Source organism: Halichoeres trimaculatus, unplaced genomic scaffold (genome assembly GCF_033239565.1).
Source record: "Halichoeres trimaculatus isolate MK-OKI-2021-1 unplaced genomic scaffold, fHalTri1.1 fHalTri1_scaffold_3, whole genome shotgun sequence".
NCBI lineage: Eukaryota > Metazoa > Chordata > Actinopteri > Labriformes > Labridae > Halichoeres > Halichoeres trimaculatus.
The window spans coordinates 11,489,480-11,603,649 of record NW_027437181.1 but is presented as its reverse complement, the minus strand read 5'-3'; the positions used below and the strand labels follow the sequence as shown (position 1 = coordinate 11,603,649).

Here is a 114,170-nt window from a genome sequence, read left to right as displayed (position 1 = left end):
CTTCACATATTTGAAATGCCAAGGCTGGGGCTACAGGATTGGTGGTTTCAACTTTACATTCATGAAAAGCAAAAGAGCACAAAACAGTACCAGTCTCACAGAAGATGCTTTGATTATAGAGACATTGTCAAATCATTTGGGCAGATGGGATGACGGTTTGCACAGATTGAGTCCACAGTGTTAAAACCACCGTCTGTTGTCATGCTGCTGACCTGTCAGAGTAAGCAGAGTGATTTACACCCTTGACTGACAAGCCAAGCTCAGAGGAGCCACAGCTGTGAAAGAGCTTGTCAGAAGTGGAGTAATAAAACCTCTGCTTGCACATAACTCTGCTCCTGTTGAAAGGCTTGCATGTGTATTCAGCTTCCACATACTGTAAATATAGATCAAATACCAAACCTATTACTGGAAGTTCACTGCATGCCTGCTATCTGTGAATATTGACTTCTTTCCTTCGTGCAAATTCAACATTGTGGTTTTATTTTTCTCTCTCTTCCTTGTCATCACATTCTTGTTTGCAGCTGTCATGGTTTTATTGTGCCATCTGTCCTAACTGTGGATCACTGGAAATTGAGAAAACACTGTGTTTGGAAGGCTGCCAGAAAATACTGAACATACCACCACTATAAGAAAATATTTTCACCAGGAAGAGCTGCTTCAAAAATGCCATCTTAAAAACTTTACTGTAGTTTGGCACTGTTGTTTTATCCTTTTGTGCCTGTAGAGCTACACTTTGTATTGAAGGGAGTTTTGTAATCCAAAAAACTTCCTTTACAAACCCCCTCATACATAACTTGATGTAATCTGTTAGTTTTGCAATAGATGATGCAACCCTGTGTTTATTCATAAGTATTTCACACAACCCTGTATGTTGCACTATTCTTATCCTCAGCACTGAAAGTAGATAAATAATTGTAGGTGAAGGTGAAAGTAATAAAAAAACTCAAGGTTTTGTTTTGGAAGAAGAGCTTAAGCGGCATGCACAGTTGCAGGAAGTTAAATTGCCCTAAAACCAACATAATAGTGCCTGGAAGTACCATGTATACATGATAGAGGTGTGCCTGATTTGTTGTCACCACATTTGGCTCTCATGTCTCAGACTAACATCTATGAGCATCCCCTGGATCAAACAAAAGCCCTCACATTCATCCATTAGGATCTACTTTGTTTATTCCTCTATTAGTGAGTCGCCCATGTTGTGAGCTAAGACTGGTGGTCTCCTACTGTCATGGGAGATTTTCCACAGCCAGTCACAAATAGTAACTTTCCATTGCATGGAAGTGGGGTCCTTGCTGAGAGATCACTTTGATGTACCTTATCTTGTCTCTAAGTGCCCTCAGTGTTAAATGGCAACAAATTACAGTTCTGGGAAAGACAGAGGGCATTTGAGTGGTAGGAAAACGTCTTTATCATAGTGTCGATTGATGGCCATTTATCTTCTCTAGTGCTGTTTACATTTAAGACAGCAAGTATCCTCGTCTGTGTGTGTATGTCTATCTGCTTGTTCTGCATCAGCGTCCCCATGCCGGTTGTGTTTTCTGTTGCACGCTATCTCTGGAGATGGACAAACTGCTGTGATGATCAGTGTCCCAAACTGATATGTGGGACTCATAATAATGTAAAACATGTATACAGACACGGACACCCCCCTACTGTTGTGATTATTTTTGTTATTTTGTTTTGTGTATTGCTCAGCTGTTAAAAAGATGAATATTTAAGTACTGATGAAATATTTTAGTAGTTTATTGGTGGTTGAAATGAGCAAAGCTCACGCAAGCATTTTGGGGCAGCTTAGGTGTCTTTAGTATGCACAAGTGCTTGGGTGTCATCCAGTAGACAGGGATGAAATGCAATGTACAGCCACATTGAGCTTCTGTGCTTATTTACAGGTGAGAAAAAGTGAGTAAAAATGTAGCGACACAGATGAAGAATGTGTATGAGAGAAACCGGACTTCTGTTCATGTGAATAAGTCACTTCATGTCAAAGTTTTGCGGGAAGTTAGTAGTCTTTTAAGTACCACACCTGTTGTGTTTGCTTTCTAGGAAATACTAAGCCTAACTACCTGTAGCCTGAGAGTGAGTCTGAGTTACAGTGCAAACTGATGTTTAGCATCGTGTGTATGAGGGAGCAAATGTCGTGCACGTGTGTTATTCAGTAGGATGAAATGCAGCGTGCAGCTACGTTAAGCTTCTGTGCTTGTTTTTCTGTATTTACAGAGAGCTGGAGTAATAGTTATTCTCAAAACTCATGCATGCCTGGAAAGCCATTTATTTGTCCAAGCGTGCAACAGATAGCTAAATTGCTGCTTACACAGTACTATTAAACAGGTGACACTGGCTACAGCTCAAAATTCAGCAAATACACTGCCCAGCCAAAAAAAAAAGTCACCAACTGGATTTAATTTAGCAAATAGGTACGAGCCTCCTATTCGATAATTACTGCATGGGCGGTTATCTTTCAGCAGGTAACAAGTTATTTAACCCCAACAAGCGGAATGAATTGCTTCTCCTTTCTCAAACAACCATGTGGAAAGACACATCCCCTGGTCGTGGGAAAGATGTTAGTCTGTTTGAGAAGGGTCAAATCATTGGCATGCATCAAGCACAGAAAGCATCTAAGAACATCTCCACATCTGAGATTGCAGAAACTACTAATATTAGGTTAAAAACCGTCCAACGCATTATTAAAAACTGGAAGGATAGTGGGGACCATTTGTCTTCAAGGGGGAAATGTAGCATAAAAAAAATCATGAATGATCGTGATCCGCCATCACTTAAACATTTGGTGAAATCAAATGGAAGAAGACCAACAGTAGAACTTAGGACTATGTTTAATAGTGAAAGTAAGAGTATTTCCACGTGCACGATGCGAAGAGAACTCAAAGGATTGGGACTGAACAGCTGTAAAGCCTTAAAAAAACACTAATCAGTGAGGCTAACTGGAAAAAAAGGCTTCAGTTTTCTAGGGAGCATAAAGATTGGACCCTAGAGCAATTGGAAGAAGGTTATGTCGTCTGATGAGTCCAGATTTACCCGTGTATAGAGTGATGGACCATCAGAGTAAGAAGAGAGGCAGATGAAGTGATCACCCATCATGCCTAGTGCCTACTGTACAAGCCTGTGGGGGCAGTGCTATAACCTGGGGTTGCTGCAGTTGGTCAGGTCTAGGTTCAGCAACAGTCTGTGCTCAAAGAATGAGGTCAGCTGACTACCTGAATATACTGAATGACCAGGTTATTCCATCAATTGATTTTTTTCTTCCCTGGTGGCACGGACATATTCTAAGATGACAATGGATTCATTCATTCATTCATTCATTCATTCATTCATTCATTCATTCATTCTATTTCTGAACCGCTTATCCTGTTAAGGGTCGTGGGTGGCTGGAGCCTATCCCAGCTATCATTGGGTGAGAGGCGGGGTACACCCTGGACTGGTCGCCAGTCAATCACAAGACTGACAAATAGATGGACAACCTTTCACACACACTCATACCCATGGACAATTTGGAGTTTGGACCAATTAACCTGATGGGCATGTTTTTTTGGACTGTGGGAGGAAACTGGAGTACCTGGAGAGAACATTAGGGCTGGGCGATTATGGTAAAAATAAGAATTCCGATTATTTTAAGTGATTGAAATCACGATTAATATACACAATTATTCATTTATTCAAAAACTTTAATACTGTATGTGCCACTTGCTGGTTCTTTAAAGTTGTGTTTAAATCAGCACTTATTGTCCAGCCCTAGAGAACATGCCAGGGTTCATCGGGCTCAAATAGTGAAAGAGTGGTTCAGGGAGCCTGCAACATCATTTTTACACATGGATTGGCCACCAGACCAATGCAAATCTTTAGGATGTGCTGGAGAAGGCTTTGCACAGCGGTCAGACTCTACCATCATCAGTGTAAGATCTTGGTGAAAAATTAATGCAACACTGGATGGAAATCAATCTTGTGACATTGCAGAAGCTTATTGAAACAATGGCATCACGATTACGTGCTCAAAGCTAGACGGTCCAATAAAATATCAGAGTGTGTGACCTTTTTTTATTTGGTGACTTTTTTTTAGCCAGGCAGTGTATTAACTCAGAGAGACAAGTCCAATCATCCCTGATCATTGTTAACAGGCTTGTTACAACAAAGCATCATCAAACCCACATCAAGCCAGCATTTGTACCCAATGTGCAGACATTAGATGTGTAAACAACGGCAGATGGTGGAGTAGTTAGCAAAAGTTAGGCAACAATGATGGAAAGAGAAGGGAATGAAAGAAAAAAATAATTCTACAATTTCCTCTGCTGTGGTCGCATATTAGGGGTGGAGAAGTCGTTAAAGACCTGAAGAAAGCCAAGAGAATGGAGTGAGAACAAAGTGGACTGAAGATGACCTAAGTTCACGAGGCTGAGGCTGAGGCTGAGGCAAGAGTTTCATGATACAAGGAGCAGGGGTTGACACTTTGCATGCAGACGTTTTAATGAACTCAAACTGCATTGCTACATTTTATATATAAGATCATAAGATCTGTGCTTAGTATAATAAAACTTGTGTAACTGCACCTATCATGATCTATTACTGGTTTAGATGAGGCATATGGCTCAAGTTTAGCCATGACCAAAGTAAGAGCTGGCTGGCAGCCAACACTTCATGTGATTGTAGATTCTTAAGCTTGTGAAGGGAGGACAGGCAAACACATTTCCCCTGGAGTAAACTCTTGGCTTTAATGCATAACATGCAATGCAATACGGTAAATCTATAACATTCAAAATGTTGTCTACATGTAAACTGTCTGTGTTATGTTGAAGTCTGCGGACCACATATTTACACAGAGGCAACCGTCTAGAGCTTGGTGAGGGTGTTTTTAAAATAAAAAACAAAGAGATATAAGGGATCAAACAGGTGAAGTTTCAGCACATGAAAGATTGTGTTGAATCTGAGATTGGGCTTCTATTTTTGGTCCATTATGATTCACATAAATAAGGGTTGAGAACCTCATCCCAGAAACCTGGCTATAGAAATCCAGAGTTTTACAATCTGTAAAGAGTTAGGAGGCGGCGGAGAAGAGGGTTTACAAATGGTTCTGGGCAGATTTCCCACGAAGGCGGGAATTCCATCCTGCCACACCAATCTGGAGATGTTTACCTACAAAATGTGGAAGCATGATGCAGTGTCTATGTGCCAATGTCGGCATAAGCCTGTGTGTATGTGTGTGTGTGTGTCAAGTGTGTGTGGTCAAAGGAGACCCTCGGCTCTCGTGACTCTGGATGAGGATAGAAGAAAGGGGTGGGGAAGATAGTATCAGGCCCTGATTTCTGTGGTTATGATGACATCCAGATAATAGCACACACACATACAAACACACACACACACACACACACACACACACACACACACACACACACACACACACACACACACACACACACACACACACACACACACACACACACACGCGCACACACACACACACACACACACACACACACACACACACACACAACAGATACACATGCACAAGCATCTCTTCTACTCCAAACCCGCCACCACTGGCCTTACACACAGACACACACAAAAACAGACACACACACACCAGAGCCTGAAAATTACAGCTTAGCATGCAAGCACTGAGCAGATGGGTTGCCTAATGACTGTTGTGTACAGTGCAGAGGGGAGTGTGCTGCTTTCCCATTACACGTCCCCCTTACTAGACTCACTAGACCCCAAAGCACAGGTCTGGTTTTAATTTACTTTATGTCTTAACTGGCACTAGCATGACATATTGAAGTTGCAGGTGGTCAAACTCTGAAAAAAGAAAGAAAACATAATGGAGACTGCTCTGCACTTGCCTTTTAAGGAGGGAGGGAATCATCACTTGTCAAATATGATGTGAAGTCCCATCTATGGGATTGCATCGCTTCATTAAGTAACATCATCTACTTGTTTTCTTTGATTTTCAACCTGTTTGTTCTCTTTGAAAATTAAAACTTGATGATGATTTGTTGTTCTTAAAGTGTGTCTAGAAACAACTTCTTTTTTTAGAGGAGGCCACTGACATCAGTGTGTTTGCGTGAGAGGCAGAGGTAGACTGCTGTGGATCCGTCACGATCGCTGTTGGGGGATGATTGCTTTAAGATGAGCTCATTTTAATGATCTAATAATTTAAGGAAAATCCTTTGTTTTGCTATCATTAAACTGAGGATAACTCGCCTTGTAAAATCAGCCTGAGATCCCTTACTCTCACATGAGTCTTTGGACAATGTCCTGAAAATAAGAGGATTGATTGGGGATAAAATACTTGAAATTAGAAACTTTCATTTATTTTACATTTCTGAAGTTAAAAAAAAAAGAGAAAAAAAACAAGAAGTTCAATGTTTTGGAACAGTAAAATTCTGCAATATTAACTACAGGTGCAGCTCAACAAGAAGAATCTTGTAAAATAAGTGTATTTTTCTCACATTTCAATCAAACAATAATCATTTTAATGCAGTTTTGGTAGTAGTTTTGGCACAGTAGACAGGTGCCATCCCATCAAAATATGAAATTATCATCTCCATTTTTTGGTTTTTAACTTAAGGCCATGATCATCCCATTTAAAAAATAATTGAAACATTTTAATTTTATCCCAAAGAGCCTCTTTGTGTCTGAAATATACTTTTTACGAGTGCAGGATGTGAAAAAAAAATTTGACTTTTCTCGATGTTAAAACTAAAAAATAAACAACTATTGGGATTTACTGAGACCTTTGACAGGAGCTTAGAAGAAAGAAGATGAAAAAAAAACACAATTTTAAGTATAGTGTTGCGTGTTGAGATCACATACTTGGAGGTGAGTCATTCCCTCAGCCTTATCCAGGTTTGCTTAGAAACAGGTACACTATAAATCACAAAGTCAAACACACATTTGGAGCACTAAATTTTTAAAGTAAAAAGTGTTTAAAAAAATATTTTGCAACATTTAGATATGTAAAGCTCTACAGCAAACAGGTTAACTGGGTGACAGTGTCACGAAGACATAATCTGGCCTGCTACCCTGACAAACTCACGCATTTATGAGGACAAAGCCAACGACAACAAACATTTAAGAGGCACATATCAGGTCACACTCACAGGCCAACAATCACAAACAACCATCGTCATTACGAGCTCCTTTTAAGAGGTATCAGTCAGCAGCTCGCTCAGAGCCATCTGAGAGAGGGATTGATGTTGTCTTCCTGTGCGTGACCTCTCTATGCATGTTCAGTGCCTGCGTGTGGAGGAGACAATAGGGGGGAAAGGTCTGTCTACAGGCCTGTCTATACCTAATCTGCTGTTGCATGCAAAAGGTGGTGTGTCAGACAAGCATGAAGGTAACTTCAGACAGACAAACGGCTGCTCCGTATTACATCACTTTGTGAGGATGCCTTTGTATCTGTGAAACCAAACACATCTACATGAATGACAAGGGGAGCTGGATGTAATTGAGACGTCTACGCAGGAAAGGGTGTTGAACTTCTGTTAGTCTCAATTTCTCTCCCTCTCGCACGATATCTCATCCATGATACCTCCCTTCTCCACTCTCTTCTCTCCCCCTCCATCTTCATCCTCATCACTCTGTCTCACTGTGAGGCACAGCACCGTGATATCCTATACAGTCTGCACTTTTGACCAACGGTCCCGGGTAATGGTTTTCAGATTCTTCAAGGTGGCCTGAATCTGTGCCAGGACTGAAAATGGAAAGCAAACACAAGTCCACCACCCTCTGTTCCTACTTAACTCCAATGTAAGCTGATTATTCAGCTTCTCAGAAAATTCTGTCATGCTTTTTCATGCAAGACTCCCATCCCATAATGGCAAGTTAGACAGAGTATGAGTTTGTTTTATCCCTGCCTGTCTTTGTCTAACACAGTCAAATATAGACGAATCAGTCATTAGTTTTAGAGGAGTATAATCCAAGAAATGTGCTAACATAGTTGTGAAATCTCTTCATGAGTGAGCCAGCTCTGTGAGCTGTTGCAGGTTGTCTGTGGATCAGTAAACACAGTGGTGTCTGTAATCCCACATGCATTATTCTGGGTGCTTTAACAAGCTCTCCTCACGTCCCACATGGCCTCAGTGTGTGGCTCCCTCTGACCACAGAACTATGTTTGTTCTACCAGCCTCCTTTTTTTCTTGTCCACAATTGTTGTGGTTTTGGAGCTACCCACGGCTTGTCTGGCAAACCAAGGTCTTACTACTGAATGGCTGAAAGAGTGAAATGATTGTAATGCCTTGGCGATATCTTTCATTGCCTTGGAATCTGCGGTGTAAACAGCCAATGACTCAAATCATATCAATGACAAATTATCCCTGTGAGGTCCTCTTGGGCATGCAATCACCAGACAGACGTTTTTCAATCCATGATTTCATGCCAGAGTTTGGAAGACTAGAGTGCAGCGTTTGAGAAACAAACACAGTAAATAAAATTGAAAAAAAGGTATGCTTTAAATTAAGAAAAAGTATAATAAAAGAAAATATATTAGTATTTTTTTGTATCAAAAGAAATTTGATAACTTTCCATTAGCACATCAGAGAAGTCCTCCTTTCTGTATGCTGTTCGTCTGTTTACGAGCTGGTTCATGCTATATAAACCACCTTACCAACTACTCATCCCTTGATATTTTCTCTTGGTATTTTTTTGGCCATTTATGACTCTATTTAAGACTCTATTTTACAGCTTATAGCAGAGTCAGTAAAGGAAGTATGATGGAGGAGGGAGAAAGGGGTCACAACAAAGTCCCCCATCAGATGGGAATCAAACAAAATTGTAGCCAATAGTAATCACTCTCAACCTCTATAATTAGAGTGCAACTACAGTCAACTGGAACAAACTATGATTAATGTTGTGGGTTACAAATACAGAAAATGACACTCAGTTCACTCAGGATTTGGAAAAAGAAATTTGTTTGAAATGAGTTGAATTCTCCAATTTGAAGATCTGATCTGAAACAAGCAGCAGCCTCCAGCCTGAGCAATGAATCAAATGTGAGGGGGCATATAAACCTCACTTTCTTGAAGGACTACTTGGGTCTGGAGTCAAAAGTAAATCAGTCCCCTTAAGGTCTAATGTTAAAAACAACTGTTAAATACAGTTTAGGTCTCTTTAACTTACGTAACCCAGTGTTTCAATGCATTCATTTATTGCTGCCAACTTTAGAGTCTGAGTGTTGTTAGCTTTGAAAGGAAGTTTTGATGTGCTCTTGTTGTCCTCCAATAGCTGAGTTTACATATGTTCTCCATGTTTGCTACACCATCATTTGTTTATTTTTCTAGACATCCAAACTTGCATCCCACCCTTTAAAGATGTCCTAATAACAGACTCACAGATCACAAGTCCAGGACCTCCTACTGGGATACGTCAACCAAAGTTATCTGAACTAAAAACATGAGAACACCACAGGGAGCTGGACTAAATCAACAGTTTATATCGACCTCAGCAGGTTTTACACAATCACTGGCGTTTTCTTTGCTGTGGCCCTCATTGGTCTTCAGGAGTGGTGTGACCACGCAAAAGACACGGCGGAGACTTCACAGATGAGTTCTGAAACTGATTCACAGGCATTCCATGTCACCGAATCAAACGATCTGTTAACTGGAGAGTACTTTATCTTCAAAATGTGAAGTAGTGTTTCAAATTGCTGAGAAAGCCAGCAGTGGGCTGAACAATGGGAATATAACTCTTTGGCTTGTACAAATTGTGAAATTTTAAAAGTTGGAGTGAGTCACGCTAAGTGCACTAAAGAAATCATATTTGACAAAAGATTTGCACTCTACAGCACAAAATTCTCCCAGTGAAGATCAGTATGTCTCCCAGCCTTTTAAAATAATGAGATGAGACGTGAGATGAAAGGATAGTTGCATCTTTAATGTCTCTTTATTGAGTTGTTTCTTTCTCTATTTGCATGCAGTCAGCATGTGTGTATTTTCTGTGGGGTTCACATATTTCAAAAACACACACCTCTTGACATCTTAACTCTTCCAGCTGCGGAGGTGTGAGGTGTGTGTCCTGGAGTGACGGGAGCAAGGCAAGCGTTCCCTGCAGTCCTCAGAGGTGATGAGGCCAGTAAATCTGCGCTGAGGGGTGGTCTCTAAGCCTGCCCCAGCCTTGGCAGGACCCCTGGGCCCAAATTGAAAGCAGACGTGTTTGGAGTTCATTCTCTGAGTTACTACTGTTCAATTGTGATTTACAAGAGTGTGTGAGATATGGAAATCTCTCACGCAACTCTAGATATGGGCTGAGTGAAAGCACATTGTGAAACAGGCCCCTCCACCCTGTGGGACGGACTAATCTGTAAAGTCATGCTATCCCTCCATTTGGCCAGGACTGTTTATTCTGTGTTTTTATCCTTTCAGCATGTCAGCGTCTCAATAAGAAATGATGTTGTCTCTAACTTATTGACTGAAATGGGCAAGAGGAACAGGAAATTCAGAATTTTCTACGTAGGGTTTGTAGTTGTTGTTCACTATGTATACTTTTGGGGTGTGAATGGTCGATTAGGCGAGGTATTAGGCAGTATTATCCTTTACTTATGATGATATGGACTTGTGTGTTTAATGACATATTATTCAGTACAGCTGCAATGATATCTCAATTGAACTATGTTGACCAGAGGAAAATTAAAAAATAACAGTTTAAGTATTGAATCATTGCAATTATTTTTAAGCAAAATTTTTAAGAATTTAAAGCTGGTCAAAAGTCCCTAAATGTATCACTGTGGGGGTTTTCTGCATAATTTCTAATCTGCAGGGATCAGCCATGACTTTATGACCATTAGCTCTATCACAGCAGCATCTGTCTTTGAGTGGAATATGTTAGCCAGCAAAAGAACAATCTGTGCTCCAAGTTGATGCATTGGAACTTGGAAAATGGGCAAGTACAAGGATGTGAGCGACAGGAGCCAAATTGTGATGGCTAAGGAGACTCCGTCACTGGATCTCCAAAGCAGCAGCAGCATTTGTTGGATGTTCCTGGTCTGCAGAGGTCAGTGTTTACCAAAATGGACCAAGAAAAGAAGATAGATGAGCCAGCACAAAGAGTATGGGTGGCCAGGACTCACTGATTCTTTTCTGGAGCAGAAGCTGACCGGCAAAAACGGCCAAGTTTGGAGATGGGGACAACACTGACAAGAGATAAATTTGGGATGGAGTTGCCTGATGGTCAGTGTGAGAGTAGTGGAAGAAGGTCGTTTAAAGGCATGAAAGAAGTCAACTCCTGACATGCAGCGTCTTGAGAAAATTGAATTTTGGTGAGAACCACAACAGTGAGGACTTGGTGCTCAGTTTCAAAGCAATCAAGGGCCACACCTCGTAACTTACAAGACTTAAAAGACCTGCTTCTAACACCTTGTCGCCGGATATAAAGGCACACCTTCAGAGGTCAAACAAGGAATAAGTCTTTCAAGGTCAGGGCTGTTTTAGCCTTGACGGTCATAACCATTTTGGCTGATCAGCTTTATTCATCTTGTAGCAATATGTGTGTAAATTGCTAAACATAAAAAAATTATACAGGTAATTTACCTTTTCCATCATGCATTACTTAAAATACTGGTCTTGTTAGAGTAAGGACGGGTAAAAGAGAATTTGCCATCAAGAATTATTAGATATCAGGTGGACATCTTTTAAATTCATGCAGCAGTTTTTTCTCTGTTGGAATGAAAAAACAGTTGGCAATATAAAAATGCCAAAAAAATACACAACAAATGTGCAATAAATTCTTTTTAACTACTCTGGTTTTCAAATTAAAAAGGTCTAAATATTGTGTAATCTTACCTTAAAGTTTTTTTAATATTGATTGCACTGTTTGTCCTCACTAATTCAACAATTGTTGTAAAACGCTAACTCAAAAATGTTAATGTTTCCACTTTGCGTGCTGTGTAGCTCAGTAGAATGGCAGTTAAGTAAATGTTTCATGTGCTTTTATGACTAATTCTCCACAACAGATGTCACAGGTAAACAGAAACACATGTGGCCTCGTATGTTTAGCCGTTTGTTTTGTTGGAGCGGATGACAGCAGCACACCTTTGGTTATAAACCAGGCCAGCTCAGGACATCACTGCTCACTGAAGTGATTTCCCCTGGCCTGTGGTCTGGCCTTTCGCATGCATGTTGCTTCACATGAGTCTCTGTTGGACCCACACACCCAAACACATATACACAACACGCATCAGGCTGTTTCCTCCAGACAACACCTGCTCTACACACGAACAACCTTGGTTCATCCATCTCACTTAAAAACTCTCCTCCCTCTCAGGCAAGTCTTGGCTTCCCAGGTGATGGGGGGCTTTAATGAAACACTAAGAAACTCTGACCTGTGACCTCTTTGAACAAACAGTGACGTTTAACAGGGTGAAATAAACGTCAAATGATTATTTTTTAAAAAAAGGAGATGGAGTGACAGGAAAGATAAATCGGGGAAAAATTCTATAGCATAGCTCATTGACTAATCGTCTTATATGTTCACAGCCAACTACACAAAGCAGACAGAGAAACTTCCTGGCGAGTTTGCTGCTACCAGGAATTCAAAGGGGGGTAATGCGTCTGTTCTCCCTCCAACATTAGCTCCTGTTCCCCGGCCCTGAGCTGCCTTTTCCACCCCCATCATTAAAAAGACATCCATCCTCATGATGAGACAGAGAGGGAGGCACGACAGAGATTGAGAAGCCCTGTTACCTAAAAGCAACAGACAGCGGTGCTTTGCTTGTCAAAAATGAAACCACATGGATGGATCATATGGACGCAGACAAGCCTCGGCATGTGTGTGCACACAAACACAATTCACTGCTGTTTGACATCTGCATACATAATCTGCTCGGACAACATGATAGATTACCACTAACTATTGTATGTAAATAAAAATGTAAATACAAATCAGATTATAGCCGGTGTTGAAAGGGATAGATGTACACATGATAAAAGATATTTGTCTTGCTCCTTGGTTTGAGAAACTCTGCGTATAAACTCATGGCTGTGCGTGCATGTGTACGCGCACGTGCTCATGAGACCATGAACTTGTCAGCCTTTTCTAATGAGGGTTATGAAAATGAAACACAAAACACTGGCTCTTGTTATCTTCTGTCATAACACATGACACAGACATTCCTCTCGGAAGCTAATGAAGAGCTGAATGAGTCAGTGTTATGGTTATGGCTCCACTAAAGCCAGTAGCTATGAGAAGATTAAGGAGGACTTTGGATAGAAGTCTGCTCTGTTCCAGAAAGAATCTTATTTGGCCTTTTACTCAGGAGAGATGAATTGTGATCTCGAGTCTTGTTTTTGTGAGCCTCCTACCTCAAACAAATACCACTACCAGTGCAACAGTGAAAGACCACTGATCAATATGTGCATACATACTGTGTGACCGACTAGAAGCGTCTCACTCTCTGCCTCCCTCGCAAACCTCTCCTGCTGTCTGCATGTCTGAAACAATCTAAAACCACACCACAACTCAAGTGTTCCATACGAGTGATTCACAAAGCGTTCACTTTCTTTGTTTATTTTGGGGTTGGCTGTGTTTTTTTTAAAGTGAACCCACTTTCTGGGCACATATTTTATTTTGGCCACTAAAATCATCATAAACATGTGTTTGCTGATGCCAATCTCATACTGTACAAAAGTATAAAGTGGAAGTTGTAGAGCAGTGGGTTAACGTGTATTATACTGGATATAGTCTGTGTACACCAATCAGCATAACAGTATGACCACGGACAGGCAGTGTGAAAATCAGTGACTTTACTGTTAGGATGGCACCTGTCAGTAAGCAGGAGGTGTTAAGCAGAAAGTAAATGTTTTGTCTCTGGATTTAATGTGTTTCAGCCAGAAAGAAAGTAACTGCGGAGTTTAAGGAGTTTATGGAGACGACGCTGACAAGTGCCAAACTGTGATGCTAGAAAACTGGGTCAGGGTGCCTCCAAAACTTGAGCTCTGTTTTATGAGGTGTCTGTCAGGCTCAGTGCAAACTAAAAGCAGGTTAAAAATGGGAACCAGTGGTTTGGTGACAGGATCATGGCTTGATAACACACGCAAGGGCTGATGATTGGTCTGCGTGGTCCAACACCAACACAGTTGAGGCAGATGTCTGTCTAACATGAGTCTGGTTCTGTCCGAGGTTTCTGCCTGTTATTGGGATTTTTTCCCTTGCCATTGTAACTTGCTTTATTCTGTGAAGAGCTGTACTCATGGTGGGTTAGGATGAGATAAGACTCCTTCTCTTGTCTTGCTGCTGGGTTTTTGATAATGTCTGTAATTCAAAGGGGTTTAATTAATCTGTATGTAATGGCTTTCTGTTAGTGTCTTTGAAAAGTGTCTTGAGATAACATTGTTATGATTTGGCACTATGTAACTAAAGATAGCTAGATTGATTGATTGATTGATTGATTGATTGATTGATTGATTGATTGATTGATTGATTGATTGATTGATTGATTGATTGATTGATTGACTGATTGATTGACTTTAAAATCAGACCACAGCACTTTGAAAGAAGAAGGTCTCTGCTTCTTCTGTCTTTGTGTCAGACACCAAAGAATACCTTCAGAGATCACCTGGATTCCATGTCTAAACGGATCAGGGCTAATTTGGCTGTGGCCTGACAACCAGGTCATTATTACGTTCAAAGAACAAATGCATCAGAGAACTGAAAGTTTATCATAATGCTTTGTTAAGTATGTTTGGGCCAAAGTTAATGATTGTTTATGATATATTTAGTTTAAAAAAAAGTAATCAAAGAAGTTCAAAGGTCAATAGCAAGATCTGTTCCTTTAAGAAAAAGTTAGGCTAATGGAGAGGAAGAAAATAAATCCCCTGAGGAGTTTCTCACCACTAGTAGCGCTAAAGAACAACCTCTCAAGAGGTTGTGTTTGTCTCTTGCACGCAAAGACACACATGCTCACACTTGCTGCATGATGTGATACACATGTCTGCCCCTGGTCATAGATTATTCCGCTGATCTACAGGTGGCTTTATTTGCCAAGAAACATGACACTGAGCCAACTACAAGCAGGAGAGAAGATGACTCCAAACAAGCTGGAAATAAATTATGCACCACTGAAAAAAAATCAGCAAATATTTATAAAGCTGGAATGGCAGTTAGTGAATTTGTCAGATTATGATTTATTTTGATGAGAAAAATAAAATGGAAAATAGAAAACAGGGAGAGAATCAACTAAATGTTTGCCTCCATCACAAGGAAAGTCCTGAAATATTGGATTTCTACCGATACAATGTCAAATTCATAGGTTAGATTCACTACATTTTTAAATATATGGTCAAACAATTAAGAATACCAGGTGCTTTCTTGGTTTGAATTATTTATTTATTTTTATTTTTTATTTTTTTTTTTTTTGGGGGGGGGGGGGGGGGGGGGGGGGGGTCAAGCTACCTGCTTCAAACTTAGAAGAGTGTGATTGTAAACCTTAAAAAGTTTCTATCACAGTGACCTGCTGAATCAAAATGGAGACATTAAAACAACTGAACTCTCTGGATCTTCTGTGCAACCTGTGCATCTATCAAATATCAATACGAATCGATGTAAAAGTTGATGCTCTAATCAAATCATAATAATCATGTTGTGATGTTGTGAAGACTGAGAGCTACGGGTGACTGATAGCAGGCTGCCAAAAAAAAACTTTCGCACAAAATGTATTGTCGCTGATATCTGTTTGACAAGACTTTATAAGTAAGTACCCCATACACTCCCAGAACCCCACATTATTTTCACACCCCATGCCCTAAAAGTCAGATTCATGCCAGGTTCATTAAGTGCTTCATTTAGCTCAGTGGATCCCTGCACATGGCTCTTTTCATAAAGTTTATACACTTGGTGTGTTTGAGCCTAACACATGTTATTATCACTACACCCTGCTGTTTGAACTCTCCCACCAAACACTTTTTATGATTAGACCAGAATGTAAAAGCTCCACCTAGACGAGCCATGGCATTTTATTAGCATACTATCTGTTAGTCTGTTTTTAAAAGCATGTCGTGCAGAGGTTTCAACATGTTATTATAATTGTAAAACAGCCTGCAATACAGCTGCAGGGGGAGAGGAACAGAGAGATACTTTCAGCTAGCATGACAAAGAGCCAATGACCAGAGCAAAAACAATGAAGTGAGATAAACAGGACTGAGAGTAATCCAGAGACTCGGGGAGAATAATGAGATGTTCATCTGGAAGCATTTTGTGTCAAAGAGGAAAGAAATTGTGGCTCTGGAAATGGTCATGGCAGCAATCTCCTGGAGTACAGAGAGTTATCTGATGTATTTAATTCAGATAATTCTTTAAATAAACCGCTCTTTAGATAGCACATGGCTGCTGGGAGTGATTATGTTGACAATTCATTTGTGTGGCCCAATTCTGGTACTCATGTTACCATCAAGAGGGCAAACATTTCTAAATATATTTTTAGACATAATCAGATTTTTATTACATTAAAGTTAGACAATAACATGGGACTTTGGACTTCCTTGGTTTGCAATGTGAAAGACAGAAGGGGGAGACAAAGCAAGAGGAATTCATCAAGTCCTCCATGCTCTCAAGACTTCACTGGTATTTTTAATTTGACATGGAATTTGCCATTTGGCATTTTTCAATATTTCCCGGTTTCCCCAGTGAATATTTTTTCCAAAAAACAGCTTACTTTGGCAACAAGTGGACTGAAAATGATACTGGGTTTTAGATCCAAAAAGAAACTTAACAGACATTGAGTAGTGCTCCATGAAGATGTAACCACAGCACTTTAACCTTCTAAGAACTAATAGTGCAGACCAAAGAGCTACAGGAATAACAAATTACAAACAAGGATCTTAACCAAAAATTTCTTCAACCAATCAATGTTTGGCCTGTAAGACAGCAGTTATTTCAACGACTGGAGGACTATAAATGGTCACATCAGTTTGTTTGACTGTTAGTTTCAGGGTCTGTCAAAGCTATTCATCCTGGGGGGCGATGAAACCTGACTGCCCACTTTGGTTTGAATTAATGTTACTATTAACCCTTTAAACATTAAAGCTAGTAAACAAAGCCATGAAACAGTGACAGAGACATGCAACTTCATCATAATGTGCAAGTAATCAAAAATGCTTCATCTGTTTTAGGTGGGTGGATGCCTCAAAGGGGAAAAAAGGAAAGTTCTTTTTTGTGTGGGTGGAAATGTGGCTGTGTGATAGAAAAAGTGTATTACCTAGGGGATCCCAGTCACTTCTTTGTTGATAAATGTGCCAGAGAGCTGCATCAGTATAGCTACACCATAAACTGCTGCAAGCAGGATCTAGTCAAAGATGCTCTGACCCAAACAGAAATGTTAGTTTAAGTGTATACTCCATTCTACTGTAACTGGAGAAAGTCTTACAAAACTGTACTGCAGTGGACTAATCAGCTGTTCAGGTCTGAGGGTTTCAAAAGAGAGAAAAACAAATCCAAACTTACAAGATAAATTGTTCTGACAGAATAAAATATAAAACAACAAAAAGGAAGTGAACTTGAAAAAAATCTGTTTTATCAGAAATAAATCATCTAAGAAATCAAAAGTGGGCTGCTCCCATGTTCCATTTTTAGCCTTCTTATAATTCAAACCACTCTAAGTCCCTGTCACTATTCACTCTTTCACACATAATTCACATACTCATTTCAGAAGCTTGGATGCAAAGCACCAGTCTGCTCACTGGGGTTTAACTTAATTACACTCACATGCCAGCTGAGAGCTCAGTGTCTTGTACAAGGACACTTGGACATGTGGGCAGCAGAAACCTGTGATCATAATTCTGTTCTCCCAATCATGGGACACCCCACTCTGCATCAAAGCTACAGTCACCCAGTTCACACCTCATGTGAATCTTTGTAAAATGCGACTTGTTCAACAGCTATGAAAAAAACTGTACCTCGCTGTGAAAGATTTATCTTAACCTCTTGAAACAGCGGATATCTTTTCCTTATGGCTATATGTTTTAAATTAGTGAATAAGCGGTATCTATGTAAACTGACCACTGCTGTAACTCAGATTCAAAGTGCTTATTTTAGAATCTCTCCTCCTTCAAAGCTGCTGCAGCAGAGCCGGTGTTTGAACAAGCTTGTTTTTTTTTTTTTCCTGATACATGAACAGATATGGAGAGTAGTTAAGACTGTGATCCCTAACAGCTGTTCCTGCATTAGATGGGATCAGAGTATTCCCCAAACAGTGAAGCACAACACTGGTTCACATTCTCTGACAAGGCCGATAACACTGCTCCTGGTGTGCTGCATTTCCAGACATTATAATGTACCTATCTACAGAGAGATGCTTTTTATAAAAATGAATAAATATGATAAGTAAAATTTGGCTGCTTAGTCTTTACAATAGATCATAACTTTGTATTTTGTCACCAGGATACAATCCTGCCTCCCACCCTCAGTGTACAGAACCATGTTATAGTACTACATCTGTCAATGCTCTGAGTAGAAGTTAATATCAGGGTCGACTTGGTATTTAATTAAATACACTAGGGTTGTATTCAGAAGACATCCCTGCCAGCAATAACAGTTATTTAAGATGACAAACAGGCATTAGAAACCTGCAGCATGCACCGCAAACACAGCAGAGGCAGCAACGACAACCTGATCTGAGACCATGTGTCACCTTTTACTGCACTAACAGTTAGTGTGTCAGCAGGACCCAGGAAGGGAGGCTTCAAAGACCGTGAGTTAGTGAGTGTGTGTGTGTGTGTGTGTGTGTGTGTGTGTGTGTGTGTGTGTGTGTGTGTGTGTGTGTGTGTGTGTGTGTGTGTGTGTGTGTGTGTGTGTGTGTACACGTGTGTGTGTGTGTTTACGTGTGTGTGTGTGTGTGTGTGTGTGTGTCTGACAGTGAATTCAAGGGTGCTATGTGAAGAGAGTACAGTAAACCCTGCTGTAACAAACAGCTTCACTATTCCTCTTTTTTCACTACCTTAAATGGTAAGTAAAGGCTTCAATTTTTTTTTAACCTGCTGCTCTAGGGAGAAAACGTACATAACTGATCTATTCATGACATTTACTATGAAAAAAAAGGAAGAAAATGATCTTAGCACATGGAGCATCAAATGTTCAGTGATATCTGGTTTTGCATTATCAAGTTTGGACATTTCATAAACAAAATTTACCATCCAGCTTCATATTTGGATGAAGATGAAGAAGGCTTGGTAGAAATAAGATATTCGCTAGAGAACAGTAATCCATAAAAAAATAAGTATTCTTTCTGATTTTAAAGAAGTGAAGAACGTCATACATTACATTTGTGGCATAAAAGCTGTTTTAAAAAATAAAAAAATAAAAAAAATCCTTTGATATTAAAGCTGCACAATTGTGCTATTATAGTTGTTTATTAGCATATAGTCTGTGTGCAGAGTGTATGTATTTTTATTCTGGTTATTTTTAGTGTCAGCTAATGTTGTGAGGCTCCATCCCCAGAGATCTCCAATTATCATGGAATTTAGAAAGCAAAAGCTAAACCCAAACAGTCTAAAACAGAGCTAAGAATAGGCTGGCCTTAGACATAATCCATTCTCCCAGCATAAATGCAGTCACATCATTACAAGACAGGGTAAAGAGCAAACACACACAGACAGAGGCTATTCTCTCTCTGCAGGAATGCTTTCAGAGTATTGAGAGTAGACGCTGTGTGTAGGCAGATGTCTCTGCAATAATAGTGGAAAGTTTCATAAATTCTGAATCTAGCCTTGTATGCTAACATGCCAAGAGGTTGTTGAGATAACTCTCATGGTAATATACCTTCCCTGGACAATAGGGGTTGAAAATTAGGTGTTGAAAAACTACCCAGATTCCCTGTGAAACGACCAAAATTTTGTACTAGCTGCAAAAAGTTGTAATGGTTCCTTAAATCATCAACGCATTCACTGTTGACCAACTTTTTCTGGAGTAATAACCAGTCCAATGATACAGTAACTGAGGAATATCCAACATAGTTCACTCTTTAAACTTTACACTGAGCAGTAATTGCAACCCGCAGAGGATGAGACCAATGTGAGGTTATATTGAGTGAAGCAAACAGATACACAGTGAGGCTCTGACGTCTGGAACCAGAGCTTAGTCTGAATTCAGAGTTAGAACGGGATTTGAGTCTATGGTTAGCTTGCATGTTTGCGTGTTACACTGCAATCATCGGATCCCTCAGTTTCTCAACTGAGTAGAACAACATCCAGCAAAGCACTCAACTAAAGGAATCAAATTAAAAGAGTTGTAAGGCCTTTAGCCATGACCTCCACTTGTCAAAACAGCAAATAACTCAGACAGTAAAAGAGAGAAAGAGCGATATAAACAGAGTAGGGAGGCAGACTGGTGGGAGTGAAGGCAAACAGTCATTGACAATTAAGGAGGCTCACTCACGCATGTTTAGTGTGCCTGCCTTACGGCCACTGCACTTCCTATGCTACTGTAAACTCCACACAGTCCTGGGCCTTTGATCCTTGAACAGCAGCAGGCACCCTTTTAGGCTGTAAAACCAAAATACCTGCACCCTAGACTACACATATACCTGTATGCACGCACAGAGATGAGCACACACTAATACACAAACACACATTTTATGAGGTTATTCGTGATTATGGTATACAGGGTGCTCAACATGTCAACCGAGGACAAACATAAAGCCATCATGGACTTCTAGAGAAGGGATAAATTATCCTACTGCTCTTGTAATGCTTTATTTTACATTTTTAATTCTATTACACTTAATAATCTTACCCCAAGCAGTAATTTGACTGCAAAAACTTGATATAATAATAAAAGCTGCTGTGGTTAAACCCCAAATCTTGGGCATAAATTGAGTCTTGAGTCCTCAGTGTTCCAGTCTGAGTTAAGTTTAAGTCATCAGAGAAGAATCAGTCTACTCCTCATTACCTGAGGATTTACAAAAAAAGACAGCTGTTTCACTCCAAACTCAACTGGGGTAGGTGTCTAATAAACTTCAGAATACCTGCAGCCCCGCTGGCTTTCAGTCAGACTTTTAACTAACCAAACAACTTGGACGGTCACAGTTTTGCCATGAATTCTTTCAGACTAAAACACAGGATTTCTGACACCCTTCTAGTTACTCTGTCAGGAAGTGAATAACACAGCATGGGAACACACACAACGTCAAACCAGCCCTCGCTCGTAACTGAATAAATCAATGTCCAGGCCTACAACTTCCTTGCTGTTATGTTAGGTCAACGATGCAGTTATAAACCTGTGAACTTGGAGCTCGAACAGCAGAGCTGTCAAAGATGTGCCACAGACTGCATGCTTTTTGACCTTTCCAATACGCAACAAAGGTCACTGGTTGGACCACTACTTATCTCATAATGAAAAAAAAAAAATCAACTCCTCCAGAACTTAAAATTTAGTTCCCTAAAACTGTTAGCATATGGGTGTCTGACATTACTGGGAGTGAGACTTCCTAAGAGGAAACTGGCTGTAATAATGAGACGTGCAGATGATTAATGAAAATGAGGTAATGAAGAGGCAGAGCCTTTCATCCATCATCAGTGTTTACAAAAAGTCAGTGGCAACAGGCTGGAGAAATAATCACTAATGGCTTTTTTGTTAGCCATGTCAGTCTGCTCATGACAGATCCTGAGGTGTTCCCAATATTATCACATTTCAACCAGACACTGCACCCAGTTGGACATTATGATGAAATCCCTCATCTCAGCTGGTGCTTAACAAATGAGTAAGGCAGTCTAACTTGTGAAGAGGACCAAAAGAGGCATGAGTTCTCCAAATGCTGTGTGTTTTTGACCAATCAGTTTTTTTTTTTGCGCCGATAGTCCCTTCATAAAGTCCCTTTAATTTCAATAAGGTACAAAACTCTTAATCCTATGAAAGTAAATAAAAGTCTCTGGGACCTCTATTGACCTTTGCCCCTGAAGGTGAAATTCTCGTTGAAATTCTGAAATAAGTATTTAGCAGTCCTTTGTTCTAACTCCAATAGCTCCAGGTTCCCCCCTACAAAAATAGAGCCACAATAAGTTATAGTCATCCATGACCTGGCATGGCATTAATCCCAACAAAGAACCCTGCAGGAGCCTAAATGGCAATTCTGCAGGGTTCTGGGCCTGAACAGAGGCCATGAGCCCAACCACTGAGGTCCTGTCTGCAAGAGTCCCTTACTGGCCTGTCTAAAAGAGGGGGGCCCCCATTTCCCAAACCAGGCAGAAGTCATTAGTTTCTGTTGAGGCCACTTGATAGGGGGTTTTGGAATCGTCTGGCCCCTTTTCTTGGCAGTAAATTTGCCTTAAGAGACAATTCCAGGTGCTACCTGCCCCCAAAAAACAGTTCCTAGGGTCACGCAAAGCTCTTGTAAAGAGAAGTTGTCAATTTACGCACAATGGTTCTGGGAATGTCACAAAAGATGCAGTCCACCTATCCAGAGAAGTTTCTTCATTCAGTAATTAGAGTTCTGTACATAAATTATGTTCTTGAGTTTTTATATTATTGTTTTAACAAAAAAATATAGGTTTTCGTGTTCATTTAATTGAATGACTTGTTTTCAGAGTACTGGAGTTGTCTGAAGTGATGTTTTGTTCAGTCTAAAGTGATAGACGGGACAGATGAACAGGCCACTGTGACACCTAATAGATCAGGTCTTTACGACCCCCAGTTTAGAGATGAGAAGAGGACCTGTTGCGACCGAAAGCCTCACTCTCAGGCCTGCAGCTCTCTGACCTCCCCAGGGGAGCTCGTTATTAGGGCCCATATAAACTTTTGAAGTGGTGAGTCCAAAGAAAGGCCAAGTATGTAAGGCAATAAATTGTGACGTTAAATACAAACACGGAAAGTGAAAGAGTGCATGACCCGTGACACAGAGAAGACTGCTTCTGAGAAGTTTTGTCCTCTGTTTTTCTGCTCTGCGATGGATACCTGTCACCATGACTTATTTCTTCCTACAGTTACACACGAATATAGTGAGGAGCAGAGGGCTGCTTTGAAGTGCTTTTCTTTAAGTCAATCAATCCCTACAAATGATTTAGTGCAACTAACTAAAAGCCCTAATTAATTGTGACATTTCAAATGATAGGGCAGGAATTCTTTCAAGCTTTCTCATGAGTCACAGTCAGATCTGTAACAAGCATAGCAAATCTGTTTAAGTGCACTTTTTTTTCTGGAAAAGGCAGAGAAGTTGTAGTAACTTCTTCAAAGTTAAGTGTGCATGCAAATGTTCTTCAAGTATTTGGGAGTGCATACCATTGGGAGCCTTCTGTTTTAAGAGTTTATAGCTCCCTCTCATGTCTGGTGGGTGAGTGACAGCAAGAGGCAGGCAGAGGGTGTTTCTCCATTGCATCTCGGCCAGGGACAGCTGACTGGTTGGGATCTAATTGCTCTCAAGTGAGGTCAGCAGGAGGCATTTATCTAAGCAGAGTGCACAGCGACAGTGGAAGATGCACAGAGTCAGCCTGCCAGAATCAGGGAGACATCCATGGGAACTGACAAAAGCTCCAAGCTTACTAAGACTGTCTGTATTACTGGATTTTAGAGCCAAGACTTTTCGAATTAAAACTCAGGCTGAAAGGGAATACACCAATGAAAACTTCTGTCATCACTCAGAGCGCATGTAAGTATTTAATCTGTTTCTTTGAACAAGAGAGCTGTGTCATCTGTTCAATATCTGGTAAATTCTGCGTGTGGATATTTAAACATCAGTCTATAAACTGGTGAAAGATAGTAATTTACCTGGCCCATGACATGGAGACATATCCCTGTCTACATTTATCAGAGAAATTTTGTTTTTGAATGGGAGACCAACAACATTAATTTTGTGTTTAATTCTTTATTTTTGCCCGATACATTGACAAAATTTGTTTTAGTTGATTCACTCCTGTTTGTATATAAATAAATTTACTGCATCAACTGGAGTCAAACAGCTCTACTTATTTCAACAGATATTCTGCCTAATATTTCCTGAACTGGATTATGCCTTCACGGTCAACCTATGATCTCAAGAGGATGGTGCAGTCAGCACCCAACATCACAGAGGATTAAGAGAGACTTCATCTAATAATACCAACACCTGTCTTCTTAACACCAATCTCAAGCCTCAGCCAACTTCAACCAAACCAAAGTCTTCTCCTCAAGCGCCTAATATCCACATCTCACCAGGACCTTTGCAGCAGGAACAGGAAGCTGGAGGTTACAGGTCACAAGTCAGGGGTCAGGGGTTCGCTGGGCTGAGGGGCAGCACACAGATCTCTATTCCACATTTCAGTATGTTGTTCATTGATCCCCACTGCATTTTACTATAATGCGCAAATGGATGCTGACATGGAACCTTCAAAATCTATTCTCGGGACTGTACCTGCATGCAATCTTCCTGTTTGGCAGTGTGTGTGTGGTCTACAGTGACTGCACTCCAGAGCAACTTGCTGCCATTATGAACTGCTCCAGACACGAGCGCCACACCAGGAACTATGACTACATGGAGGGAGGGGATGTGCGCATTCGACAGCTGTTCAGTCGCACGCAATGGTTCCTCACAATTGATGACTTTGGCAACATCAATGGGACTCAAGACCCAACCAACTGCCACAGTAAGGGTGACTCTTTTTTTCTAACAGCACGATCAACATCTGCATGTGTCCCAATGGCAAACACCATATGTCTATCAGGAAACATGATTTTGAAAGTAGATGAGAATTTATGAAGCAATACTAAAGTGTTACAGGGTTTGGATATTTCCTCTGAGCTGGTGACAAACCCTTGATTCGTCAAGGTGACAGAAGCACGTGGATGGTGTCATTGTACAACTGCTTTCCACAGTGTAATCACAGCGCTAATGGGTCATGTGCTTCTGTCAGAGCGAGCTAAGTGACAGCATTAAAGTGAAGCAGGTGGAGGCTTTGGCTTGTTAACTAAAACACCATCCAAACACAGACAGTAATACAGTAATCTGCAGCTAAATGGAGACCAACTGGTGCCAGGTCTCTGTGACCACTGACTCTGACTCTGGCACAGACCTACATCATTCTGACCTGGTTTACAATCTCTAACAGTTTGTGTCAGAGTGAAAACAAGGGACCAAAAATTTGGAAATAGTTTGTTATTGACCTTCTGGTGAACCGACAGCAATGGCATCTCACGCAGACCAGGCCACAATATTGTGCAGTCCAAAACCAGTGTTTCATAATAACTAAGGCAATTTTTTCAGGACGGAAACTTTTAACTGGGTTACTTGTTAGTTTTGCTTCTTCGCAGCCAGTATTTTTTTCAGACTCATGTTTAGAGGACATCACTGGAACCCTCTGACATGGTGAGGATGTTTTGAGTAGTTATCATTTCCTCCTATCAGACAGTGTGGTTGTGGTTTGGAATGTTAGCTTAACAGGGAAATGCCTCAAACTTGATGGAAAAGATGCTTGTGCAATCATTGGCAACCAAAGACAGAAAGGTTCACAGGAGTGTAGCTATTAAGCCTTCGAACAAACTGACTTAGTGCAGATACTACGTGTATAAATTCAGTAGGTGAAGAGAACAAAAAGTCCTGAAAAGAATGTTTGTTTTTGTTGTTTTTCTCCACAAAGAGAGCAAAACAGAAGAAACCAAAATGAGAAACTCTGAGCTGAATTATTTTTGGCTTCCACATTCCTTGTGCCTCTGAAACAAAAATATAGGCTCACTTCCCAGCACATTTCAGTCTTTCATCCAACATTTCATCTCTTACTTTATAACATTTCAAAGTATGGCTTGGATCAAAACTCTAAAATATAACATAATGATATTTGGCATCAAGAAAAAAAGAGCAATGCATCTAAATTAAACACTTAGATGTGGTACATTTCTGAACATGTAAACAAATCCTCAAAGCAAACGGATCCATAACAGGTTTAGGATAACAGATTGATTAGCTTCTAGCTAAATAGTAAATTGTAATTGCTTACATGTGTCGGTTTGTGTGGCAGACCATGGCATAGCGTCATTTAAGCTAAACCAAAATTTGATAATGATATCAATTTAAAACTGTGTTGAGCCACTTGAAAGAGCAAATAAACAACTTGTGAGTGGTTTGTCAACAAATTAGAAACCAAAGCATGACATCTGAAAAACAGGAATCAGAAAAAAACGTGAAATCTGACACATTAGGATACAAGCGGGCAGCTTCTGTGTCTAATGGCTTGGATTTTTTTTCATTGTTTTTCCTTTTTGACAAGTAGCTAACCCAAAACCTCTTTGTTACATGAGCTCTTTTTTATTAAATTACAAGCCTTCATATTTTTTGTGTGTGTTTATATCCATTTTTTATGCATGTTTACACGTTATTCTGAGTGTTGTCTCTTCTGTTCCATTCTACTGACCAAAGTTACATAAACTAAAGTAACACTGAATAATTTTTCAGCCTACCCGGTCTCTCTAACCACAATATGATAGATCTTGAGTCAGATTCAGTCACATACTAGTATGTTTTTTTTTACCTATTGTATTTTATAACTGCAATTAAACCCACTGTGAATTGACAAATAGATAATTCAGTTTCTCAAAATTGTATTTGTATGGCTGTGTGTTTGGTTGTTTTCGTAAAAAGAAGATGACTTTATGGTGAAAGTGTAAGAGAGGCATTATCTATCTCGAATTCTACTCGTGATTATTCTCTATTCCTAAAAGGCTGTCTGAAACATCCTTTCCAACAAAAATAAACACCAGATTCAGAATCAAAAAGCAGGACTGGGGATTACCCACAGAAAGTTTACTTAGCTCTGGGCTGGATCAGTGAGTGACAACAAATCTGTTCAAGCTGAGGCTAGTCTCAGAGGCGATCCCCATCACAGCCAAATGTTTACAACATATGTGTGTATGCGTGTTTGTGTGTGTGCGTGTTTGTGAAATAAGCAGCTGCTAACATCTATAAAACACAAAAATAAATGTGATAAACTTAAGGCAACGATTAGTGAACATGCAACTACAGGTGCCACAGAGGTGTTTGAGTGAATAGTCCAAATAACTTCCAGTGTAAAGAGTTTGCTAATCATGTCTTACTATAAGAGTATACATTCAGTATTTGACATCACCTCCCCCTCAGAGTCATGATAAATAATCTAAAACAAAGGAATAAAAAGCAGGGGTAGTGCACAGTCAAAGGGCAGAACAAAATTAAGTTAAATATCAAGTGCAGGCAGAGCACAAACAACATTCCAAGATTGGGAGACTGCCATCTGTTTGTAATCAAATACTAAAAGTATCGCACGCTCAATGTCAGTCTGAAGAGCTTTAATAGAGTTCCCCTCTGCCAGTCAAATGTTATAATTTCTGCATTATGCAAAAATGAAAGAAAAGGCTTTTGTAAAACCTCAGAATTTATGATCTTTACCATTGCATGTCCAGGAAATGAATGTTGTTCTGTTAACCTTAGTTTTATGGTTCCATGATGTTGAATTTTCTCTCAGTGTTACTAATTTTTTGTCTGTTAAAGCAAATTAATACTGTAAAGCTGTCTGTAGCTTTTTCTCAGATCAGTGAAAATTTTCTATTCATTTTTAGCCAGAAGAGCTTCACCTGCTTACAATCAGAGATCTGCAATTCTAATCGATTACTTTATAGTTCTGCAAGAAAAATTACAAGCACCATTAGACTCTGATGCTGTTATGACAATGTGAATATTCTTAGTAAGATATTTTATGTTCATTTATAAATTTTGCAGTAAAAATGATTAGCCTTTTTATGCTTGAGGGTACAACTTATTACAGTACTTTAAAAAGGGACTGGGCAAAAAAAAGTTACTAATAAAAAAAAAGTGTTCTTAGCCTCCCACAGATTTGAAGAGCAGGCCTAAAATGTAGCGTGCAAAGCCCATGCAAGGAGGTAGTTTTCTCAATCCCAAGAGAGAGAGGCCTAATCTGTCTCCCACATGTGCTATGGCATAGGTTGTGGTTTCTGTAATGGCCACCCAGGCCAGTTAACAAGGCTTAAATAAAGCCAGAGAGACCGCAAACTGATTAACCACAGGAACTTCCATGCCATTTGTTAATGAAGATGAATGTTGAGAGCAGTGCAGAGCTGGAATGAAGACTGGATGTCAGTTGAGTGCAGTTTGTCCTGTAATATGTCTTACCTATCTGTCTGATTGTCTGGCAGGTATCCTGGAGATCAGGACTGTGTCTGAGGGAGGCATCCTGGCTATCAAAGGCGTAAAGAGTCAGTATTATATCTCCATGAGCAAGGCTGGACAGCTGCAAGGCAAGGTAATATTTGTTTCTCATTGAGAACAGTCATGAAATGTTTTTAGCTTGAGCACTCAAGCAGAAAAAAAAACATTTTCAAGCACCCTAATTGAATAACAAGGACAAAAGAAACTCTTAATAAAGATAAATAGAGTTGTGTTAATCTTTTGATATTTATCTTATTCTTTCCAGAGGATCTACAACGAAAACTGCAACTTCAAGGAGGTTTTCCTAGAAAACTACTTCAATGCTTACTCCTCTGCAAAGTGGACTAAAAATGGAAAAGAAATGTTCATAGCTCTTTCTCAGAAGGGAAGGCCAATGCGAGGAAAGAAGACCAGGAGGGAGCATGTAGCATCTCACTTTATCCCCATAAAGTGCAGAGAGGAGGACAGGAGGGTGGAGTGAAGAAGCAGAGGACTTATAAACTGTATATTTCAGACACATATTATATATTATTGACACATATAAACTCTTTACCAACATCACACTCCACTCCTCCTCCAGTTTCATTTCTTACCCTTTCAACTTTGTGTTGTTTTCATTTCAATACAACTAATATCAGATGGGCAGGTCAAAGTATTCCAAACATTTTCAAATGAGATGTTGAACCAAGAAAATGCTGAGATAGTTGAAATAGCTTCCATTGGTACAATAACTGTAAAACCACAAAAAGCTACCCAATGTTATTGTTATTTTGAGTATTATATTATATTCCTTTACAAAACATTTAAGTGTTTTCTTATAAAACAGTAAAATGTATTACGCACAGTCAGGACTGTATCCTCATCCAAAGATTTACACCCTGCCAAAAGAGAAGAGCTGTGATAATCAGCAGAAAGATCCAGGGGAGCGAACTGGCTCGACCAAGACGTCCTGAAGCAAGCTGGACTTGTGTTTTTAATGGTACAATTGCTCAGAGCACACAGAACAAAGGTGAGGTGGAGTACAACAGTGTGTTTGTACAACAGTAAAGCTATACCTTGTATGTGGGACAGTAAGTGTGAATGAGATGTTTACTCTGGTTAAATGCATTTTAGCTGCTCACTGATTTTTCTCTTCATTATCAAGGTGTGATACTGAAATGATAAAATATTCTGCTGCTGCTGAAAAATATCCATATTAAAATACGAAGTGAACAACTTACAACATGTGTATGAATTACAATCTCTTTCTCTATGACGTTTCATGTTCTTACAGTGAAAAAAAGGCATTTCTTTTTTACCGAGCACAATCAAGCCAATTAACAAAAGGAAAAGATCAGTTTACATCAAGATAAATTTCTCAGAGCAAACTGTGTCTACATTATAAAACTAAATTAATTGGGACTTCATATCATAGTTTGTATTACTTTAACATAAAAGATAAACCATGTTATATGACCTTTAATTTTGAAGGTCATGCATGCGTGCATTGTTTCAATAAAATGGTTACCCATGTAACCATACTTCACCAGTCAACAGCTTTAGACTGCATGATTAATTTTTTTTTCCTTATCTAGACCACAAGGGGGCCTTCAAAAACTCACATGAAATAGCATATTAAGTAAAAGTGGTTTCTGTGATTTACTGTGATTATAAAAGTTAGAGTAATGTGAGGTTGTGTTAAATAGCCTGTAAATGTCTGAGACACCATGTCATTTCTTACCTGAGGTAGATGGAGGTGACACTATTCAAAGGCCCACAAAGTCAGCTTGGTGATGCAGTCAGGGGTCAATAAATGGGTCGAACCACACAGGACTTCTGTGGAAAAGAACAAAATGTCAACAGTGAGTCAGAATCTTAATCAAACATGACGTATTTAAAAAGTTTCCAGTAAATTCTAGTGCAAAAAAAAAAAAAACAAGCAAAACAGAAACTTTAAATATTGGTAAGAAAGAACACAGACACTGAGGACAACATTGAAAAGATACAATCATTTTATATGGAAATGTACAACTAGTAAATAGATGTAAAAAAAAATAGTATCTTTATGATAGCTCAAAAACAGACAAAACAAGGCATACAAACACTTAAGGTGACCTCATATCCATGTATTGGGTATGATTTTGAAGAACTTATAGCATCTGTAAGGATATCTTTAAACTGTGTTTAAGAAAAAGGGAGAAAACCTAATATGAGTCAGTTTCCCTAAAACACTTAAACTATGTGTGAGAAAGGAGAAAGAAAACAGACCTCAAACAGGTTCCAAAGGGTACCTTAAAACAGATGCTAAAGGGTACCTTTTGACAAACAATAAACAAACGCTAACTTGTCTTTCAGTAAAAGATAGAATAGGGGCTGGTAAGACAATAATGCTTTGGACAAGCTTGAACAGTTTACCTGTTGTCCAGGGACATGGTTGTTGTCGTTACCAAATGTTAACAAGAACCGGCCAACTTATTCATTAGAGAAAACACAGACATAATTTTTTCCAAAATCCCCAAACACTTTTTCCTGCTGTTGTCTGACATTTATAAAAAAAATAAGCCAGTACTAGTTTGCAGTTATAAATGTCCCTCCTTTCATTAACATCTGCTTTACACATCAGTGTATGATGCTATTTCATATGAGACATATGAGGCTGTACAAGACGAGTTGGTAGTTCTACCACTTTTCACAATATTTCATGTATTTGTATTAATCATACGCCTTTTTCTTTTTATTCTGCATACTATGTGATTTGAATTCCAGTACGCCACAAAAAGCTCAATAAATAAAATGTTTAGAACAAACAACATATTAATTTAAATTACATCCAACATTCATGAAAGGAATACTGCAAAACTTGTTCAGCACTTAAAATCTAATCCTACCACTTCTGACAAAGGTAAAACTATGGTGAGATAAAAGAATGAGTTTTTTTTACTATGATGCTGACCTTTGTAAATATGACAGTTGGGGTTCTGCCTACATCTGGTCTTCAAATAATTTGACAAAATAACAGTCAAGAAGTCTTAAAGTTTTTGTGACACACAACTTTTTATAAAATAAATATATTTCACAATGAGCAACTAGTGTTTCAAATATAGATGTAACTGCAACCCTCAGGAGGTTTTAAGCAGTCCATTTCCCGGCTCAGCAGGTTTAATGACAAGATAATCAAATCTGTTGATGTTTCCTTAAAGGAGATTGAAGACACATTGTAAAAGAAACTGAAAACTTTTGGTGTCCATGGACAATATAAGAATGAGATGACTCAGTCCAATGAGGGAGTCTGAGATGTGGTAATACATCTTAGGGGTAGATCTATTCATTTTATGACTGTAGATAAAAATACATATTCAGGCTTAAGTGTCTTATTAACTCCCCCTAAGTTTGTATCACTAAATAGAAGTGGAGTCTCGTCAGGACAGAAAACACCGCAGACATATTGGCAGGGTGCCTCCACCATAAGCTCATACAAATAACACATATTAACATGTGTGCAGACACACGCACTAACACACAGGCAGACATAAGGTTTACCTTTTGCCTGGGTTCACATCTGGCTTGGAGAACCCCTGTCAGATAAAGACAGTCAAATTGAGAGAGCCAACCCCTGAAATACGTTTGACCCAAACAACATCTGAGCAAGGTGAAGGCTTCTGCCAAGTCACGCAAAGTTAGTCTTAGCAGATAATTTGTAACATGCTCAAAATGTAAACACATTTCAGACTCAAGGCTGTGTATTCCCAACATGACCAGGGGAGGTTGAAGCCAAAGAAAATGAGAGAAAACTGTCATCGATGTGAAGCTACAGACTTCCAAGAGAAAAGACGCAGCATAGTCACGCCAGACACATAAATTATACTTACAAGATGTTCCAGGACTCACAGGTTTTGTTTAATAAAATGCTCCTGAAAACACAAATCATCTTGGTACTTTTTTTTTCTTTTACAAAATGAGGGATTCCCATCCACTTTACTTCATCTGCTGTGCATTAGAGGTATGAAAGAGCCAAATTAAAAAAACTGGCTTCAGTCTTGCCAACAATGACACAGAGTTTCTAAGCAGTAAGAAAATATTGCCTTGTAACATCACTGAATGTAGGTAGTGTTTAAACAGCCTGTCTAAGTTGTTATTATCATGCATTATTGATTATTATATTTAGATAGGCAGTTACCGTATGGAGTCATTAATTTAATTTGGGGATCTTAAGTTTTATATCAGCTGATAGCATATCTGCCAGGGTTTCACAGCAGAGAAAATACAGTTTAACAAACAGCAGTACAAGGTCTGAGTAGTTTTATTGCTTATGTGTCTCTTCTCCTTAATTCCTTTACAAAAAATGCTACTGCGCAGTTTCAGTGACCAGTTCTCGTGAACAATGACTCCGCAACAATGATTTATTGTTTTTTAAAATGTTTAAGAGCAATAATATCACATTTGTTTTTGGGTGGAAGCATGAACACAGAACGCCATGTGCACCAGATTACAAACAGCATGTGCAAACAAGGGAAATGTCTGTAGAGAGGGGTTGAGGGAAGTCTGACACGGGCTGTAAAGAACACTGCAGGGGAACAACAACGAAAGGATGAGAAAGACAGGCAAGTGAAGATAAACAGGGAGAGAGGCTGGGGAGTCTCGTGCAAAGTGGAGAGGTGGTCTTGGGGCAGCTGGAGAAGAGGGAGGCCCCGGGGGGGAAGCAGGAGAACACGCATCTGAACTTGATACATTTTGGGGCCATAAACCTTTATTTCCACAGAGGAAATCTGTGGTTATGCAATAAGGGGAATTCTGTGTTTGAAGACCCTTCGTACGGAACCCCCTGAACATTGAATCATTGTGAAAAAGGTTGGAACCCCAAGCAGCTTACTGCTGTGTCTAGTGTCCCCTGATGCATCATAAAGTCCATGAAGAAGGTAACAGGTTAGGAAAAAAAAGATGTTTACGCTAATCATCAAAATTTAAGAGACACGAAACCACAAACTTTTCAGTCGCCTGTAGGCCACATGGACATAATGATTTTGTCCAATTGTACTTTAATCAAGTGTTAATGAAATGACCTGTTTTGGGTTTTAGAAGGGTGCAGATGGTACTCAATGAGTGCAGTGTTTTTTTTTTCAATATCTAGCATGTGAAGTAAGAACTTGAGGGAGACATCTTCAAAATCAGAACATGTTCACAACAAATGAGCCACAAATGCCTTCACATTGGGCAAAATAACAAGAGTCAAGAATCTGTCAGTCTAAATCAGTGCTCTATCTTCATAGCCTTTTAGAGGGATTACTAGCATACTTGTGCTAGGAAGTAAAATAAAAAATACATAAGCAATCAAGATGTCTGGTTTTTTTCTGAGTGACAAAATAATCCAACCTCCACTGTTACTGAGATTTTTGAGGTTACTGTTCATTTACAATAATCATCATTATCTTCAGCAGCAGCAGCCGCAGCATCTTTGTATCCACACTGTACACACTGAGGAAGCGCCATTTTTTAGAATTGTGTTGAAAATGCAAAAGGGAACTTTTCTCTCACCATGAGCCGGGTTCCTCCTATTAAATTCAATCTCGACTGCAGTGTTGACCTGAGATCCTGTCCTCCCAGGAAAGAGTTTTGGGCTTCATACCTGAGAGGCATAAAGTAACATTGTTGAAAGAGTCATACTGTCAAATATCAAAATTCAGTCATACAAAACAGCATTGTGGGGTATATATTGTTAGTTTGTGGTTGTAACTAGGGAGTACAAAGGAACACAGTGTATCGCAAAAAGTCTCTTAAAATTTTTATCTGGACCCCTGTCAACAGTAAAACAAACATTCCCTGAATGTGGTCAGACAGTTTGTTCTTCCTTCCTCTGTGTCAGACTACACGGAAAATGAGGAAATGTGAATGAATTTGAATAAGTCATGTCAGGAACAGTCAATCCATTCTTATTCTTTTAACCTTCTTTAACCATAATAACTCTGTTATGTCTAGCCATTTGACAACTTCATGCAAAACAGTACAGGGACTGAAGACAGTGAGAGAGTTCAAAGCATGGACAGGCAATCATGTCTATAGAAACTGAAGCTACACAGCTAGCAGAGCTGAACCTGTAGAGGCGATAGATGAGCTTGGCCAGTAAAGAAGACAAAAAGCAGGCCCTGGGAGCATCAACAATAAACCTGGCTTGGATGACAAGAAAGTCTCTGAAAAGTCCTCGGAGCATTCATTGGTTGGAGTTCCTCAAGGTTTAGAGCTAAGACCTTTTATCTTCACCTTATATATACTTCCACTAAAAAAGTATCATGAAGAGGGAATTCAGATTGTATGCCGTAAGGCAGACAACACTGTATTACACTGCTTAAGACAGCATCAATTTAAGGACATCTTTTTTTCACAAGTATAATATTACAAAAGTTGATACATCCTGTCTCAAAAATGATGCAGGAAAAACTTGTCCATGCATTTGTTACCTCTGTGTTTTATTATTGTCATTTTCTTTCTTCATGCAGCACACTTTGGCTGCAACTCAAGTTCTAACTAAAATAAAAAGAGAGCACCACATCTTCATTGTATGTGCTTTTCTGTTTTGGCTACAGATTAAAACTGAGCATTAAATATAGGTTCCTTCTTCTGACCCACAAGGCTTGCAATGTTGAGTCATCATCATATCCTGGATAACTCATAGTGCTCTATCGCCCCTCCAAAGCGGTAATTCTCAACTAGTGGGTCATGACTCGGGACCCTGCTATATCCCAGTGTAAAGGATGTATGAAGTTTGTTTTCATGTGCAAACAAAAGTATGACAATGTCTTCATAAGATCTGGATTATGGGTCCTGGCTTGTCATTAAAGGGTAATGGTAGGTCCTAGAGCCAGTTAAAAGCCACTTCTCTAAAGCACTACGCTCCCAGCATGCAGGTTCTGCCTGAAGTTTCTACTTGTCAAAGAGCAGTTTTTCTGTGCCACTGCAACTCGGTACATGCTTTCAAAGTGCTCTGCTTATGGTGGATTACAATAAGGCTGATGAGCCTGAGTTTGATAGGAATGAATCTTATCCTATCTCAGTGTTTGATTTTGTAAACATAACACTGAGCATAGTCTGGATCAAGTGTCTTGATATAACATTTGTTATTAATTTGTGTCCCATGAATAAAGATTGATTGATTGATTGAGTGAGTGAGTGATTAATTGATTGATTGACTCATTCATTGATTGACAGTATGTGTGATCAGTTTGACAGATTTGATAAACTGTTTCAGTGTCATGTTTTTCAAAGCAACCTGGCACAAAGCACACATTTTTTAAGTTTATGATTGTTTGGAATCTTACCTCACAGACAACGGAAGGTTCCAGTCGATTCACATCTGTTTGCCATGCAAGTCTGCATGCGAATGTGTGTTTCATAAGAAGTGTGACAGCTCAGGTATCTTTGAAATCTGACACAGAAAAATCTGCTTCACATCATTTAGAGTACATCTGGCTTAGAACAAGATATATTCATTGTAATATGTAGGACTATTTTCCCCTTAAGTACAATAACCTCTAAGGTTTCAACAGGCTGTACTGAGGAACGACGACTCTTAAAACTTAAATCCTTCAAAAAAAGGGACTAAGGATTTCAAATCTAGAAAACGTCCGCTGGAGTGGTAAAAATCCTCATTAAGACTGTGATAAAATGTGATTTGATTTGAACATTGATTTGTTTTTATTTATTTAAACAGCTGAAAAATCTCAGACACAGAGAAAAATTCAATGGCCCATATAATGAAAAACAAAAAAACAAACAGATATTGGGTGACAAAAGTGTAAAGCATACTAAATGAATGTTATGACGTTTGGTCATGGTATCTGTAATTAACCCTTTGTGCATTCTTGTTAATTGAAAATTATTTATCAAAAAATTGTCTACAGAGGAACTCATGTGCAAAACCAATAAACCAATACCTCAATATTTTGGGCTATTTCACGATACACCATATATACCTTGATATTCTGATTGCTCCTTTAAATAACCAAGGGTTGAATTAAACATTTAGATGGTGATTTAGAGGGCAAATCGGGATATCAAGATATGTATTGTGTATCGTGATATAGCCCAAAAATATCTAGATACTGGTTTTTGGCCATGTACTGCAGCCCTAGTTCAACATAAAACTACGTTATTATTATCAGACTATCAACTAGTCTTATTAGTAATTTTAAAATATGAAACCATTCCAGTTCTCTATCTGGAAATAGTTCTTTAGCTCCTTTTTATGACTCAAGACTCATCTTTGGCTGTCTGTGTGCTCTTTTTAGTTTGGAAGGGTTTCTGGTTAATTGAGTTCATGTCTGTACATTTCACAGTCTGATAACCGTCCAGAGATAAATCAGACATATGCATAAATTTACCTTAGTGTTATCTCTGGGGTACACGCTGGATTTCTCCACTAAAAAACGTGTCCACTGAATGTCTGCCGACTTGTTGATGTCTCTTTACTGATTTCTCACAAATCTGTTCACCATCCGTCAAGTTGTTGTTATGTAGGTAAAAATGTTTTTTTTTTTTTTTTCTTTTTTTTTTTTGGTGGTTTAAACCTTCACATCTCTTGACAAACTATGCTACTTAGCAGCACTCCTGTTGCCAAAAAGCACGACCAGCCATGATGGGTGGCCATTTAGTCAGAGCAGTGAGGGGGAACTTCCTTATGTGTTCCTAATGTTACCTTATAACCTGGGACATTTTAAACGAAAAGTGTCTAATTATTGACAAGTTTCTTCTCATTTCAAAGCTTAGTTGCAGTGTACTTTATCCAATTCACAATACGCACTTACCCTCCTTTTTTGCAGGTGAGGTCGCTGCCGACACCACACGTTCTGAATTCGTTGCTAAGCAACATGTTACCGACAGTTACCCCTTCCTTCATACGACACTGTACATCCGGCGTAGAAGAAGACGGTCACGCTGCTATGGCTGTTGTACATCATTTGACCGCAAATCGATAGATGCTTTTTTCGTAGTGTGTGAGAAATTCATGGACAGCGATTTGCCAAAGGATGTTCAAGAGTTTGTTTTCATTTCCTCAGTGCTGTCCACCAAGTCGCTTTATACGTCTGTAAGTGTTCGAGTCTACAAAGGTTTCATGTGCGACAAGCTTGCTAACAGAAGCTAACCTTTCCAGCATGAATCAGATCACGTTTACTGGACCCCGAGGTTAGCTGCAGAGGGTGAACTGGGACAGACGTAAAGTACAAACCTCGTTAGATGTTTCGATGGTAAGGAGAAGAGATTGGTAGCCGTAAACCGAACAGTATCCGCAGCATGCTATGCTCTGAAATGTAAACACCGAGCGTGGAGGTGATTGCAGTCATCACGTGTTCTTTCGCCAAAGGTAGCTTGTGTCATAAAAGTCTTAGCTGTCTTTCTACTGACTTTGCCATGTAACAAAATTATTAATATTTAGGGCTAGTGGGTATGCATACTTATGTAAGGGGGCAAAGGTGCATGCCCAAGATAGAGTATAAAAGTAGGCTCAAAGAAAAGGCAGAAAGCTGAAATAATGTCTATAATGAGGATAGATATCTTACAGTGAACCCTCTTCCTGTAGATTACGACTTTGACCCCTTTTGATTTATACTTGCGTTTTGTGATGGCTTTAATGGCATTCTTAGCTTTAATTTTCAATTCTATACCAGAATGACTCAACATGTCCTGGCACCCCGAGGAGGTTCCTATCACCTTGAAATTGCTGTATGATAACGGATAATTTCTGTAGGATCGTAATCTGAAATCAGGGTTGATATATATAATTTTTCTTTTATATATTTATATAAATCCATTGAACAAAAGCCAATGAACTGGGTTTTGTAGCTTCATTATGTGTTGCAACAGTAGATTGTATAATTAGGGTGAAATTTCCTGTTTTATTTGTATATGTGTCAAAACTGGCTTATATCACTGGATGTAAAATGATGATAACCAGACCAACGTTTGCACTACTGTATACAAAACATTTCCAGAAAAAATGCCAGAGTTATACATAAATCCCCCAAAATGTACCCACTCATACTTTTAAAAGAGAGGAAGTGAATGGCGCTGTGTGTATATTTGCAGGGACTCTGTTGTCTCTTAGAGTTTGGTCACTTTATAACATCAATTATTGTGCAGCACGAAGCTCCCCGGCATATGCCCAGGAGGATCCAGATGGCATCACAGTCTCTCTTCTTTGCTCTCTGCCTTGTCGTTACCGGACCTAATCGTAACATGAGCATCGTTTTAAGATGCTTTTAATTTTAAGATCATCAGAACATCTGCCCACTGCACATGCTCTTTCTCTTCACTTCATCTTTAGTCAGATGACCATTGCTGCTCCATCTCCTTTGCTCACAGTAGCTTACAGTTCAAAATAAAAGTGCAGTCATATTTTTTTTTTTCTCCAGAAGCTTTTGTGCTTTTGGATTCTATTGAACACAAAAATAACTACATTCAGACTCTTTTAGACATTGTCTCATCTCAGCATTAACATACTAAATATTTCCCCAGCTCAATGACTCATTTGTCTGAGTCAGCTACTCCTGAATGACCCTTTGAATAACAACCCCTCACTTGATTTATGACTTTTCCACATTACAGCCTGTCTGACTTTTTCAGTTGTGTAAATACTGGATTATTTCTGTCTCTTAAAATTTGCTATGTTTGTTTCTTTAATTGTTTTGCAGCTATGAATGCAGAAATCACATACCCCAGCACCAGTCTATCAACATCAAAAGAGCAAGCATGAGTAGCCTGGATCAAGACCAGCATCTCCATCCTAGTTGCCGTGACAAAACAACAGTCTCCAGTGATTCATCAGATGCTTGTGAAGTTGCCAAAGAGCCTCTCCAAGGTCTAAAATTGGCATCACATGAAGCATTGAAGAAAGCACAGCAGAAAGGCAGGTTGAAATGCACTAAATGCGGAGGATCAAGGATGTTCTTCTGCTACACATGCTGCTCATTAGTGGGTGTCACCCAGCAAGAGATCCCTTTAATCAAGGTCAGTAAGAGGTTAGCGCTCACTTGATTGTTCTTTTTAAAAGACGCCTGCAGCTCTGGAGCTTCTTCAATAGGAGCATAACAAAAATGTGCTGGAAAATGTTAAGTTGTGTTTTTCATGAAAGATATGAAATTCGACACATGTGGCTGAAAAATTACTCTCCTGAAGCTGGCTCTACTTGTTGTACATTGTTTTAAGCTTCCTGTTAAGATTGACATCATCAAGCATCCAAATGAGACAGATGGAAAGAGCACCGCGATCCATGCCAAGATCCTTGCACCCAGCGATGTCACCATATACACCTACCCCTGCATACCTGACTATGACTCAGACAAGGTAAGCTATTTTTTTTTTTTTTGTTATGATTACTCTGCCCATTATTTGAAATATAAATATTTAGTCTGTTGAATCCAAAAAAAATGGCCCAAAACGAACATGTCTCTAAAGCCAGAGGTTGTCTTCTGGTTTTGTTTTCTTCCTCAGAAGTCCAAACCGCAAATAATAATTTCCGACCATGTAATATGAAGAAAAGAGGAAGAAGCTCATAGTTATGAGGCTTAAACTAAAGAATGTTTGGTATTTTTTGTTTGAAGAATAAACAAAGCTATTCATGTGTATTATTTTTTTCCATTTATATATTTGCCACTGATTTATCATCTTGTACCCATTAATAAATTATCACTCTTATGCACCCTCTGTTTTTATTTTGTAGATTATCAAGTCATGCTGTCACTTCTCATTACACTTATTCAGTTTTCTTTTTTGTCTGTGCATTGTTTTGCATTTGCTGGTTTTCTTTATCTTTATTTTACTCAAATCAAAGCCTTTAATTTCTTTCAGTTCTCATTAAAAACACATAAAAACTTTGTTATAGAAACAATATCTTTTTGGAATTTTCTGTAGCCAAATGTGGTTGTGTACCTCCCAAAACCTTTTAATTTCCTTTGCTTTCAGGTGGTGTTGGTGTTCCCTGGTCCTGGGGCTGTCTCAGTTAAAGACATGATGCAGTGTCTGCATGACAGGATGGAAAGCAGGTTACATGACCCCTCTGATGAACCTTGCACAAAGAAGCTGAAAAAAGAGGGAGGTCAAAGTGCCTCACAAATGAACAAGATCCCTGAGTCAGGGACCCTAGATGATTCAAAGAGCCCTGAGTCAAGGGTGTATCCCCTCCAGAGGGTGGTTTTCATTGACAGCACATGGAACCAGACCAACAAGATCAGCACAGATGAGAGACTACAGGGTAATCATGAAAGATTGCATTTGTCTAGCTTTCCAATGAGCTTTGACTGCTTGTGATTATTGGGGCAAATTTTCTTCACCCACTGTTTAACATGATCTCACGCTGTGCCGGCGTGTGTGTCCTGACCGATGTTTGTGCTTCTCCAGATTTCGTGCGGGTTGAGCTGAAAACAAGGAAAACCTGCTTCTGGCGCCATCAGAAGGGCAAACCAGACACCTACCTGGCAACGATTGAAGCTATTTATTATTTCCTCAAGGACTACCATGAGCTTTTCCTTACCCAGGACTACAAAGGAGAATATGATAACCTTCTCTTTTTTTACTCATACCTGCACTCTGTTGTCAACACAGCAAAAAAGTCAGCAGGGAAATGCTGAGACGAAAAACTGGAATCCATTGCAAGAGACTGGTATGAGCTGTGGCTGAAGAGTTGATTTACATGCAAACCATACAGTTTCTGGTTTTATTTATGGTAAAGGGTGGTTTTGTAATCAAGGGGATACCAAGACTGATTGGATTTTACAAGAAAATGCAATAAATCAAATGGTTTATTATAGATTTTGCTGCATGGGGTGTTTTTTCAAATGAGTTAGAAGGATATTTAACAGAATATAAGTCCTTGTTGCAAAGAAGACTTTACAGACACCAACATTTAGGAGTCTGTAAAAGTTTAGCATCTTCTCTCTGTCCACTTTTATTGAACTGGCTTGAGTGTTTTTTAAGTGTTCAAAGCTCAAACATAGTGACATACAATGATATTCACTTCAGAAATGTTTTAATATTTTTATTTACAAATCAGTAAATAATTGTGTTCTTGTTATACATGCCATATTTTATATGATACTAAGGAGTCTCGGACACTTTTTTTTAAAAATAGTTGCAGAACTTCAAAACATTTTCTAAAAATATGTATCGTTACATCCCAATGCTGGAAATTTCATAGCTGTGATCCTGCCTCAAATCTGTATTTGTCATCTACTGTCCATGATAAGTTAATAAGGGGTCACTAGTAATAGGTCTCTCTGATCTTAGCCTGCAGGGCGTCACATGTCTTCTTGGCGTCTCCCAGCAACATGGATGTGTTGGGTTTGTAGAAAATGGGGTTATCAACTGCAGCGTAGCCCACGCCCAAAGTACGCTTCATAACTATCACCTGAGGGAAATAAGAGCAGGTGGTCACTTCTTGCACCACAACCTAAAATGCAGTCAATCTGTGTCAAAATGTTTTGAAAACAAACCTGTTTGGACTTCCACACCTCCAGGACCGGCATGCCAGCGATGATGGAGTTGGGATCTTCCTGTGCTGCAGAGTTCACAGTGTCGTTGGCTCCGATGACCAGTGTCAAGTCTGTCTCTGTGGGCCACAGATGTTTACACATTTATATGGAAAACAGATGAAAGCACTAACTAAATGCTCTACTATTGTCCTCTCTAATGTGATTGGACTCCCCAGCACCGCACTTATCTCCCTCCCTCATAAACAGAACCATGTGTCTCATACTGCGTGCCTGGTTGCTAAGAAAACAAGACTGTTGCTCTGATAACACAGAACATCTGAATATCAAGACACATCACAAAGCTGCTCCCGCTGCAGATGAAAGCAGGCTGCGATCGTTAACACATAACTGATCGCATGTTATTGTCTGACACCTTTTGGCCAAAGTGGCAACCATGCAGCAATAAAACTTTCACCAGCACCAAGGCATTTTTTTAAGCAGTTTACCGGGGAAGTCATCATTGATCTCATCCATCTCCAGGACCACATCATAGGGAACTCCAGCCTCAGCCAAGAGGACGTTAAGCTGTCCGGGCATACGACCGGCAACTGGGTGGATACCAAACCTGATGGAGGGGGAGGCAAAATAAAGCTGGCTCTTATTGACACACATTAAGTAATTATGACCCCTCAATCAGTTATGTCTGTATCTTTCCAAAGAGTATTTCATTTCTCCTAGCATAAATATCAACACAAGTAGCAACATTACAAATTCATAATGCATTGAAACTACTTTACCTGAGAAAAATCATCAGCAGAACATAAATTGAAAAAATGACAACAATGCATATTACATAGAATATACCTTCTCTTTTTTATAATTCAAGAGTTTATCCACAAGTTCATTTTAAATAATGAATATGTGAATATGTTTTATTTTATTTAATATGATGTATTTTAGTGTCTGGAATTTCTGCAGTAGCTACTGTTGCAGAATGAATATAATGTATGTAATGTAGTTACAGAAAAAAAGAACATTTCTTTCAATAATGTTTTGGGATAGAGGTACAAAGTGAAGTGGCAAAAAGTTTTAAAACTGCACTTAAGTTCAAGTAATTGGACAAACTGTTTTAAAACATGATTTCAATCCCCTTAAATTTTAAAACAGTAGGTACACAGGAGGTACATGTGTTGCAGTGATTACAAGGGAGATGTGTTTGCACTTAGAAATAGGTTTTGAAGAGCAGTATATTCTTCTTCAAAGACACAAATGATAAAAGAGGATGACCCACCTGACAGTCTTGCCCTGTTCCACCAGCATCTTCACCATGTCTGCGATAGGATACTGCGCTTTTGCTGCACACAGACCCCAGCCTAAACACAAAAGCGCACAGAGAGTATATATGCAGTAGTAATAAAAGTTTTTTTTAAAATTAAAGTGGTCAGGTATCAGGTTTTCCAACAGCCAATGTCAATATTTGGAGGTAAGCGCTGGCATTACAATCCAATATACAAAGTTATACATGCAAAAGATATCAGAACATGACCTAAATGTGTCTAAATAATACATAAGAGATTTGATAATAAACACTGACCAATAACTGTTTTAAATTTGACTTTCTGTCTATAAGAATTGAAGCATATTGAGAAAAGGAGGGTGATGACTGAGGAAGTTTATAACAGAGTGCAGGCTGGCAACAGGGATATAAGAGAAAGCTCCAACGCTGCTCAATAGAAGTCACAACAATAAGGTTCTCTCTGAATTTTTTTTTTTTAATTTAATGTGAGCACAGACATCGTCTGGTGCAGATATTTTATAATGCCACTAATTGTCCTAAACTCTGGCAACTAATTAATTGATCTAGCCAACTCCTATCCCATGTTAAAATTTATTAAACAGGAGAGAATAAGAGCTTTGCATCAAGTGTTTAAAACTATTTATTCTCGAAGCCAAGTGAGCCCAGCAGAGGTTTGTGGAGTAGCTTAGACTTGTTTCTGGTGCCTTAAAAGGAGGCACTGATGAACAGGATTTATTTGTGTGGCTTTGGAAGATGCGAGTTTTTCTTCTGGTTTTCTCCTTTTTTCTTTTGCAACTGTTTTCTAATTGTGGATCCTTCGTTACATGTGTGTTTGTGTTTTGTAGTTCATATGATGAAATAAGACTTAACACTACAAAAAAGGATATCTGTGTCCTCTTCTGGTTGCAGAGTCTATAATCAGCTGCTTCAATCACCCAAAACGTAAACATTTGACACAATCTTTTCATATCTAAGTGAAAGCAGTGTAATCCAGCACGGACAATGAAAAGATATTCCTCCAGGGCTTGTTCTTTCTTTTCCGTCCCCCTCTCCACCACAAGTCTCCTCTCTATATTAAATCATAGTGGTTCATTGGTCTGAGAAACATTTTTCTCAGTAAAACTTTTGCATGTGTGGTGTGCCGTTGGGTCCCCTGCGTGCAAAGAACCCGTTTCCCCAAGTCTGCGTAACCCCTGTGTAACCCCACTGGTCAGGTACCTTGTAGAGTTCAACATTACTCCTAATTGAGTTTTTTGAAGCCAGTCGCCCGTAACCCGTATCTTCCAATTCCCCAGAAAACTGGAGCCTTCTGTTTCCTCACTGCCATGCTCTGTTGTTGACAGCGCATGGAGAAGTCCTGGGTCTGGACTCAATAGCTCTTATGACTTTTCACTGTTTCTCTAATCAGAGCAGCATGTGGGACCACACAGCTGTCATTGCGTTGGTTTGGAGCCACTTGAAAACAACAACGATCCAAGTATCCAAGAGTGGTTCCCCTTACTCAGGCCACTCTACAACTACTCAGCTGTCAGACGAGTCTGGCTTTTTCTGTCCAATAAATCAAAATGCGGTCACCATCTCACACTCAGAAAAAAATCAAACCCATGGCCTTTAATTCTTTGAGAACAGACATGTCCTGACACATATGGTACATATACTGTATGTGCTGCGGGAGACCAAGTCTCCATTCAATTATTTGTGGACAAGCTGCTCCCTCTTGTGGTGTCCAGGCCTCAATATTTTCAGTTTAATTAATTACTGCCATGTAAATCACTGAGATCCTGAACATTTGCAAACTCTTTGCAAAATGTTGTAGCTTCACAGAATCTGCTACAAAAACATTATGATGTGCATTTGGCTGAGCAGTCATGCTGAGCCTCTCTGTCAGGTGAGATTAATCAGATGACAGAGATAGTTGAGGTTATTGATGCAGACAGTCTGAACAGCTGCATCTGGGGAGCAGAGGAGGAGCCGCGCTCTCTGGTGATGAGGGAACCTCGTATTAAATTGGTGCTCCACCTCGGTCTTTGAAGTCAGCCCAAACATCTTTCTTCATCTGTCTGAGTGATGAATGAATGAGTTCCCTTTGATACCAACTGCCTTCAATATTACAAACAGTACAGTGGAAGCCTGTGCTATATGTGAGATGTCGTGAGAAATCTAGCGCTGGGATTTGGCTCCACATGAATAACAATAGAATGATTGATTGAAAATAAAAGAAAGCAACATCACTTTGAGATGTAAAAGGGATGGAGAGAAATAAATGGCAAACATAAAGTATTACTATTGCTTTAAATAATTTCAAATAAGGCAGCAGTGGTTAATATACTACACTGCCCTATGCTCAATCTCTGTTTCTCTATATGCCACACTGGTTGCTGCTAACAAATCCACCTGACTGTGCATTAAGGTGGGCAGATGGGATTGTGGGCATGGTTTCCTGTGCAAACATGGGCTCCCTCCAGCTTCCTCCCACACTCCAAAAACATGATAATCTGGTTGATTAGTCATTCTAAATTGTCTGCATTAATTTGTCTTTGCACTTCAGCCTTGTGAAGGACTGGTGACCTGTGCAGGCTGCGGCCCCAACATGACTCTTTGTGAGATAGGAGGGGAAAAAAATGAATAGATGGAGGTCAAATTGTTTAGAAGGTAAAAACAATGAATGCATCAGGGAACAGAATTATCGCTGAGTGCGCTATTTTGTTTTTTTTTGCATTTTTAACTAATCTTTTCATCTTTCCTGGTAGAACTGTCATGTCAGTGCAACACAAAACTAGTGGAAGTCCCCTTTAACAATTCCTCACCTTTCATTTTTTTGAATTACAACTTCGGAGTAACCTCTGTTACTTTTTATAGCGCACAGCAAACAGAGTAAATTCTGTTCTCAGTTTGAATATTATGTAGAATAAGATGTTAAGCATGCACACTGCATGAATCATGTCGCCAAAGAAAAAAACAAAAGTTAAAGACAGAAGAAAAAGAATGAGAAGGACAAGGAGGACAAAAATGAGGAATATATAACCACTCATTTTCTTTTCTTCCATTTTGAGCCATCATTAATATTTTTACATAAGCCCAAATAAGAAAAGTTAAACAGAAGAAGACAGTTATTCTATTCTTGCTTTTCTTAACTGTGACTTTAAAGCATTATTTATATTTTTGCACAGAGAAATTTATCTTCTTCTTCTCTTTCTTTTTATTTAAGCATGTTGTGAGGCATCATTTATGGTTTATAAAGCTACTCTGAATATAGCAGTCTGAGCATCTTTGGAAAATATTGCAGAATCTTCAAGAGACACCAGTTAAGGTGTTCCCTTTTTGTGTTCTCAGGATGGTTACTATTTTAAAGATACAAAAACAACCCCTTAGAATACTCCATGCATTCAAAGTTCAGGCTGCTTGTACAGTGTGTACCTGGTGTGATGATGATGCTGTTAGCTTCTTTAACTATGTCAATGGTCTGGTCCACGTTGACCTCGGTGTGAGTGCCAACAATCTCCATGGGTTTACCGCCTGCAGTGGAAGTGGTGCCGTAGCCTCCCAGGATCACATTAGGCAGGGAGCGGTTCATGGCCTCAGAGGAGAAAAGCACAAAATCTCAGCTTAATTAACTTTTGATGATTAAACCGCTGAAGATTTTTCTTCTCTCTGCTTCTTTAGCAGACAACTTTGAGGTATTACCATGAGTGCAACAGATAAAAATATAAAAATGAAATGACAGTAGCTGGATGGCACAAAGTTATCTTTGATATCGTACCCATGGAATATCTGACTTACAGGTCTAAGTGTATGATAAATGTTTTCTGTGACATCTGGTCCCCATTTCTAATATATATTGGTTTTAGACTTACAAGTATTGTAATGAAAGGTCTGATAGACCATAGGAGTTTGTGACTAACTCTATATGAAGTTTAACACATTATGATACTAGTGGGTGTGTTATAAGGCTACCACATGCAGGGTGGTGAAGCCTGGATGCTGTCTCTGACTATGTTGTATTGTGGTTTGTAATTTTCCATTTTTGAAGTGTAACATGGCCCCCCCTGTTTTGTTTTGTTTTTTGCTTTTTTTTTGTTTGTTTTGTGTTACATCTGTATATGTGTCCATAGGTATGCATATATATGTGTGCCAATATATACCTGTTATATACCATATACAAAAAAAATCAATAAAGATATTTGGAAAAAAAATGAAATGGCCTGTGTGTGTCTACTCACCACACACATGATGTAGGAGAGGATGGCACCAGAAGAGCCGATCAGAGCTCCGACAATGGTCATGAGGTTGTTGTCTAACAGGAAACCTTCAGCACAGAGAGCCCAACCAGAGTAGCTGTTCAACACAGTGATGACCACAGGCATGTCAGCGCCCCCTATGGCTGCTGTCAGGGTTACACCCTGCAGAGGATTGAAAAGTTGAACAGAACAGAACAATGAGGAAGAAAAGCAAAGAAACACCAACAATGTGTGCTTTTTCTGAGTTATGTGTCAGACATGTTTTATGATTTTCACTTCCTGTGCTTTCTTAGTCAAGGAAGTACTCATTACACTTGCTATAATGTAACTCAAGAAAGTTGATTAACTACTTTTTTTCCAAAAGAAGAAAGAGTTTCAGTATGATAACGTCTATAACTCTCTAGCACTCTGGCTTAGAAGCTGGCCTCTACACACCATGACGGTGGAAAGCCCGGACACTCCCAGAAGACACCCCATGCCTGTTCCATAGCTCGAGGTCAGCATGAAAGGTATCATGCCTCCCATCGATGCTGCCATTAGACCAGCGTTCAGTGCATGTCGCCCTGGCAGCAGCAGAGGAGCTGAGTCCAGGATGCCTACAACAATAAAACACAAAAGTAACACTTTTAAGGAAAGCCAAAAATAAGACACTTTGTCAAGCTGAAGAAAACCATCTGACACGATAAAATATAGAAAAAGACACTTCTCTGTTGAATGTCTTTGGTCTATTCTGTCCACAAATCAGACGGCAGCCTTTCATCAATCACAGTTAAGCAGCCACCGTACAGCCTCATCAAATTACCAGAAATCCTCCCATGTGGTCCTCTTTTTAAGTCCCACAACAATGTAAATCAGTGACTGCTGGCACACGCACAAAAACCCAATGCAGGCCTGGATTTACTGCAGGATCTTTGGCTTTAAGTAGATGAAAGACACAATCAGCACCAGAAGACACAGCTCAGCGTGATTAAAGAGATATCACTGTGTCAAATGAAGATCAGACTTTCAAACGACTGTGTGCTCTCCACAGGCACAAAGTCTATTTTCAGCTTTTATACATGATTTTATATATTTCAAGTAAACTACATTACCCTGAAGCTTCCCATACGCCACCAAGGAGCCACTGAACGTAACACCTCCAATGTAAGTGCCCAGGTACGCCACAGTTTTGAGTACGCCAGCAGCAGGGTGGGTTTCCAGGTGGGGGAATTCAATCATGTACTCAGCCACGCAGGTGAGAACTGCTGCCAGCCCCACAAGGCTGTGGAAGGCTGCCACGAGCTGCGGCAAGTCTGTGATTTCAATACGTTTGGCAATGGTAAGACCTGTGGACCAAAAAAAACAAGGGGGGAAAAAAGACGGCGATCAGTAAATCTTAATGTGTTACTCCAGTCAGTCTGATTGAGTCAGAGCCAGACACTGAACTTCTCATGCACACTGGATACGTTTGAACTCAAAAAGTGAAAATATTAAGTTAGAGGAAAATTGTTTTAAGGCTAACACATGTTTTCAGTAACTTTACTCCTAACAAACAGGGCTGATCTTCAAAGAGCAGACTAATGAGTCCTAAGTTAAGCATTGTAGCAGGTTTGTTTTGTTTTTTTGAAAACATAGGGTCCCTAATTTAACACTGACAGAAACCTCATGCTCTGCTGCCTGTGTGTGTGTGTGTGTGTGTGTGTGTGTGTGTGTGTGTGTGTGTGTGTGTGTATGTGTATGTGAGTGAGTAAGGTGTGTGTGTGCATAAATGGTAACATCATTCATCACCCCGTTTTCCTAAATGACTAAAAACATGTACAGCACTCACACATGATGAAAACCACTCATCTCTCAGCCTGGGCAGCATGATTGATGCTATGTTTGGAAATCGCAAAAACTTCACACTCTTCGAAGACCACAGGAGTCACATGCAAAGTTAATAACACGCAACTCCTTCATGATGGGCTTGTATTTTTCTAAACAACCTGTTGGCCTTCGTTAGTGCCTTTGTTAAGCTTTATATTTTTAGTTTCCAACTGCCAGAGTTACCTTGAGGGTAGTGATTTGAATACCATGACAATTCACAGCATGTTTTATACGTGTTTTAACTTTGCTTATAGAAAGAAATCCCATACCCAGGGTTCCTCCAGTGGCCATTGCCAGAGACATCTGGGACAGCAGCTCTGGACTGGGTTTGAGAGCACCAAGGGTGGCAGCAAGGCCCCCTGCAACTCCCATCATGCCCAGGGCATTCCCCAAGCGACTGGTGCCCTGTGCAGAGAGGCCTGCCAGCGCACCGACACAGCACAGGCCGGAGCCCAAGTACATCATCTGAGGTAAAAAGCACAAGTCAGGAAGGGGTTACAGTCACAGTTACAGCCAATTCATCATAAAGATTGATCAAACATGAAAGAAATGTAAAAGATTTGATAAGAAACCTAATCAAGGGCTGATTTTGGAGGCAAGAGCGGTTGATATGACAGTGTTTTAATGCTTTTAAGCCAGGAGCGCTGGTTTAGCTCAGTTAGTGAAGCTGGCGCACTGTACACAGAGCCCATTATCCTTCTTGTTGTAGTTGCAGAATTCATTTCAAGTCCCAACACAACTTGGCGAATGTCATCGCCCACTCTCTTCCCACATTTCCTGTCTTTCTCTCAAGCTGTCCCATCCAATCAAGACTAAAGATCCCCAAAAATGGATCTTAAGAAAGTAAGATGATTGGAACTTTGAGTATTGTTCGAAACAAACAATCTGAACTCTGGGAAAGTTTGGTAAAAAATTTAGAGAGTTTTCTTAAATATTGGAATCTACCAAAACACTGCAACCCCAAGACTTGGAAAAAAAGACACTCAACATCCAGAGAACTACAGTCCAACAACTGATTACTTTAAAAGCTGTTTGAGTGGAAGTAAGCTGATAAGATGCTCACCTGCTCAATGCTATATCCAGCAGCCAATGAGGCAGCATATCCTCCCACAAACCCAGCACCAGGCAGAGCGTACAGGTAGTTGTACTCTGGAGGGTCAGTGGGCCGCTTGAACATGTCCAGCATCCTCTGAGTGATCAGGAAACCACCTGCACACAGGCAGGAAAAGAAAAAGGTACATTTTTATTTTATCCAGATGAAGAAGTGCTCTATTTTATGCATCTGTTGGCATGTTGATTTTCAGACCAGCAATGTTGATGGAGGAAACAAATGCAGCAGCAAGAGCGAGACTCTCAGGTAGGCTGGAGGGTGTGAGTCCTCCACCCATCAGTACCAGACCGCCTACAGCTGTCAGACCTGATGGAGAGGACAGACACAACACTGAGGAACATATAAAACAAACACACTTATCTATGCAGTTTCTTGGCTGTGTAATTCCTCTGACCTGAGATGGCGTTAGTGACAGACATGAGAGGCGAGTGCAGAGCAGGGGTCACGCCCCACACAGTGTGATATCCCACAATCCCTGAGAGGCCAAAGGTGGTGACCATCTGAGTGAAGGCTGCATTTGGGGAGATGATGCCCAGAGCCAGACAGGTGGACACACCTACAGAGACACAGAGGGCAGTGTTGTTATGTTTGTGTGTTCCTGTGTACAGCTCTGTGTTGTTGTGGAATAAAATGTGCAGCCTTTAGTCTGTTTGTCTTAACAATTACCCCACTGCTTTAATGGCTGGAAAGAAGATGGAAAAAGTAACACTTTTGTGTTTTATAACAGGTTATACAAGCATGACTCAGAGTTTCTCTGAAACTTCAAAAGAAATCAAACTTAACTGAAAAACAGATTTTTTCCCCCTTTTCTTAATCACATTTGGGTCACATTTTCTGGTCAAATCACTATCGCGCTACTTTAAAGATCCACACAACAATGGATCATTATTTGATAAATCATCGAACGCAATGTTATCATTTTGTACTTTTTTTGTGAACAAAAAAATGTGTTAAAAACACATTATTAAAAAAAGAATGGATCATTATAAAATCAGGGGGGTAAACTGGAGCTGTACATGGCTAAATTAACAATCAAATCATGGAGTTCCTTGACTAGGTGTTGAAAATAATCATGAAAAATCTTAATCAAACCACCCTAATGCTGTCATATCACCAAACCTACATAAATTTGGATTCTTATGGTAGTTTAAAATGAAAAAGGTTGCTTTGGTGGATTATGGGAAGTATAAACCATCCAAATTAGTAATTGTTTCCAAAAACATGACAAACACAGTAACCTGATTCTTGAGCCAATAGCAAATCATGTCTCAGTCTTTTTACTGCTAAATATAGTGCGACTAATCTCTGCAATCAGATGAATTAAAGTTGTTTGTACGACTTAAGCCAAACATAACTAAAGAAATTGAATTTGCCCAAAGTTCCTGTTTGATTTTATTGTACTATTTCAGTCAAATTTTGTGTTTATGTCAGAACAGAAGGCTCTGTTGGAAAGAGAAGGGTGGAATTAGAAAGCATGTATTTAAAATTCTTTGTGAAATGGCTTTACAGCATGTTAAATTCATCTTCCTGAAAAAAAGGAAGAGTTTTTGTCACGTGGATGTGTGTTTTGATGTCTGACCTGCAGTGTAGACACCCGCAGAGGTCATGGTGCGTCTGAATGGAGAGACCACAGCAGCTTTCTCAGCATCCAACTCTGCCACTGTTTTCTGTTTCACCGGGGCTGGGGGGGCTGTTTTGGGGAGGGGGGACGGGAACATGTTTTTGCCTTCCTGGACACATTTAAAAAAAAAAAAAGACATGTGGAACCGTGTGAGATTTTAGAGGACATCCAGACTTTTGCGTGAGAAACAGAAATCAAAACTTTGGAGTCCTGCATTGTGGGAGATCTCGCCTGACTGGTCAGAGCTCTCAGAATACAAACTCGTCGACCGCAGTGGAGATTATGGTGAACAAACAGCAATCACAAACCAGTTACCAGTGGTTCTGAAAGGGAAATTCTCTTTTAAGAGGGCTGAATGGTGCTCAGTTTAACAAGGGGTAAGCTGATATGTTCTACTGAGGTTGCATGCTTTCCCTGTCATAAACAATGTGTCAAAGCCAACATTCCTGGAAAAGTATATTTTGAAACGTTCATAACATTCTTGCTGGGATCCAACATGAGCTTTTCCCAGCCGGCACTGGGGTTTTAGTGCTCATTTGGCGCAGATACGTAGCATGACAAGATCTGATAACTCATGCCGAGAGGGATGGATCGATGCCAGCAGAGGTTGAGGCTGCCAGCAGACCGTTACAGCCAATCAGAACCTACCTTCATGACCATCGTCCCACGGATGACATGGTCAAGGGTCCCATAGTCAAACTCATCTGTTGGCTCATAGTGGAAGTATTCCTTGTCTGGGCTGATGGCTTTCAGCAGCTTTAGGACATTGTTGGAATACAAAGTGCTGGCCTGAGAGGCCATACGGCTGGGCAGGTCTGTGTAGCCAATGTGTGTTACTCCCTGGTTGATAAATAGAAGTACAAACTGGGTTAATTTCACACAACAGTAAGCAGGAGATGAACTCAGACTCCTAAAAGATTTGAACAGACACTTAACCTTGTGAACGTGCAGCTCTCCGGGTTTGGTGGTCTCAATGTTTCCTCCTGCCTCTGCAGCCAAATCCACAACCACAGAGCCATCTTTCATCGACTCCACAAATTCCTTCTTGATCAGAATGGGGGCTCTCTTCCCTACATTGAAAAAGAAATAAGAAATAAAAAGAAGGAAAATACAAAACATGTCAATAATTGCATCCGACCCAAGATACAGTTACTCAGAAGATGTTTGATCCCTAAATTTTCATCAGCGCTCTTGTATACTCATTAGACAAAAAACAACATTTATCGGAGCACTTTTGTAATGTCATCTGAGGTTTTAACGTTTGATGTAGCTTTACAAAAAGAAATTGGACCAACTTCAAAAATCTAAAAACAAAAACAAAAAAAAAAAAAAGCCAACAGGAAAAGTGTGTGACTGACCTGGGATGAGGGCAGTGCTGATGACAATGTCAACCTCTTTACACTGCCGAGCAAAAAGAGCCATCTCAGCCTCGATGAACTCTTTGGACATCTCTTTGGCGTATCCTCCGACACCCTCGCCGGACTCTGCGACTTCCACTTCTAAAGGCTCAGCTCCAAATGACTTAAACTGCTCCAGGGCTGCAGGCCTAACAGACAAGAAACAGAACCATACGTTTGGAAATCATAACCATCTCAGCCAACATTACACTTGCAGTTTAAGAAACAATGCCTTGCTTACCTGGTGTCAAATCCTCTGACAATGGCTCCCATTGACTTTGCTGCACCTGCTGCTGCTAAACCAGCCACTCCACCTCCAATAACCAGAACCTGTGGACAAAAGAAATGTGACGATGATCCACTTTCCCAAAAAGAGAAAGCAAGGTGTGATAAATCACAGATGTTGACAGTTACCTTAGCAGGAGGTACTTTTCCTGCGGCTGTGATCTGACCAGTAAAGAACCGGCCAAAGTTGTTAGCAGCCAGGACCACAGCCTTGTACCTAGAAAACAAAATATCCATGTCACATTGACTGTGGGTATACAATCCTGAACATCTACAAGCATGTGTGTTAATGTGAACTTTTCCTTACCCAGCAATGTTAGCCATGGAGCTGAGTGCATCATAACCCTGTGCAATGGTGACTCGGGGCACCTGGTCCATGGCCAGCACATTGCTCTGCCTCTCTGACAGCTTCGCCATCAGCTCTGGGTTCTGTGCTGGGTAGATAAAGCTCACCAGGGTGGATTTTGGCTTGAGGAGGTCTGCCTCACTCAGACTGGGGGCTCGGACCTGCAGAGTTAAACACAAGCTTAGCAATATTTTGGTTGGGTAAACTGAGCACAGATTGATCTTGTTAGCAGAAAAATTGGAGATGTGTTCAAACCTTGAGGACCAAATCTGAGCCAAGTGCTCCCTTGACGTCAGTGATTGTGGCTCCAGCATCTTTGTACTGCTGATCAGAGAACTTGGACTCGTCTCCAGCCCCACTCTCCACCTGCACCTGGAATCCCTGTTTGACCAGCACCTGCACCCCAGCAGGAGACAAAGCCACTCGACGCTCATTCTGTACAGTTTCTTTGGGAACACCAACCACCAGGTCTTTGTAGAGCACACCTGAGTATGAGAAGCACATAAAGTTAAGTCTGGAGTACAGCAAGCTCTGGCATGCATTAACAGGTCTTTCTTGGAAAACAAAGACGTTTCAGATCTGTTTTAGGACCTTTCGTGCAAAAAAATCAACATCAGCTTTGATATAAAACAGGAGGATTTGTGTCTGTTTATCTTTTCTTGCAACAACGCAGGAGAGCATGCGTGTACGGCAGGAAATGTGTAGACGGGAACAGTGTCAGATTACACATTTCTCTCCATACACGGCATGGTGACCTCCCCGCCATGGAGACATTATTAGCAGGTGATTGGCTCTTAGCCAGCACACACAGAGAGGCCTGCACTCCCACTCTGACACGCTCAGAGTTCAAACTTTGAAAAGCACTCAGTATTTCCCAAACCGCTCACAAACACTTATGTAATCAAAGAACAACACTGACTCCATAAACAAATGACTGTGAACAGAATTTGTCAGACGGTAATAAAACTTTCTCATGTCACCTTTAACTGACCTCTTACATGTTCTCATGTTTTAGCAGCAGCTCCTCAGCTAAGAGAGCTGCTGCCGGCTTCACTACCAGCTTTCCTTATTTAGGAAAGATCTCTAGCAACCTTCAGCAAACAGTTCATGATCTGTGTGGAGTTTTCCACTCTTCTGGCCAGGAGGAGCGTGTCCTTGAGTGAACTCTCATTTTTCAGTTCAAACACAGAGGAAATCCAAAGCAAAAGAAAGCATGCAGACCCTGGCTGACTTCTGTGAAAAATATTGTAAGGTTAAGCTGAAAGATTTTAACAGAGCTGGACATATCCTACCTTTGGATGCCTTTTGGTCCCATAACACAGGGAAAGTTCTGAAATTCCTCCTTCCAGGTATCTTCTGACGGGCCCCCCGCTGGAACAAAACCACAGAAGAGTTGGAGACGCAGCGCAGGAGGGACGACATGGCTGCTGCTGAGCGTCTGCCCAGAGACTCCCTTCTGGCTCTTTACTAAAAATTCAAACAAGCAGAGGCAGATGAAGAATTAACACTACTTCTGCCTCTACTGTCAGATGAGACAAAACATTCTAATCCCCCCCAGAAGCTGGATCCTGAGCCCACACACTCAGGTTGTCTGTACTCAGAGGCCTACAAGCTGCAGAGTGACATTTCAGCCTCCCAGGACACACACAGGGTTGATTACACACTCCAGGCTTGTCCGCGAGATCTGAAATTATGACGGCACAGGGGGTGATACTGTGCCAAGTCTGGCCTGGTTGTTGTAGGCATGAGCAGAGGGTAGCAGGAAGAGAAATCAGTGTTTAGATAACATGTGGCAGGACTCAAGAGGACAGCTCAGGAGTCAAACTCTGACACACACCTCACACAATGTAGAAAAATGGTATGTTTTAAAATACTAGACTTTTAACAAACACCACTGTTTACTTTAAAACAAGAAAGTGTGGAACATTTGCTTCTCTACAAAGTATTGTGAATTAAGGAATATAGTTCAAAATTATATTGCCATTTAAAAAAAAACTCATTCATTTTAATCATCCAGCTTTCACTGATTAATTCCTTGAGGTATTCGTTGATTGTGTGATTATTTCATAGACTTGCCTCTTAGATTTCCAGAAAGAGCAGGTGAGCAGTTCAACTTTCCCTCAGCAGCAGGGTCACCTGTGTGTTAGGCGTCCTACCTAAAGTTTACGTTGTCTGCTGGTAACAGAGAAACAGGGACGGACAGACGACCTTCCGCAGTTTCGATATCACTGCTGCACTATTTATGTATAAATAGCAAAACCATGTGACTCCCCTCATGACCGCCATCTGAAAGAGATAAACTCATCTCTGCCTAGAACTTTAGACCTGAATTTGGTTCTGAATAAATACACAATATTTAAAAGGGACAAGCTGTATTATTAGACGAAAAAAAGAAAAGAGTAAGAAACATGCCTGTGACGGTCTCGCGATACTACTTTTTGCTTTCTTTCCTGCTAAAAAAAAAAAAAATGTATATTTTAGCAGGAAAGGCACACACACCCTTATATATTACTGAATAATCACTGATAGTATTTTTGTAGTGTTAAAGAATAATTCTTTTATTCAGTAAGATTTGCTGTATTTTCTTTTATGGACACGAGGTGACGCCAGAGCGACGTAACGTACGTAAGACACACTCATTCCTGGGAAACTATCACTCTTTTCAGCCACAAAAATATCAAAATCTGTAACCACCAACATGTTCGTAACCTCTTTTGTTTGACATTCTAAAAAAAATATGTTGTTTTGGTTTTAATTATTTTGATATACAGTTTTTTTCGATCAGGAAATTGTTTCTTTCTACACAGCTGGACTTTTTTCGCAATCTTCAAACGACGCGACTGTTGTGTTACGCTTTTAAATTTGTTGTATTAGTATTTATTTATTTTCTTTTTTTATTATTCATATTATAAATTATTTTTGTTACCATAAAAAATAGAATAAATGACTTATGTTATGATCCACACTCCATACCAGCAGGTGGCGAAGATGTGCAAATGAGTAAGTCGCCAACCGCCAATAAAACCAAAGAAAATAACCGCCACATGTGGATTGTAAACAGTACAAACTGATGGATATAACGAGTATCAGTTCCTTTACCGTCCGTTTTGTTTCAATACCATATGTATTTTCATAACGTCTTTTATTTTAAAATATATATTTCAGACAATTTTGAAGTTGTAGCGAGCTTATAGCGAGTAGCATGTAGCCTAGCAACAGTTTGCAGTTTCATGGGAACAGCTTCCCTGCTGACCCTGCTGACTTCCCAGCTTAAAGAAGTTGCACTTGTTGTTTTTGCTGTCAGCTGCAAATAATCGAGGATGTCATTGAGGCTGCTGTCTGCCGATCCAGCTGACCGGGGCTCTCAGAGATGCAGGCTGGGTCCAGGTCTCATGTCAACGTTAGGTCTTGGTCTGGACTCCCCTCTTCTGGTGTCTCTTCCCGGGGGAAACTGCCTGTGTACCGCCTGGCCCAGGACAGACCTTGCTGAGGGCTTTCTACAGGTGGACTTAAAATGTTCCTCTCCCAGTCTTTTGTTCCACCCACTGGCACATCTGAACCTGGACCCTTCTCAGCTCATACCTGTATCCTGCCCCAAACTGAAGAGTGTCAAGATAACTGTGGTGGTCCAGACTGTCGAGTTTAGAAAACGCACACCTTCACGCCTTGTCCATGAGCTTGTGAAAGACATGCTGAAAGGTGTGTATGTGCACCAGAAGTATGTGTTGAACCTGGAGGATTTTGATACAGAGATGAGATATATTGTCATTGAAAGCGTCAACCCAGATTCTACCTCTGCTGGATTAATCACCTCAAGAACTGGTGTGGAGATAGTTTGTACTCAGACAGTAAGGCATTTCAGGGGTCAGCTGAAAGGCCAGGACACAGTGCCATTGGGGGGCCTGGAGGAGGTCAGAAACGCATTGGTGCAGTTATCAAACAAGATTTCCTCCAGAGCCCGTTTACATTTTTTGATTTGTATTATTTTTGTATTTCAGGTGACTGCCTCCCTAAAAGAGATGCTGCAGCTGCCTCTGCTCTATCCAGGCACACTGAGCTCTCTTGACATGGCATGTCCTAGAGGGGTGCTGCTTGTAGGACCGCCTGGTGTGGGCAAGACCCTGCTGGTCCGCAGAGTGGTGAGGGAGGTGGGAGCCAGCCTGGTGGTGGTCCAAGGGCCAGAGGTGAAAACTGAATCATTCTCTTGAACTTCAGAGGGTTTAAATAGCGTACATATGCTTATTTATTTGGTATACTGTATGTGTAGTTCTATGTGGCACATAGACGCCATGAAAAGAGATATTGATGTAAAAAGTTGGTGTAAATGTTTGTTTCAGGTGGTGGGATCACGACCTGGCGAGAGTGAGGAGAATCTGCGGTCTGTGTTTGAGCATGCGCGGTCTGCAGCTGAAGAGGGTCCCTGCATTCTCTTTCTAGATGAGTTAGACTCTCTTTGTCCGAGGAGAACGTCCTCATCAGCACCAGAGAACCGCCTGGTTGCTCAGCTTCTCACATTGATGGACGGGATGAATCAGTCTGATCGGTTCCTCATCGTCGGGGCAACCAACCGACCAAACAGCTTAGACCCTGCACTGCGCAGGCCTGGGAGATTTGACAGAGAGGTGTGAATGATAAGACGTGCCCTCATATACATATACTTTACATGTAGATAAATCATTGAGGATCTATCTTTTTCCTACCTTCAGGTGATAATCAGTGCTCCCACAATGCAACAGAGAAAAGACATCCTGTCTTCTCTGTGTGTGAAGATCCCTGTGTGTCCCAGTGTAGACATGACAAAGCTCGCACAGAAGACTACAGGCTATGTGGGGGCAGACCTCAGCGCCTTGTGCAGGGAGGCTGCTATGCAAGCTATACGGGAGAACTCAAAGGTAAATACAGGTAGTCAGCAGCATATCAAAGAACAAAACGTCCCTAAGATTCAAACTCTACTTAGTCCTACTTAAAAAAAATCTTTTTTAGGTTACATCCAGGTTGGATTGCATTTCACACTTGGTCTTTTTAATGTATCTGCAATTAATTTCAAGTAAAATGTTCTCCCTAAGAATTAATTTGTTAATTTGCACCAGACATGAGTAAGTATTAAAATTAATGTCTAAGTTTTACAATACACATGGATGGCACCACTGATGAGATATTTTTTAACAATTTTTTATTGTCTTCAGAGTTTTGGAGATCAGACAGTGGGTTTGAAGCACTTCCAGGAGGCTCTGAAGCTAGTGCGTCCCTCCTGCTTACGGAGTACCCTTGGCAGGACAGACCTATCTCCAATACTTTGGGAGCAGATTGGAGGTCTGGATGAGGTCAAACTCAAACTAAGACGGGTATGGAGCAGAAGGTGCTTGAACCATTCAGTAGAAAATCAAGAGAGGAGGTATCTGTAATTGTGTATATTGTATTTTGTTTCCAAAAGTTCTGTCTATGTCTGACCATTGCAGAGTATTGAGTGGCCGATGAAATACCCTGAGGCTTTTGTTCGTCTTGGTCTGAGTCAGCCTCGTGGCGTGCTTCTTTATGGACCTCCAGGATGTGCAAAGACAACACTTGTTAGGGCTGCAGCCACCTCATCTCACTGTGCCCTCCTGTCTGTCAGTGGTGCTGATCTCTACTCTCCCTTTGTGGGAGACTCAGAGAAAGCTTTAGCAGAGGTATATTCTTTACAGTCTGTGAATGTTGGCTGTGTTTAAACCATTCAGTCTGTCTCATCCTTTGTCTGTCCACATCCAGCTGTTCCGACAGGCCCGAGCGTGTGCTCCCTGTATCCTGTTCCTCGATGAGATAGACTCTCTGATTGGCTCGCGGTCAGACAGTAAAACAGCTCATGGCGTACAAACGCGCCTCCTGTCTGTGCTGCTGAATGAGATGGACGGTGTTGGCCTGAAGGCGCTGGAGGGGAGAGGGACGGAGAAGATCCTCCAGGCAGAGGGAGTGGAGGAAAATCAGACTCCAGACAAGGTCAGATGCTGGGAATGTGTCACAGACGTACAGCCCTCTTTCTGATTCTTAAAAAACTCTTATTAACATCATTATAATTTTATTTTTTACAGCTGGACAGCCAGGAAGTTTGCAACAAAGATGTGATGGTTGTAGCTGCAACAAACAGACCTGATAGTTTGGACAGCGCCCTCCTCAGACCTGGCAGATTGGACCACATTATCTATGTCCCGCCTCCTGACCAGCAGGTAAGGGATCTTTTAAAAGGCTTTAACTTATTCTTTTCTTATTAAGTCTTTGAGGGATGATTTAAAAAGTGATCAATACTAATTACTCGACCTATGACTTGCCTCATGTGTGTTTCTCTGTATGTTCAGGCTCGACTTTGCATCCTAAAGCTGCACACAAAGTCAATGCCTGTAGCTGCTGATGTGTGCCTGGAGGAGCTGGCAGCAAAGACGGAGCTTTACTCTGGAGCTGACCTGGAAAATCTGTGTAAAGAGGTGAACAGGAGCACTCACATGCAAATTAATTTTCCTACAACTTAGGTTTACAATTCAAAGTGTCACCCTTGTCCTGAATGTTGATAAACTCAGAGTGCCTGAATTGTTTTGTTTGTTTGTTTGTTTTCCAGGCAGCTCTGTTGGCACTCCAAGAGGAGAACATGGAGGCATCTGAAATCAAACACTCATACTTCCTCCGATCCCTCAGCAAAATGAGCCCTTCCCTCACTTCTGCACGAATGCTCACATACCAAAAACCTCCCAGATGACGAAGCACATGTGATCATAAGCTCTGTAATGATTCATCGTGTATTTATGCAGACATTGATTTTGAATAAAACTACAAAAAACAACTATGTTTTCTGGTATGATTATTACTGCTTCTTTTAAAGAAAGCTTGAAATGTTTTTTTTTTTAATCTGACACTCAAAGTGAAACTACTTAAATTGACTTTCACTTTTCAATTCGACCACTGGAGGGCGCTGTCGACCCAGAAAATGTATTGATCATCAGGAAAGTGGATCTGTTGATAAATTGACCTCCACTGTTGCAATTCAGAGCAGGAAGCTCTTGTCTGTCTGGCTACGTGCCTCTCACCTCGTACAACCTCTCCTCCAGCCTACATCAGCTGGCTCACAGGATGCTGCGCAAACAGACGTGAAGGACTTCGCTGTAACAACAGGTGAGACCTGCTGTACACAGCTGCCTGTGGGACAGTTGACTTCTTTTCACTGCATGGACTCTCAGCATCTTTAAATGGGAATATTTTCTTTTTCTTTCTAGGTATCTGTGGGAGTAGAAAAATGTATACAAGTTTCTTCCAAATGTTAAAGAAGAAGAAGGAGGTGAGTTGTTTCATTTTTCTGTCAAAACTGAGTATTGTTTGTATTTTTATATGACTTTGTAAATTTAAAACTTATTTTTGTTGTATTTCAGCTGATCCCTTTGGTAGGGTTCATGGCTTTTGCTGCGACAGGAGCCACCTCTGCTTCTCTGTATTTTCTTCTGACAAAACCTGATGTCATGTGAGTGTCTTGTGCTCGTTTAGTGCTCTCTTTAATCATTTTAGTCATTTAGTGCTCTACCGCATACATCTTTATAACTTACATTAGTCTTTCTTTAAAATGAGGAAATACTCAAGAATACTGATTTAACTTTTTCTTATTCATTGCTTTTAGTTTAAACAAGACCAAAAACCCAGAGCCATGGGAGAGGCTGGACCCATCGAAACCTCAAAAGGTAATTTCTAACTTTAGAGCCACTTTTTCATTATGTAATGCTGTTTAAGATGCCGCTTTTATTCTAATTGGCTCTTGAAAGAAGCATATTTCTCCTCTATGCAGCTGCAGTCTGCTGAGTCACTGAGGAAGTAATAAAATCTTATGGGTACCACCCCCCTTACTTTAGAATGAATGTTTTTTTGTCTTCTGCCATCTTCCCCCATTGTGCTGCGAAATGGGTTGCCTGCAAATAGTGACACTTGTAGTGGTAAGGCTGGACTTAATTTTAATTTTTTTTATTAATCTATCAATGCATTTCTCTGCAGCTCATCACCATCAACCAACAGTGGAAGCCAGTGGAGGAGCTGGAGTTGGTGAAGAAACTCTACAAGTAGAATAAAGAAAAAGTGGGCATCTGTTGCAAAGATCCACAGTGTGAGCACTCTCCTGTCCCCCATCAGTCTAACAGAATCCTTTCCGCACAAACTAGGACACTTGAACACTCAGTGTGCGGAAATGCTTCTGCTCCACTGTTGGGGTTTCACTCGCTCTGTAGAGACCCAGCTCAGCATCATCTTTCCTCAATGATAGGAGCTATGAACACAGATTCTCCAACCAAGTGTTAAGTGTTTGGAAAGGCTCTCTCACTCTGTGATCTTGTGATAGCAGCTACAAGACAATATGAACTTTTAGTAAACGAGTTGTGTGTTTCATTTGATAGAGGCATTGGTGGTCTTCACATCCAGATGCTCTTAAAGTAGATGTGAATGTATGATAGGGTCTAAAGACAAGTAATGTAATGTAATGTAATGTACAGTGTCAATAAATTATTTAGATTTAGAATATAAGCATGTCTCTCTTCCTGTTTTTTGTTGTGAATGTTTATTTCTGAGAAATACAAAGCTATAAACACCCAATTGCGAAAATAAGTGAGAAAATGTATATACATCTCTGTACCAAACTCAAATGATGAATTTGACTTCGATTCTTTGTCGAGAACATAAGACAAGTAGCATTTCAGTCTTTTAGCAACAAAAATCACAAAAAGATCATCTGGAATATGTACATACTTCATTTAAAAGTTGTGTGTGTGACATCAAACATGAGTCCAGGTACATGTTGCTTCAAAACTGTAAACATGGGAATTTTTGAGCACTAATCATTCCAGTATATTTGAATCTCTCTAACTGGCAAGAGAACAGACTCCTTTCTGCCAATAACAAACATGAGCCGTGGTGAGACGCGCCAAAACAGGAAACAAAAGCGAATTTGCTGATCCCTGCAGCAGAGCTTTAAAACAAAAGAGAAAATACACTGGGGAGCAAACAAATGATTTCATTATGAATGTGTAAAGGCCATCAGGGGACATGCAGTTTTATGTTTTTTTCTTCTTCGAGTTGCATGGAAACCTGTTGTCAGGAAATGTTTGAATGTTATATGAAGACATAAAAATGATGAGATGTTGCCAGATTAGGACAGCTATAAAGCCATTACTGCCCTCCAAACAATGGACAGAGACACTCATCTGCTTAGTTTATAGCTGCAGGGGCATTCAACCTTCCCATCATGTTTTATAATCGGAGACAATCCTTTTAACGTCCATTGGGTGTGTCAGAGGAGAGAAAAAACAGACCAGTAAACCCTCCTTTTCTCTAACCACCACTGCATTGTGGCGAAGACAGACAAGTCTGATGTTGGCACAGTGAGTGTGAAAAGACTTCTCTTAAATTATTAAACTGTAACCAGGAAGTTTCTAGAGAGGGAGAGGTACCAGTGTTACTTCCTGGTCGGTTTAAGTTGTTTTTTCTATCAGGAACCTTTTTTTTTTTTTTTTTTTTTTGCTTTCCATACATGTTCTATTACCCCACATACATACAATGCATGTGTTTGCTGAAATCCTGACATACAACAGGCTAAATTAAGTTCTAAGTCTTGCATCTGATTTGAAATGCTTCACGGCACAATGGCCACATTGCATAGCTTTAGAGATTGTGAACATGAGGTATCATGGATGTGCTCTGACTGTAACTGAAGTACATTTTCAGTTTGTGGTATTCTGAACGTGCTGCAGTCTAAGGTTACTTTCACTTATCATTCCACTGTATGTAAATGTAGAAAGTTATTTAGGGAAACAAAGGCAGGAGAGGAAGGATATGGCACGTGGTGTTGGAATCTGTGTACGTGACAAGGTCACAGAAATCATCAAACCACAGACAAAGTAAAGCAGATATAGCCTACATACTGCGTGAGAAATGGGTGGTGGAAGCCCCCATGTGCGTGCAGATGTCATAACAAACAAGAAAAAAAAAAACTTTTCAGAGTGTGGACTTTTTTGAACTCTGAGTTTTGTTACTTGTAGTTAATTGGGCTGAGAAATGAAAACATGTTTGTTCATTTATTTCAAAATAAAATTTAGTCTAAGGTACAATGTATAGATGTTAGGTCCTGAGTAGGTTCATCTCTGTATTTTATGGTCCTCTTGTAGCAGAGCAGTCAGGTGATGCTGTAAACTTGTGGCTGTGCTTTACAAACAGAGGAGTTAACCTGTATTACTCTTGTGGTTTTTATGTCAGTGCAGCTGTTGCCTGGAAACTGAGACACTCCCACTTCCCTCATGCCTCAGTAACCCACCTTTGATAGGACCATATTGTGATTACGAAAGAGTTTTTTTTTTTCTTTTTTTTGTGAAAGCCTCACTAGTTTAAGGTTTAAACGTCCTGAATAAATCAGCATTTACTTCATAGTTATACTTTTTTTTGTCTAGATAACACAAGATGAATACAACCAAGTTTCTGCTAAGAGTAATTAACCACATTCCTGACACATTACTACTCCTGTTTTGATCATACATTTTTCTCTGATGACTAAATGTCTTTATTTACAAGAAACACACGATAAACTTGTCTAAGTGTGTCAAAAATAGGGATGTTAATCAGGTTCATAAACAGGTTTCAGATGACAAACGAAACAAAAAACAGCGCGACATCGACACCATTTGCCCTAACCGTTGGGTTCCACAGAATGCCGCGTGCCTCCCAAAACAATGACGTCACGGATAGCCTGAGGATGTAACTGGAGTGTTGAGGAAGTGATCACGACAGACAAGATACTGACGCGGTCCAGACAGTGGCTTTACTTCACACAAAATAATGCCAACAGAGCAGCATTTTATGTCGGTGTCTGTAATATTTCAACTGGAGACGTAAAAATCAGTAATATACTGAACCATGTAGACACAGCACGGCATAAGCATCAGTTACCGGTATGTTTCGCGCTTTCGCTACAGGTGTGTACTTACAATAGTGACTGGCGAATGCATCACACAAATGTGTTCATTTTTTTTTTTTTAATTTAAGACAAAATGATTGCTGAAGAGTACATATAGACACAAACACGAAAACAGGATGCATTTTGAACTATTATCTTCGTTTTTCAACGACTTGTAAAACCAAACGCCTGAAAGTCGCTTACATGGATACTCATTAGGCCGAAACACCGGTGAACGAGAATTTTCCCCATGTCAACCACAATAGTCCCAACAGTGCATTGAAGGTATGAATGTCCTGATACAATTCTGACTTTGTTTACACACTTAAAATCTAAAGAAAGAAACAAATAATGTGATTTTTTTTATTATAAAATTTTATCCGCTTAAATTTTCATACAAACACAATATTTAGTGAAAATCGGTTTACTTTTAACATGAAATTCACAAGAGTCCAATAACTAATGGAAAGCAGAAACATGAAAGCTTAAAAAACATTAGGCATGTTATCTTATCAAGGATGATACTGACGTGAGAGTTCCCCAGTTCAAGTACACCACCTAGTGTTGAAAACTTATTTATAAAGTCCAGCAGGCATTTATCTGAAATTCTGACTCAGTAATTTTTTTCAACTCATAAAATAAAGCTCTCACTGATTTTGAAATTAGTGCTCTGTTAAATGTAAATAATGATATGTCTGCAGCTTTCTTATTCAGTGGAAACTGATTCATGTCTTTGCTGCCTGATGGGGAATTGTCCGGAAAAAATGATACTGAGAGGCACAGAAGATTAAATACTTTATTATAAACAAAAACAGTGGTCCAGTTCTCAATTTTTCTTTGTGATTAACATCAGAGGTGTGAAAAGGTTTGTCCTGAAACCCCGCAGCCTCTTAACACTTGCCAGAGGAACACTTCAAACAACTCTGTTGGCAGACTTCAACTCACAGCTTTCTCTTTTAAAACACTGCAACTCTGCAATACTGTACTTCCTTAATAAATCTATCTGCTTTTGTACACTGTCTGTAACTGAAATGGAAAAAAGTTGAGTATAGATTGTAAGGCTGAAATGTAATTGGAGTCAGGCACACTTTGTCTGTTGCCTGTTTGCCATGGTGAAAAGACATGCTAGAATAAAATGTCTGAGTGAAACGTGTGGGCTATTGAGGGTCAGTCAGTAAGGCCAATACAGAATGATTCATCAAAGTCCCAAAAATCTGCCTTTGAAACAGACTTTGGCTGAGGAATATTAATGATTTAGTGCATTCAATGAGATGAAAGAATGTGTCTACACAAGTGACTCTACCCATGTGAGCCAGTGGTGAGAAATATACACTATATTCACTATGACCACAGTTATTAAATGACATGAGGTACCTTTTCAGTCTCTGACATTCTTGATAAAACTACACAATCTTAGTTTACATACTTCCAAGTAGTAAAAAAAAGTAAAAGTGACATCTGATGATTAAGAAAAAGCGTAAAAACTCAGACAAAAAACACAAAAATAATACGTTTACCAGTTGGAATAGGCCTTCATGGTGATTTAAGAGCAAGTTTTTTTTCTTCTAAGATGAAACTCAAACATTTTAACCTCTGATCAAATAGCTTTGCATAAGGCCCCTGAAGGCTGCAGGGACCCGTCAAAGAGAATTACGCGTGTCAATCCTTTGGCACCCATCTTTTTGCACATATAAACAAATACTGAGGCTCGTTCTATGGCACTGAGCCGGGACAGCAGTGTGACGTCTAACCTCTCCAGTGCTGTGCTCTCTGACGTCTGTGGAGGTCAGTGTACGCATGAGTCTGTCATCAGGCGCTGGGCTGCTGGCAGTGTGCACAACAGCGCACTGGCCTCTGTCTGTGAGCCTGGACCTGAACTGTGCACCTGGTGAGGCCATAGGTGTGAAGCAGCAGGTGGCGGGCCTTTGCCTGGACTTCCTCCCAGTTGTTGGCACTAGAGGGTGCTGTAACCACAAACATATGTGAATCAATACTATCACATAACTATAACAAATTGAATACAAGTGCACATTATTTATGCCTCTGATATAAACCCACAACAGACTAACTCATTGGAAGAGTAGATGTTAAGCAGCAACTCACTGAGCTGGAGATGAACTAAAGCTGCTGTCTTATCAGCCGTCAGCGCCCAAACATTCAGCTCATCCACTGACTGAACGTCCTCCAGCTTCAGAAGATCCTCCCTGATTCGCTGAGTGTCCAGGTGTCTGGGAACACCTGCCACAGAAAAATGAAAACAAAACTATGAAGCATTCAAACTTCTCTTAGAACTCTAAATAACACAACAGGGAGCAAAGACTCACCCTCCAGCACAATGACTATGGTGTCTCGGATGATACGGAAAGTGGTGCAGAGAACCAGAACAGAGAAGATGTAGGTACAGATGGGGTCTGCCAACTTAAACTCTGGCTGTGAAGTCAGAGATAAAAACATGTCAACTACATGCAGTTTTTACTTTTCGAAGGTGTTTCTATGATTGAAACCTGATCTGAGTAATATTTTTTATATGCTCAACCACATTGATAGTTTATCTTGATTTTAAACAAGAGGTCTCCTGCTACAGCTGACAATCCCATAGAAAATATATTTGATGTTAAAAAAACACCAATAGGAAGGAAAATAAATATATCTGTGCAAATGGTTGGATATTGGAGGACAGGTTACCTTGAAGCGGACAACATAGGCAGCTATAAGCACCCCGACACTCTGGAGGAGATCTCCCAAAGCGTGGATGAATGCTGCTCTTACAGCCAGGCTGCCATGCTGCCTCTGCTGTTGACCAGACCCGGCTGAACTGGAGGGAACTGGAGGGCCGTGAGAGTGACCATGGCTGTGAGAATGGAGGTGACCGCCTTGATTTAACAAGAAACCCATTCTAAAGACAAAAGGAACACAGAAAGAGGATTTATTTACACTGTTTTCATATGTATCATTCAGTTTACATTTTGCTAAATAGCTGCCGTAGAGATCACAGCCAGTGAGTCATTTATTCACCTACAAGCTGTGGTCAAACATTACAAAACATAGAGTTATGAGCTGCATTCAAGAATGGTACTTTGGACTGAAGGGCCACATTTTTGCTGATGCTTAAAATTTCAAAACATGTTATCAGTACTATCCTATTGCATCACTCTGGATCTTATTTTGAAAAAGTCACACACAGGTTTTCTCAAACAACATATTTAGATCCCAGAATTTCACTTACATGAGGTTAACAGCTACCCCCACAGCTGCAGTGATGAGCATGACATCTCCATCTATATCAAAGTCTTGGTGAACCGTCCTTTGAATAGCCTCGTATAGCAGTACAGCTGTCAGAATGTAGATGAGCACCACGCTGAGCACAGCAGATACGACCTCTAGACCAGGAAACCACAATCAGTTATACATACAAAGATAACGCTAAACAATAATTAAATTTTGTGAGAACACTTATCTGGCAGAGCCAAAACTGGGAGTGTATCTCTTAATAGCTGGGTTTTCATTGAGGGGAGGTTTCGAAAATGCTACATTCAGAAATAATAATATTTACATTTTTTTCTGAGGGGTTGCAGACATTTGGCAACAGTGCTGGGTTTGTATCTACACCAAACACCTCAGTTACACTGCTGCAGGTGAATTTCACTTATTGCAACTGCACACTAACTGAATGCAACATTAACGAACAGATAACTGTATAAAAATAAAAACAACTTAAGTTTAACATCTTTAAAATGAAACATCTGAAGCTCTAGCTACAGTATATCTGAATCTACAGAATACTTCTGCAACTGATCTGCTTTGAACAATGCTGAACTCGCACTTTTCTCTCAGAACATGACTCATCCCCCAAAAACCAAAAGTATCAGTTTGCCTCACACGAGACAGAAGCAGCAATCAGACAGGGTGACAGAAAGAAGAAGAGAGATGGCTTCTGAAATTAGATACTCACCGAGACGATGCAGCCCGAAGGTGAACCTCCTAGTAGGTGGCTTCGTTGAGAGCCAGAGGGCCAGCAGAGAAAATAAGATGCCCACCACGTCTGCTAGCATGTGCACTGCATCAGTCATGATGGCTAAGCTGTTTGAGATATAACCACCTGAAAGAAAAAGAAAAAGAGAATGTGATCAAAATGGAATTTGACTGTGTCAAGCAAAGCCTTGTGTGCAGGTACAGATTAAAAGATACAAAACATGTTTGTGTGCATGTGTCTCCACATACATAGACATCAGTAGTTGAAAACATGGTTGATTTATAGACATGATTTAAACTGACACATTTTTTAGAGCTACAGGTGCTTTTTATCTTTTCAACCCTCAAGGGGAGGTTGTCGGGGAATTTGGGTGGGGAGAGTAGTGTAAATAGGGAAATGATGTCATGTGCCCCTGGGGGGAAAAGGTTTAACATTTTATACTTGTTTGATGGTTTCTCCTTTCAGTATAAATAACACACTTGGGAACAAATACATATTTGTATTCAATAAAGACTAATCAATGTTAAAGGGCAGTTGCTAGAAAAAGCCATTCAACAGGACAACTTTTAGAGTCCCTAAATCAGAGCTTGAAATGATGTATAACCTGAAAAACCAATCTTCTCCTGTCAAGCATCTCAGGAAATGTTCTCCTGATGTAGCATCAGAGGGTTGTATATGTGTGAGACTGGATTACGTAATATCTGCCTGACTTCATTCACTCTCAAAACTGAAACAGCTATATTAAAAGATACAGGTTGCAATACTTATGCTCAACAAAAAAGATAATGTTTCCTTTAAGAAAAAATACTCCCTGATGACTTTTCTAGAGTAAGACTTTTAAGGAGGCACTTGCCTTTACTACAAAAGAAAAAACACTGCCACCATTCTTCTGACATACAGCGGGGGTATGAGACAGTATATCTAAATAGAGTAAACCAGTCCCTTACAGATTAATCTAAGTCCACTTTATTGGCTCATTTGACTGTTGATAAGTGAATGCACAATTAAAACCTCCATGCTTAATCGCTGTAAAGATTCATGAGCTGTACACTGCTTTACTTTTTGATATCCAATTCACTTTGACAGACTGGTCATAAAGTAATGGGAAGTCTCGCTGTCTGCAGCTGTAATGAAATATTCATGCACAGCGAAGTTCACATGGCACAGCTTTACCGATAATTTCACCCGTCATGAAAAGGAAATACAGCAAAGCTGCAAAGGCCAGCCTCTTCATCACTCTCTTGTGTTTGATGCTCTCCCTCTTCTTGTTGCAGTTGTCGCAGGGGTCCATGTTTAACCCCGGGCTGCCCAGGCTGGAGGACGACTCAAGTAGGGAGTCATCATCATCATCCGCCACCACCAGCGTGTTCACCGCCACTCCGTTTGAAGGAGCTCCGGCTGAGTAGTCTGACATCTCCCCAGAGACCACGACCTTTAGCTTGTTAAATTTGGGGGTCTCATCCTCCACCAGCTCGTCTGAGAAGTCAAAGGGAGCCGTGTCGCTTAGGTCCCAGTCAGTGGGCTCTCTCCTGAAGGCGGACCGCACCCTGTTTAAGAAGTTCCCACCTGACATCTTGGAGGAATACTGTGAGCGAGGTGTATGAACAGGTGAGCTCTGCCTCTAAGATACTGTCTTCTGTGGTAATCATTCAAAACTCTTTGGTGAGGTATGGCTGTAATACTGCCTATGATCCTCCATCTCCGCACCTGGAAGAGAGCAACAAATGAACAGATCCGGACAGAGACGGTAAGCAGTTTCAACAGCATCTTAACCAACCTGTTCACGATTGTATCAGTGAGATTTCTTGATAAATTGAAGTTAAGGCCACGAGTAACTCACATTCTCACTTGAACTGATAAAACTTTCAGCAGTCCCGTTAACACAGCCTTGGCTAAACAGTAAGCTAGCCAGTTAGGGTTAGCTCTCCTGGCATTCCAGCTACCGACAAACTACATCATTTCAATGTTGTAATTTGTTTAAAAGACAACGTAAACTTACCCGAAAATATGTTTATAAAGTAAACAACTTATTCCGTTCTTAGATAAAGAACTGTCATGGTAGGACTCGTGTAAACAGCAGCTGAAAACCTCCGCACTCGGAAGGAACGATGTGTTGATTGCAAACGATCCGGTTTCTCGAACCAACCCTTCACGACGACTTCTTCATTCATTTTCCGAACCGCTTATCCTCTTCAGGGTCGCTGGAGTCCTGGAGTCCATCCCAGCTGTCATTGGGCGAGAGGTGGGGTACACCCTGGGCTATTCCAGTCCAGTCAAATGGCTGCCACAAAGACAGACAAACATTCACACACACACACACACACACCAATGGACAATTTAGAGTGTTTTTGGACTATGGGAGGAAGCCGGAGTACCTGGCGTGAACTCACGCATGCACAGGGAGAACATGCAAATTCCACGCAGAAAGGCCATCCAGCCAAGCTGGGAATCGGACCAGTGACCTTCTTGCTGTGAGGCTGCAGCGATACCCATTGCGCCACCATGCAGCCCTTCTTCTTCTTTGGAATTTATTTGACGGTTGGCAAACAACAAAATATTTACACGACTTTTTCTCTCTTTTTTTCTGTTGGAGCTACGCACAATTAGTTAAGTTGTGTTGTGTGTTTCACTGTTATTAATTAAAACTATATTCATAATATAATTTAGGTATGGATATTGTATACATTTCAGGCAGTAGATAAAAAAACTTTAGCCTTTGCCTTATTGATTTCATCAATAAATTAGGAACTTTGTCAACACTTCCAAAATGGAATCAGTTCTCGATACCCAGCTATACATACAGTCAGAGAATGGACCTCTTCGTCCAGCTCAGATGTATCTCTGGCTTTGTACTTTTAAATTATCAGGAACACTTTGATAAATTTACACATGATTTTATATTATTTTTTGCAATAGATTGATAAAATGTCAAAGGAGCCACTTGGTATCCGAAACAGCCTACTCCTGAACGTAAGACGAGCCATAAGAACCAGCTCTCTAAAAAGAGCCATAATTCCCATCAGTGGGAGTATCATCAGCAAGTTCGGTGAAGGCCGCACGCAGTCACGTGATGACGCCATGAGTCACATGACGTTTTTGTCAGCTGCAGCAACAAATCCACAACCCTGCAGATTCTTCTTCTGTTTTGGGACATAAGATCCGAACTCTTCTACATTTGATGTGCTGTAGAGGGTCAGACAGGTAAGGTGTTTATGTTTGATCTGATGTCATATGTTTGTATATCGCCGAGCCGCTAACTATCTTGGTTGCTAATGAAGCAGACCAGGAAGCTAGCTTGACACTTACCAGCGTATGGATGTTTAATGTAATGTTCTAACCCTTTGGGAGAAATCAACAGATAATTTCAATCCGATAAGACTGTAATGCCATCATTTGGATAACCGTGTGCCTTTGTTAGGTTATAAAAATCATTCTGGGTGAAACAGGGTCTTTGCAAATGGAGGAAGAGGGGATGGGAGATGAAGGACCTTCATCTCAGAGTGAACTTCAACACAGTGAAGGTATGTTTGCAAATTTCTTCACTGCCTTGTCCATTCGGCCTGCTTTGACCAGGCTGTTTGTGACCCCTCCTGCTTTTCTGCCTGCTAGAATATTATTTGTATCACCATGTATCACCACCATAAAGTGGAGACAGTATGAAAACAATGATGTCTTAGTTTTAAAGGTTAAGCTTGCAGTATGTTCAATGTACCTTTCACACAGTCTGTGCATTAAAGTCTGAGTGACAAATGCATTAAGCATAATAATATAGAGTCTTTGGTAAAAGCAGGTTTTTAGGAGAGATTTCAAGGGACTGCAGACCAATCAGACCTGATCTCTTCAGGCACACTGTTTCAGAGTTTTGGACCCCTTACTGCAAACACTTTGTCACCTTTAGTTTTTATTCTTTCAAGCACACAGTGTATATGTTGGATTGGGCAGTGCGAAGGTACGCCATGCATCTGAGAGAAAGGTCATGAAAAGCTTTAAAGTAGCAATCCCTAAAACCTACATGGAGCCAGTGCAAAGATGCTCAAATAGGAGAAATAAGGTCATGTTGGTCAACCATAGTTACACAAAGATAGTTAGAAACAACACTGTTTATGCCGCATCAATGATCTATTAAATCTAAAAATTAAGAACTCTGCTGCCTTGAGTTATTCTAATAACAGTCATATGCTAAAAACCATGGGAATCTATCATATTTAACTTGAAACATTACAATTCTTCATCTTTTAAAAGTCTAATCCCTCAGGTTAAATTTGTTCTCTGTGCAAACTAAGTCAAGATAAATTAAATAACATTACCAAGATAATTTTCATAGACTTTTGTAGAAATATCTACCTCAGAGGACAGTTTAATTATTCACAAATGTTTGAAGAAACTGAACTCATGTTGAGAAAACAGTAAAACTGTGACAAATAAAAAAGATGGGAGGCTGTCTCTTAGATTGTATGTATGTCTCCATAAATGTTTGTTAAAGACTTTTTGAAAATGTCATAGGCACCAGCTCATCTAGACGGATGGTAAAAAGTAAATCTGTAAAAATCAGTCACCAAATGAAATGCTTTGTACATGTTTATGTTTGATATCTGACAGATCGAGAGCTGGCACTACATGAATCTCTGCCCTCTGAGAGCTCATCCCCTGGAGAAAATGTGTTTGTGGATACGAAAGCAGTGGACAAACTCACAGAAGGATTACTCTCTCATTACCTACCTGATCTGCAGAACTCTAAACGTGCACTTCAAGAGCTCACGTGAGTCCATCCCTGAAAACCTGAATACCAAACAAATCTTCTTGTAAACTGGCCTGTTTTAACATTTCTTTTGAACAATGAGAAAGATTTCATATTCATGTTAATGAGCTATGGAAGGAAACAATGAAGAATGACTGTCCATGATCTTGCTGTTTGATTTGATATTTCTGAACGAGTAAATAGAAGGACAGTCAAAACATATTTGAAAACAAGCAACCTTTGCCTGCTCAGCTTTCAGCGACTGGAATCACACACACACACGCACACACACACGCACACACACAGACTGACAAACACAGACTGCAGTATTCAGCAAACAGACATGTGGCACAGCAAGTCATTTGACAAGAAGAACTAGCTGGGTAGGTTGACCAATTGCTTTAATGCTGATCCTGCTGAATGTACCAGAGTGAACAAGTTTTACTCCCAGTCTGCTGTTGATCTCCTGTCTGTGTTAGGTCATGTAACACAATCTGAGCAAACATTTGAAATGATCTGCTACTCTCTAAAACACCCCTAGGTCGTCTAATTAGATTAATTAAAATGTAGACTTCTTTCTGTGTATTTACTGAATAGATGTCCTCAGAGATTGGTTGTTTTTTTTAATATAAAATGCTAATCTAACAATGTTTCTTCTTCCTCTTTGTGTTTGTTCTAATCAGACAAAATCAGCTGGTTTTATTAGACACGCTGGACCAAGAAGTCACAAAATTTAGAGAATGTAACGCCCTACTGGACCTTAATTCACTGGTATGTCTTGAAGTTTATTTGTACTTAACATTTGTTTGAATTTTTTTGTAATCAAATATATTGCTTTAGTTTACAGAGGCAAAGGTTTACCACAACAAACTGGTGAACATACGGAAAGAAATGATAATGCTCCATGAAAAGACGACTAAACTAAAGGTAACCTTCATCTCTGTCACTTCAACCTCAGAGTGTGCTCAAAGATAAGGAGCAGATATTAGTGGATGGTTTGAAATCAACATAATTTTGACTGTCCTCTTAGAAAAGAGCACTGAAGCTGCAGCAGCAGAAGCAGAAGGAGGCGCTGGAGAAGGAGCAGCAGCGTGAGAAGGAGCTGGAGAGGGAGAGGCAGCTTATAGCCAAACCTGCTAAAAGAACGTAGGACCCCTGAGTACGTCTGCTGTATTAACGGAGCACACAGGTGGTTTTGCATGTTTTAGCAGCTTCACAGTTTTTTACTGCACATAAGATCACTGCAAACTATTTTCCAAAGTGTATATAGTTACATTTTTTATGATTATTTGGGGTATTTTCTTCTAAATTTGACAGCCATGGTGTGGGACAAAGGACAGAAAATGAGACAAGAATAAAGTATGATTTGTGTCACGGTGAAGCAGGTGATGGTGCTACTTACTTAAGGCAGTTTTGTTAAGAATGAGTGCACAGTGATGGCTTTTAAAGTACAAACTGTTTTTAAAATGCAGTTCTGGTTTCTAACTTGCAGCTTGCTTGTGGCTGAAATATTCTATAAACGATGTCAGAGTGAATCTTCTGCTGCCAAATATGTTATAAAAGAAGAAAATATAAAATGTTTCCAAGACCGAGCTGAGATTTTCTTTAAAAAATATCATCCTTGCTTGTTTGCAGAAGTATTACAGAAAAACTGTAAGCAGTATTTCTGCTTTTGTTTACAGAGAGCATGCAGTGGCTTTGGGGATTTAAGTACTTAACTGGTTGTTTGAGTCCTTTTGTTTCATTACACGTATAATGACACACGTCCATCTGTTTGCCTGGACCTCAGAGAAAGTTGAAACGAAATGTTCAAGTGTTATACAAAAAATCGTTGTTCAAAGGTTCTTCAGACTGTAATATACTTTGGAAAATATTGTTCTCAGTAGGCAGTATATGTGAGTTAATGGACTAGAACTTGCAAACCCTTGTTATGATCCTTTCAACTGGACATTGCCAAGATCACCACAAACCAAAGACATGGACTAAATCATCAAATGCTGGTACTTCCTACTGTTAACCTGTGATGACAAAGTCAAGCTCTTTCCCACAAACAGACACTCTCACAGCCATCAGACAATGACCTGACGGAGAACTCTTTGCTGTCGTTTCTTCAACAATAAGTGTTAATGTATGTTGTTCCTGCCTTGTTAGTGATGAATGCTCTTAAACAGGTGTGTTGCTTAAAATAGGTCTGCACTAAGCTTAACCGACTGTGTGTCTGCGGTACAGATAATATGAGAAGGACTGACGAAACTTTGCCCGCATCAAACACAGTATTAAAGATTTGTTAAAGAGGCCTCTATGCACTACTTTCACCTGAACCCCTCTGCTGTTTGATATAGTTCATAAATAAAAGCAAAACAAACTGGTTTGTAGAAATGTGTGACTTGTATTTTTATGCTTGAAGTTCGATTACACATTTAAAGCTGCGTGCTATTCCAGTTTTTCTCCTTGGTGTTGATCTTGTTACACACACCATCTGAGTGGTTTGAAAGCAGTTTAAAATTTGGTGCTTTTCACAAGGGCACAATGGTAGTCCCACGGAAATAAACCAGCACCACTCCAGCTACCAGCTAGATTATTTTTCTGAACTTGGTCTGGGTCTTAAACCAGCAACCCTTCACTTCCTCAGCCAAGTCTTAATGAAATTATCTACTGATGTCCCACCAGAAGCAAATGAGACCACCACTTTAAATGTTGGTTTTTATATTTGCTGTAGCTTTTAATGCCTGAAACCTTTGCAAAATGTCAGCTGTAGTCATAAACAGCTCACCGCAGACAGCTGGGGATTTTGTCAAAGATTCTTGATAAGGGTTAATCTGACTGCTAACAGAAAAATAAAGCCTGCACAGGAACAGATCTGTCCACAGAGGGCATCAAAATCCAGAGATCCTTCACAAGAGGTTTAACTGTCCAAGCGGTATTTTATCTCCCTGTCCACTAGGTGGAAGCAGAGACCAGGTGCCTGGATGTGGCCCTTAGCTGGTTGGTAACATCTTTTGCATCTGTTTGTACTGGTGCCATGATTATTTGTTCGACTCTTTTCTTTACTTTGATAATAATGAATCTTTTTCTTGTCATTTCCAAGAATTTCTGTCCATCTAATTATTATTATTATTATTATTATTATTATTATTATTATTATTATTATTATTATTATTATTACTATTAAAATTACAGCCTTTTGGATATTTATTTTATTTCCTATAACTAATTTGCTGCCTTTACTGTTTTGTATTCATCTTGATTGCTTCCTGTATTTTATTGCTTTTATCTCTTTTATATCTTTACTTTCTCTTATTGCCTTTAGGATCTTTTTGGATTTTAATTACTTTTTTTTTTTATTTCTTCCAGCACTTTATCTATATTGGTAAATTTATCTCTCTTTATTGCTTTAACCCTTCCCTTTCTGCTGTTTACTGCCTCTTACTACTTACCTCTTTTTATTGTTTTTAACTTTCCTGGTCCCTGTGGTCTCAGTTCATATTGATAGGCCGTTGTGATATTGGGCTGATTGTTTTAGTGTAGGGTTCTTCTGGTTCTGGTTATGGGTGGTTGATGGATGTAATGATGGTGTTTTTTGCATTCTTGATGTTTAAGTTTAAACATTGTTTAAGCTTTTTATTCTATGTTTTTTTTTATACTTTGTTTTTGTGTATCTCTCACAGTCAAAGCACTATGTGAAACCTGTTTTTTTTTTAAATCCTGAAAAAAACAAAAAAATCTTGTTATGATCCATCCTCAAAGATTTAGGATGCAAACTCCACAGCCTCCATTTTTAATTAAATCTTATCGGGGATTCATTACCTGCTCAGGTGAACTGTGATTAACAGGCTGGTAGATTGGAGCTCCTTGACTGATGTTTGTTTACCAAGTCTCGTCCTCATGATTGCTATCTGCGTCATCCTCTCCACACAGACCTTGGATTGTAACTGAATTGGTCAACACTAGACACATGTTTTCAACAAACATCGTCTCTTTCACACACTTCTCCTGCCTCATTGTCTCGTCTCAGCCACACAAACAGGAGCGTGTTGACACAAAACTAGGTTACATTCCTCTCTTTCCCAACACAAGCATGTGTCTGTCCCACCCCCGTCCAATTCACATAAAACTCTAATTTTATACTCACTACTACAGCAGGAAACTCAGTCAAAACCAACATGGCTTGGCCCGCCCCCGCTCTGTGCTTTAGAGCGGAAACTGCACCACAGTGTGGCCGTGGAAGGGTCCAGAGTTAGAGAGAGAAAGAGGGGCAACATGATGCCAGCGTGATGAAAGTGAGCCAGAGCAGAAACCACATTATGAATTTGGTTTTCAGTGCCTTGACTTTTGGGTTTTGTTTGACATGTTTGCACTGCAGGTCTAAATACAGTGGCTACACATATATATAAACGCCCTGTGCAACTCTAATCTGTGTTAGATTTGTTTTTGTTTTTTCTGAAAATGGGTCAGAGTTAGGTGAAGACAGAGGAAAGAGTTCAGCTGTGCATGGTCATAGAATAGAAAACAGGAGAACAGTGGGCACAGGTCAAAGAAAAAGATGGCTTACACTCTGCAGGGCTACAATTCCAGACAATTTAATTCACCAGGTTAGTGACGCCTGGAGCAGAGTCGCTCACTAACATGATGAATTGAATTGTCTGGAACATTGGAGAGCTGCAGCATTAAGGGGCCATCTTTCTGTTTGATTTGTACAGTCACGCTTGTACTCGACTCAGCACCTGCCCTCTTTGGTTTCAATGTGCCTCTCTTGACTCTTTGGTTCAGATTTTATGTCATTTTCTGTTTATACCACTGTATTTGTTGTAAGTTAACATTTTTGCTATATTTCATTGAGCTAATATTGTGTTAATGGGCTGACCACAGTGTGAAACCCAATTTAAACAGCAAGGATGTGCTCATTCTGATCGAGATTCAGCTTCAGATACAAACAAATCCCATCCCTCCCTGAAGGACTCTGAAAGTTTAAAGGGTTGGTCTGATTTCTGGCTAAAGGATGAAAGCATCTCAGATCCAGGGAGGCCTTAATTGTCCCTTGGGTTTCAAAACAACAACAGAGAAAAAAGAAATCAACCAATGTTTTTTTAATATAAAATCTTGTTTATGAACCATTTATTCATGAAATGTTCTGAGAAAAAAACTCAACTGAGTTATTATGCTAATATTTGGTGCATAACAAACAGAAACCCCCTTTAGCTCAATTGACATTGAGTGTTGCCAAGAACCAAATGCATGCAAACAAAAGAAAAAGAAAACAATGAATGAGTTGTCATTTTACACTGGCTTGCAATCTAACTTAAACAACAGATCCCTTCATCTAAAATCTGGTTTACTTAAGTGTAAGATTCAGTTATTTGACACCAGTCCGGTTAGCTGCACCTGCATGCTTAGCTTGTATGTGGTCACTCAAACTTATAACACTTTGGTGATATTTTCATTCTGTTTAATACAAAGTGTAAAGTTCATTTGACATACATTTCTGTCTCTTCTTTTTTTTGAGCCATCTTGAGATTTTTTTTTAAGTGATATGCCCTTCAAAGCACAGAGGTATCATTATCTCCCATGACCAGGGCAGAGAGAAGCAGGAAGAGACTCCATTAGCTGGGCTACGATAGGCCAAAATACACGAAGGAGTTCACAATTTACGAAAAAAAAAAAGGAAAACAAAAAAGCCTGAATTTTGATTCTTGATTACATCAGCTTAATACATCAACACTGGCAAACCTATTCTGTAACGTGCCCTTGAATTCTCACGAGCATCCTGTGGTTCTTTAGGAAAGGTCATTTAGGAAAACTTTCATTCAAAACGACTTATGTAATTCCTGTTTTTCATTCTTGCCTTTGTTGTATCACCCACTGATTCATCTCTGATCCCAGTATTTAACACCCTGATTGAGTAGGGCACTGTTTTTCCAGCAGGAGGAGTGTATGAAGCCCCAGAGTCAGACAGCTCAAGGAGGCGGTGTGGTTTCCGAGGCTGCACCCTACTCCTCCAAGCTTTTGGTTTTAACTTGTGTCTGCTTTTAGAAACTTGGCCGTCGGGGAAAACACCCCCCCTCTCTAAAGCCACAAGCGAGTCACAGACATGGAGCAGCAGATGATGATGATGTTGTATAGTGGCGGGCCTTCCTGTCTAAGTAAACAGTGAATCAGACCAGTGAGGAGTGGGAGGCTGTGGTCTGCTGCAGACTGGCAGCACCAGGCCGCTCCCAGACCCACCATAACAGGATATGGTCCTTAGGCCCACACTGAGGACGCTTGCATCATGTTATTATTGCCTGCAGGTTTTACCATTCGGTTGGTGTGGTAGTACTCATGCACACTGTGTACCATGTGGAGGGCTGAACTGAAGGTTCTGGAAAACATATCTCTCTGTGGTGTTTCTGACCAAATGACAGTGAGTGAGGTTACTTTCCCCCTCCACCAGCTCTTATATAACGCTACATACGCACGTCTGGATAAGTGGGCTTGGAGCACATTAGTAATTAGGTTTATGTGACTCAACAGATGGTAGAGAGCAGATATTTAAGAAAACTTGTTTACCATGTAACCACCTCACCCCTCCAAAACAATAATTTTATATTTATTTATATCTGGTGTTTCGATTGGGAAAGAACTCAACAGGTTTAGACAAATTCTTACTCCAAAGCTTGATTTTGTTTATGTTAAATTTTTGCTCAACATTAGGAATCATACATCTGCGGTAGTTGCCTTGCAGAGAAAAACATCATGAAGGAATTGAGCAGTTGTTGTAGTTGTATTAGCTATAACTTAAAGCATCTGTGAGGAGCTTTCCACTGAAAGTCAACAGACTAAAAATTATTGAAATGCCTTTTATGGTCTGAAGTTATTACAGTTTTCTAAGTCTAATGTTTTTCCGATAACTGTGGTTGATTTATGGCAAATAAAGAGGAGCTCTTATTTGCAGGGGGTTGGGTCGTAAAAGGCTGTGAAACATGACGTCAGTATTTCACAGTTTACTGATGAGGCTGAAGGAAATCATAAATATTGTCAAATTTGATCTTGAACGCAGCCCCCAACTTTATGTTGATTATTTCAAACCAAAGTAAACAGTGATGGTTGGCACAGTTGCCTCCCAGCATGAAGGTTTTGGGTTGGAGTTCCTCCTGGGGCCTTTTTACACAGGATGCTCTCTTTGGGCATGCCTGTTCCTGTTTCATTCTGAACATACTGTAGATGTGTTTGTGTATATAGTTAGCTGTCCAGCTGGAGTGTTGCACACAGTGATTCTGGCCTGTCTGTCACCCTCTGCAGTATCATCTTAGTTGTACAGATTTCGCTTTCTCTTCCTTACTGTTGGTGATGTGGTGCAGTTGCTTTCATTGCTTCTCTATAAATCACAGGCCTGATCTGCATGATCTTTACACTGCTCTAGGCTGCATTGGAAATGACAGCAACATGCCACAGGAACTATTCAGCTTCTTAAAGAGCAGTTCCAGGAACATAAAGTTCTCTGTACCTCTGAGCACCACATTTCTTAGCCCTGGCAGCCTTTTCAGGTTGTACCGTGCCTCTCGACCAAATCGCAGTTAGAATCAGCTACAGACAGTACCCAAACAGTGCAAATTAATACATTATCACACAAGAAAAGCACTCAGAGAGCGCATATTGTGATTGTCATGCAACACTTCAGTCCTACTTTGATGTTATACTCCTTTTCAGCAGACTGTCTGCTAGAATTTGGTGTTAGTTGCAGGTTTGTATGATAATTTGTTACCTGACAGTGTTGAAAATTATGATGACCCGGTACATATTTGATATTCCAGATCTTAGTATCCAGAATATTGGCAGGATCTGGATCGTACTTTTACATCTGTCAGAAATTATGATGACCTTGTCTTGTATTGTTTTGCAAAGCAATCCGACCATTTATCGTGGAGTTATATACACATATGGTGAAAACAGCCCTATCTCACAGTGATAAAGAATCCTTTAAAAATATCCAGAATCCAGACAATGATCTGGATCACCTCCAAAATGTTTTGAACATTACCTGAAAATTTCACCAATATCTGTTAATTCGTTTTTAAGTTATGTTGTTCCTCCTTCTTGGCGGAGGTAACTAATACTTGATTAATCAATTAGTAAATGAGTAAAAACTAGTTGGCACAATAGGTCTGGAGTATTCAGTTCCACCAGGAACCACAGGCCGTGTCACTGTGCAGCCCACCTTCTACACTTAGAGTTAAAAAATGTGTGAAAATATGTTAAAACGCTTTGGAAATTCATTAAAATGAATAAATGTTCATGGAATCGCTATGAAAATACAGTTTGATTCATTTTTACATTTGAGTTCTTACTCTTGAATATTCAATGCTCAGGTGCATGTAGTTTACATGTCTGTTACTTTGTGAAAAAAAAGGTCAAATATCCCCCCCCAAAAAAGATTTAAAACATTTATTTTCAATGCCCTTGGAAGAATGAAAACACTTAAGGAAAAATGTTTACATGCATCAGAGGGTTAAACTGCTTATGTAACTTTTTTCTTAAAAACAACAACAAAAAAAGTGTTGTAATCTAATTTGCGTGTTTTCAGATTGCGGCACTGCTGCTTTTCCTGAACTAAATAATCAAAATTCCTCCTAAACCACCTCTATGTGTTTCAGCAGCAGCAGCAAAATGAGCTCAATTTAAGAGTCTAATTCCAACTATGGGTCACGGAGCGCCTTGTTGTGTCTGGACTGAGGTATAATTTCTTCCGAAGCCAGCTTCTTTCACAGTAAACACAGACAGACAGACAAACAGACGGACAGATGGAGGGGTGAACCACACAGCAGGTGAAAAGCTGTTTAACACGAGTTCCCACAGGTGCAGCATTAACCCCACCGAGCTCTGCTCAGCTCGCTTTGTGGACTTCAGACGGGTCACATTTTCAAAACAAGTCACTACAACAACTCTGAGCGTCACAAAAGATTTTATGACATAAACGGCTGGTTTCATTGGCTCCTCATAGACTGTAGTAAAAGCAGTAAATATAGAAAGTGAAGAGGAGACTTTGAAGAGTGGGCTAGTTGTGGTTGAGGGGGAAGGATGACTTGATTAAATAAATGCAGCCTGCCTTTACTTGTTGTTTTCTTTGGTGGGGCGGCAGAAGAAAACAAGAGAACATTCAGTTCATACAGCACAGTACTTTTACTTGACTTTTAGATTTGTTTGACATGTTTTCAGTGCCTAAATACAGCAGGAGCACATACTATGTATATACAGAATACAGCCTTTTGCAACACTTGTTGCTGTTGGCTTTCTGCGCTCTGCAGAAAGTGGGTCAGAGTGGGGCTAAAGAAGAAAACGGGAGGAAGGAAAGTGGTTCTGTGTGAGTTGGTCAATATATATAAAGGTTTGACAGGTGCAGATTAGAGGCTAAGATGCCTGAAAAACAGAAGCATGGATGAAAAATCTTCAAGGAAATTTCTGCGTGTGTTTGCCTGCAAATATCAAAGCAGAAAGGAGATGAATAACTAAAATGAGATGTTACAGGGCTATTTATCTGACATTTCTTGCAAGCAGGGCATTTTTAAGGTATTGAATGTATTGGTAGCAAAAAGATCTAGTTTCTCTTTGGTCCTTCTGTGATTTCTTTAGAGTTGTAGTTGTATGAGTTTCTAAGAGTTGTTATTGGAAAGGTTTGATGTGTTAATAAGAAAATCATTTGTATCATGTGTAAATCCTCACATTTAGTTATCTGTTTTGATTTTGCAAACTTCTTTTTTACTTTGAAAGTTAAATTGATTCTTAAACTGAAATATGTGGTAAACACGGTGAGTGAAAAGGAGGCTTTGGGGAGCATGTGTCGCGTTGGTGGTGGTGGTGGAGGGGAAAGGATAATTTGATGTAATAAATGCTGTCTCTCTCCTCTGTTGTTTTCTTTGGGTGGGTTAGCAGAGGGTTAGGAAATCATGAAAGCAAGAGGACATGTGTGAAAGCTGCAAGCGAGACAAAGAAGCTGTTTTCAGACAGGTGGCCACAGAGACGCTGTCACCTCCAGAGCCAGCATGGTTAGTGGTTTCAGGGCCGTGTCCTGTCTGACCTGCGTGAGGTGGAGATGTGATAATCCAAACCTTAACTGCATGGAGTTAGAGGTCTGAAGGGAGGATTTATGGTGTTGTTTATGTGCTCTATTTAAGTCAACCACAGCAGACTGTTGCTTCCTCCTCTGCTTGGATGCACTGTGTGTGGAGGTGTGTGTGTGTCTGATGGGGACTGGATGCAGCGCAGACTCCAGACACACACTCACGTACACAAACAAGATCCAGTAAGAGCCAGTACTGGCGGCCTCATGGTGTGGTGGCCGGTGTGGTTTAGAAAACTGTAGGGTTTGCTGCAGAACGAGTGTCAGAGGACGATGTCTGCTATCACCACGGTGCTACTTGAGATATTTGTTTTGTGCACAATGAGTTCATGGTGACCTAGTTTGTGCAAGCTGGAACCCACTTAACTGAAATGTACAATTTTAGCTTTTTGCATTTATATTTAAACTTTTTGGCTGACCCTGTAAAATCCATCAAATTCACATGTATATATAGAAAAACCACAGAAAGCAGGAGTCTAGCAGAAGGGGGGAGGTCTTTAAATCGTTAGCCTTTGTCTGGAGTGAAACACTTTTTTTTTCTTCAGGGGGCCTGCTGCCAGCTGCAGTCAAAGTTACATAACTTCTTATCTCTCACATTCACGTCTCAGGCCGACCCTCTAGTACACGCTGTGAAGTAACACCAGCTTTAAAATGAGTTTACTGCCTTCCGAGGAAATTATCACCATCTTAAAATGATTGCTGGCATCAAAGTAAATTATATGTTGAGTTGCTGTGACAAAAGGTGAACCATAAGAGGGCACACAGTGTTCTTTCTGCACAAGAATCTGCACCAAGATCCCTGGGACACTGATTTCTGTTGAAAGAGAAAAGAAAATACCACTTTTTTAAGTTGTGTGTTTGTTTGATAAAGATTGCATTGTAAAGCAATGAAATATGTGGATGTTAATCCTGCTGGTACTAAAGCAGGCTGCAGGAAATTCCCAAGATGAATGAGATGGTAACAGGATCTCCCACTCACCATTTCCCTCCCCCCTTCCTCTACATTTGAACAAACCAAAGTATTCAAACTATATCCTATGAATCAACTGTGAATTCCCGTCTATAATAAGGAATGGTGGAGATAACATATTAACAAACTGAAATCACAAAAAACGGGTTCCCACCATCATCTGGCCACACCAAAAGAGCCAGAAGTTCACACAGATGTGACATTCATGATTGTGAGGACACAAACAGCAGATGTTATGTTTTGGAAGGGAAATAGGTAGAAGAAATATTGAGAAGTCATTTCTGACCAAAAGAAATGTGTTCATGTGAGCACCAAACCTCAGTTTAACTTAACAGCAACTGAAAATGAAAAATTAAACAGCCTTCAAAGACAGATGTTCACCGCCTGCCTGTGTGTGTGTCGCCTTGTTGCCGCAGAGACACAGGTGTGTCAGTCCTGCAGACTGTCTGGATCCATCAGAGCAGCTTTGTGCCCTGCGGATAATTCAACACGTGTCTTTGTCTCAGTCAGACCTTCATGTGGTTTAACATCAACACTTGAGGCTTGTTTTTATTCCAGTGGCACATCCAGCATTGGGAAAACAGTGACTCTAATGGAAAAAATAAATCAGGCAGTCGAACTAAAGATTTAACTTAGATTCATTCAAAAGGTGAGTGAGTTGAATTGCAAGCGTAAAAAACCTCCGGGCATGTTTTCCTTTTCAGTTATTACATAATACTATATGGAAACCGGTCTTTCAGATGTAAAGGTTGTTGCACAAGAGAAAGAAGAAGCGTCATGCAATACAACCTAGGGTCACAACTAGTGCACATGTAGGCCAGTTCATGGTGGAGTTTTTCTCCGTCCTAACACTATAAAGCTGTGACCTACTTCCATACATGTGTCTATAGTAACATTACATAATGGTGCTTTTACAGCAGAGTGAAGAAAAGACTGAGTGAAACCGATTTCACTCCCTGACACAGCCATGACTCAGACACATTCAGGATTCTGCGGATGTTGCTTCAGTTTTAAACTTTATGAACTCGTGCAGCCAAAGCTGGAAATATGCTTAAGGATTTCATGTGGCCTCTGATTATGTGTCGCTTAACTATATACTCTCTGCACAGACATAATCACGGGAGTAAACACATCTGTCACTTTACACAGATACTTCAAGTAATAACATTAGGAAACTGCAGGTGTCACAATGGTTTTTGTAAAGGTTAAATGGTAGAAGTTTGCATGTGTTTATTACAAAGGGGTTGATCCAGCTATTAAGATAACCCTCCTTTGCAAGTAGCCGCTTAACAAGACGTCCATTCATAAACAGTGGCGTGGGAGTGAAATCTGGTTGTCTGCCAGTCTTTTCCATGTGCTACAAGTGTTTGCCCGCTTGAATTTCTCAACACCTTTAGCTATGTTTGCAGCAATTAAGTATCAACTCTACCAAAACAAGCTCCCAATTGTTCTTGAGAAAAGCTTAAAACTCTCTTGAATTAGCCAAATATCATCTTATCCTCATGTTGGACCACAGTGAAATAATGTGTACATTTCCCCTTCTTGATCATATCTGCACAAAGTAATTGCTGTTGAACAGAAACTTAAAAAACAACCCCTGACATTACGAAAGGAACACTTCCAGGGAAATGGCACATGTGCGTCTGAATTTAGATAAGATTTGCGCTCCGAACGTGAGGTCACGAGGTCTGGCCTTGTGACTCTGCTTATCGCTCACACCAACTGCTGCCTTGGCGCAAGATAGTGAAAGTTGTCCACACACTGTGACTAACTCAGCAGCTATCAAAGGCTGCAGGTGTTAAAAATACGATTGCACTGACATAATAAAGTTGTAGAGAAACGTATGAGTTAAAGTTTTCCAGGTTTTACAACCGTAAGTGTGAGAAAAGGAGGAGTCATTGTAAAATAATCACAAACTCACAGAATTGGCGGGAGGATCATTTATTGACTTAAGCAACTAAGTGCAACCATCCTCTGACATATCCATGAACTCTGAGGAGTAAAAGCTGTATCAAAGCAATAAATATGGTAGATATAAAATCATGCCAGCATCTGATGCCGCCAGTAAAAAAAAAATTTACAAAAGATTTGTAGCAGTCAGCTAAACGAGCTGCCAGGTAGAAACTGAAGGCAAGGTGGTCTTCTGCTTGCAGGATGAGTATGTGCTCCTTTTAGCCGATCAGTTGACCTGAAACACAGAAAAATGATCAGAAACTTGCATTTGATCTGAGATTTCACAACAGGAGACTCAGACTATTTGTATACCTTTGTTTTTAAAAAGACTTCTGGATGTTGTTCAGGATGTCGCCATAGACGAAGTTGAACAGCTGCTCCTTCGACTTGGTTCCATCTAGCTGCACTGTAAACAGAATGTAAACATTTGATCAGTATGAAGAACTTTGGACTGAGCACAAAGCATACAGAAAGGTTAATAAAAACTATGTAAAAAGCACTTACAGACGTCAACATTTGATGCCTCCATGATGTTCTTGTGTTTCAAATACATGGGCCAGACGTGACCATCAAACAGGCCAGGGGGATCTGGCACCGTGTAGTTCCTAGAGCTGCAGAGACACAACACTGGTTACAAAAAACAAAAAACGCAAACCTGACAACAGATGACAGGTGAGGAGAGTCTTCACGGCATACTTACCACCTCCTCTTTTTGCATTCTTCGTACGGGATGGAAATAAAGTAACGTTGGTTCAGCACGTCGATCAAGGGTCTGCAGGAGGTTGGGAGCGAGAACTTAATGTTATGACTTACTGACACATTTTTTTTTATAGAAAACAAAACACAAATATATTGTAAGGATGTATTCTTACTCGTAGGTGTAAAGCAGAAAGCCCTCCACAATAAGGATGTGAGTCTCCTCTTCCTCCTTCTTGGTATCAGACTTTGGAACGATCTCAGTATCCAGGGTGTTATTAACGCCATGAGATTTCTCAAACTTCACCGGGTTCTCTAACCATGCGTAGATGGTGCTCATCATGGCGTCCATGTCCAGAGCAGTGATGACTGGAGAGCAAAGCAGGGGAGAAGGGAAAAAAGAAGCGTGTAGAAAATTGCAAAGAGCAATTAAGAAAAACATGTTTAGTGTGTGAATTTGGCTATATGGCATGCAGATTACAAATGAAACATCACAGCAGCAAACACACAAGGCATAAACAGACACACACACAGACACACTAACCCTTTCATAAAAACCCAGGCTTACCATCGTACTGCTTAAAGCCATCTTCACCAACTTCAATCTGATCTTGGGGCTGAAACATACATTGATAAAATGTACCAAGGTACATACGACTACACCCTGCCATATGGAAGGCTCTGATACTACAAACTTTAATATGTAACACAGGCTGCAAAGCGTAAACACCTGCTTTACTTGTGTTACCCAGAGCAATCCCTTAGTTTAACTAAATGTGATTATAGAGAGTGATGTTTGTATGAGGCTCACCTTGAAGAAGTCATCCTGATGGACAACACAGCAGTTGGGCAGGTTCTTGATCAGCCGGTTGGTGAGGGTGGTTTTCCCTCCATTGGTTACGCTATGAGAAACAGAGATAGAGAACAAATATGAGATGATGCAACTCACACGGTCCCCTATAGAGCTGTTCAAGACAGGCATATTCGTGACGCGTCCCTGCCATCAGTGTAAAGCGCTTTGAGTGGTAAGAAAGACTGGAAAGGAGTTTTAAAAAAGTGCAAATCTATTTCCCATTAACATTTATAATTAGACCTGAGTACATCTGTAATGTACGTGGGTGTGTAGAAATGCATTGCAAATCCAATAATTAATGTGTAATCTGTGATATTCGAACAATTACCACTGAATTACAACACAAATGTAGTGTTCATCTATAATCTTGCATCATTCTGGCCTCGTTTTTCACGTGTAGTAGGTTTACAGCACTCATATATATACATCAAGTTCAAGAAGGGAGCGTCAACCGGACATATAGCAGCTCTTACCAAGTATATATCCTGTTTTCAGCTTTTAGCATTAGCTGTGTATTCATAACCATTTAGGTTTTAATCTCTACTCAAACTGAAGGATGAATGTGTACTCTAGTGTATAAGGAGGTTAAACAGCACTGCAACAAAGAAGCGGCATTAATTTTGCGGAAGTCATTAGCACCCTCTCCACGTGTACCGGCCTAGCAGCAGCTACATTAGCACAGCTTCAGGCCATTCATTCACCATCACTCACCCGCCGATGCCGATGATGTACTTCATGGTTTCAGATGCTCGAGAAAAGTCGCCGGGAATTCAAAGCGTCAGTCAAACTGGTTCAGGATCGGAATGATCAGACGGCAAGAAAGCTTAAAAAGAGAAGGTTGCAGCAGGAAACGTCAACTACTTGATTCCTCCATGGCACTTGATTTAAGTGAGTAAGGGTAAGTGCAGGGACGGAGGTGTCGCTCGGACGCGATGTTCCACCGAGAAAGAACCGTCTGCTCACTGCTACTGCTACACATACTACCACTCAGCGCCGTGATTGGCTATTTAAAGCCCCTCGAGTAGCAGGGAGAATCTCTATTGACCAATCAAAAGCAAGAGTGACCGCAGATCCCGCCCCTTCCTCCTTCTACCCACTCTGTTCAGCCTCCCTTGTTAAAGCCATGATGTAATTTAAATTTTTCATACAAAAAATGGAAAAAAGTACTTGTTGTACTAACCTGTGTTGCTCTCAGTTCGATGGTTATATAACTGAACTATCGTTTGAAGTTCATCTTACAAGAAAAATTGTCTTTTGTATATATATATATATATATATATATATATATATATATATATATATATATATATATACATACATATATATATATATATATATATATATATATATATATATATATATATATATATATATATATATATATATATATATATATATTTTTTTACATGTCATATGAATTTCAGGACAAATTTTTGTACATCTGATATTTTCAAAATTTCCTGATTATCTCCATCCATCAAAAAATATAAAGAAATATCTATGAAAAAACACATTATTCATAATTTTATAATAATTATAAATAAGAAATTAAAAAAGCTTAATGAAAATAATTTAAAAAACACACAAAAACTGCTTACTCACTAATGAAATATATCTAGTTTGTTTAACATAATTAACTTAACTATTATTTATATAGAATAAACTCTACCTCGGTTTGCTTTAGTAGTAATATATAATTAAAAACATGATTAAATAACATAGCCTTTGATGTGAAATGACTTTCACAGTTTCCACTTTCAGTATAATGTGTACCTTAGTAGGTTACAGTTATATAACACTGTAGTAATTTGCAATTAGTTAGATCTTAATGCACGGTTTAAAATTAATTATGCTACATTTTTGCACACATTTCATGTTCAGATAAAATCTGTTAACCTCTTTTAACGTTTCCTGTATGTTTTACTGTCAAAATTTAAAAACAGACAATTGTTTGGTTCAAAAAAAAGAAAAAAAAAAAAAAAACAGTAAATCAATGATTATGAGTTATATTCACATTTGTATTGGCCACCTACCACTGCACTGCTGATGAATGTAGTCTTTAATGGCTTGTGTGTTAGAAAATATAAGGTTTTACTTGCTAAACCATGATTCATTGAAATATTTACTGAATAGTAATCATATTACACTAAGCACTGCTTATATTGAACTTGTCTAATGAATTTGTGTGAAAAGTAACACGCTTATAAGCTAAGTTACACAAATTCTTGAATAAAGACCTTCATCTTTGCATTAGAATGTTTACTGCTATTTTTAAGATTGTGTTAGTCTCTCATTTACTTTTGCCAATGTCTGAGATTTAATCAAACATGCAGGATCTGGCTTTAACCACCAACAAGATGAAATCATTACTAGAGATGAAAACACTTTGAAAATAACATTAGAAGTCGGACGTTTTGAAAAATTAAGTATTCTGCAGTTCACATGTTGGTAGCAATACCATTATCTAATCTTTTGGAATAGTGGGCCTCTTCTGACTGCTGGGACTTTAACTGGCACATGTTAATTATAGGCCACCTTTGCATTGTAGGAATTGTGCAGATGACCTCTCAGATTATTATGTTGTCCTCACTGCATTGTTATTACCACAGTGTCATAGTGTTATCAGACACCTCTCACTATACATAATATACCAGAGAAGGCCACATGCCCTTGGGAGCAGCTTGAAGTGTCTGGATCAGAAATAAAATATAAGGACAGCATCTCTTTACACACACACAGACACACACACACGCACACACACACACACACACACACACACACACACACACACACACACACACACACACACACACACACACACACACACACACACACACACACACACACACACACACACTGTTGTGGTGTTTGTTTCACCAGCCTGCAGCTGACCTCTGTTTTGTTTAGAAACTTCCCAACCAACACTATGACACAGTTTCCTGAGGTCGCACCAAAATATTACTTTAGTTGGGGTTTACACCCTCCACAACCTCAACTATGAAGAGGAAGTCGCCAAGTGTGGAATCCAGTTCAGCTTTTAAGATTTCTATTTTAATGGAGCTTTTTTTTGCCAGTTAGGAGGCTGAGACTGAGATTTTCCGGATTTTCCAAAAGCTGCAGAAAACACAGTATAACCATGGACAGAATCTGGTTTTATTGTTTCAGCTGGGATAATTTGAGATAAATACCAGAGTCTATTTTTTCCTGATTTCATAACACTACTATCACATTTGAATGTCGCCATGGGACAAAGTTGCAGGTATAGCGTACCTTATCATGGCTCTTATACAGCTATCATATAGATAGATATAAAGTCAGTCTTTGTTATGACAAAATATATGTTAACCTGTGATCGAACAGACAATAAGCTCCTTCTACTGAGGTAAAAGAAAGTACTAATGCAAAAAAAAAAAACAGTCATGAATAAAAAAAATTGAACTTTGAAGCTGGTCTTAGACCACCAGGGGCTGAAGTTAGGCTTGTCCACTTTTATTACCTAATATATTAACAATGAAGAGCTAAATATAGCCAAGAGCAAGGGGCAAACCAGTGATCATGTGCAGTCCTATATAATTGTTAACCAGATCTCCTAAAGACTCCCTTTGTCATCACTTTGCAGAAACACTGACTTAACCAGTTAGCTGAAAGAGGCCCAGATCTTCTTAGAGGTTTCACCTTTCCTTTCAGAATATAAGTGAACTTGACCCACCTGTGGCCTCTGGATAATCCTTCACAATAAGGAGGACTAGGATAGTAAGTAAATATTTTATCTTCTTTTGCAGGCAAAAGGCTGACACTTGTCTATGACATGAGTTTCAAACAGGTCATTTAAAACACAAGGTAACACATTACACAAGTCAGTACATTTTAAACCAATAAATACAATTTAGAATAACAACATATTCAAAACAGACAATACAACTACATCAAATGAGGGTACCAGGTCACTGAACTAACAAAAGGGAAGTGTTATGCACAGTATGAGGTAGCAGGTGGACCTCAAAGCAACCACACTGGATGAGTTATTTTATGGTTTTATGATTTTTAATGTTTGTACTGAATTGGGATTATTTTGACCTACACATGTTTTTAATTATGTTAATTATGTTTTAAAAAAATAAGAAAACAATAATGATACAACGTAAAGTTCTCTTTGTGTTATTAAGTAAACTTAACCCATGCACAGGTTCATTTTGCCTAAGTTTTGTCAAAAGTACTAAAAAGCAGTATCACTTAGCTCTGTGTAGCTGTAAACACCAGTTTTCTCTTTTCTTGGCCAGTGTCATATGGCTGTGTGAAGACGTGATATGTCGACGTTGTGATGTGATACAAATGTGCCAATTAATGTATACAACCAAATCAATTATCTCATCTACACTTTTCATCACGGTAGTCTGCTGCCCTGAATAAACTACAACACACGTCATCAGCTGTGTCACATTACCAAGTATTAATGGTAAAGTGTACAGATAACCTTTTTCTCATTTTGCATGCATTTTAACATTTTCTCTTTAGTGTTTTATCAACCATCTTCCCTGCTCTATTTTACTTTAATAGGAGGATGTTCTGTCACTGTGTTCTCTGACACAAACCTGATAATATGGTGAATCACCTGCACAGCAAATATAACACTGTCCAACATACGAAAGTATCACAAACCTGTTAGATTCTGCGGGCTCTGTGAACTTACTCTGCTGACTGTACACAGTGTTCTGCTCTGATTTCAGCCCTCTCTGCTCTGCCATCACATTTCACCTCACATTTTCAGTCACATTTATGTCAGCCTCCATTCTTCATGTATAATCTGATTGTATTTCCATAAATGCCAGATTTTCTGCTTGACTGCAGTCTGTTCACAGTGAATTTATGAAATCTGCTTTTTAATCAGGCCATGTGATGCAGTTTCTGAATGGTGTGCAGTTAAGTAACCAGAGAAGTGATCTGGGAATTGTCGAACTGAATATAAATCTTTTTATTTCTCTTATGCTTGAACAGTTGTAACAACACTTGAAAATGGTTTGGTGTTTTCGGCACACTTTGTCCTGCTCCTGTTGCTCTTAAACAAAAACTCTTGACTGCCACCTCCTGGCTGTCATTGAACCTAAGATGAGCTGCAGTTGAAGCTGGCTTCTTGTCTTTCTATACATTTTTTTTCATTACAATACTTCTAAGTATGTATATTTTTTTCACCCCTGAAAATAAAAGACCCATTTAATCGTCTTCCTTTTATCAGCTATTTTGGAAGATGTCAATCTATTTAATTGGAAGTATCAGAGTACTTTGCAGCCATGGATAGGGGAAGTTACAGGTCAAGTAACATTAAATGTGGGAGGTTTAGTTTCTACCCGCCAGTCTTTCAGTAGGGACATGTGCAATTCTCAGGGTTTTTTTTTTTAACACTTTACTTTAATTTTTACAGGACTATTTGATAGAATATGGTTTAAGATATAACAGGTTACACTAGTGCATATAAGATAGAGTATTGTATTAGTAGTCTTTTTATTCTTCATTTATATTTATTGTTGTTATTTTACTGCTTTTTTTCTGTCCTGTAGGTGAGGGTAATGTACCTCTCAGTTGTTTGCCATCCACCACTTTAATCAACGAAAAAAGCCCATTAGTTGGTATAATTTAATTTCTCACAGTTTTGTGTTGCTATTTCTTGATTCAAAATAGGCTGTTTGATATACATGTGTTTTTTTTTTTTTTTTTTTTTTTAAATTTATTTCATATCTTATGAACTGATTTTTCTTCTTATTTATTACAACTACTGTCCTCAGATGGTTAGAAATGCAGCAGCTCAACTTTTGACACGCACTTAAAAGCAGTAATGTCACCCCTCTTTGGGCATTTTCGCATTAGCTACGTGTTGTTTTTAGCATCACAATTGCTAAATGTATAATGGACAACACTCAGCAGGGTCGAACAATGACACTCGTTTTAGTTTCCACACCAGGTTGGGTTTTATGCATAGACACAACAAAGACAACCAGGTCTACAAAACCAGACATTGACTGGTTATGTGGATTATATTACACATGTTGTCTGTTGGTCATGGCATCCAGCATGAGTGTGACGCATCCATATTCAGCCTGGTCTTCCTGGCATCTATTCCCCAGCATATCCAACATAATTTTGTTCAGGCCAGGCTTGTCCTCTACTGAACACAGCCACCTGTAAAAAAAAAAAAGTAGATATTAAACATATTATACGACGGTGATGATATGATATCAACTGTAATTTCCAAAAATTAAAGTGAAAAGCATTGAGACTACCTTTGTATTGTATTTGCAATGTATGTGGATGAGGGAGGGGAAAATTCTGAGTCTCTCTGAGGTATTTGTATGCCTCTGGACCATGCAGATGGAGTGTAAGGACAAACTCTCTGTATTCCTTTAAGTACCCATGGCCCTGCTTTGCCACCAAGTCTATTTGAAGATCTGAAATTGCATGAGAAAAAAATAATAAATTTGCTTCAAATAATAACAAAGCAGTTTAAAAAAGAGTATAAATACAAAGTAGGGGAGACCAGGTAGGGTTGTAACGTGGGGAGAGTTGAAACCATAGACTGTATAAAACATAGACGAAATCTCGCCGACGTCACCCGTCTGTTGGCAAGGGGCTCGTCTACAGCCATAGGGCACCGGCCGTCACGTGACCCTCAGCTGTGCCTCTTATTGGGGGAGCTCACGATCTTAATATCCTCTGAACGGCCGCATTAAAAAAAGATTCACCCTCTGTACAGTGGGTGCCGGTAGTAAAATTAGCGACTCAGACAGGAGACGTTTTTCGAACCAGGCTGTAAATAGGTTAATTTCTGCTTTAAAAATGGCTTTTTTTGGCTTGGTGTGTACGTGACTTCCGGTACTTCCCGAGCCACTCTCAAGCAAACACTCGAGAAACAGCAGATTTTAGCACTTCCGCATTGTGTCATTCTCTTAGACCGGAGGTTGCCGCTTGGTTGAAACACCACCAATTTCACCAATCAGGGATAAGATAGGAGCCATATGATCATTTCAGTATTTACCCACTTCCACCCTGAACACACATGGTTGATTGTCAGAGCTGGAAACAGGTGTATGCAGATTCTATAGAAAAAAAAAGATTTTCATGAATTTCAAAGTGCTAATTTCATCTTACCTGAAAATAAAAAAAAATCCTAAACCCCTTATCCTTATAATCTATCATATATCCTTATGCTCTTGAGAAACTCCACCACCATCTTTAAAGTAGCTCCACCACCCTCACTAAGTATATACTTCATTTCAAATCCCAGAATCCCCACACTCCTCATTTTGCTCCTCAATTCTCTCCTATATTCTTCATATGCCCTACACCACAGTAATACATGTTCCACTGATTCTTCCTCCTCCCCACACCCTTCACATAGCCCTGTTTGGTGCCTCCCTATCATCTTCAGTGTTTTATTCAGTGCACAATGTCCCAACCTAAGCCTCATCCACACTATTTCATCCCTCCTGCTGCTACTCCTAACTTCCTGTCCTTTAATGCTACATTGTATTTGGTAGAAGTGCCGACCCTTTTCCTCCTTATCCCATCTAGTCTGCCACAGCTGATTTGCTTTCTCCCAAATGTTCTGGCATCTTGAAGTTCTGTCTATGTTTACAGCTAGTTTGACTGGACCAGGATGGCTGCCGTACTCCTTGCGCCCGAGCAGCCGATGCGGCGTCTACTCTTTCTTATGGCCAGGGGCGTATTTGGTTGTTTGGGGGCCCAAGGCAAACCCTATGGGCAAACCCAGTCAATGGGGCCCTCCATGTCCTTGTAACTCGTCTTCCTCAGAGCTAGACTGGCCGTCCCTGGGTCCACTGTCTCTTTCCCAGAATCAAGGCATGAGACAGTGCTAATCTTGTACATGGTAACTTAACGCAACTAAATGCTTTTCCCTCAAGTTCTGTACTTTAGTTTGATTTTGAAAATAAGTGATTACATAATTTAGTCCACTTTGTCCTGGATTTGAAATCTTTTATGGTCAATTGACAGCTTATTTGTCTCACAGTGGGGAATTTACAGAGTAACAGCAACAAACAAGAAACTATGAAGTGAAAAACATTACAATAGGTAAATATTGAAAAAAAAAAAAAATTTAGTAAAGAAAAAATATGTAAATATCAAGCACAACATAAAACTGGAAAAAAATCTACTGAAAGAGGTGATAATTACAGTTACCATACTTTTTGGTACTATCATTTTAAAGTTAATGTATTTTTATTTGACCCCCTGTTCAATGAGTTATGTATCCACAAAAGAGATTTTGTTCAATAATTTTTTATCACCAACTCAAAAAGTTTGATTTAGAGAAAATTATCCTATTTCCTGGGCTAGATAAAGTCCTTGAAATTCTAAAAGTCTTATATGTTTATCTCAGATCTCAGAGCAACATTGTTTTTATTTCCGACTTGGTTGAAAATAAGAAAAAAATGGGGGGAAAAAAGTGTTTTTTACCGCTTTCTTCCTGAATCAAATTTTCAGATGTGTTGTAACATGGAATAGCCCATTGAATAAGAATGGAGGGGGGTACCCAAAACCACCATTAAAGATTAAGCCTTTTGATGTATTTTGAAGCATGTGAAGTAAGATTTAGAAACAAAGAAATGCTTTCAATTGAAGAGAACTTCATAAATCAGTTTTTAAGAGATGCTTTGGGGGCCCCTGGGAATCTTGGGGCCCGGGCAATGCCTGTGTTTGCCTTATTGTAGCTACGCCCCTGTTTATGGCTATGGTTTTATGGCTTTGCAAACCATGGCATTACGTACTCAGGTACGCTAGGTGGCAGTGTGCATCTTAAATGACGGATGTGATCCGCCAGTAATCTTGGACAAGAAGAAGAATCACCTCAACAACAAGTGTGAGAAAAGAAGTCTAACAGCACACGTTTTCTTTGAAACAATGGACCATTCTCAGCAGCTACAAGTAAGCAAATGAAAAAAGAAATATCAGTTTTTCATCGTAAAAAATAACTTGTCTCACTTGTTGTCAACAACCGTGTCAGCTATGCAGTTACACTTAACTGCAGACTTCAAAGAAGGTATCTTTATGACTCCTTCCCATTGTTCAGCGGAGTAACTTTCAGGTTGTTAGCGAACTAGCTCCAGCTAATTTAAAAATGTGTTTTTTTTCGATGTTTACTCTCAACTTAGTTGAATACTTATTCGGGGGATCCGATGTCAATATTTAAAACATAGAATAAAGTCGAAGTATTCAACACGAGTAAAAATCCCAACAAACGACGTAAAACCTGGTAATGCAGAGTAAGACCGTTTCCATGTTGAGTGGCACTGTTTCAGTTTGATTTCGGTAAAACTTGCCATGTCTCTTTCTCTTTTCTGTAGGTTCATGTATCCATCCAGAAGAGCCTTTCCTTTCCCACTGTGCAAAAGTGCATCAACTGCTGCACCCCTAGCAGATATCATTGTCCATTTTGTTCTCCGGCTCTGTTCAAGCCCTCAAAATACTCCAAGATCAGTGAGCATTTGACCCTGCATTTCAGGACAGCAGTTTTTGCTGGAGGTAAGGGCTTAAACATTTTCTTTATGTCTTCATGTCAAATGACTGTCTGCAATATTACTCAATTTGTATTTCACCCTTTCACTGAGTCCCTCATTCTATTTTCAGAATACACAATCCACAAATGTGGGCTGGGGTGCAGAAGCCAGACCCATTTCCACTGTTTGTTCTGCTCACAAACGCTGATAAGGAGGATAGATTTTAAGAAACATATACAATCATGTCGAAATGCCAAACAGTCGAGTGCCCAAACACTATCCGTGAATGGCCGGACCGAAAGACCGATGGCTCCTTTGCTCATCCCTCAAAGGGATGAAATCCCTTCATTTAACATGGTAAGACTGTGACCATGCACTTCACATATGCTAGAAGCTTCTCATATTGGTAATATGTCTTCTGTTTCATTTTTTTTTTTTACTTTTCGAACATGGACTGCTGCTAGCAACACTTTGAGGGTGTTAGTCTGGTGTATTGTGTAGTTTTTTTATTAAGTGAGTTTGCTTCATTAAATAACTTGAACCTACAATTGTCACAAATTTCTTATTTCTGTTATAGTCTGAAAAGATGACTTTGTCACACTGCAGCATGTTAGGAAGAGATATCTTATTTTATGATAAGCAGAGTTTTTTCTGTCTGTAGCAGGGAAGAATAGACCAAATAAAGATGACCATTCTTGGTGAAAATGCTTTTAACATATTTGACAAACTCGGGAATCAAAATAAATAATGTCCCCAAAAGCAAAGTAGCCCCAACTTGCTTGTGTGATAAGACTGTTTACATCATAGTAAGATTTTGTCCTCAAAACATTTTTCATGTCCTCACAGGAGAGCAACATTGACTTCAAAGACATGAACTGGGGTTCAGACAATCACAGCAGCCACTCAGCAACCACCTCCGACTGCGATGAAACATTTGGGTCCGGCTCATCTAAATGTGACCAAATTGTCCAGACGGACTTGGATAAACCTCAAGACTGTGACGAATTCTATTTCATGTACCTGGTGAAAATATTCAAAAAGTTGTCCCCTGAGAAAAAAGCCAGAGTCAGGATGAAAATTGAGAGACTCCTCTTTGAAGCAGAGTTTGAATAGAAAGGGTTCATACATGAGCACAATGAGTTTTATAATGGCGATTGTACCTGCCATACATTGTCATGGAAAAAGCATACTCCTTGATAACACTGCCTCAGCTGAAAAGCCCTATTACCTCTTTCACTAAAAACTGCTGAGTACCAATCTACTGATATGTCTGCAAAAGCAAGCTAAAAGTGAGCAGAATTAAACACGGAAAGATTTGTGCATTAAGTCATCAGTTCAATCCTGTGCGTAATGCAACTGTAAACAAAGCAGAATTTAGTATTTACTGTGATAGAAAACAATCTATGTTTTTATGCCAGTTTACACGTTTGTATTGAAGCAAACTGTTTAGGTTAGAGACTGTTGTTTTGTTTTTAATTTTTTTGTTAACTTTTCCAACGAGAACTTCAGTTAGATTGCTAAAGCCTACCTCAGACATATGATGGAGGATATGTCTCCTAGTTTGTTTCCAAGATGCTTTTTTTGTTAAGTTTTACATGAGTTTACTCAAATAAAGCTCCTGTTGGGACTAGGATTGATCTCTCAGTGTGTTGTATGTCATCCAGTGTAAACCCTTTCTTGGTTGAGATAGGTTTACTTTTGTACAGCATGCAGATATTCAGTGTGTGAATAAAGACGAACATTTGCAGGATTGTGAAGAATATATCTTGTCCAAAATAAGTTGGCATTCTTAAGAAATAGAAATTAATTTTAAATAAAAAGAAATGGGGGTCATTCAGCAAATCTTGATCAGACTTCAATATTTAGATTAAAAGGTAAAAAACTGATTTCTCTTTCAGAAAAAACAAGGCAAAAATGCTTTATCAAAGTAAGCAATTTGAAGATGGTCTGTGTAATAGCTGAAATGATAACACCCTGTTACACGCATTACAAAGGCAAGAAATGATCTTTTAAACATGCATGAAAAAAACATTGCCTTTAGGAATTTATTAACTTACATACTTGTCATTGTCTGATTTTAATCCTATGCTACATACACACTACACACATAACTGTACTTTCTTTGCATCTTAGGTTTGAAGCTCAACAACACATTGTCTCAGCAATCTGTGCAATGCAGTGAAATCAAACCCATGTTTTACTGCTTGCTGTAGGGGTGGTGCATCATTTGTGACAGTGTTAGTTGCAATAAAAAATTAAAATTTTCAACATGTTCTCATGATAACTTTGGGATGCTTTGTGTGAAGTTTTTACATCACTAAATAGTTACTATAGGTATGTATGAATGCTGTCAGGCAACTTGGACCTGCTTTTTTTCTTTAAAGAATTGTATTCTTAAAAATATAATGTTGTATATCTCTTAATACATATTTTATTGTAGTATTATATCTCAACTCTTTCTTTTCCATAATGCAGCCAAACTATAACTATTTCATATCAGGAACTCATTTTACAGTTTTCTGTTGTAGCCAATACAAACATTAACTTAGTGTAAAAAATCATGTTTGTACCCCTCATGAATTCTGTAAGACAGATGTTTGTTGTGGTGAGGGACTCTAATGTTTTTGTCAAAGCCTTCAGATCTTTATAGGGGACATACTTTCTCTTTGGGGCTGAAAACATGCTTGGAATATACATTCACATACAGCTGTGGACCAACACAGTCAAAACAGATTCAGTGTGTCAGAGATTTTCTGTGCAGACTGAAACCTTTTGCCTGAGGTCAAGCATACTGGGGCAGTGAGTTCAGCCGGGAGATGTGCGGACAGAAGGATGCAATTACTTCAGTAAACAGACAGCCAAAGCCAGGTAAACCACTGTGGAGAAAACCCACAACATCAATGTTTGTTTGGGGTGGTTTGCACAGGAAAGAAAATATCTTTAAAAAGTTTAAATCTAGTTCATCTGAGAACTTCAGTTCAAACTCAAAGTCCCTCTGTGACTCCATTTCATGTTAGATTTGGGAAGAAAAAAATCAGAAAACCTCCATAAGTGATCAAACTATGTGACTACAAGAGTCTTTAAGTCCCATAGTAGGGGCAAAATGTATATAATGTATTCAAGTTTCTCTTCATATTTTATGTCCACAGCATATTTTGTGTCTTGGTTAACAACAAACACACACACGCACAGTTTTTTTTCAACATTTAATATAAGATCTTAGTTCAAGATTGACAATGAATAAAAAACAATGTTTCTCTTTTTCTACAGATATTTCTATTCACATTTGTTGCAAAAAGAATGAAATTAAAATGAAATTTTATTGAAGAATGAGGCTGAAACCCTGCTTTACTTTAGTAGCAAAAAAACAGAATTCTTGAAAAAATCTCTACAGCCTGCAGCAGCTTAAATGTTGAAGTGAACCTAACTCTACTCTCAGACATCATTTTACTCCTTCAGAATAAACAATTTTCTATATTGCACAGGCCTTGTGTTATTATGTAAGCAATTAAAACATGCAAAATAACACATTTAGTAAGTCATAGTTTGACAGCTGTTCGTTTCAGAATTTAACAAACATAAAAAGTAGGGGTGTTAACTGGTTTGGGACAGCACAAGGAGGACGAGCATTTTTAAAAGATATGAGCATCAGGTCAGCAGATGTTAGAAAACCTGAAATACATTTGAGATTTAAAAAAGAGAAGTTTAAACCCTCTGATCATTCAAATAATTCTAATAACATCAACATCATAAAAAGTCAGAAAGTGCTACAAGTGTTAACAGTCCCAGCAGCCAGCAGCTGTTTCTCTGAAGACATGGTGAGTAAGGATGGAGCTCAGATGGATGGTTGATTGTTGAGTTTCTAATCATCACAGCCCAGCAGCTCCATACGTAAAGTGATGCGTTCATGCCATTCCCAGGGCAGGACTCTGACGTACCGGGCGTAAAACGGAGGCTCAAATAGATTCTTCCTGTGGGTGTTGTTATCGATGTTTCCCTGGAAGAGCTGCAGATGAATGTAAAAGTATTGATCAGGATTACGTAATTACTCATTGAGCAAAATGTGCTGTAAGTTTAGCGCATATAAGTCTGGGCTGTGACAAGCCCAGATATCAAGAGCATCCAGATAACAGCCAAGCATTATGTTATGTCATGAGTCAACTGGTTCTTTGCTCTGTAAGAACCTGTTATATTGAATCATCCACGTACATCACCACAAAAAAATACACAGATGGAAAAAGATTTCTATTCTTGTTCAAAGACGCAGACCGAGCTTCAGACTGTGGGCCTTCAAATATTTCAAGATCGCAAAGTCATGCAGTTTTGGAGCCAAAATGGTTATTTGGGGGTTTTATTGATGTTTGTGACACATCCATCATAAAACAGTGCTGTGTACATTTCATTGAAGATTGAAGAACATCAAAGCCAAAAGACTTCCGTCCGTTTAGGTGTTGGAGGGATTTATGAGTTTGGTTCAAGTTAATTCACTAATGTTCTGTTTCATTTTTTTTTTCACTTTTTACACGATTGAAGATACTACATTAAAAAAATCTTAAAATAATAATAATAAAATGAATGAGTTGAAAAATTCATACTTAAATTACCCGTTTGAAATTGTTTTTGCTGCTTCAACTTGAACATTTGTCTTAATGGCCTTCTGTGATTCATTTGAGATTAAATAAGTTTATAAAAAATATCTCTGGCATTTGTTTTTCATGAAAGAAAACGAAAAAGAAACTATAAAGACTACTTTCAAAAACCTAAAAAGGGTCTCAATCAGTCACTGAGGGGTGCTATTGTAACAAGTTTAGTCTGCCGTTCACACCTGATGGCACTTAGCTCCACCTAGTGTTCAGTATCAGAATTATATACAAACTAATAACAAAACTTGTTCTCATAAAGATAATGAACACTGTGCTTTGATTATCTTTAACTTTAAGTCTTTCCTTTTTATTCATTTATTTTAACAGCATACATTTTTTTCACTATTGTGATACATGAGCTCATTTTTAAGTTTTAAACTTGTATTAATAATCATCTTTTATAGATGTGCACCAGTCTCTACTCTAAAGTCTTTCATTTATCTGCTTTTGCCACCATTCTATTCTGTAGTTGATTGATATCATTAACTAAGACACAGATTTCTTCTCCAACATTCAGTGCATGGAATTACTCAGACCCCAAAGACTTTCAGAGTGTCATAACGACGGGATGATAGGAGGAGTAATATGAATAAATCAGGACATTTTACTGGTTGGTTAACAAACAGACAAACAAACAAACTAGGAAAAAAAATCTGTAATCTTAAGGAAGTTAGAAGTACCTGATCCTAAGGGGTTTCATAGAAATGTATTATTTGTAGTAAATTTCAAATACAGGAAAACTTGTTTGAATTTAAAGTTGAAACAAAACAAGGTAAAAAGCTGAGACAGGGGACTTGTGAAACTCTGCATCATTACAAGTCAGAGGGTTACGTTGTGTTGTTTTTAGATTTTTTTTCTTTTATAAACTGATTTTTTTGTATTCTTTTGAAATTTTTGATGTAAGATTTAAGCCTTACCTTGTCATTTCCAGTCATAGCCTCCTTTACTATACTCCAGGACTCTCCATCGTTACTGTAGGCCACTTTAAAAACAGACACAAACTGCACCACACCAAAGTCTTTAGCCCCCTGAGTGATGATGCCTGTGAGGCGCTTTGTCTTCTCCAGATCAACCTGTTGAAGAAGAAAATGAAACTGTGAGACCCTGAAACATCTCTGAGGTTATGAAGGAGAATTTTAACACTGAGGTTCTGTAGCTGACCTGTATCCACTCAGAGCGGTTGTTGTTAGCAGGGGACCAGGCGTTGGTCTTTCCCTGCTTATCCAGCCGGGCAAACTGAGGGTGCCACGTGAAGGTGTCGATGCCCCACGTGCGGAAAGTGCTGGAGGCTGTGAGCTGCCCGTCTGAGATGAGGCGAGACTTCATTCCCAGAGGGGCTGAGCAACCTGCCGTGTTCGAATAAACTGTGATTCAAAGAGTAGATGGAAAGATGGAGAAGGGGGGAAACCACAAGCGACAGAAAGAGAGAAGGAGAAATGATTACACCCAAAGGAAGATGAATTAGCCTTCATCCCTTTTAAGAACTCGAAAAGAAGCGATTGAATTAAATCTTAAACCCAAAAGGACCAAAGAGAAGAAACAGAAGGAGGCAGAGAAAAAGATAGCACTCTGCAAACTGGTTTACATGCAGCTTGGGTTCAATGATCACATTTTCTCTGTAAATGTTTTTGCCTCTACATTCAAAGAAAACCAAAGACTAAAGGATGGAGGATGAAAACACACACAGTGTTATGTGTTTATGTTTCTGCCTGTACTTAGATTTACTGCTTTTACAGTAGCATGTTGAGGTCTAGCCACAGACACTGTTTAAGTAAACATTGTCTTTATGACCACAGCACGATGGAGGCCATGCAATGCAGATGAACTCTTTTCCTCTGTCATTATGTTTGTCAGAGTAACCACAGAAAGAAGGAAACAACACAGTCAAACAAACAAGAGGACAGAATTCACACATATTTTTAACCACTGAACCAAAAGGAGAGTTCAAGGGCTATAACTTTTTTTGTTTTATAAAGTTGTTTCAATCTGCTGTGTTGATAACAGTAGTGTTTTCTGTACGTTTACCGTTAAGTTCACAGCCCACCAGCTCCATGCGCAGAGTACAAGCCCTACGACAAACCACAGGGATGATGCGAATGAACTGAGCCACGATGGGAGGGTCAAAAAGGTTTGTCTTTGTGCTCTCGTTATCTGTATTACCCACGAAAACCTGGCGCACAAAAATACAGGAAATTAGCATCCACTGGTACAAGAGCCCAAAATATGATTATAAGAAAGAGTCCACTCACCATGTCTCTGCGCTGACCATCCAGCCTGTACGTGGTATAAACTTTTCCATCAAAGCTGCTCGACACCTTAAAGGCTTTGATGTACTCAGCTGTGCCCATACGACTGGCACCCTGAGTGATGATTCCTGTGAGACGCATTTTCTTCTGCAAATTAATCTGTTGTTGGAAAGAAAAGAGTGTTGATAAGGCTCATGATTTCAAGTCCTGAAGAGACTTCTTGGAAAGCACATAAGTTATACATTACACGATCAGTCTTCTAACCCCCACATATTTGTGTGCCTCAAGAAAAACAAACAGAAAACCTGTATCGGTATCCGTACTCTTCACTTTAAAGTGCTCACTGCTCTCACCTCAATCCAGGGGTTTCTGTCGTGGGCGGCAGACGTCCAGGCGTTGACGATGCCTTGGTTGTTGAGTCGAGCCAACTCCGGTCCCCACCGCTGAAGACCCAGAATGCCGAAGTGCACTGAAGAGGATGAAATCTGGGACTCTACGATGGCTCCTCCCTCCATCCCCAACAGAGAGATGCAACCTGGGACACAGTTATTAAATCATTTAGGGTGAAAGTATCTCATGTTAGTAACTTCTCTTTAGTGCTACTTAATTATCACTAAACTTCTTAACAGTTAAGATAAATGTGTGTGTGTGTACATACGTAGCTGGCACTGCTTCCCCACATATGGAGAGGGACACTGACAGGTGTAGTCACCATCGAGATCTCGGCATATCCCTCCGTTCGTACAGGGCTGGTCAACACAGTCATTCACATCTGAAAACAAACAAAAACTTGCTTTAATTTTAAACTCTTTGTTAACTTAATTCAAGAACAAGTAGAATAACATGTAAAACCCTAGAGTCAAGAAAAGAATCCAATTATTTGGAGTAATTTTTCTTTCCTCTGTGTGCAGCCTGGTGGGTGTGGTGTGGAGACGCTGGGCCCTCTATCAGCTGTTTTTGTGCTCCTTGTAGGAGTATGGGAGCTGCCAGAGTACTGTCTGATATCTAAATCTAGTGTTTATTGTTGCAATTTACTGTTTTTCTCAGAAACAATCGCAAGGCAAAGACACTCCAAGTGATACGTTTAAATAGCACAGCCGGTGAAAGGTCATGTCTGTTTTTACACTTTGTGTGATATTGGACGAGTGAGACAATGAACACACAAGCGACTGTGTGGAGTAGAAAAACAGAAGAAAGTCTGCTTTTCATAAATAATTTATGTTTCAGCTGGGAGTTAAAATAGTGTTCCAATTCAGACACTGCCATGGCATTAAAGCAAATCACTTCCTTCATCCCTCATGAACACAGCTCATGTAATGCTGTTTTTTCCCCACAGGGTGGCAGGCTTGCACAGAATGTCTGAATGGTTTAACATCAGCAGTGTAAAATATTAACATGAATTAAGTCTTGAGTCCAGAGGGCAGCATGTGAGTAAAGGTAACTGGTTGATGAGACAGAAAAACAGCAGCCCTGTGTTATAAAAGGGCCATTTGAAATAATAGTTTCTTCATCTGGTTAAAACAGTGATTCTTTTTTCAAATATTATTGGTTTTTAACCTTTTTAAAATGTTGATAAAGTTTCAGTCACCCTAGCCCAAGTAATGGGACAGCTGTCACTGCTTCAAACCATACATCATGTTTGTTCAAGCAGATCCACTTAAAAACCAAAATACATCTTTAAATGCATTAAAACACTTAGTTAGGGTTGTGCCATGAAACTTTTACCTGTTTTGTTTGTTTGTTTTTTCAGAGAAAAATATGTTTGGGTTTTGCCAAAGTGAGGACAGGCAAAAGCTGAAAATAAACTAATCCATTTTTTAATGGATTGATAATTCCTCTACCAAAAACACCCTGAAGGGGGCAGTATATCTATTTTTTCAGCTTATATTTGAATTTTTCATTGCTGCACTGTGTAAATTTGATCAATTAATGTATCGGATTCCTTGCTTATAAAGGTGACCTTACAAGTTGTGAATTATAAGTGGATTTTATGAAATAAATACAAGACAGAGCTACATCAGGCTGTTTGAAAATAACTTCTTTTTTTTTATCCTCTACTGATTGAAGAAATCTTTCCACTGTAGCACTCCTAGTTTGTGTGTACAACATAAACTCACCTGTCTGCACACTTTTGTATTTTTATTTAATTTAGGGACAATGACTATCATTTAATACTTCTGAAAGTATGCTAAAGTTAGCCGAAAGCCAAGTATCCATCCATCTGTTACTTGTGCACATCATCCCAGTACTGAACTGATCTTGTTCTGTACTTATTTGTTTTCATGTAAATTGTATTTTTTTTTCTACTTTTATATATTTCTTCAGATTTCTTATTTCATAGTCATATTCTATTACTATTCTATTTTTATTGTTATTGCATTTATTGCACTTTTTTGTGAGCTGCTGTGGCAAAAAAAATCACCTATGGGAGATCAATAAAATAATATTCTATTCTATTCCAAATTCTAGCCTCACCCACATATACTTACTGTGATATACGTGAGTAATAAAAACTAATACATCACACGATGAAGCTTAACTTCACCAAATTGACAGGTAATAATACTCCCGAACAGAAACTAACTGCATCCTTAAAAATGGATTTCATTTCTCTCTGTCATGTTCACCCTAGGAAGTACTTCCAGACTCCAGAATTAAAGAGAAGAAGTCGACGTAAGAGCACATGGGCCTGTTTAATTCTCATTCCTGTAAGCACTAAGAGGATTTGTCAACTCTCAGAAACAAATAACTTTATGTCTGTAAAAAAACTGGCTCAACACAGCTGATGATCTCATCAGGAGATGACTGTAAAATAGCTTTACTGGTTTCCTCAAGGATTACTTACACTTGTTTTGAAACATTGTTGACATGACATCTACTTTTAATGCTGAAATAAAAAAAAAAACACTATTTATCTATCAATTCATGTTTTTTTCTTAACTTGAAACTTTTGTTTCCCCACTTACTGCACATAATATTTGGGACATCTGTTTATTCTTGCCTCGTCTATGACGTCTGACTGACTCAAATATAGAAAATGTTAGGGAGTAGACGCCCGCACTGCACAAACACTACATTTGGTGGTCAGGTTGTGGGCTTTTGGATGAGCTGTTCATTCACAAAAAAAAGTCTCTTTCCTCAAGGCAGGAATAAAGTCCTGCCTTTAAACCATAGTTATAAAACAGACCTCTTTAATTTGTTAAGTTGTGTTTTAACTGTCATACAAACAAAGTTTATGGTGGATCTATTTTTTAACAAGCCAAAACAAAGTGAGTGAGTCATTTCCTCAAGGATTTTGAAAAAGATGAAACTTTACCAAACTCCTTCTTGGGATTAATAAAGTATTCCCAATTCCTGAAAAATCATTTATTTCCTCTCCTCAAAACTCTAAACTTCAGCAACACCTCTGAGCCAACTTAGTCAATAAAATAAGAGGATATGATGGATTTTATTATTATCAAATTCCTCAGCTGATTAGTTGAATCTGGAGCACAAACAGATGCAGTGTTGAACCTGAGGGGACGGCCTCTGCATGCTAAAGAGACTTGGAGTGGGGTTTTGTTAATTAGCCAAACTGAATGGCCGCAGGATCGTCTGAAAGAGGGCCTTTCATGAAACTGCTGAAGTGACTACACGTCTCTTTCTGTGCTAATGCTATGACAGGATGGAAAAACCTCAACGCTCATGCTCAGAGAGAAAACCGCTCAAAGTGGACTGGACTGTTATCGGTGTAATGCTGCCTATCGACTAGTTTGGATGGAATGTGGCATGAATTGCTCATATATTACTTGCTTTTTGTTGTAAAGGGTCAACCATTTGTATTTTTTCCATATGTAGAAGCTTTGCTATTTGCTACAGCATAACATAGTTGAACATTAAGACTCAGTCAATACGTTTTGAGGAGGAGCCACAGCCATTTCCAGCTTTTTCACTTTTCTGAATGACCAAACAGATGTTACATGGAAGCCCATGATAGATTGCTTTTGTGAATTATATTAGCTGACCCATGGCCCAGGTTTTGTCTGATTTTTAAAAAGCATATTTTTTCTGTATTTGATGTCAGGCTTGCACTTTTGACCCCAAAGGGAGAAGTTATGACCTTTGTAGATGCTGCAAGGGAATCCCAATTATTCCACAATAAACAGAGCTCATAAAAGCTTTTCTGATTATTTTCCACGTTATTGTAAGAAATGAATGGTGGTTATTAAAGTGCATCTTAAAGCAACACAAGATAAGAGAAGCAGCCAGGCAACTCACTGATCTGACAGTGCACTCCCTCGAAGCCCGGCTGGCACTTGCAGATGTACTCATTGAAAACATCTCCTCGTCTGGTTGGAGAGATGACCTCACAGGACCCATCATTCTTGCAGGGGTTCGGACTGCAGGGTCCTGGGAGACAGAAAAAGAGCCAGGGATCAGTCAGTAAAATATCAACTATGTATTCTTTGCATTTAAAGAAGGGTCCTTTTTGCTGTACCTGTCTCTGTCAGGTTGCAGGTGTCTCCTGCAAAGCCATCTGCGCAGATGCAGATGAATGGGTCGTCTCCCACTCCTGTCACACATGTTGCTCCATTATGGCAAAAATTCACCTTACAGTAGTCACCTGAACAAAGAAGATACAGAAAGATAACAGGAAGTTAAATATATGAAACTAGATATAGAGCTATTACGAAACTATAGCACCATAGAAAAACAAATACTTCTGATGCCCTGGCATTTCAGCAACTTTCTGTTACTAGGTTGGCATGTGATGAGCATCACACATTATCACTGCCAGGAGCAACTGTAGACTGCAGTGCAGCTACAGCACATGCTGTTGTTTTGAATCCCTCACAGTATCTTCTGGATGAAACGTGTGGCCTCCTGATCTTGTTATGCTGTAGCTGCTGCCCTCTTAACTCTTAAAGTTTAAGCCACAGGTCAACAGATCAGGTCTTACTCAGACCGAGGGGGGGTCTAAAGTCATTCTGGGAAAGGGGTGAACTCAGGGTATTTGCCAGGGAGCTATTTTTAGATTCAAGCAGCAACAAAGTAAGAGATCATTCCAAAAAAGGTATCACTGTGACAAAAACTGAAGATAGGGGCTTCAACTTTATTTTAAATTTTGAAGAAACTGCTCATGAGATTTTTTAAATGAGTTGACAAGATGTTTGAAGCATTAGAAATCTGTAAAAGGAAACAATCACTCCACAAAGCCATTGAAGGAGATAAAATAAGACTCAAATCTTCATATAGCCAACATTATTTAAGACCAAGGGAGGGGAAAAATCTGCTGTGAAAGTTGGGCTTGACCATATGTAACATCAGCAAAGCTGCAGATTTGGCTGTGAGGCCCAGAGTGCTGACTCACAGGTCCTGGCTGCAAACAATTGAGGAGACGGCCAGTGGGAGTGGCAGGGTGCAGGTTTATGAGTCACAGAGTATAGCACCAAAAGTGACTAAATCATAACTCATGTTCTTTGAGGTTTTTGCATGTCTATTGACTCATAAGAGGACATGTCAAAGTCTGCATCAAACTTAAAAGAACCCTGCCTTGATTGCTTGTTCTGTGCATTTTCTTTTGACATTTGTTGATACTGCAGACTATCTCTTATTGGAAAGTCTCGACTCACAGAGGCAGAGAAATGCAGTAGTGAGTGTGTGTGAAAGCTGGCTCAGCAGATGTCATCTCTATACTGAAAGGTTTCATTTGAGGAAAACTGCTACATGCAGTTGTTGACAAACCTAGTGGAACTTGGCAGACAGGATTTGCAGCTGGAACGCATGAGAAAAAAACTGGAGCACCTATTTTATTAAATTGAATAACAGGAGATGGCAGTTAATACTGCCCCAAAAAGTGAGCATCTAAATGTGAATGATTAAATATGTTACAGCTGAGTAAAATCTTCATTAAATTAAAAATAATTAAATTGGTCTCTTCAGTACTTTTTTAGGCAGTGTTGAGAAGCCGTGAGGAGAATAGGAAATCTAAACGTAGTAAAATGAAATTATGCAGCTAACAAGAGACAACATAATGTGTCTCTGTGCAGGATTAAGAGCTTGCAGGATTAGCCAGGTTGCACAGATGCATGATGCTCTTTCTGGACTGAGCAGTTACACAACATGACAATGCAGCAGCTCAGGAGTGGCTGAGGACACGCAGCACACCTGTGCTACTGACAGGTGGGTAAACAAGGGCAAAAAATGCAAAAGAAAAAAAAAAGAAAAAAAAAGAAGTCCTTTTACGGTACATTACGATGGTAGAAGATCAGCTTCATGCAGGCAGTTAAGTCAACTTTTAAGTCAAACTGGAGTATTTCATTAGATTCATGAGCATTTCCCAAAGTTGAACTTGAGGCTAGGTGATTGGACAGCTGGCTCCAGACTGCTCCACATATGGCGTTGTTTTCTTCTTACCATCTGCATCACTTCTCAGTGTGTCACTAGAGGCTTCCATAGGGGTAACGATGCTTCATAAAACAAGCACAAATAACGTGTACGAACTCTCAGTCTACTCCTTTTGGATGCATTAACACCACATTTCACTAAAGCCTTGTCAAGCTGTCACTGCAAACTACATGTTTTTCAAGCCAGCATTTTAGAATATAACCACTTTGAAAAACAGGACTTCTAATAACAGAGTCTCAAAAGTAATAGAAGGGTTGTCTCACATTTAATAACCCATTCTACCATGAAAATAACAACCTTTGGATGAAAGACTAAATATTATACATTGACTAAACCCTGGATATTCAAGACTCTTCAAAGAAGATTAAGTGACAGGAAATGATGAGTGTCAAATGTGATTATTGTGTAGAAACAGCTGTTATATCAAAGGCATGAGAAAACAATTTGGAAAAACACCTATTTCCTTTCTTAGATCACTTTTTTTTCTACAATCAAGAGGCATTGACACATGAGGAAAATGGAAAACCTGGATCTTCATGAGTCATGAAAATGAGAATGGAAAATATAACTGGGTGGCACAGTTCAGTGGCAAAGTCGTCTTGTTGTTTAATGGAAAAAAAAAACTGAACAAAGTCGGGTAATGGATTAACGAATAAGAAGCACCACCACAATTAATGAAGAAGCTATACTTGTTTATGCCAGCCATAGTCTGGGCATTAAACAGACATAAACCAGACCTGATACGTAAAGTAAAAGAAAAGACACTCACCTCTGACTGAAAACAGGCAAAACAGTAGCGTCAAAGTAGCTACATTCAGTGCTGTTATATTTCCGAGACGCACCATACTTGTTTGTTCCGACTTTATTTGTTTCGCAGGAGTGTGTGGCCGGAGTGACGCGGTGCCGCTAAACTTCTAACTGACGCTGCCTTCAATTGCCGTCGGATGTTTCAGAATTCAAGCTGAAGTGTGAAGTAAGGACGACGTGATAAATGCCGGTGCCGCCGGGATTTTCTATAATACCCGGGTTAACAACATGTGACGTTGTAGGGGTGGAGCTTTGTCTGTAAACAGAGAGGGACATTAACAGGAAGAACGTTGTCTTACATTTTAATTCCAGATAACACGCTGTGCTTTGGCTAGTTTTGAAGGGTTGTTTTCTAGGCTAACTTTTACAACTAAAAGAAATCAAGAAAATTCATTCTGGTCCGATAATTTCGTATTCCTTTGAACTAAAGATTAATTGTAATAAATTTAAACCTTGATAATGAAATTCAAGATTTACAACATTAAATGTTCGGTTTTATGATGGAAACCTGAAGGTAACATCCCTGGATTGATATTGTGGGTGGGATTTGAATCAACCCACACTCAGATTTGTGACGGTCTTTCTGTGAAGTCTGTTCCAGGAAAAGATAATATGTTGAACTAATCTGCAGAGATACTGGAAGACTTTTTTTTCATTCTTTTTTCAGCAATTTTGTCCTTTAAAAAAAAACTGTTTTTTCATCTTTAACTCAAAAAGGGGTAAAATGAAGTAATTGATTACCACCCCTTCTTTGCTGTTAATAAACAAGTAATAATCCACTCAACTTTTTATATACATACCGAGACAAACAAGAAACATCTCTTTCTCGACATTCACTAAATACCTATGACACTTATAAACGATTTTATCATTATAGTTTTACTTTGTGTCTGTATGTAGTAGTATTTCCCAAATATTTCTTTCTCGAGATTCTCTTAATGCCTGTAACACTGATGAGCTATCATACTATTTGTTATTTTATTTTTACTTGGTGTCTGTATATAGTAGTATTTCATAAATATTAATTCTTTATAAATCCAATACAAAGCCAATATAATTATCTACGTTCAATAGTTGTAAAGCTTAACCCAAAGACCCCTTACATCATATGCTTGGCTTTACTAACATATTGTTACAAATAAATGCTCAGTCTATTTTTATACACCCCACATGTAAACACAAATGCACAACGTTCCAAATACAAACAGCACCAACACACTATTGCATCAATCCATGAAAATACATTTTTGCATTCATGCCCATAAACATGCAAAACATACACATATAGGCATGTTCATGCACAAATTTTCATGTTTATGATAAATCAAACATATTAATACACCCATAAACAACATTTGAGGTCCAGGTTGACACTTAAAACCTTAAAGATGACATTTATGAGCTTGTTTATGTGATTTGCTTCTAATTTGGAGAGGAACAAGATGACTATTCATCCCCTTGACATCTTAGAAAACTGTGCAAATCTAAAGGATCTAGTCAACCAATTTGGTGCCTTGAGCAATCCCCGTGGGAAAACTTAGTCCACCACCTGCCAAGTATTTGGGAATAAAGCAGCTCAAGTGTGGAGTCTAACCAGCTCCAGTTTCTAGGCCAGAAATTCCTTTGGTCAAGGAGAGGAGTACTGGCCTATACTAATGTCAAACAATACTATTCATTTACTTTGGGTATTATCCAGAAGATCTAATAGTGAAGCGTAAAATATAACATAATTTCTTTAACCTACAGGGTTATGAGTTATAGTTTCTATCCAATTTATCCCACTATTTCAACTTATTTTGCATAGGTCATACCTTACTTTATAAACTTAAAGACATGTATTGTTTGTCAAATACTGTTATTCTTCTAAAAGCTCTGCTCTTGATCAAGTCTCTTTTTTATTTTGTCACTTACTTTTTTATACATAATTATTGATTTTTAAAGTTTTTTTTTTTTTTTTACCCTATTTTACACCAAAATATACCCAATTCTTTTTTTCCAATCTGGGCTGTTATTCTACTCTGACTTTTTGAGGACAAGGTATCGTATGAAGTAATAGCCTACAGCTGACCCAAAGGCTGTTGATCTATTGTGTATGGGATACATTGATTCAGCCATTTATGTTTTAATTTGAATTAAAATGCATGACAAACTTGATTCAAATTATGTTTTAACCACTATTCAGTCTGTGGGTTTAACCCCTTATAACACAAATGTTATCATGAAATAATCCATATAGTTATTTAGTTATTTAGGAATTTAATTTATTTTATTTATTTATTTATTTATTTTTCCCAGACTGTTCAAAAACCCGTGCTGTGTTTTTAACAAGCGTTAGTGGCATCATGTAATACACTGTTACTCGTTTAATTGTCACTGCAGTATTTTCTTTGTTTATTATCTCTTGAACTATGTCGCCACCGGGTGGATATTGTCCATAAATGCAACATCAACTCATCTGCTCATATTTGTCCCCACTGATTTTTACAGCTGGTCAATGTTAATAAAAGTCACCGGCCACCTCAAAGGTGGTAATGTAATTAAGAGCAATTACCTTAAGTATAGGAAAGGGGCTCTTGCAAGTTGTCATTTGGGGTGCAAACTGTTTAAAAGGCTTCCTTAAAAATGCAAAAGTAAAGAAATTAAATTTTCAGAGAAACAATTTTATTTAAGCAAGAAATAGAATCATGTTACGTTAGC

At 39.4% G+C, this 114,170-nt stretch overlaps 10 protein-coding genes across 12 annotated transcripts; 6 read left to right on the top strand and 4 right to left on the bottom strand.

The window, feature by feature from the left end:
• The first annotated feature begins 23,410 nt into the window (after positions 1-23,410).
• fgf7 (fibroblast growth factor 7) lies at positions 23,411-29,134 on the top strand. Its single transcript, XM_074666399.1, has 4 exons — positions 23,411-23,569; positions 23,898-24,542; positions 28,078-28,184; positions 28,356-29,134. The coding sequence occupies exons 2-4, from the start codon at positions 24,257-24,259 to the stop codon at positions 28,569-28,571; spliced, it is 609 nt and encodes a 202-aa protein (XP_074522500.1). The 5' UTR covers positions 23,411-23,569; positions 23,898-24,256; the 3' UTR covers positions 28,572-29,134.
• A 7,870-nt stretch (positions 29,135-37,004) lies between these two features.
• dtwd1 (DTW domain containing 1) lies at positions 37,005-40,836 on the top strand. Its single transcript, XM_074666398.1, has 5 exons — positions 37,005-37,145; positions 38,749-39,064; positions 39,263-39,400; positions 40,019-40,307; positions 40,454-40,836. The coding sequence occupies exons 1-5, from the start codon at positions 37,087-37,089 to the stop codon at positions 40,681-40,683; spliced, it is 1,032 nt and encodes a 343-aa protein (XP_074522499.1). The 5' UTR covers positions 37,005-37,086; the 3' UTR covers positions 40,684-40,836.
• A 242-nt stretch (positions 40,837-41,078) lies between these two features.
• Positions 41,079-56,057, bottom strand: nnt2 (nicotinamide nucleotide transhydrogenase 2). The gene is made up of 22 exons (XM_074666396.1): positions 55,740-56,057; positions 54,956-55,130; positions 53,919-54,148; positions 53,625-53,824; positions 53,447-53,534; positions 53,274-53,362; positions 52,994-53,181; positions 52,572-52,705; positions 52,284-52,475; positions 51,594-51,744; positions 50,409-50,570; positions 50,210-50,320; positions 49,967-50,112; positions 49,173-49,368; positions 48,150-48,383; positions 47,494-47,654; positions 47,041-47,220; positions 46,238-46,397; positions 42,815-42,896; positions 42,030-42,148; positions 41,545-41,660; positions 41,079-41,459 (listed from the first exon to the last, which is right to left on the bottom strand). Exons 2-22 carry the CDS (start codon positions 55,083-55,085, stop codon positions 41,313-41,315), a joined length of 3,216 nt encoding a protein of 1,071 aa, XP_074522497.1. The 5' UTR covers positions 55,086-55,130; positions 55,740-56,057; the 3' UTR covers positions 41,079-41,312.
• A 602-nt stretch (positions 56,058-56,659) lies between these two features.
• afg2b (AFG2 AAA ATPase homolog B) lies at positions 56,660-60,447 on the top strand. Its single transcript, XM_074666423.1, has 10 exons — positions 56,660-57,574; positions 57,662-57,847; positions 58,001-58,285; positions 58,370-58,555; positions 58,850-59,008; positions 59,123-59,332; positions 59,412-59,639; positions 59,732-59,866; positions 59,996-60,121; positions 60,253-60,447. The coding sequence occupies exons 1-10, from the start codon at positions 56,984-56,986 to the stop codon at positions 60,388-60,390; spliced, it is 2,244 nt and encodes a 747-aa protein (XP_074522524.1). The 5' UTR covers positions 56,660-56,983; the 3' UTR covers positions 60,391-60,447.
• A 257-nt stretch (positions 60,448-60,704) lies between these two features.
• cunh15orf48 (chromosome unknown C15orf48 homolog) lies at positions 60,705-62,189 on the top strand. Its single transcript, XM_074667018.1, has 5 exons — positions 60,705-60,803; positions 60,905-60,966; positions 61,058-61,146; positions 61,300-61,360; positions 61,668-62,189. The coding sequence occupies exons 2-5, from the start codon at positions 60,925-60,927 to the stop codon at positions 61,734-61,736; spliced, it is 261 nt and encodes an 86-aa protein (XP_074523119.1). The 5' UTR covers positions 60,705-60,803; positions 60,905-60,924; the 3' UTR covers positions 61,737-62,189.
• Positions 62,190-65,390: 3,201 nt separating this feature from the next.
• On the bottom strand, positions 65,391-70,778 carry slc30a4 (solute carrier family 30 member 4). The gene is made up of 8 exons (XM_074667273.1): positions 70,581-70,778; positions 69,755-70,288; positions 68,561-68,707; positions 67,835-67,988; positions 67,294-67,504; positions 66,933-67,038; positions 66,712-66,846; positions 65,391-66,572 (listed from the first exon to the last, which is right to left on the bottom strand). The coding sequence occupies exons 2-8, from the start codon at positions 70,152-70,154 to the stop codon at positions 66,418-66,420; spliced, it is 1,308 nt and encodes a 435-aa protein (XP_074523374.1). The 5' UTR covers positions 70,155-70,288; positions 70,581-70,778; the 3' UTR covers positions 65,391-66,417.
• An 856-nt stretch (positions 70,779-71,634) lies between these two features.
• On the top strand, positions 71,635-75,682 carry bloc1s6 (biogenesis of lysosomal organelles complex-1, subunit 6, pallidin). Of its 2 annotated transcripts, none has more exons than XM_074665638.1 (6): positions 71,635-71,782; positions 72,028-72,102; positions 73,181-73,340; positions 74,003-74,090; positions 74,160-74,246; positions 74,350-75,682. In XM_074665638.1, the coding sequence occupies exons 2-6, from the start codon at positions 72,039-72,041 to the stop codon at positions 74,467-74,469; spliced, it is 519 nt and encodes a 172-aa protein (XP_074521739.1). In that variant the 5' UTR covers positions 71,635-71,782; positions 72,028-72,038; the 3' UTR covers positions 74,470-75,682. The 2 variants fall into 2 exon arrangements, with proteins under 2 accessions (XP_074521739.1, XP_074521738.1); XM_074665637.1 differs by having other exon boundaries at positions 72,000-72,102.
• Positions 75,683-86,307: 10,625 nt separating this feature from the next.
• mibp2 (muscle-specific beta 1 integrin binding protein 2) lies at positions 86,308-88,851 on the bottom strand. 2 transcript variants are annotated; one of them, XM_074666417.1, is made up of 8 exons: positions 88,596-88,851; positions 87,843-87,933; positions 87,600-87,648; positions 87,208-87,400; positions 87,036-87,107; positions 86,840-86,946; positions 86,648-86,741; positions 86,308-86,570 (listed from the first exon to the last, which is right to left on the bottom strand). In XM_074666417.1, the coding sequence occupies exons 1-7, from the start codon at positions 88,619-88,621 to the stop codon at positions 86,656-86,658; spliced, it is 624 nt and encodes a 207-aa protein (XP_074522518.1). In that variant the 5' UTR covers positions 88,622-88,851; the 3' UTR covers positions 86,308-86,570; positions 86,648-86,655. The 2 variants fall into 2 exon arrangements, with proteins under 2 accessions (XP_074522518.1, XP_074522519.1); XM_074666418.1 differs by lacking the exon at positions 87,600-87,648.
• Positions 88,852-96,699: 7,848 nt separating this feature from the next.
• Positions 96,700-99,236, top strand: LOC141787979 (uncharacterized). The gene is made up of 4 exons (XM_074666749.1): positions 96,700-96,818; positions 97,238-97,415; positions 97,521-97,747; positions 98,237-99,236. The coding sequence occupies exons 1-4, from the start codon at positions 96,795-96,797 to the stop codon at positions 98,501-98,503; spliced, it is 696 nt and encodes a 231-aa protein (XP_074522850.1). The 5' UTR covers positions 96,700-96,794; the 3' UTR covers positions 98,504-99,236.
• A 1,394-nt stretch (positions 99,237-100,630) lies between these two features.
• On the bottom strand, positions 100,631-111,665 carry LOC141787740 (lactadherin-like). Its single transcript, XM_074666390.1, has 10 exons — positions 111,436-111,665; positions 108,757-108,882; positions 108,537-108,668; positions 104,938-105,051; positions 104,633-104,814; positions 104,283-104,438; positions 104,059-104,203; positions 103,195-103,397; positions 102,951-103,106; positions 100,631-101,396 (listed from the first exon to the last, which is right to left on the bottom strand). The coding sequence occupies exons 1-10, from the start codon at positions 111,509-111,511 to the stop codon at positions 101,253-101,255; spliced, it is 1,434 nt and encodes a 477-aa protein (XP_074522491.1). The 5' UTR covers positions 111,512-111,665; the 3' UTR covers positions 100,631-101,252.
• Positions 111,666-114,170: the final 2,505 nt, after the last annotated feature.

Excerpts from the sequence above, each read along its gene's own strand:
- fgf7 (XM_074666399.1), top strand. The coding sequence starts at position 24,257 with ATGCGCAAATGGATGCTGACATGGAACCTTCAAAATCTATTCTCGGGA. Across the intron at positions 24,543-28,077 it reads AGACCCAACCAACTGCCACA|GTATCCTGGAGATCAGGACT; the intron begins GTAAGGGTGACT and ends ATTGTCTGGCAG. Across the intron at positions 28,185-28,355 it reads CTGGACAGCTGCAAGGCAAG|AGGATCTACAACGAAAACTG; the intron begins GTAATATTTGTT and ends TATTCTTTCCAG.
- dtwd1 (XM_074666398.1), top strand. The coding sequence starts at position 37,087 with ATGTTCAAGAGTTTGTTTTCATTTCCTCAGTGCTGTCCACCAAGTCGC. Across the intron at positions 37,146-38,748 it reads CCAAGTCGCTTTATACGTCT|CTATGAATGCAGAAATCACA; the intron begins GTAAGTGTTCGA and ends ATTGTTTTGCAG. Across the intron at positions 39,065-39,262 it reads AAGAGATCCCTTTAATCAAG|CTTCCTGTTAAGATTGACAT; the intron begins GTCAGTAAGAGG and ends CATTGTTTTAAG.
- nnt2 (XM_074666396.1), bottom strand. The coding sequence starts at position 55,085 with ATGTCGTCCCTCCTGCGCTGCGTCTCCAACTCTTCTGTGGTTTTGTTC. Across the intron at positions 51,745-52,283 it reads GTGGGACGATGGTCATGAAG|GAAGGCAAAAACATGTTCCC; the intron begins GTAGGTTCTGAT and ends AAATGTGTCCAG. Across the intron at positions 41,460-41,544 it reads AGGTGTGGAAGTCCAAACAG|GTGATAGTTATGAAGCGTAC; the intron begins GTTTGTTTTCAA and ends TATTTCCCTCAG.
- afg2b (XM_074666423.1), top strand. The coding sequence starts at position 56,984 with ATGTCATTGAGGCTGCTGTCTGCCGATCCAGCTGACCGGGGCTCTCAG. Across the intron at positions 59,333-59,411 it reads CAGAGAAAGCTTTAGCAGAG|CTGTTCCGACAGGCCCGAGC; the intron begins GTATATTCTTTA and ends GTCCACATCCAG. Across the intron at positions 59,640-59,731 it reads AAAATCAGACTCCAGACAAG|CTGGACAGCCAGGAAGTTTG; the intron begins GTCAGATGCTGG and ends TATTTTTTACAG.
- cunh15orf48 (XM_074667018.1), top strand. The coding sequence starts at position 60,925 with ATGTATACAAGTTTCTTCCAAATGTTAAAGAAGAAGAAGGAG. Across the intron at positions 60,967-61,057 it reads TGTTAAAGAAGAAGAAGGAG|CTGATCCCTTTGGTAGGGTT; the intron begins GTGAGTTGTTTC and ends GTTGTATTTCAG. Across the intron at positions 61,361-61,667 it reads ACCCATCGAAACCTCAAAAG|CTCATCACCATCAACCAACA; the intron begins GTAATTTCTAAC and ends ATTTCTCTGCAG.
- slc30a4 (XM_074667273.1), bottom strand. The coding sequence starts at position 70,154 with ATGTCAGGTGGGAACTTCTTAAACAGGGTGCGGTCCGCCTTCAGGAGA. Across the intron at positions 67,039-67,293 it reads CCTATGTTGTCCGCTTCAAG|CCAGAGTTTAAGTTGGCAGA; the intron begins GTAACCTGTCCT and ends CTGACTTCACAG. Across the intron at positions 66,573-66,711 it reads TTTAGTTCATCTCCAGCTCA|CACCCTCTAGTGCCAACAAC; the intron begins GTGAGTTGCTGC and ends TTGTGGTTACAG.
- bloc1s6 (XM_074665638.1), top strand. The coding sequence starts at position 72,039 with ATGGAGGAAGAGGGGATGGGAGATGAAGGACCTTCATCTCAGAGTGAA. Across the intron at positions 72,103-73,180 it reads TGAACTTCAACACAGTGAAG|ATCGAGAGCTGGCACTACAT; the intron begins GTATGTTTGCAA and ends GATATCTGACAG. Across the intron at positions 73,341-74,002 it reads CGTGCACTTCAAGAGCTCAC|ACAAAATCAGCTGGTTTTAT; the intron begins GTGAGTCCATCC and ends TGTTCTAATCAG.
- mibp2 (XM_074666417.1), bottom strand. The coding sequence starts at position 88,621 with ATGAAGTACATCATCGGCATCGGCGG. Across the intron at positions 87,401-87,599 it reads TGGCTTTAAGCAGTACGATG|TCATCACTGCTCTGGACATG; the intron begins GTAAGCCTGGGT and ends TTTGCTCTCCAG. Across the intron at positions 86,947-87,035 it reads GAATGCAAAAAGAGGAGGTG|CTCTAGGAACTACACGGTGC; the intron begins GTAAGTATGCCG and ends GTGTCTCTGCAG.
- LOC141787979 (XM_074666749.1), top strand. The coding sequence starts at position 96,795 with ATGGACCATTCTCAGCAGCTACAA. Across the intron at positions 96,819-97,237 it reads ACCATTCTCAGCAGCTACAA|GTTCATGTATCCATCCAGAA; the intron begins GTAAGCAAATGA and ends TCTTTTCTGTAG. Across the intron at positions 97,748-98,236 it reads AAATCCCTTCATTTAACATG|GAGAGCAACATTGACTTCAA; the intron begins GTAAGACTGTGA and ends ATGTCCTCACAG.
- LOC141787740 (XM_074666390.1), bottom strand. The coding sequence starts at position 111,511 with ATGGTGCGTCTCGGAAATATAACAGCACTGAATGTAGCTACTTTGACG. Across the intron at positions 108,883-111,435 it reads TTGCCTGTTTTCAGTCAGAG|GTGACTACTGTAAGGTGAAT; the intron begins GTGAGTGTCTTT and ends TTCTTTGTTCAG. Across the intron at positions 101,397-102,950 it reads CTATGACTGGAAATGACAAG|CTCTTCCAGGGAAACATCGA; the intron begins GTAAGGCTTAAA and ends ATTCATCTGCAG.